Below are 138,550 nucleotides of genomic sequence, written 5' to 3'. Positions count from 1 at the left end.
AATTTTTTACGGTGTGCATTCATTTCATAATATATATGCATTAATATTGAGAATTCTGTGCATCTCCTAAAGTACATTTATTTTAATTGGAACAATCCCTATTAGATAGATAGTTGAATAAACAATATTTTGGTAGTTTATAATATTCAAAAAGACCATTTTTTTTAAGTATTCGTAAATTTTTGCATACTCGTGCACCGTAAAAGTATGGAACTAATTCTCAAGGCCGTTTGCTCGTCTTAACATGGATTTAAAATGTCAGATAAATTATAACTTATACTGTGTATTAGTGAGCATAAAGAGAGTATTTTTGACGATTTTTGCCTAAAGGTGACGCATAGACGGTTAATCCAAAATAAAAAAAAAACCCTTCCAAGTTTTATTTCTCCATTCTCTCTAAGAAAATCCAAGATTTGGGCCTTTTATAAGTATACTTAGTTCACTTTTAATACATGGGTAGTAAAGCTGATACTAAAGTAACTACACTTGTAAATTTTACAAGAATAATGTTACACATTCCGCAGGTTTAACTTTAAACGACTTCTACCGCATTAAGCTATATTCTGCTTTTGTGAGGTAACCATGCGGCATATTTTCTCCAGATTAGTGCTCGTAAGAGTGTTTTGTTCTAAACGCGTAAGCGGATTTTCTCTATTTGAGATCCTCTTTTACTCAAATTTAAAGCCATGTTTTTCGGAGTTATATTTGTTTAATAATATAGACTCCGTTTTCATTTTTTGCATTGGTTTTCGCATTCGTGTAAAACAAACAATGGTGTTCATCTTAGGCTGGCTTATTTACTAAATCTAATTTGTTTGAACTTGATTATCAAAGTCTAATAAAAAATGTTATTTGTTGTTAAATACATAAAAATATAAATCGATTTTAGAAGTATTATCTTCGTCCTTATAATTATTTAAGATGAGTCCGTCATAAACACTCTCATTACAATAAAATTTTGCCGGATTAGTCCTCCGCTGCTGTAAATGATGGTGATCCTATCTTTCATATTAATTTCTCGCCGCAATATTAATGTCAGATAATGTTCCATAATAGAATATGTAATGCAAAAGTACCGGAAATTATCACGAGACTGCTCCGCTTGAGCTGTAGCTACTTGTTAACGGAGTGTAAGGAGAGACGCGGGAGTCGTGTGCGTGATGTCATTAATCCGGTAACATTTTTATATATTTTTTTAATCAGCACTCAATCATTACCAGCATTAGTTGTCTGCCTCGATCAATGCGAGTGTCACAGACTGCTGCCTCTTTATTCCGCTAAAATATACAGGGTCATTTTGATATTGCGTTACTAAATGAAACCACATACTTATCTACTTGGAAATACCACTTTACCATAAGTCACTTGAGTCGTAGATGTAAAATAAAAAAGTAAGTTTCGAACAAAATAAATAGTAATAAAAAGTAATTTTAATTTTACGCGCCCTAATGCCACTACTGCTACTCTAAGAGAATTCGTTGCAGTAGCAACATCATACTTTTAGTCAGAAATACACCCACGAACACGACATATTCGCATTAAACTACAAAATGATAAAAAAACAAGAAAAATAAAACCAGGATTTTTCGTAAAAATATTAGGTAATAATGGATGATTTTTGGCACAATGTCAGCAAAGGTGAAGACGAGTATGTGGTTTCATTTAGTAACGCAATGTCCAAATGACTCTGTGTTGTAATTGAGCTAAATACGTGTAATAAACGGTTTCTCTGTATTTATCATGCTTCTTTAATGCCCGTACAATAAATAACACTATTGAATAAAGCTCTACTGTGGAAATACAGCGGTTCAGGCGCAGGGCAGTGCTGGTGCCGTGTCAGTGACTATTCTTATAATCCGTACGTGAATAAGCTAGATGGAGGGACGATCTGAGAAAACTGGATGCGACAGGCCGAAGACAGCGTAAAATGGCGCGTATTGGAGGAGGCTTATGTCCAGCAGTGGACAAAGATATAGGATGATGATGATGTACGTGAATAAATTAATGTGTTCGTTTCCGATAGCTTTGGTGGTGTAGTTGTATTGAGTGGTTGAAATGGCACCACTTTGAGGTTTTTTTTTAACAAAAGGTATAATACTGAACACAATCATTGATTATTAATACTTAACATCCATTACGTTTATTACTAGTGATATAATTTTGAGAACAAAATTTTTTTTTTTTTAGAATAAAATTTCTAGAAATTCGGGTTTGCAAACAAACACTTCATTTTCAAATAGAAATAATACGATAGTTGCGGTACAAAATATTTTTATGCAGATATCACCATATGCCCGCAGTTTTTTGGCATCCCGCGCCCGTGCACTGCAAATAATACATTTCAAAGAATCATTTAGATATACCTATACTAGCTTTTGCTGGCGGCTCCGCCCGCGTGAAACAGTGTTCCGGGATAAAAGTCCCGCTATATATGTTCCCGGGATAGAAAGTAGGCTAAACGGGGTCTTAAACTCCATACAAAATTTCATAAAAATATGTACAGTAGATTTTGAGAAAATCGATAACATACAGGCAGATAGAGAACGGGACTTTGTTTTATAATACTATGTCTAGTTTTGTGTTTTGTGTTATGTTCTATTCACATGTTTGCCTTACCCATGACTTGCAGGAGAGTCCCGTACACTGCAACATAGAACAGTACAGAGCCAAAAATAAAATAGTCTCATATGTATAGTTGTGTGTGTTGTACTTATTGTTGAAGACTTTTATTATTAATATGTTATTTATTGGTTTCACTAATACATAAATGCATTTAATATAAATTATAAATAGGGGAGAAATGCGATAGCGGCCATTGTCTGTATTTCCTATGACAGACTGTAGTGTTGTGGTCATGCCTATAGTGATGTAACATATAGGTAGCATCCCTAGCATGTGTCTTCTTTGTATGACATTCTGGCGCGTCCTTAATCCTATAGTCCCACTAACTTATCTGGCCCGATGAGAAAGTCGCTGTTATGTCAGCGAATGGCAGGCAGATTGACTTTTCAAAACGATGTCGTTAGTTCCTCTTTCGGCCACCGGGCCAGATAAGTTTGTGGCACTATACTTAAAGATGACGTATTTATGTTCATGCATCGAACCCGCGGGATCTCCGTTTTTTCGCCGCGTGGCGGATCTTGCGCACGTGTTTTTATTTAACTTCTTCATTAATGTCATGTGTTTGGTACATGATAGTCAATGACCCCATATTGCGTATCATTAGGCGTAGTGGGGTCATATTACTGTGCTCGTATATAAAAAAAAAACTTTATTATAATTTCTTATGTTTCCGTAAATATTGGACTTTGAAATAAACCTATTTTTCGCATTGTATCGTGGTTGTATAAATTATAATTTTTTCTCGACGTTTCAAACATATTGCAGCCTTCGTGGTTACAAAGCGGACTGAGCTGGTTCGTGGTTTTCTATATTATAATTTTTTCTTGACGTTTCAAACATTTTGCAGCCTTTATGATAAAGAGTGGACTGAGCGGTCGTCCGAAAATTCAGTTGCAATATCTACTTACAATTTACAATTATACAATTTGTTTTTGGTGTTGACGATCTTTATTCATGTGCAGTACGAAAAACTAATGCTGTAGTGTTATTTTGTTCTGTAGGGTAAAAGAAACTTACTGTGGCGTGACACCCTGCTCCGTCGCACTGTATAAAAGAATTTTTGATATCAATGTTACTGCAGATTGATTAGTAGACAAGGGGATAACTGCTTTAGTGGGGAACACAGCGAAAAGTAGATGCCCTGGTTTGGACCTTTGCTCCAACCGTACGTGGATCAAGTCGCCATGTCTGTTTGTTTGTTAAGCTTCGGTAGTGTTTTTGTATTTAAGCGTTTTTCTGCCACATGCAAACATATAGAAGGTCACGCCCATTCACGGGCGGACACTTGCCGCGGCTCTAGACACACAGTTCAGTGTATATACCTTTTGGTTGTAACTACAAATTGATATCTATGAGGGCTCGCGAACATTTCCTGACATTCTCTCCTCCGCCCATCGTCAGAGGGTTCCTTTTCCTTCACCCAGACTTTATTTTCCCAGATATCCCCTCCCAACATTGCTTCAGACTATTTGCAGGTTTGCTCCGGTGGTGCCTGCGGGGTCCGATAATATAAAAAAATAGGTAGGAGGTAACCAGCTACTGCGCGAGGATTATGACTTGGTTTTTAATACAAAATATTTAACTGAGAAAAGTCATTTTGCGTTTTCTATTCCATATTATCTTGGACTGGAATTGTGCTTGGCGAATGGCAAAAACATGAGATAATATAGCTAGTTAAATTTGGGTGTGTTGCATGTCTGCCTACCTCTAAAAGAGATGCTCTGTACATACCCCAGCGTTACACATGATCCCTGTGCACTGGAAAATAGAAAATATATCATTTTATAACCTTGTTCAAGAAAAGACGTTCGCTGGCGGGGCGCAAAATATTGCTCTTTAAACTCACTTGAGCTGTGCAATTACTTCCGATACACTGAAAATAAAAACAATAGGTATTCGTCTTCGTGAAGACTATTTGAGAAAATTAGTGAACCATAGAAGTGATATTTTGGTCAGATCGTGTTCAATGTCGTATGATTTATATAAATACCTTTTTCTTTACTTACCCCTGCAGAACACGACGGATCCGAGCACTGTAAAAATCTATTGTTATGTACATATACACATAAATAGTATAATGGCTTTGCCTTTTCATGGATTGAGATGCTATCCCACCAATGGTGTATCCTGCTTAAAAGTCAAGTGGGAGGGGGGCTTAAAATAGTTGAGGTCAGGACAGACTCCAAATCGAATACAATAATAAATCTAAATTCAAAAGTATTTTATTGTTAAACGTCAAAATAATTGTAATCCAATAACGATAGAATTTTAGATGAGTCATTAAAAAATTATCAGTAGTGGCGAGCGCAGTGGAATACCAAACAATACTTTGTAATTCAAGGTGTTGGGTGGAGTTTCTACTGTTTATGGGCGGTCGTATCGCTTACCATCAGGCCAACAGCAAACTCGTCTCGTCATTCAAGCCACAATAATAAAAAATCCTGAGACATGAGACGTTAAGTCTATGTCCAGTAGTTACACTGGCTACAAAGTCCTTCAAACCGGAATACGACGGTAATATAATTATAAATTTGCTCGCAAACGAAATCGTGATTTACAGATGATGACAATAATACTAACCTTAGAAAAACACTGCGCTGTTTCGCTCAACTGTAATTACGTATCAGTATATATTATACAGGGTAATTTTGACATTGCGTTAGTAAATGAAACAACATTCTTATTTACTTGGAAATAACTTTTACAACAAGTTACTTGAGCCGTACATGTAAAATAAAAAACTGTAAGTTTCGAACACAATAAATATTAATAAAAAGTTATATTAATTTTACGCGCCCTAATGCCACTACTACTCTAAGAGAATTCGTCGCACCGACATCATACTTTCAGTCAGAAATACACTCACACACACGCCATATTCACATTAAATGACAAAATGATAAAAAAAACCAGAACCAGGATTTTTGGTGAAAATATTCGTTATTACTAAATGATGTTTGGTACAACGTCAGCAAAGGTGCAGACGAGTATGTGGTTTCATTTAGTAACGCAATGTTAAAATGACCCTGTATAATAAATCGTTTTTCTTTCTTTCTATATGTTATTTGAAAGTCAACGGAGAACCTTTATTTATTTGAAATTATTTTTTACGTGTAATTTTCGTCTCTGGATTAAATACGGTCGAGTGTCCTTGGTACTCTGTGTTGACAGTTGGAATCTCTACAATCGAACTTATAGACCATCTATTGGACAAGACCATCTATTGGATTAGTGTATACGGTGTAATAACCGCTTACCATCAGGCAAGTCTGTAATTCTCGTAGTTTCTGATATATGTCATGCTGCATTACTGGTTTTGTACTGACCTTGGAATTCGTGATGAGCGATCATGGAGAATTTTTCGCTGTGTCGGCGAAGTCGAGTATTCTTACACCAGTAAAATGAGTATTATTGGTATTATTGGTATTATCTAGTTGAATAATTAAATATTTACCCCTGCATTACAGCTGTTGCCAGAACACTGAGAAATAAAATAAAGTAATTGGATTTATACTTCTTACTTTTAAAGTCTGTGATATTGTAATCAATTATTAATCCACTTTACTGATTACGATGTCATTTGGTATGGATATAGCTTGAGACCTTAGGAAGGACATAGGCTACATTTTATTCCGGGAAATTCATGTTTTAATGTCTTATGTAATAACAATGAAGCCTTTATTTACAACCATAAAATTTATAACAAAAACTCATAAATTGCTCAGCATCGGTGCTGATCTGGCCGTCATGTTTAACAGCACAGACTCACAGTGTTTACCACACGTCTTTGTCTTATCTACTTTCCACAGCGTTTCGTTTGCTTAAGTAATAATACGTAAAATACATGCACTTACCCTAGCATCGCATTCGCTGTAGACAGACTGAAAGGATTTAAAAAGCTTTTCACTCAGCACCACTTGGGACCCTATTAAAGTAATAACGGCACTAAATAGAGTTTTAATCTATCGTCGGATTCGAGTTAACGTTTAAGAGCTCTTTAATGTCGCGCAAATCGATTATCGTTTCGCGATGTTTAGGATTCCATGTCCTTAATCGTCTTTATTTCGCCAGTTTTTTAAATACCGGCAGAGTTGTCTTCTGAGGCGCGTTTGGGCAGCCGATATTCACCCAGACAGAAAAGCAGGCTGGCATCATTCTAAGGAAACGTCTTTTGTTGATCATATTGCTACCATTTGCATTGGAGTGGTAAATAAAAAAAATACCTTGAAACATACGCCTGTAAACAATAACAGATGTGTAATCGTGCACACCATCTTGCCAACTGGTATTTTTCATTGAAAACACAATTTGTTCAATTTTACGCCATTTGTGAGCCGTATCTCTGATTTCATGCTTGTCTTGACAATAGCTGTCCACGACATTCATGTTTTATAAATTACTATTCAATACTTGAGCAAAATAATTTAAATTTATAAGAATATTTCATATTTATATCATTTTATAAAGCTGAATGAGAGTATGTTTACACGTTATTTTATCGAAACAATTTTCATTATAAAAGAAATCTTACAATATCTATATCCGTTCATACTTTTTGTTCCGAAAACGGACATCATGGAGTTGCAAGCTAAAGTTAGTCTATTGTCTTGGGGAAATGCTCCCACTCTGTAAACACGTTCGTAAAGAAGTCTGTGAATAAATTTGTAATACTAAGCAAATTTATTGGTATTGTAAGGAAGATAATAGCTCATTTGTATGCCGCAGTGCTTTGACTAGGCCGATACGAGCCGTGTCCAGATATACAGCGTAGATACGTCTGCTCTAAGCAATCTCACATCACGCTTTTACCCAGAAGGGGTAGTCAGATGTGCAACTATGACAATAATTTTTCCCCATGTGTGGTGTACTTGCGCCTGCTCTACTATTTCAATATAATACGCCATGCAAGTATGAAAAAAACTCGCATCAAGCGATAAAACACATGACTCATAGACATTGGACATCGGCTAATGTGTTACGGTTTTTAAAACTTATTTACACATGTCCGTTCAGCTCATTGCAGTGAATTAAAGACATGGGAACTACGTTCGAGTGATTTTTGTGCCTTACATAATGGGAAAAATATTGAATGGCTTATCCAACACAAACTAGGCAATTTCTGATTAATATTTCTTTACCAACATCCACGTGATTAAATACAGAATGTTTATGCCTGGCCCGAAGTTTTTTCATCTCGCACCGACACCTGTTTCACGTTTGGAATACGTAAAATTGATACAAACTTTACCTTGTACAAATATAGTTTACATTATCTGGTGGTTGGGATGGAGGGATCCGATATTGGATTTGATACGTTCTTTAATGAAAATAACATATTTTGTCTTCTTGACATCACTGACATCTTTCTAATAAGATTATAGCACGAGCGAAGAATGTAAACCTAAATCGTAAGCTTTAGAAACCACAAAAGTATACACAGGAATTTTAAAATATATTTTTTTTACTGTATGACTGTAGTATGAGGGCTCGGATTTTATTTTTGGGTTACAGACCAACAGTTAACACCGGGGGAGATCAGCAAATAGGATGCTGGAATCCCCTGGCTTATCGACTGCAGGGTCCTGGAGGAAAGTTAGGAGGCGAGGGTTGGGAAGGAAGTGTGGGGAAGAGATAAGGAACCATCGTAGGATAGGCGTAGAGGAGAGGGCCAGGGAATGTTTTTTTACAGGCCTCAGTGTGAATTTGGCAACCAAGTGGTATACACATTCCATTATGTACCTAGGACCGCGGCCTAATGTCCTATACTGACATCCTCTTACTATTATATTATGATACGATATAAATCTAGATATTATGCTGTTACTAGCATTATTAACCCGGCGAGCGTGTGGCGGGGTATGTCATACCCGCCATGTTAATTACTGGCGTATATTTTTTGTGCCTGACTTTCAAACTTATAGTCTCTTTGAGTAGCTGGAGTTACAGGGTTGCGGAAGGTAATAGTGGGGTGATCACAGTGTCGCGGCAACCTGCATTCGAGTTACACGCTTGCAAACTGAGTTCGGGTACGTGATACCCCGCCTCATAGCTGGTGTGACAAAAACTAAAATTGCTTTTTCTGCTATTTTAACTTATTTTCTTTGTTTAATTGTAGATTTTAATAGAAAATTGATGTTGAGAATAGAAAAAAACAACTTCGGTCTATGATAGAAGATGTACTTACTAGAACAGGGTTTCGCAAACTTTTATTTAGTGCGGACCACTAATGCCACCTTATGCGACCTTTTTTGCGACCAAAGTCGTAATGTTTGGGTTGATGTTGTTCAGTTGGATTCTTAAATTTGTTTTTACTAGCAGTTTACTTCTGTATTTATTTTTAGATATACAAGAGTGCAAAAGCGTGCACTTTATAGTTTTTCTTTTAACTTTTATTTTACTTGCGGATCCCCTGAGAGGGGCCCACGGGCCCCCAGGGTCCTATGTTTCGTGAAAATCAGGGCAAAGACACTAAATGGACCGATTTCATCCGTAACTTAGGCTTGGCTTTAGTTTACGAACACCTGAAGATGTGAAATGACAAAAATATATATTTCGATTTATATACGTCAGAGAATTTCTTCCCAGATCAACGAATCACTTTCATCGACTCAAAATGTTCCTGGTCATTTTATTAGATGTAGAGATTACCCCAACAAAAATAATCATAAGACAAAATACTCATGAACAAGCTGAGGAAAGGCTATTAGTGTGGAGCATGCAATGTTTATTTGCAAAAACTGCACAGATTTTATCTCCAGTTCCTAAGATGTTCCTAAATTTTTTTGTGATTTTTTTTAGTTTATAAAGAAAATTATTTCATATTCTATCATACGATTAAGTTTTTTTATCATAAAACTGGTTTTACTTTAGTTCCTTTTAGTTTTTAAGAGACTGAAAGTGTTTGTTTGAAATTCAAAGTGACTTATTTCCATCGAGGTAAAAAATAAAATTGTTAAAATGGCGCGATTGTTTTATTTCCAATGCGTTATGATGGTATTGTCTTATTATACCAAAAAATAAATAGTATAATACTTCTTCAGAAACAAGTTTTATAGCCAATTTTTTTAAGGGGTATGTCATACCCTGCCTCATACTTCTTGTTACATTTTTTCACCACATTCTCGCCGGGTTAAGGAGATGGTGGTCTAAAGCGGCAGCATACTAAATACATTCTGCAGAATTTCTATAAAAACATTATTACATAAATAAGTAACAGATGTGTACCTTTATCTTTTTAGTATTAATAATTACTTTCCTCTTTGAAGGCTATTTTAATATGTTACCCGATAACTTATTTGCCTTATTGTTCCGTGCAAATTAAATAAGAATTTAAACAAAGGAAAATACATTGCAATAGACTACATTATAATATTATTAATTATATTCTGCAGGTCTAATTGTGTATGTTTATAAGAACAAATTAATTGTGGTATTGTGGTTTCCTGGTAGATAAAAAGTTGAGTAGGATTTAAATAAATTAATGCGACTTAGTATTTACATATTTATTTATAAACGTATAAAAAGACTAGCATCATACAACAATTCTATACTTAGTATATACATAATTAAACGTAATTAAGGCAATATGATTGTAAATGCTTATGACATTGGACAAGTAGCACCAAAAACAGCTGCAATTAAATAAAAAATTCACCTATACGAGTTTAGATTATTTTTTTTTAATCAAAATAAGGTAATTTATTTTTGTACGTAGTTAAATATACAATTTATAGCAAAATGTATATTTTGAATGTTATTTTTTTTATTTTGAATGGCTGACATTGCGATAGCACCTATTCAGGCGGCTTCTCACTTATGAGAGACGTATATATCATCAGGTGTTGTGTTCTCAGCTATTGTTGATGCTTACTGTTAGTATGTGATGTTTACAATGTTGGTACCTATCTTTAGTATGGTAAACAAAAACACCAACATACTTAGCTCTATTGACTAAGTAAAAGCATTCAAATGTTTTTTTTTCAAATAAAAGTATTTTGGCCTTACACTAAAATAAGTACATTATGTTACAATTTAATTGTAAATATTACATTATTAATAAACATCAGACTTTTTACTGTACTTTGTTCATTTTATATTTATTATTTTTTAAATATTCAGTACTTACAATATATTAAGGGGTGAGTTCATTGCCTCATTAGCACAAAATGCAATTTTAAGTAACTTAGTTGAGGGTTCAAATTAAAAACTCATACAAATTTTCAATGTAAACCTACATCTCACGTTTTACAAGTACTTAACCAATAAGAAGTTGATTACCTTCTGTATAGAAATACTTGACACTATTAGTGTACCTTAAAGTCAAAATATCAAAGAGATCTAATTCAAGATTAAAAATAATAATGTCAAAATAAAATAACAAAATATCTAACATTATGTACTTTCGTAATCCTATTACTTTCCGTGTTTAAAAATATAATTAAAGTGTAAACAAAATAATAATACTAAATTATGCAATTTGATAGTAAATGCAGAATAAAATATTATGGACTCATTTAGGCATATTTTTAATCATAACAATAATTTTATTAATTTTTTTTATCAGAAGAGCTCACTGGTGGGCATGCATCTCATTTAATTTTCCTTTATTCTGTCATGATAAGCAAGACTTTTAGCTGAGAAGTATTAATCTTTACTAATATTACACAGAGGAAAAGTTTGTAACTTTGTTTGTTGAGTTAATCTCCGCAACTACTGAAAGGATCCTATTAGTTCTTTCACTCATAGGAAGCTACATTATTCTCCAGTGTTATAGGTTACTTTCGCTCCGTGCCGCAGGCAATATCTTGTATTTAAATACAGTGTCGAGGAACGTTGGATAGAATTCAGATTGGATGGACACCAGCTGACAGAAATGAGACTATCAGAACGAATACTATAAAGGCAATTTTCTCGTTAATACTACGTACTGCGGTTGGTTTATATACAGGGTCATTTTTACATTGTCTTAATGAAGGCACATAGTCTTAACCTCAGGTAACATTGTGCCAAAAATAATTCTTGAATAACGAATATTTTCAACAAAAATTGAAGGTTTACTTTTCTAATGTTTTGATCATTCTGTAGTTAAGTGTGCGTGAGTGTATTTCTAAGTGAAAGTGTGCTGATACCGCTGCGTCGAATTTCCTTAAAATAGCATTAAGGGTAGGGCGTGTGAAATTAAAATTACTTATTATTGATATTTATTATGTTCGAAATTTATACTTTTGTATTTTAAATCTACGAATCGAGTAATTTACTTATTCTAAAGTTATTTTTATGAAGATAAGTATTTGATTTAATTTAGTATCGCAATGTCAAAATGACCCTGTATATGGTTTTTACATGAGACTGAAGTTATTGATACTCTGGATTAAAATACAGCGTGGTTTTACTACTTTAAAAGTGTAGTGGAACGGATTTCGTAAACCTCTTATTAGCTTAGATTTTAGTTATTACCCAGCAGAGACATCATATATAATACATAATTATTAATATTATCTATATTCCATACATCAACAAGGCGCAACGTCATATCACAATTAGTTTAATCACCAACTGCCACTGCACAGTACATTTATTAGTACTTGTAACATACGTACACTCAACTATAATAACTATGCATTTATCATCAGCCACATAGAGTCCACTGCTGAACATAAGCCTTCCTTAAAGATTTCCATAGGACCTGTCGAAAGCGGAATGAATCCAGCGTGTTCCTGAGAGCTAAACATTATAATCAACTATGCATTACATGAGATCAATCGTTGTAGCGTCTGATTCTCTCAGCCAGATGTCTGAATAGTCCTATGTTGTCTTGACTTAAGCCGAACCTGTCGGCCGCGCGATTTACAAGTCGCTCCCGTGCCCTCGTGAGAGCTCTCCGGACGCCGTCCACCACGTTAGAGTTGGCAAACGTTTCGATCACCTTCAATGGAAGCTCAATCGTGTGTTCTGACTTCGCAACGTTTACAAATTTCTCAAGGGTCATGTCCGCGAAGAAGTCGGTAACGTTAGCGGGAACATTTCCACCGCAAATATTGTACATATTCAACGCAATATCAACAGTTTGGAATAATTTCATAAATGATTTCACGTTTTCGTTCGTCAATTTCACGTCCAAGCTGGTCAAAAACAACTTGACCAAGTTGTTCATGCCGGAGTCGACGGCGGCCTGCAATGATGACGAACCGTCAGTGCTTACCGCACAAGCGCCTTCGACATTTTGTTTCGTTAACAGTTCTAAAATTATATTCTTGCATTGGTCACTAGAGGTAATTTCCGCTAACTGAGTATCGTTTTTCAGTTTGTAGTCGAAGGCTGTTCGCACGGAGTTTGAACATGTGAAAAGTATCATGTTAACTAAGAAATCCCACGCGTACTTGTGCCTTAAGTGGTCCAATGAATCTATTTTTATGCCTTTTATTATATCTGTCAAATATTCAACGGCGCAGTATTCTGCATATATTATATGAAAGAACCTAGGCACGTTGTCGAGGACGCAGTCGACGAGCGGGGATCGCTCCTCGCCACTATTGATTCGAGCCGTCATGCTTTTCAATTCATTAATCTCGTCGGCTGGCAGCAGCTTGCGCAGGTGCTCCTCTTTGAGAATGGCTAACAGAGCCAACTTCTTGTGCCTTTGTAAAAACTCCCTGCGTTTGTCCACTTCTTGATCCTCATCCAGATTGCTTTCCGAGCACAGTTTCTTCATATTGTGATGTAGAAAGTGCTCATACAAACACACCGCGTCTCCCCAAAGATCCCATTTTTCTTTTATTTCAGGTATCTTCGGTTCGATTTTAAATCGTCCTTTGATTTTGCACTCGAAGTAGTTCGCCGCTACATACATGTAGAGCGGAGTGCCGGCCAGCTCAGCTGCCTCCTCCTCCTCCGGAGTCAAGTCCATGTACGAGCCTAACTTGGATCCTTTGTTCAGGTCTATATCCAGATGTTGCTTTAGTTTCTTTTCGATGTGTTCAAATGAAAAGTTGCAGAGTTCAGTTTGAAAGAATTCCACTGCCATCAAGTAAAGCATATGTAATGGCATACTAATCCATGGCATTATTATCCGGTCCTTCTTGCCTGGTTCATGTAAGTTGTGTTTACCCGACATATACTCGAGGAATTCCCATAGGGTACTAAATAATTCGCTGTTAATTTTTTCCATTTGGAGGTTAGTCTTCCAAAACTTATAGAAAAAGCCAGCCTGTTCCGTTGCGTCTATAGGTTTCAAAGTATATGAAGTGCCAAAATGATTTTCCAACATTTTTTTTGGGATTCTGACTAAATGGCTTGTCACCCACATAGTGACATTATCAGCTTTTATAACTTTTAACATCTTAATAACTTCAACACCGAAAGGTGGACAGACATAATCGAATCCGTAAAATAGAAAAGTTATTTTACTTTCATTATAATAATGTAAAAAGAGTTCTAATTCCAGCAATTGCTTTGCGTCTCTCGCACCGCAACTCTCCAAAATAATCTTCTCATCTCTTTCCACGAGCGTGAACATTGTTTTATCGTCAGTATGTTTTAGTGACGCTATGCACAGGAATTTTAAAACCTCTGTTTTATTTATTTCTGTCCTGTTTCTTTGCCAAGCGTAAAAATAATTTGAAAATTCTTCTAGGTTGATGCGCACGATCCACCTTGAGGGAGCAGCTTTCTTGGATTCTAGAGCAATGTGTGTCAACAACGTGGATTTTCCCATACCGTGTTTGGCTATTATTATAACAACCTTCTCTTCGATGTCATCTAATGAGTTAACTGGATAATAGACCTTACTATCTTCCTTATCTAGATATCTAGCAATGTAGTTATCTTGCACGTTTTCATAGTTTTTGTCGGTAAGAATATGCCCTATTTCTATTCGTTCGTTATTTATGAGCTTTAATAATATTTTAGCGTCCAAAAATTTTAGTGACGTCTCGTCTAAAATTGCGTTTAAATTTACCTCTGGACCTTGAAAGACTAATGTAGTATCTTTTACAAAATGTTCTTTTGAGGATTCATTGAAATGTAACAAGTCATTCATTTCATCTTGCACTGAACTGTGATCATGTGGCATACGAAGTATTATCGTCGAACTCGGATCGTTCTCTGTCACTACTATAACCTTTTTTCCATTAAAACTGTTTATTATACGATGTAAACTTTCATTAACTGGCTTTCTTGATTTAGACATTCCACAAATGACAATAAGGATTTCTACGGCTGTATCCTTGAGTTCATGTATTATTGCATTGCGATCATCTGCAGGCAGACTCAGCATATAATTGAAATCTAAGAAATTATAATTGGATTCGTCTTTATAATGTTGTCTTATTTTAATACCTGTCAATAAGGCGCATTTAGTTTTAATATTGACAAGTTTGTGAACGCTGTCTTCTAGTTGAAGCTTGGCTACTGCATCGGAAGTGAATTCAATACCAGTTTTTTTCATCTTGCTCAGATACATTTGATGGTGCAGAGTTAACAGTGGATTGTCAATGACTCCTTCTTGTGCTATGCGGAAAATTTCACTCTCTTGAGTAAGATAGGGCGCAAATGTGTTTTCTGGTGTCACCATCCACCATTTTTGAATTTCGTCATGAAACGATGAGTAAATGCTGTCAATGTGAGTGCACAGACCAAAAGCTGCTGGGCCTTTGTATGTCTTGTAATACTTATTGATCTCTTTCTTGACATCTTCATCTATTCTATTTTCGTTTTTCTGGTTTGTATAAAACCAAAGGCGTCCCAGAAAATATCTTGCTAATATCTTATCGTAGTCAGTATTTGTAAATGAAATTCGTGGACAAGTATAAAAGTCAATTTTTAATTTATAATTTTCTATCCTTTCATACTTGGGCAAAACGCTTTTTAATCTCTGCAAGAGAATATTAGCAGGTTCGGATAGCACGGTAGTTGTATTAAACTTTAGCAAATTAGTAAAGTTGTCTAACACCAACAAATTTCCGATAGCAGTACCAATACCACTTTCATTTTTCAGAAATTCGGTTGTAACCACTTGTCCATCAGATTTTATATATTGACACACGTTAGTTTCGTTTATTTCAATAATTTTTGTGTTACGATAATATCTAAACAAATATGCGAATACTGCTACTATGTTATCCAAAACTTTGTGGTTTTTGGAAAGTGCCATTTCAATATTGCCAAAAGATAATGGCACTTTGAACCGGATGGTGGATAGTTTATTTTCGCCTGCTTTTAACACGGCTTCTTTGATAGTGCTTGCAGTAACGTGAATCTGTTCTAAACTCTCAGTCAACTCTTGGATTTCACTGTTACTAAATCCTTTCTCTGACAAGTCGCTCATCAATTTAAGTTTATTATTTTTTTCGTCATATGTTACAAGAAAGCCGATGAACATGCTAATTTCTTCACTAGATGGCACTTTTGGAAGCTGTTTAAATAAATTGACCAACTCTTCACTTCCAAACTGCGATTTGTTATGATGATTTTTTACAGTCAATTGACATAGATTTTCTTTTAAAAGCACTAAGAAAATATCATTACTTTGAAAAAAATGAGGCAGAAAAACTGCCTCACGATAATCTTTTTCTGCGGAGTTAGAAATTTGTAACACGTTTTGCGCCAACGCGACATGGTAGGTCTTTATGAGTTTATCTTCCATCATACTACTGTAATTATTTTTGTCGGAAAAAATAAAATCAATAAAACATTGTGCCAACGATGTTATGCGTCTTTTTTGGACCTCTCTAGTAATGAAATCTATGTCTTCTTCCGTGTAATTATATCGGAACACTGCTGTATTTTCCCCGGTATTGATTAAATAGTGGATTTTATGACCTATACCTGTATTCCCATAAAATTTCTTTCTCAATTGATCTTTGGAGGATGTGTAAATAATAAAATTTGTTTCAACATTATTAAAATCTTCTCCAAATATTGGGTCATTTATATCACTGCTAAATTTATCTTTGATTTTGAGGAAACTGTCGAAACAATTTGCTAAACTCCAATCGCCACCGGCATTGCGTAAATCAGCTTCTGTCATAAAAGCTTCCGTAGGTACGTGTTTGCATTGCATAAATAATCTTATTGATTTTCCAAAGTTTTTAACATTGTATTTGAAACAGACATCATAAAAAACACCATTACCGGGTATATTTGTTCCCAAATAAAATTTTTGTTGTACTATATCTGGATCATTGGAAGCCCTTAAGAGGACTAAACTTAAAGACTTGGTTTTGTAAAGCTGGCCCCCGACACCTGTGGTGCCGTCTCTCTTCAGGTATCGGCTCAATTCAATAGTGTCCGCGCGATGAATCACTCTTTTTTGTATAGTACTTGATTCACTTGCAAGCGATTTTTGTTGAGGCGGAGAGGAGGAAGCAGAATTATTTGTTACTTGATTTACTTGTTTTTTCTTTGCATATTCCTCAACCATGTCCTTAATTTCTTTCCCGTCAACTCCTCCTAGTCCTCTAGCGATATATAAAGCACTTTTATCGTCACCATTTAAACGTGTTACATCAGCATCCCACTGCAAAAACAACTTGACGATTTCTATTTGTTTACTTCTTATAGCAATGTGTAACGGAGTGTCATCGTTATTGTCAGCATCGGCAGCATTTACATCTGCACCGCATCTGAGAATATCTTCAATTTCATTTCTTTTCTCTGTAGGGTCTTTGTCTTCTAATAGACTTGTAAATAATAGAAGGTTACTCATAGTCATTTCGGATTCATCGTTTTCCATTTTGATATTTTAGTCTTCACTCTTTATAGATAATGAAATGAAATTGAATGACAAAGGCTGCTTATCGCCGTTAACCTCTTCGTATCTTCTCGGTTATGCCAACGGACCTGTAAATGAGTTGGTGCTGATTAATTTTAAATTACCTCAAACGTTACATTAATAACAATGTTTGTCGTCAAAGAGCGTGGCGTATACTAAGTCTATTGTCACCATTTTGATTAATTTACGTCGCAACGTAAAATCTTGGGACTTGCTTCTTAGGTCAAGCTATAAAATAATGTTGTAACGATACAAGTCCACTTAAAAACTATAATACGTACAGTACTGAGTGTACTGATAAGGTGGATGCGATTAATAGATATCTCATGTTATCTGTCCGGAAAGTGTGTGTATATTTACATACAACACTCATGTCCATTATCGACGTTTTGAGTTTGAGGTCCACGATGAGTTAATAGAATGTTATTTGTAATAAAGCTTGGTTTAAAATGTCTCGGTTTATTTAGCTTGGTATTAAAAGTGAATTTTTTATGATTTGTTCTTTTGAAATTAAACTAATTTTCCGGATTCTATCGCGGTTTTTTGTTTTTTATTTTTCTCCCGACGTTTCGAAGACTTTGCAGCCTTCATGGCATGCCTTCATGCCATTCTTCAAAATAAAAAACAAAAAACCGCGATAGAATCCGGAAAATTAGTTTAATTTCAATGTCTAACATTCGCGTAAATATAAGAAATCATTGTTCTTTTGAGTTATATTTATTACACAAAAGTTCGTTGATCTCATTATCGGTAGGGCAGATAAAATATTACTGACGGTGCAACATTTTTGCTTTGTCTATCTTGTCTTCCTCTGTTATTAATGTCATTGGGGATAAGCAAATATTCTAGAAAAAACATTCTTCTATATTTTGTAGTCGGTCAAGGTAAGATCGCTTCCATCTTTTTGCTGTAACGGAGTAATTGTTTCATTTTGAAAGACATTGTACTAGTGCTTTTTTTGACTTAAACTAGACTCGAGGAGTGGAATGAATACCATCTAGTATGGGCCTGTAGTTAAGTGAGATATTAGAAGTCTCTGACGCCTAAGAAATGCAATGGTAATGATGTCAGTCAATCCGGAAAAAAATACATCTATGACAGATATATATAGTGCAGTAAACCCAGAGAAGCACACATACAAGTGATTATATAGTGAATATCAGATAGCGACTTATATCTTGTTGCTTAATTTTACTTTTTACAAATCGAGTCACAGACGCGCCATCGCAGTGTGTATTTTTAAAACCAAGGTCATTCGTTATGACGTGACGCGAACTTCAGCCCGTAATATAGGTTTGTAAAAAATGTATTTTGTATGGTTTATAATATTAAGTTGTATTCTATCTGTGTTATATCCTTTGTAATAAAATTTCATCAAATCAAATCAAATATTTGTGTTAAAATTTCACGACTTTTCTAACTTTCATTTGTATTTACTTTATTACATAGAACCACTACAATGTTATAAATGTACATTGTTTTATTTCTGCATTAAACCGTAAAGGTCGGGTGAAGGATGCCTTTAGTCTTAAATCTGCCTTTGTGATTTAAATATTACTAGCTTTAGCGCACGGCTACTTTAGTGTGAGAAAGTTTTTCCATAGAGGTCCCGCTTTATACTTTCCCGGGATGAAAGTACCATATCGTTCTTCCCAGGGTCTTAAACTATCTCCATATTAATCTCATCAAAAGCAATTGCATAGTTTTTGAGATTATATCGTTCAGACAGAGAGACACGGCGGGGGACTTAGTATAGTATTAGAAACAAAGAAAAGAGCTATACGTTATATATAAAATAATGAATTTAAAAATCTTTTTATTGCACACAAAAAGGAATATAAAACACGAAACACATCAAACAAAATGACAAAAAATGTAATTGAGTCTTCTTATTTCTTTAAGAACTGTCTCCTGACAACTGTAGTAAAGATATTTTGTGGGTATCACTCACTATACATATAAACGTAATGTTCATTTTCATTTAGATGAGAGCTCATTTAGATATAATTATAGTATATAAGCGCTGGAATTTTGCAGTTATGTTTTTTTATTATCCAAATATAGAAATTGAGACAATTGCTCAATTAAGATTACGATGAATATATTGTTATGCATGGACTACTACGTTGGCTACAGATCGTAATGCCACAATTGACAAATTGGCTATAAAAACTACGCAAAATGTTGTATATCTTGCACTATATTTATGAAAACAATGGAAGTGCGCTTGTCTAATTATTGTGGTTAAGGATGAGTATAATAAAATGGATATCAGGTACCTATTCTTAGCGAAATTACATCATAAAGATTTCTCATGTTAACAGGAAAGCTCAATATTTAAATAAATAATATTTGACTGTGCAATGGCAGGAATAAAAACATTAGAAAAAATCGGTTAAGTATGTTTCAATGTCGAATGACATCATGTTAAATTTATTATCTATATATATAAAAATGAATTGCTGTTCGTTAGTCTCGCTAAAACTCGAGAACGGCTGAACGGATTTATCTTATCTTGGTCTTGAATTATTCGTGGAGGTCTAGGGAAGATTTAAAAGGTGAGAAAAATTCGAATAATTGTCGGGAAAATCCTCAAAACAGCATTTTTCTATTTCCCATACAAACGTTTTCTAACTAATACGTAGAGTCAATTTGAGCTTTATTGCTATTGTATAAAGTTCACTGTTGTCTAAGCAATGTAGGTGTGTTCCTAACATCAAAGCAGTGTGCGTTGGAGCACAGAATATAATAATGTAATGTCGCGTTCTGAAACTCAACAAAAGTGATATCGCGGACCCGACTAAATTGAACAGTCACAAAATTTAATATATCATTAGTTATTTGGTTGGCTTCACGATATTATTTCTTTTGTTTTACTTTAAAATGCATGTTTTCGTTATGGACAATTTTTGAGCTACTTTTGCATATCTATACTTATAATAAATCTGTAGAGAGGTCAATTCTGTACATGAAATATATTTCCAAAATAACTGGGGGTGATTAGGGATCGATACTGATGCCAAAAATGCAATTAGTAAAATTTTTGTCTGTCTGTCTGTATAACCGTTATAGAAACAAAAACTACTCGACGGATTTTAACTTAACTTGGTACAATTATTTTTCATACTCCTGAGCTGGTTATAGTATACTTTTCATCACGCTACAATTAATAGAAGCATAGAAGTGATGGAAAATGTTGGGAAAACGGGAGAAGTTACTCCATTTTTTTAGCTTCCGTCATTTCGTGTGCAACCTTAATGGTTAAAAGTTCCTTCGATTTCACCAGGATCCCATCATCAGACCCTGACCGGACAATCGGACCACCTGCATACCACCATAAATTAAAAAAACATCCCGACAAATTGAGCACCTTCTCCATTTTTGAAACCCGAAATCCACGCGGGCGAAGCTGCGGGCGGAAGCTAGTCTATATATATAAAAATCAATTGCTGTTCGTTAGTCTCGCTAAAACTCGAGAACGGCTGAACCGATTTGGCTAATTTTGGTTTTGAATTAATTGTGGAAGTCCAGGGATGGATTAAACGGTGACGAACATAAATAATAAATAACGGAAAATACTAAAAACGACAATATAAGTTTTCAATACAAAATGTTCCTAGCCATGAAACATTCGATGTCTTTTGTCTTTTTAGAAATAAAGAATTGGCCTGGCTGTCACATATATATAGGTACGTTCAGAAATTTGTCTGTTTCATAGTTGTACTATGAGGTCCGATTTCTTTGGTTTATTTTGTTCAAATACAAAACATTTCAGAAATAAATAAAGTGTAAAAGTGTCAGTGGGTTCTTAAAAATAGAAAATAAATAAATAAATTTCAAGACTATTATTAAAATCTATCATCAATTTGTCAGTGCGTGAGAACTTTATTTAATGTTATTGTCGCAAAATGCCACGGAGAAGATGACTTAGATCGTCGAAGTTTATCAAATGTGCGACGAGCTTCTTCACGTGCAAGCCGTATTGTTGACTAACGGGAGACAGATAATGATAACATACGTATTGGTATGGCAAAATTGCGTTCCACGATGAATAATAATAATAAATGTATGTAGGTGATACGAAGTTCACCGGGTCATCTAGTATATCATAAAAAATGTTATCACGTGACGATTCCGGGACCTCCCTGACTTATCATTAGCGATTTTTTTTGAAAGTCCGGGGAATCCATACGATTTCTCAGTACCACTACAATTTGCACTATATATGTAATCAAAAAGATAATGAATCAATCGGAAATTAGGTATTTGTATTTATCACACTTCGAAGAATGTATTTGGGAAAACAATGCAATAGACAGTAGTTTATTAAGGAAGGAGTTTTTGGAATCGAAGCTTAAGAACTGTATTTGAAAAATAAACTAACATTTAGTTAACTATATAATTATAGTATAAAAGCGTGAATCACATGGTGGTCAAGGATGTATAGTATGATTCGATCACGTAGCCCGCGCCGAGACAGCACGTACACATCCTACTAATATTATAAATGCGAAAGTTTGTGAGGATGGATGTATGTTTGTTTCTCTTTCACGAAAAAACTACTGAACTGATTTGGATGAAACTTTACAGTCATATTGTTATACATCAGAACAACACATAGGCATAGGCACATAGGTATTTATAATGATTTTATGTAATTTGGTCATAATATAACGATACATATCAAGTGAGTCGGAAAAAATGTATCCTGGAAAACTCTTTCACGCGGACGAAGCCGCGAGCAAAAGCTAGTTATATGAAAAGGTAGTAAGACGATGTATGTCTTCAACACCATCGTGGCGGCTTCATTAATTTCATTCATTCATTTGGTTGTACCACAGAAAAATAACTGGAAATTACTGCTTGCTAGTATATATCGTGAAGCCATTTTTGAGTTAGAGTTTATGGGACCGTGTAAGTACACTTATTAAGTTATCTAAGTACTAATTCTGTTGCCTACCTATGCTAAATCAATATCAAAGCCCATTATAATGTCATTTTTTTGACATTTGTATAAAAAAAAAAAACTTTATACTTAAATTTTCTAGTAGTTTCTAGGATATAATGCATTTCTCATTCAATCGATCGTAAAGGTACATAACTACCAAGTAAGTTAAGAATACGTGCAATACAGACCAATTTGAATGATTAATTATAGGTACATTTGATATAGCTTGAAACGTCATTATATCTGAATCCCTGTGCTGAACACTAATAGAGAGTCGATTGACGAGAGGTGGCTGTCCCTCGCCAGTCGGCAGAAATATGCCGGCCTGTTGAAAACCAGATATACATAGGCTGATCCCGGAGCGCGATACACTTCATAGACCACAATGGCCTGTGTTACACCCTTTTTTACAGTGCATACATATATTTACTTCCAGCAAAATATATTGTTATCAATAATAATAAGTTTATTGATCATATTTATGACCTTTTTGCGAAAATGTGTCAAAACGATTCTAATGACTCGAGTGCTAAGTTCAGTCGGAGTACAGTAGATACACCCAACGAAACAGGCCAATTTGAAGTTTTTTGAAGTTATAGCTGTGCTCATTTAGAAGTTAAAAAAATACGGCCTTTCCGAAACTTATTATCTTATCGGTGGATTTATAAATATTGATACTAAAACAACAACAAAATAGTGAGAAATCTCGGAAGGTTTTGCAAGTTGACATGTAGCGAATTTGTTTACGATTATACAATATGTCAAAATAATACAGGGCTACTATTATAATTATATGTCTAACGTGATTTTGTTTTTCCCGCCGGTTCAACATTAACATAAAAGTTTTATGACTATTTACCCGACAGGTACTGCCATCGTAGCACAAAACACAATATTTACACAAACATACTCCACTATGTAATATACACTTGGTAAGATAAATAAAACTACTGACACACCTCGTAACTTGTTATAAGTTACAACTTCGGCGCAAAAATAAACTGATAGTGTGACCTACAACAAAAATAATTTGCAATGTCATTACCGTTTTTAACGCCATCTATTATTTCGCGAACTTGCATTATTACAACAATCAATAATAACAGAGGGCGCTGTTTTCGAACTTTGGATATGTTTTGTTTGATATACGAAATTTAAGGATATAATAGAATTCGTTTTCAATGGCGGGGTTAGAGGTGAGGTATAGGTGAAAGGTTAGAGCTCCCAGTGACAAAAAACCGACAAACGTGGTAAAAATGTTATGTTAACTGACATTGGCTTTACGTGTCGAGTTTCGTTTTACTTCTGCCGGCCTAGCATGCGCATCACGAGACATCTCGAGAACGAGAGTAGACAAATTGTCGATGTCGATTAATATCTCGTTTTCTCTAACATGCGCACCACGATCGACAAATTCCTCGTTGAAGACATAAGTTTACTCGTGAAGACAAACCGATGTTGCCCATTGAAATATATATTCTAAACATTTTATTTTCTAATATAGCTACAATGGTTTTAGTTCATTCAATTTTTATAGATCTATGATCCAATTAGGTTTTTTTGACGTTTTATGTGACAGTTTATGTCATAACAAAGAGCGTAATATAAATAAAAAACGTAAATAAGTAAACAAATTCAAAATTAATAATTATGTTGTACAATATAATAAGGATTCTAACACAAAATAACAGCTCCGCCCTATTTTGGAGTACGAAGTAACAAGACACAAATCAAATAAAATCTAATAAGACAATTATTTGTACGAATATATGGTGCCCAAGCCGGACTTTACCTCGGGTGACTACGCCCCGCCGTGAGAACGATGTACCATAATGCCTTATGGAATCAGTAGTACAATCGGGAAGGAGATGGCTGTGGCTTTGGGCCTCACAAAATACCCAATTGATGTAAGTATAGTGAAACAATAACCTTATTAGCAAAACACCAATGTTGTAAGTTGAACTTTGCAGCCACAAAGCTCAAGTTTGTTCTTATTATTATAATTGATGTTTTTTAGTATTAGTGTTTATTAAAATATGAAGTAAGTATATATTTTCTTTTTGTTTTAGTTCCGTGAATCAAGTCCCTCCACATTCATTGGAATGTCCCCAGCCCAGCAGTTAACACCATGTTGAAGAGATTACCAAATACTACTCCCAAAAAGTTTTTTAGTTGCTCGGTTTGAACTTAATACTTTAATGAAAATATGTATTTTTATAACCAGTTTTTTTTAAGAAAAACTACATATTTTAAATACTTAATATCATGTATATATATTTCGTTAGGTATCTTTATTTATACATTAGATAAAACATCTGTATGTTAGGAAATTTGGTTCTGTTCTGTTGTGTTCTTGTTCTGTTGGTTTAGGAAATTAATAATATAAGTAAACTGCAGCAATTACTTGAGAGTGCAATTTCTGTTTCTTGTAAGTGTTCATAGTATTTCATTACAGTAATTGTAGGAAATTTGTGTTATAACAAGTTATTATGAAATATTCTATTGTTGCCTAAATTTGATTTTGTTGTAATAATGAAAACTATATTGATATTTAAAATGTGAATATAATAAAATATACATTATTTACAAAGGAAAATATCTATTTATTATAATTGAGGTCATCCTGCTTGAGAGACACTTGCAGGTACTGATAGTTGCACAGGTTCTTCTCACATATGATGGTCATTTATAATAGTTTCCTCCATTGGAACACTGTAACATAAAATACTGCATTACCTACAGTTACTTAACAATAGTAATATAATGTGAAGTTGTACCAGTGGTAAAATAATATAGTCAAACAACAATTTGAAACAGTGTATAACCAATATATCCATTATTGTTAAGTCCATCAGTATACAATCAGTGTAAATGAAGTTTTTAATAAAGAAATAAAGCAAGATATTGTTTGCTTATATTGCTAAGTTGCATAGTAATAGTATCTTCTCCGATACCTGGCATTCACATTAAGAGTTTTGCTGTTTGAATCCATAATGTGACATTTTTTTGGTAACATATAGGTACTAGTTTTGCAAAACATAATGGTAAAACAAGTTACTCATTTGTATTTGTAGTATTAAAATAAACAAAATTAAAACTGCAATTAATCTGATTAAATAGCTCTTATTACCTCATTAGTTGGTACACTAATTTCATTTTTATGAAAGGTAACACGCTATGTATTAATTGTGAAGATATTTCTCAAAGTACATTCATTTTTTATTTCTATTAACTCTAATAATTAATTAATAGTACATTACCAGTTGAACCTTGGTGTCGCAGGCATCCTTCCTCATTTTTGATATTGTGCACTTTGTGGCTCATTAGGAGGTAATATTTTTATATGGGTACAATCTAAGAGCCCTAACATACTTTGCACGTAAAATTCACGAGTCTCACCTAAAAAAATTAAAAATGATTCCATTATCTATAAATCAAAATACTTCAATTGATATTAAACTCAGCTACTTATGTAATTAAGTATGTAATAAATATATTCAATTACCTTTAAACGGACGGCTATGCCTTTGGCTTGAGACTCCAAATCGGGAGCAAACTTTTCTTTAATATACAATGCCATTCGTTTTGTAGCAAAGGGATATCATAAATCAATTTAGTATTATATGTCTTCTTTCCACTTTACACGCCTCTCGTTTGCCGTATATCGATATTATTTTACTATAGTAAGATACCACCATCGCGTTTTAACGAATAAATTAAATTTCTCAGTTTATCTCTTCGTACAATATCAAAGAAGACAAATATCTCGTTTACGTGTGTCAAAAAACGATAAAATTATTTGCTCATGTTAGGGTTTGTAGACAAAAATACCACAGATTAATAAAACATAAATTTTTCTCTACTTTTCTCGTGACAAGTCGAGAAAATGAGCGCGCATGTTAGTGTCGGTAGACATATAGAGATAAACGACAAAATCACGAGAAAAAGTGTCGACAAAATTTTGTCGTCGTGCGCATGCTAGGCCGGTCGACATGAAATATGTATTTATGGTAGAACAAAAATATAGGTAAGAATAGATGCTAATATAATAATAATAAAGATAGGTAAATGTTAGTCTTTCATTTATTTGGTAGGCGTTCTAGGGCCGTACATCCGAGGTTGCTAGGCATTAACAATAACGCCCTAGCTCTATTCAAATGACAGGGTTGAATCTACAGCGTATTCATGGGAGTATAAATAAATAAAGCAATATATACATTTGCATATGTAAGAAAATAAATTTAAGCAATATGTAAATTTGCATAATGTAAAAAATGAAAAATTGGCTGACCGAATTTTGACACGAGTTTTACTATAACCTTATGTGAAACTTTAATTAAATCAAGGTTATAGTAAAATCAATGAATAGCGCCGTAGCGTGAAATGAAAAAAAAAATTTGAACCCGTAAAACATTATTTAGATTTTATCAAAATTAGCTCTACCACCAGTTCGGAAAGTACTCACCAGAAAAGAACGGGCAAGAAACTCTGGTGTTGCTCTTTTCAAAATCAGTTTAAGGTATAAACTACGATACACGATACAGAGAAGAAAAAAATATAATAAAAATCAATTGGTTTTTTTATTGTTGTTTAGAGCAGTGACGAAATATCTTAGTAAGCCGGCATGATTGTGTCGAATGGCATTCTATACTTTATCTGGACGGCATGACATCGCGCTTACCATCAGGCGCAGAGCAGTCGCTTTCCCATGCCAGGGATAAAAAAAAATTATATGGGGTTTAATTATACGAACGAAAACTACACGGGCTGAGTTAATGGCGCTTCTAAAACCGAAAGTCATTATTTAAACGTAATGTTTTCGTGGTACCCCATAGTAACCTTCAGTTCATGTCTGATCGATATAGATGTCAGTTTCAGATGTAACCTAGATTGGCTTATCTAATAAACAATAGACTTTACTACAATGTGTTAGGAACGGGTGATAGTTGACGGCGCCATAACCGGTTCTCCAAATGTTTGGCATTGTGTGCAAACTGCTTTGTCCAACAGCAGTCTGCATGCACTGTGTTATTTACAGTACACTCTAGGTATAGTTATTGTTATATATTTAACTGTTTACGTAGCGCACGCAACGTAAGCTCTTAAAGGGAATAAAATTTCCCTGTTTTTGCAATATTTTTCATTAGTGTTCTGCTCCTATTGGTCATAGCGTGATGTTATATAACCTATAGCCTTCACCGATAAATTGGCTATCCAACGCTAAAAGATTTTTTCAATTCGAATCAGTAGTTCCTGAGATTAGTGTGTTTATCAAACATACTCTTCAGCTTTGTATAATAGTATAGTTAGATGAGACCATGGCGTCTGAACATTCTGTAATTAAATTGACTACTCCATAGAAAGAGATAAAGCGACTGAAGCTAATTATTGTCGCTTTTTTGTAAAAGTGCTTGTGCCGATTCTGCAGGACGTGGACTAATTGTTGACTAACCGCATGATCGCGTTATCTCTCTCACACATTACTGTCAACCAATAGCGAAACAGAAACGCGAGATGTGATTGTGGAGATTACTAGATTTCAGACCACTCGCTTGTTTTATACAAAAGAAAAGAAAACATTAAATTTAGTTAGTAGTAGTAACTACTACATAAAATACTAACTAATTAAACTGTTTATTGACTTTTATTGGTAAGGTAGTTAATGCTTTACCTCTATACCTACCTAGTACGAAATGTCTCATTAAACTGGAAACTTAACTCTTAAACAACATTTCCGTTAAAAGCGAGCTCACTTAACATACGTATTAAGTTTCTAATATAACTAATTGAAAATTACAAATGTAAATTATTAAATGAAAATGGCAGTGTGTGAAAACTTAGACCATGGGTTTGATATAGGTTGATAAATAAAAATTAAAGGTTTTAAATCATAAATATAGTTTGTGAGTGACATAGCGATAGGCTCCTAACTTGACGAAATGTTTGCACTTGTTACGTCTACTTAATTCATAGATATATTAATGAGGATAAGCAGGAAAAAAGCGGCAACTAACTAACATTTTATATACAATTACTATGAGACTGATGGTTGTTGCAACTAATTGAACTTATGCGTGAAGCTAATGCGATATCTACTCAACTTGCCACGCGCTGAACCTTTGCAAATGGACCATTAAACTTAAAGATTTCACTAAAACCATTTTTTATTTCCAAAATTACTTGACCAGTATGCTTACCAAATAAGAATAAAATTATTCAGTTAATAGGAAATATTTTTTATTAAAATAAATAAAACATTAATTTTAATAATTTTAGACACATGAGTCGCTCAATGAATTTTAGGCACTATAAGTAACTAAAACGCCTTTGCGGCCCGTATACAAAAAGTTACGTCTATCTAATTCAAGTGCAACATGTGACAGCGTCTGCGCATCGCCTTAAGTAAGATATCGCTCGTCTCATCGTAGTACGTAAAAACCCAGTCGGCCGCCCTCGATTTAAATTAACGAGACAAGTTTAAAGATTAGGTTTAGAAGACGTCTTGAAATACGGTTTTTGTAAGTTTGAAAAACGACAAAATCGTTTTTGATTTGAATCGATTTTTTACTGGTCGGTAAAATATCGGTTTTGGCTGGTATTTTTTCTGAATAATCATTCCTATTATTCATGATTAGTGAAGTTTGGACTGCATTGAGTATTTGTGGAATACCTTAATTTGATAGGTAAGAATTAACATGCAACGGCTGGTGTTACGCGAAATGTGAATGATGGGTACCCGTCTTGATATCATTTACCCATAAGCGGTTTGTTTAGCCATGATATTTTTTTATTTTTTTATATGACGAGACGAGCTTGCCGTTCACCTTATGGTAAGCGATACGACCGATAAAAACAGTAGACACACCATCCAAAACCTTGAATTACAAAGTATTGTTTGGTATTTCACTGCGCTCGCCATCCTGAGACATGAGGTGTTAAGTCTTATTATGTCCAGTAGTTACACTGTCTGCAATGTCCTTCAAACTGGAACACAGCAATGACTACACACTGCTGCTTGGCGGCAGAAATAGACATTGCGGTGGTACCTTCCCAAGAGGGCTCTCACATATAAGATACCTACCACCAGCACATACCGGGGACGCGGTGCCAGTTGCCAGTTGTTATATAATGTAACTCTATATTTTAAATAGCGGATAAAAAACTTCTATGCTGGGATTTGATATTTTAAAAGGACAAAAAAGGCTGTCACTTTTAATAAATTTACGTGCCGTGGAATAAATTAAAGGGAGTGTGCTTAAAACAATTTCGCAGTCAGCTATTAATCTATATATATAAAAATGAATCCCTATTTCCCTTGGTCACGCTATCACGCGTGAACGGCTGGACCGATTTCACTATTTTTTTGTTGTGTTTGTTATTATCAGGAGAAAGTTCTTTGAAAGAAAAATTTCAAAAAATTGCGCGGAAAATTAGAAAATTTAAGAAAACTTTACGAAAATATTAATTTTATATAACTGTCAATTGTTTGAAATAACTGTCAACAATTGACAGAATGCGCGCTGCAAATTCATAGTTAAGACGGGACAACGTCTGCCGAGTCAGCTAGTTAAGAACATGTACCGCAATATGTCCGGTTGGTATCTTTGTTTAGGGTATATGTGCCTAGGATGTGCGCTATCATCCATGATTGCTGGTTGACCGTGAAATACCGGAAATTCCGGATATTTATAATCCGGGATTATTATTATCGACGTTTAATGATATACAATGCTTTTTTATTCGTTATTTCAGTTTACGTTGTTAAAGGTCCACAGAAATATAATAATAATAAATATAAGTTAGCAAAGAAAGAGAAGAACTTCTTTTAAATTATAAAACGTTCCTGAAGAAATGCAACAAAATTCACAGTTTATCACGGCCAGTAGACATGGGTTTTTTAAAAAACAATTTTCTTATTAACTTTAGCAGTTTGGCATTGCCTTCTGGGGATTGTGAAATATCAAGGAAAACGGCGTTGCGTACGAATTTCCGGATTTCCATTGTTCCAAATTGTAACAAAATACTTAGTATGAAAATTTCATCCATGTTTAAATAAACATGGAATTATAAAACCTGTGAAGTGCGAGTTGCTTTGTATAAGTTAGGAAATATTATGTAAAATTCATTCCATATCATAATTTATTTTAACGTTGAACCACTGCGAAAACATATTGGTCTTGCATCCGAAGTGACGAGCGCGTACCTTCGAGGACATCAGGCGATGCTCTGCTTGTCGTCCAAGGGTGAGGCTGCAAGATGAGGTGCGAGAATGGAAGACAGGAGTTAGAAGTAGGGAGGGAATTAGGACTAAGATAGCAAAAAACAAAAAATAATGGAGAGGAAAAAATGAGTTCACATGATATATATTTTAATATGAATGACAGGAGTATACTCGGTATCTCATAATTAAGCCATAAAGGTCTTATGAATAATTATCATTTGCTCGCGTGTATATTGTTCAGGGATAAAAAGCTTATATCCTTACCAAGGTCCTGATCTCCATACCAAATTTCATCGAAATTCGTTAAGTAGATTTTAAGTTTATCGTGTTCAGAGAGGACAGGTGCGGAGGGGAACCAACAGTAATCGTTATATTTCAGTCAATTTACATAAAACCGTAGTGTACTATTAACCTAAACCTCAAGAATCTTTTAGTAAAAACCTTACAAAAATCCGTTCAGTAGATTGTTTCAGTTGATTGTTGAGAAAATCGATCACATATAGAGAGACAGTTTTTGGGGACTTTGTTTTATAATAAGTAAAGATTAAACAAAGATCATACCATACGAGAATACTATAAGAGTATATGATTTAGTAAATTTTGTAAGTCAATGAATTTAGTTTGTAGCCCGAAGAAATAAAGCTTGAGCACGATTGATCTCAACATTTGCAAAAATCTTTCACATTTGTTTTAAATGTATTTACTAAGACATCGCGTGAGCTCCTACACTAGTCAGTTAGATCAATAATCCATCTTAAGGTTGTCTGTAAGAAATCTCCGATAGAGATAATATTGAAGTACAATGACTTCAATTCTTTATTCATGAGGCTATGTTTGAGTGTAGAGTAGTTAGTGTGTAGTGATAGTTTTAAATCTTACTAACACTATGATTTGTTATGTTTACTCGAATGTTAGATATTAAAATTTAACTATGTTTGGGTTTTATCGCGGTTTTAATATTTTTAGTTTTCTCCCAAAATTTCGAAGACTTTGCAACCTTCGTGGTCACGGGGGGACTGAGGTGTTGTTCATCAGCAAAGTCAAAGTTACAATATCTACCAACATTTTACAAAGATACAACTTAAATTTTTAGCTGTTGCTGGTCCGATCTACGCAAGTTACTAACACTATTAAAATGCAAGTTGTGAAAATATTTTGTACGTAGAAGCCACTGCCTGGATTTTCTTAACTTAAATGTTTTATGGACCTCTTTCATTATGTTTAAGTAATTGCTGTCCGCAAACTAAGGTATAAGCCAATAGATGCTTAAGAGGTAGTTAATAGAATATATTTTACCATTTATTGGGTAAATTGACGTTTGTATTTAGTCGTTTTGTATTATATTCGACGATCACCGTGTACTTATACATCGTGAAAAAGGCCCTAAACCGATAGCTACTAAGTAAACTATCGTATCTGGAAAAGTAGCGAAATTCACATTTTAGCATTTCGTTATCTAGGTACTGTTAGTACCAAACCCATTTAATTCAAAAGTTAATAAACGAAAAAAAACTTCATTAAAAATTATTTACGAACTTTTTTTTAGTGTGTTTTAGTAGTAAACAGTAGCTACATAACAAAACGTTAAAAAAGTGTATATCGCTATTTTTTCATATACGCTATTATACTTAGGAGTCATTGAAATGTAAGGTGTTAATTAGATGTGTTACTTTATAACATCCATTGAAAGGATTCCTTGTAAGGCGACGCCTCTCGCGCCGTCGCGCCATCCGCTCTCTGATTTCGTGGTTTCCCTTGTACTCGTTTGTGTAATTAATTAACTAATGAGATAAACCCAAATGCGTTGAAACCAGACATGAGATAATCTTACTAATATTGTAAGTGCGGGTATTTCATTATTTAATGGAATATAAGATGAATGAGGAAAGTGTGAATGTCACACCAAGTTTGAGAACGATTAACAAAGATGTTAAACTGAAAAATGATAAAAGAAGCATTTTATTTGAATATATAATAATAATAATACAGCTCTGTATTATATACTGTCCCACTGCCTGGCAAAGGCTTTCTCTACTGAGAGGGATTAGGCCTTAGGCCACCACGCTGGCCTAGTGCGAATTGGTAGACTTCACACACCCTCAAAATTCCTCACGATGTTTCCCTTTATCGTTAAAGCAAGCGATAATTCATAAAGAATACAGACATAATTTTAGAAAAGTCAGAGATGTGTGCCCTTGGCATGTGAACCTCCGGACATTCGTCTCGGCAGTCCATTCCACAACCACCTAGGTTATTACCGCTTTTATTTTGAATACTACAATTTTATTTTCAACAAATCCCACATTTGTATGCTTATGATTATTATAAGTTACACCGCTAAATGAGGCATAAAGAACAAGTTTTTTCATGGAAAAGTACAGGGTATCTTTGAACGGGAAAAGGAGGCATGGAGATTCGAGGAATACCTAGTTTTTGCATTTTTACGTACGTGTTACCTCCAATATCGTTCGTATTAAGTGCCAATGAATTGTTTTAGAAAGAGAGCCATTTAACAAGTCCACAGTATGAATGACTAGTTTGGAGCCTACATTATAGTCTATCACAATACTATAGGGAGGAATTTTAGACTCAAAAAGAGAAATTGCAAGTATTTTTATAGGAGCATGGTAAAATGATATCACCAAATTTGATGGAAAGTGGGGTGGCGTCCAGATAGAGTAGCAATCGATGAGAGATGATCCATAGCCAGTCAATACAATTATGCCGGCCGGTTTTTCGATTCAATTATGTATAATGCTTCGATTTCTGTTTTTCTGTTTGTCACAAGTCATACAATATCCGGTACTATATGAATTATGCATTTCTTATAAAAGGATAAGATTTAGTAATTCAAGAATCCTATTAATGTAAAACAATTTCCACCTTGATATAAAGTTGGGAATCTGACACTATTTCAAATTGGATTCGCGACAGCTCGTCTGGATATTAAATCTCTTGTTCTATTTGGCGCGAGACGACAGGCGTCGAGCTTTATTGTTTCAATTTTTGTCCGTTTTGATTTATTTTAAAAATTCGGAAAATCTTTTTATATGAATTACATTTTTTAGCAGAACACATCATGATATTAAAATTCGAAAGTTCTGGCAAATGAGGTAGCATGCGGGATGGAAAAACATTACTTGAAGATATGTATTATGTATATTAAAGTAAAAACTCAACCACAGAATTCGATAATACTAGCACACTGCTTTAGCTACGCTAAAAATACCACACACTATTACACACTTATTTAGTGTCACAATACACACTATTTTAGTGTCGCATATAACACTTTGGTAATTTTCAATTATGATGTTTATTTAATAATAATATCAGCCCTGTATACTGTCCCACTGTTGGGCACGGGCCTCCTCTACTACTGACAGGGATTAGGCCTTAGTCCACCACGCTGGCCCAGTACGGTTTCCAGCAGACTTCACACACCCTCGAAAATTCCTATAGAGAATTTCTCAGGTATGCAGGTTTCCTCATGATGTTTTCCTTCACCGTTAAAGCAAGCGATAATTCACAAAGAATACACACATATTTTTTTAGAAAAGTCAGAGGTGTGTGCCCTTGGGATTTGAACCTGCGGACATTCGTCTCGACAGTCCGTTCCACAAACAACTATGCTATCGCCGCTTTATGTTTATTTAAGTATTTAAAACACTTTATACACATTGTATATAGGCAGACTTAATGCCTAAGGAATTCTCTGCCAGTAAGTAGTAGTGCCTAGGATGGTGCAAAGATAAAACGAGGCAAGTGTATAATAAAAAAATAATAAATAACAGTATAGATAAAACAATCGTATATAAAGTTATATATTATATACACACTTACGATGTTGCTGTTATTCGTGTAAAATTATGGAAAAAATGGTAGAGAATGTTCATATACCCGATTCCTCCGAAATCCGTTTCGTAATTTACGAATAAATAATAAAATCTTATTATTTATCTTTGAACGATTTACTGACCACATTAACGCATATAAATAGTACCTATATATCGTGTCGGGTTTCCTTTCGCAAAATTTCCCTTCGCCCCAGATATTAAGTCAGTAAGTAAAAAAAATCTTTGAATTTACCATATCTTTATTCGTTATAAAAAAAGTTTCCAAACAGCCTAATATTTGAAAAAACAAAAAGGATGATATCGGTATTGTCCGAATAGCCTACTCCGAGATAAAATAATAAAATCATTATATATTTTTGTACATAGGCCAGACGGCATGAATTGTTCGCTAAGATGAATACGAGTTCAGGGCTTCAGGCAAAACTTTATTTAGTGGAAAAAGGCATAGATATTTTCGCAAAAGGTTTTTATATATAATTTTTTGAGTGTTACATCTAGAGCAGGGGTTTTCAAACCTTTTTTTTTCATAGACGACTTTCAAAATTTTGCTGGTTCCAGTGGACCTTTTTTTATTTTAATTTCGCGGAGAAAGTGCATTACATGCAGCATTATATGGTAAATCTGTTTAACCACCAAGGACTTTCAAGTACTAAGACCATAACATTACAATTACATTGCAAAAATATAGAACACAACAGTGATTAGCAGCAGGAATAGACAATACAATATTAACAAAGTTGCAATGCGATAACCATTCTGTCTAATAGTCAAAATAGATCAACCCCAATTAATCTGCAAGAAGTTAGTAGATATGTCTCTTTAGTTGAAATATCCGACTAGCTAAATAGCGGGAATTCATTATAGATCTCAGACATGGCGCAAATTCTGTTTAAGTTAATGTAAACTTGAAACTTGGCTTCAACCCCGCTTCGCAAACAAGAGGTTAGTAAACAAAATTGGTTGAATAATACGGGAATAGTTCAGAGGAGATCGGTTCCCCGTTAGGGGAATGATCTTAAAAGGGAATTTACACATATATAATCAGGCATTTTGTTCCTAAAGGGATACAGGTGCATCTAGGAGGTCAAAGAATCTCGGAACTTATTTTTCGACCTATAGGTATAAGCCAATGGAATATTGCACATTTATATGAATTTTAGGTAACTTAGGTGTGTTTTGTCGATGTTAAAACTTGATCATGATTTGGTAGGACCGCATTGCGCGGTATACGAGTATGAATACATGAAATGAAATAATTTATTTAAACATGTAATACATTATCTATATCCCGATATTAAATCTACCACCAGTTTCCCCCAAGAGAAGATAGGCCTAGAAACTGTTATATTGCATTTTTTTAAATCAGTTTAGGTATAAAACCAATATCACTTCCCGACCCAGTATCGATCCCGAGACTTCAGCTCGTCAATCATTTACGCAATATACACCGAGCTAGTCTCTAACAGCATACACCAAATATTTGGTATCGTAATTTAGTGTCGAATTTGTCCCCAGTATGGCGATAGGGTCGCCCTCTATCACGTCTTGACGTGGGCATATGCAGAAAAGAGGATGGATGCATCGCTTACTCCTTCAGGGACAAAGGCATCATGTGTGTGTGTTGGAATCGTAATTTATGTTGGTGTCGGTACAGCCCACGCACAGGAAACATTCCCGGTGAGAATTAGCGATGCAGGAAATGGACCAGTAGCTTGTGTACTGGAAAATAGTCCGTGCATAACATGCTGTCGTGATGTCGACTTGGTTTATATTTGAGCTTTATAATTTACTATTTTGCTAGCGGCTCCGCCCGTTTGAAAGAGGTTTTTCGGGATAAAAGTCTTGCTATATATTTTCCTGGCATAGAAAGTAGCAAATAGCATACATCATTCCCAATGTCTCAAACTACCTTCATACTAAATTTCATCGATATCGATATTAATTTTATTACATAAATAAGCACTGAGAAAAGATATTTTTAAATATCTATTCTAAAGATTCATCGGATACACAACTAATAAGTAAAAATATTTAGTTTTGAACCTTATACACGTTCCTAGAAACTTCGAGAACTTCACGTGTACCGAGTAATCTCGCCATTTCCTGAAAGCTGCATGCAACAGCCCTTTGAACAAGCGGTAGAAACTACATCTCAATAGCTAAGTTTTTACTTTCAAACGATTTCGTTCGAGTTCAGCTAAGTTGATAAGTAAACATTTTTTCAAGTATCGGGTCGCGTAAAATCGTATGCAATGATGTTCAAAGCACATATCCCCATTCCTTAGTGGTACACACGAACAGAATGATAAAGTGTGATAACGACGTTTTTTCGGACTTAGACTTATTTGCTTCCTCACAAAATACATTCCGCAAAGACTTGCTGAAAATTCTTTAAGCTCTAGATATTAAATAATGAACTAGAATATTTATTGATTTCACCAGCGTATGAAATGTGCTAAATTTATGTATTCTGTAAAGAACGTTGTGGGTTATGCAATTATATTACGTTCCTACTAGATTTAGTGCCTTTTGTACTTGTACCCATTGTATACTTAATTTTCTGTTCTTCCTAATGAAGAAAAATAAAATAAAGGGATGACGTATTGAACCAATACGAACAATAAAGACAGTATTTGTTATTTACGCGTAATGTATTCAAACGTCGCAATTAGGACATTTCGAGTCTTCACATCAAGCGTGCTAACGACATCTTCCTTTTGATTATAATATATAGTTTATGTCCGCGACTTCGCATGCTTGAAAAAACTTTCCCAGGATAAAAAGAAGCATTCATGAGTAATGTAGTTTTTTGTTGGTGACAGAATTTTCAACATCAGTTCAGAAGTTCCGGAGGTTAGACCTTATAAACCTACATCCTATTTATAAATGTGAAAGTTTGTGAGGATGAATTTATGTATGTTTGTAACTCTTTCACGAAAAAAGTACTAAACTGATTTGGATGAAACTTTACAGTAATATTAGTTATATATCAGAATAACACATAGGCTAAAATTTATAATGATTGTATGGAATTTGGTCATAATAATAACGATACATAAAATTAAGTCGGAAAAAAATATCTCGGAAAACTCCTTCACGCGGGCGAAGCCGCGAGCAAAAGCTAGTAATTTATAATATTAGTATAGATAAATCATTATCTGTCGATAGACTAAATAAGCTTTACAACTTGGTAAGCTTTTGGTAATTGACAAAATTGGCATGTATGGTAGCGCACACTCCAATTTCTTTTTAATAACCTACAGATCCGTCATGATCCTGTTAGGGATGTGCCTAACGATAATAGAATTTTCGGCTATTTAGAATTAAACCGCAATACCCGAAGTATAGAGCGTACTAGTAAACCGAGTGGCTTAAATCTAATTTGCGATCGTTAATTCGGTTATTGCTAAACGGAATTTTACTATTTGTACACAAGTTAACAAATATAAACCTTATAGCTTTGATTATACGGTTTATATTAATCCGTCAATATAATTAAACGCCTTGCTTTGTGTTCGGTGTATTTGGTTATTGATATTAATTTTAGCAGTAGAGATGAATGACTAGTTGTGAATTATATTTATTGAGTACTGGTCGCTTGGTTGTACTGGGTACATTTACCTGTGGTAGGATATTCGTATCGGTCATGTTAGCGACCGCTGTACAAAAGGTGTAAAACCCGCCATAGTGGCTCACATGTGTCACAGTGTATATTCAGAATCTAACTGTTTGGCATAATTATGGCGACTGGCGAGGGATAAGCATCCTTCTCTCACTTTATTTGGATTCTGGACCCCTCTCAGATTAGGTGCAGTTAGGTAACTTGGCCGTACCTGTATGAAGAAATGTATAAATAAATCTAATTAATATATGTTCATGCTTTGTTTAGTCTTTACTAGAGTTTTTGATTTTTAATAGTTCATTATGATGATTCACGCTTACTCCCTTTCTATCAGCTTTAGCATTAAATGGCTCATTACAGAAACAATTATAATAACCATTTTAACTATCCATTTAATTTACATAGAGCATGTATGGATTGAATGTTAGGCCATTTTACCTTTTTACCGAAATATTCGGCCTTTTTAAGTCGAGCAGCACATCACTATAAACTTTTACGTTGTACAATAAATCTTTGCAGGTCTGGCTTAGTGACGTCATTCTTACGTGTCTTGTTCGGCTTACACAAATACCCGAAAAACGAATTTTGTAGCAAAAACATAAAGTTCAAATAGTCACTATTGCACAGTGAGTGACAGAAAACAGAGATCGCGTATTCGATTCCTGTATCTATTGCGTTTGTTTGAACAGCAAATATTCTGGGTAATTGGAATGGGGCCACAGAATTGTCCTATTAATATTATTTAAAGTGTTAACGCGTAATTATGAAAGAAATAACTCTGGATTGTAAAACTATTAGTGGATTTATTGAGAACAGTAAAGACTAGACAACGACCAAAGAGAAGTATACAATTTCTTAATTTAAAGCGGCATACTGCCAGTACTAATATAGCTCACAATGGTTGTTATTGTTTGGTTTATACTCTTTCTTTGTTACTATACAGTTTTAACAAGAACAATGTCTGCCCATAATTTTGCCTATACGGATACTTAACCGATATTCCTGTGGGGAATGATAAATGTGCTACATAGAATTTATTACCTACTGTCGAACCGCGGGCGCCGTGAGGCAATAAATCACTTCAAAAATGTTAATATGAAGAAAATTTTTATTAAATTATTTTTTCTGAACATTATTAATTTTTAATAGAAATGCTTACAAGTAAACGGCCAGTCAGTTGAAGATATTAATAATATAATAATATCAGCCTTGTATTATATACTGCCCCACTGTTGGGCACGGGCCTCCAAGTGGCGGTGCGGATCAGTGCGGATTGGTAGACTTCACACACCCTCGAAAATTCCTATAGAGAATTTCTTAGGTATGCAGGTTTCCTCACGATGATTCCCTTCTCCGTTAAAGCAAGCGATAATTCACAAAGAATACACACATGATTTTTTAGAAAAGTCAGAGGTGTGTGCCTTTATGATTTGAACCTGCGGACATTCGTCTCGGTAGTCCGTTCCACAACCAACTAGACTATCGCTACGTAGCTGAATATACAACCGTTAAAATATTTTTATAGGCAAGGTATATAATATCGTTGTTCTAGAAGGTTCTAATCAAAAAAAGATCCCCGAGGCAATTCTTATACGCTCGGTCTCCACTTTATAAACCCCCATGCATCGGAGAAATTTGTCGCGGCCCTGATCACCTATTGTAACCTACGAGAGCTCGCGAACATTTCCTTCCTTTCCTCTCATCTTAAGAGAGGCCCTTTCCATCCCACACATATCCCCCTGGCCTTGGCCTGGCCCAAACTTTCCTCCTGGCCCCTGGAGTCCCTAAGCAGGGGGACTGCAGTATCCCATTCGCATTCCCTCGGTATAGGCTGTGGGATCCGATACAAAAATCAAACAAAGATTCAACGTTTTATGGAAAATAACCTTATCGTTATTTAAATATATCAAACCTTATGGTTTAGATTAGGCATAAGCCCTGCCAAAATACTTCTGCCTATTGTATTCGTGAATATATTCTAACTACAATTAAAGTCAGACATTGTTGCCGAAGTATTTTATAGAAAGCAATTCAATCTAATGAAAACTTGCGCAGCTGTTGAGAAACTACGGAACAGCTCTAACTTTGTTACAGACCACAATGTTGCACTCCTACTCGTTCGATGTATAAGATTAACTCGATAAATTGAGAATACCACAGCTATTAGACTCGCCCACTTTGATTTCGATGAGTTTTTGTCGAGTAGTATGAAGATGTAGTACACCTATTTGATCGTAACGATCAACTTGATAGTAACTTTGACTAACGCGAGGCTCTTGGCGCCAAATCTTCGAGGGCTTTTGATCTGATTGTCTAAAGAGAGAAATGTTTTAAGTAATCTCTCCTTAGTAACTCTCTGAGGCAGCCACTGGTCCTATAGTGTACCGAAAATTAATTATGAATATTTTTATCAAGTTCGCAGTTAGTTAAAATAAAGTCGACATACGTTGATAGTGTCTGCTTATCACTTGATATGCTGATTAGTCATCATAATAAAAATCAATATGTAAAGGTTTCATTTTCAAGATAAAAAAAGATGTCTGACATATTTCCGTACATACCCACCAACTTATACATAGACGTAAAATAGTATATTAATCTAGTCGATCTGTAATGAAGATAAATATAAAAAATCAAAACATTATAACTTAAGATAGCATTCGGGTTCGTAAAACATTTAACAGAGAACCGATTCCAACTTTATTCATTTTTGTAGGTCTTTGTATTCTCAAATCTATGTCGAATGTCATTTGCAGACAGGGTCCTTTGTCGCACGATTCATCGGTAAATAGAGTTTGGACTTAATTGCATTTATAGAATTTGTAAATATAATACTAGGTTTTGCTCGCAATTTTACCGATAAGACAGACCTTTTAAGGTATAAATTCCAATAAAACACCAACACTATTTATTCCTTTACCAATTATCTTTGATGTATACCTTAAATTATTTGTAACAAGATAATTCAAAATCACTTCATTTCCAAACGGTTCAATAAATTAGCAATCTGATGAACATATGACACATACATAGCTATTTAAGATATAAGCTTAAAATAAACCGCATAGGCTGAACGGATGATGAAATATGTTTCAGCCACCATGTTTTCGTTTATATCAATACCCTCAGAAACTTATTTGCATTTGTATTGGATATCGCCGGGCCGATGATTGTGTCGGCAAATTGCAATATAGCATTACCAGGTTCCACATTACGACTCGCGGGAACAAATCAGCGATCCTTTACGTGCCTCAAGGGATGCGATGCTATTTTCTTAAATCGAGGTATTTTCGTACTCTAAATTTGATTAAACGTGTTTTAGCGTAGGTGGACGATTAAGTCATAAAAAAGCTAACATTACGTTTCGTATTCTATAATTTTTTGGCTAACCTTAGAATTCTGCTAACACTTGCCATTATCTATACTATTATATAAAGCTGAAGAGTTTGTTTGTTTGTTTGTTTGTTTGTTTGTTTGTTTGTTTGAACGCGCTAATCTCAGGAACTACCGGTCCAAACTGAAAAATTCTTTTTGCGTTGGATAGCCCTTTGTTCGTGGAGTGCTATAGGCTATATATCATCACGCTATACCCAATAGGAGCGGAGCAGTAATGCCTATCTCAGGAACTACCGGTCCAAACTGAAAAATTCTTTTTGCGTTGGATAGCCCTTTGTTCGTGGAGTGCTATAGGCTATATATCATCACGCTATACCCAATAGGAGCGGAGCAGTAATGCCTATCTCAGGAACTACCGGTCCAAACTGAAAAATTCTTTTTGCGTTAGATAGCCCTTTGTTCGTGGAGTACTATAGGCTATATATCATCACGCTATACCCAATAGGAGCGGAGCAGTAATGGCTAATCTCAGGAACTACCGGTCCAAACTAAAAAAATATTTTTGCGTTGGATAGCCCTTTATTCGTGGATTGCTATAGGCTATATCATCACGCTATACCTAATAGGAGCGGAGCAGTAATGGCTAATCTCAGGAACTACCGGTCCAAACTGAAAAATTATTTTTGTGTTGGATAGCCCTTTATTTGTGGAGCGCTATAGGCTATATATCATCACGCTATGGCCAATAAGAGCGGAGCAGTAACGGCTAATCTCAGGAACTACCGGTTTGAACTGAAAAAATATTTTTGTGTTGGATAACCCTTTGATCCCGGAGTGCTATAGGCTATATATCATCACGCTATGACCAATAGGAGCGGAGGAGTAATGAAACATGTTGCAAAAACGGGGAAAAATTATTAGTTTTGAGAGCTTCCGTTGCGTGCGCTGCGTAAACGGTTAAAGTTATGCAACAATGATGTATGACGGGATTATTCCTCTTAAAAAGTTCAAAAAAATATATTATAAAACAAAGTCCCCCGCTGCATCTGTTTGCCTGAACGTGTTAAACTCAAAAACTACCCAACGTATTTAGATGAAATTTGGTATGGAGACAGTTTGAGACCCTGGGAAGAACATAGGCTCCCGGGAAACTACTACTTTTATAACGGAAAACTTTCGCCTGAAAAACTTTATAACGCGGGCGGAGCCGCGGGCAAAAGCTAGTATTATATACTTCTCAATTTTTGATAACAGTAACTTTAAATCCGACCAAAATTCGAACAAGTTTATTTTTACACTTCTTACAAAGTATGGCTTAAGATTACTCATAATTATCTTGCTTTTCCATAAAAATACTAATATTGTTTCTTATTTATTATTATCTAACAGCCTCGGTGGCGCAGTTGTACTACATGCGCGGTATGACAGCGCTCTGTGGTCCTAGGTTCGAATTTGGGACGGGGAAAGTGATATTTGGGTTTTTCTGCTCAGTACCAACCCGAATTTGTGCCCAACATAGTGATAAGCTTGCCCCTATCTCTTCATTGGTGGGAATAGACTTTGCGAAAAGTGGGTGCCTTGTTTCCACCTCTGCATACCCCTACGGGGATAAATGCGTTATATTATTATCTGTAACTCATTAATACGAATAGAATACTTCATAACCCTCGGTCAGCCTTGTAACTGTATTATTAAAGCCAACATTATTCGGACAAAGATGTGACCCTTAATTATAACCCTTAATTAAGTCCCTTGTAATATACGTTGACTTCTGTCCCTCTGAAGGCGCAGAAAGTTTGTGAAACTAGTGTTCCCAACTCCCAAAGGACATTTCTAGCTCATTCAGATGCCGCATTTAAAGGATTTCATCGAGGCCATTATATTCTCTTCCTACTAAACTGGTGCCACGAGTTTCCCGCCCTCACACCCACCAATACAATTCTTGTAAGCCAGGATCAGCAGTGGAACGCATTTTATGACACCGAGCGGTAAAGCCTCAGGGAAAACAGGAGTCTCAGGGAAAACTAATTTGTCATTATCCCGCAACGAAATTAATCAAATAGAAAAATAGGGAGGAATTGGAAATATTAAATGTCCACATCCTCCATAGCAATGCGGGTGACAAAATCATGATCTAAGGAGGCGTTTTAACGTCAAGGATAGGGACGTTTACAACTAGATAAGCTAGTTATAAAGGACCACGGATCAAATTAAAAGAAAGGGTCCTATCACATGAGCTGTTAGATTTGATTATAATAGGCATGGCAAAAACGCCGGAAAGCACGGAAATTTCGTCTAGACTGGTGCCACGATGTAAGTACGTAAATTGATCTTTGTTTGTAGCCTTTATTTTAACCACAGCGATAATGTGTTCTCTGGTACGTCTGTGGTCCACACACATCACACCAGACATTTGGTGTGCTTACAATATTTTTTTGATGTCTTTTTGGATCGAAAATGCACAAGTCCATCTAATAGTCACTAGAACTGGTTTTGTATAATCATACTACCAAAGGGACGACAAAGCCCTTTTAAAGTGAGACGCTTTCTGGAAACTGCAATAAAAAGTATTACGTACAGGATGTATCACAGAGAGCTGAAAATACAAGGTTTCTCAAAGTTTTAATCTCTTAAAATTTTTTGGTGGGACGAAAGTAATAATAATAATATAATTCTTTATTGCACAACCAATAAAACACAAACAAAAGCAAAAGAAAGCAAATACAAGACATGGTTACACAATGGGCGGTCTTATAGCTAAAAGCGATTTCTTCCAGACAACCTTTGGATGGACAGATACTAATACATATTAATAAAACATAAAACAATAATCTGAGACAGAAATTCTGAAGACGTTCAATTTTATTGAGCTGTTCTTCGGTTAAGTCTGAATATGAGGCGACAGCATAGTCCAAAAATGAGAGTAAAAGGGACAAAAGGGGAAAGTATGCTTTATTTAGTAGTAAAGTATCTAATAGTAAAGTACTTATATATAGTATATAATAGTAAAGTATTTAGGGATACCTTCCCAATCAGGGATAGGATGATAAGGTTACGCTGGACTCTCTAGCTCTCAGACCTGAATACCTGCCCTCAACCCACTTCAATGTGGTATTGATCGAACACTTAAAGATTTTGTAGAAACGATTTCACATAGATTTTACGATCGGCCGTCTGCCGACGTCTACATTTCTGACATTATTTCTGGTCTATCGTGTTAGAAAATCTAATGTTGACGAAGTGCGATACCATTTATGTTGTAAACTGTTCATATATAGCCCGACCAGGAAGATATAAAACCTCGACACGTGATAAAATATGGAACTGATTTCTTGTACGGATAATGTTAACTTTAACGCAAAACTAGGTTTTAATTTTTTGTTAAGTTATAAAATGATTACATTTGCCACAAAACACAGTCTTACTTATAAAAAAATCGCAAAGCTATGCTTAGTTAAAACAAGAATTTACTCGATCAGCTGTAAGTCAAAACCCGCCATATTGCCTCTTAATAAGGTTTAAACTAGGAACCTGTGATGTTATTGATACCTATTTAAGCTATTCTTAATAACCTCTTAACGCTAAAACAAGTTTATAAGACTGATAGTATACAGAACAAAAGCTGATAGGCAAAGTCAATGTCTAAGATTGGGCACCGCTGTCATTGTGTGTAATACCGGCAGTCATTTCATATCGCGACACTCTTCACACGTATGCCAATATATTAAATTTACAAAAGGATATTCCCACGTAAAATATTTTCGTACGCTTATATTAAATATTTAATAAATCCACTCTTTAATATAATGTACTGCTGAGCACGACTCTATACTAGTAATGAGAAGAAACATGCAGAAGCGTTATTAGTGCATTCCTAATCTACATACTTTCATACGTCACTGGCCAAGTAACCCCACTGCACTTGTAAATGTAGTGGAGCCCAATAGAATATTGACTGAGGAGAAAAGATTACCCCACGGTAGTTCACACAATTATGCCGGCCTAATGGAACCGGATAAACAAAGGTTGATCCCGGAATGCGAGATACTCACGTGGGCCTCTATGGCGGGTTTTAACATCTTGTGATTTTAACACGGTGCTCGCTATCTGCTATATACAATACATCCTACAACTAGCAAAAATTGTTCTTTCAATTGCAATTGCAACCATTAACAATACATTTTGTAATCGATTGCTTACTCTGAATAAATCCATAAGCCCTTTTACAGCTCCAAGACAGCTTACAAATGATTTGTTGGTAAAAGTACAGTTCTAATTGTTCTGGAAATGTGTTAGGTAATGGCTGCGCTGCGGTAAGGGAGCGGTGCCCGGCTGTTCCCGGACCGCCCGTCCCGTGTTCCCGTCTCACGGTACGTAATGTGTTTGCTTTGATCTAGTTAGGGTTGTTATCTTAGAAAACCTGGATGGAAAATAATGGTAAATATTGATCTGAAAATAGTACGCGATTAAGAAATATAAATTCATAATTAAATAAACTTAGTGTCCAGTACGAATAAGCGTGGAATGAAATTATTTTGTTATAAATTTTAAATACCTAGGCTAATAAGAACTTCGAACTACTTAAATTAATATGTCTTTAAAACCTTAACAGTTCATATCTTTTCAAAACATTAGAAAACGCCAGGATGCTACATAAAAAAATTACCAAAAATACCTCAAAAAGGTGTCCTTTGAAAACAGGACTGTTGGCAACCCTTATGTAATGGGCCGGTCGCAGTCAACGGCCCGTGGGCTCGTAGGCCGCAGTCGGACGGATCAATGGGGCGTTAAAATAGAGCATTGAGTGAACGCTGTCAACCTTTTTATTAAACGCAATATCACGTCCATTCTGTATAGGGGTAGGCAGATTTTCCACTTCCATGACGTTTTGTGACACTATCTATTTTTTATTCTTGTCAACATTCGCTCAATCTGACATTTGTTTAGCAATCAGGTAATTGACAAATAACGATTCTTTAGTTTACACAAAAAAGATGATCTCGGTCCGCTCAGTTTTTTTTACATTTTTTTTTGTATTCAAATATAATATTGTGCTGATGGTTGCCTGCAGTTGAATCACACAATTGCCCATGAACAGTATAGTGAGAAGTAAGATTAAAAACCACCCCCCAAGCGAAGTCCCAAGTCCGTACACAGTGAGCAACACGTACAAAATGTATTTATTGTTGAATTCACATAATATGTCGCGACGTTTTTGTTCGTTATTATGAGAACACGCCCTTCATTAGCTATCCGTGTTAGGTATTGTGTTGTTAGTTCGGAAATGTCTTATATATTCGAGTGATGTACTCCAAGATTTATAGAATATTCATTTTGCTCGCAGTTTTTTTGATTAAAATGTGTGTACTTTTCTGTGATGAAAGTAACGTATTGTTGGGATTTTAGCTTATACTACTTAAAAATAATCAAAAATAGTTAACAGAACATCAAATTGCCAAGACGATGTTCATGGGTTCCCCATCTATCGATAGAATGCTTCAACAAGCCTGTTTCCACTCTTTTCTATGAATTGGTCGGTGCTATAAATAGTTATTGTCTTCAATTCTAATTTGTCAACTATCAGTATCAAAACAACGGTCACGGTGGCGTAGTTGTATTACGGTACGATTTTGCTAAGGTGACCGGGTTCAATCCCCGGGTCGGGCAAAGTAATTTTAGGGAATCTACTCAGTATCAGTCTGAAACAGCGATAAGTTCTTATCACATCATGGGCCAGAATACCCACGGCGAAAAGCGTGGTGGACTAAGGCCTATTCCCTCTCAGTAATAGAGGAGGCCCGTGTCCAACAGTGGGACAGTATATAATACAGGGCTGATATTATTATTATTATTATTATTATTATTTAAATCTCTCCTATCCGGAGGTACGGTTAGCACGGGCCTAAGCCAAGTGCATATGAAAATAATTACGAAAGAGATAGAAATTTTCTGACTATGCGGCATGTACTTAGAATTACGGTTTTCTGTAGAAGGATGAAGGTAAATTTGTGAATATTGAGGGTGCAGAGACTAGCATGGAGTGACTTAGGTATGACGCCGGTGGAAGAAATTACTATGGGTAAAGTTTTAACTGTAGTTGCGTTCCATTGTGTCTTGAGTTCTATTGCTAGGTCCGTATATTTTGCTATTTTTTCATTGTGTGTAGTTACGATGTTGTGGGTGTTACAAATTGCTATATCTGCGAGATAAACAGTTTTACTGGGTTTATGGAAAATTGTTATGTCAGGCCTGTTGAAGTGGATTGTTTTGTCGGTGATGATTGTGCGGTCCCAGTAAATTTTAACTTCTGTGTTTTCCAGGACATTAGTGGGTGTGTACTTATTTATTATTATTATTATTATATGAGAAGGAAGTCGGCAAGAACAAGGTTATATATACCCTCCGCCACTGATGTGCAGTATAATATATATTAAAGCAGGCCATGGCTACTCTATATGCTGAGCTCTTCAGGCGTTTCCGCGATTAATTCTAACAAACATTCTTACGAACTTTCTCCGACATCACGTAAAGAACTCTCGTGCAATGCAGGTTTTAAAGCTTCCACTTTGAGTTTGCCAAGATTAAGAGTATTTCTAAGGGCCTGTTTCAGTGTTCTAGTTAATGATCGTATAAAATTGCTGAATGCACTGTTTTGTTACCATTTATTAAGAAATAACTTTTGCTCGCGGCTTCGCCTACGTGAAAAAGGTCTTCCGGGATCGAAATAAAACTCTTTTGTATTATTGTGGTTTTTATATTATAGTTTTCTTTCGAAGTTTCGAAGGCTTTACCTTCGTGGTCATTGAGTATAAAAAAGAGATAATATCCACAAAATAGTTTTATTTCAACGTCTAAAATTTACGTAAACTACAAATTATTAAGGTTTTTGGGGATAAAATGTAGCTAGCACTCAGGATTTATGTAATTTGCTATTAGTGAAGAAATTTTCAAAATCTGTTAATTAGTTCTTGAGATTAGCGCGTTCAAAGAAACAAACTCTTTAGTTTTATATATTAGTATTTGATTTTTGTATTTGGCCCTATATTAAACAATTACTATTTATTTATTTATTTATTTATAAAGATACACTAAACAGATTACTGACAATAATTATCTAAATTACATTACAGTGGAACTAATGGCTAGTCAGAATCCAAATAGAATATATTAATTTTTAATTTACTCAGATATAGTGAAACTTACCCTAAATGTTAACTGATTTTAAATAAAACATCTATTTTTTTTTCCAATCCCCATCCCACTTCAACGAACACTGGCTGACCTGAGGACCTAACTCATCAGAAGGAGCCTCAAAATAAAAGGTAAGATAAATTAAATATTAATTAGACTCATTAACGATTCTGATATATTCAGACGGTTCAAGTAGAGGACGAAGTGAGGGATAGGAGATTACCATATAAAGGAGGTTCGTGAGAGCGCGAGTTTCTTTTTCGACCGACACAAAATGGAAGAGGTAAGCGGTTTTATTCGTCATTTTGCTGCTAAGTAAGAGTTGTCTGTAAGAGTACATAAATACCCGGCCAAGCCGTTATTTGGTCACGGGTAAGAGACCCCACCGCGCCCAATAGCAATTAGCTAGGTTAGGGCTTTTATTGTCCTCACCGGTGAGGATCGCGACGCGTTTCTCCCTGATTGTTTATTTAAAATTACATACATATACATCATTTTATTTTTCTTTTCTGCCAGCCCGAGCTGGCTTCTTTGTTTACTATATTTTCATCATGTTCATTTATTTTATTTTCAATATAAATTGTCTTTGTTTATATAAACTAATTTAATAAAGTAATAATTAAATATTCTCATGTACCTTGACTTATCATAAGTGCAACTATGTTCGCCTACGTGATGAATAAAACATTTCATTTTTTATTGATTTATTAATAGCAATTGATTGGAGCAGGGTCGAAATAGAGTCGGCTGGAAGATTACCCGACGCCTGTCGACATAATTATGCTTTATGACTTTGTAGCCAGATATACATTATATGCTTTGCTATGGAGGGAAGTGGACAATTAACATTTCCAACTCCTCCCTATCTTTCTGTTTGATTAATTTCGTTGTGGGATAATGACATATTAGTTTTCCCTGAGACTCGCCGAGCTTCACCACTCGGTGTTATAAAATGCGTGCCACTGCTGATCCTGGCTTACAGGAGTTGTAGTGGTAGGTGTGAGGGCGGGAAAGTTTCTATACACTCAATACACAGGACGATCTCGAGAAACGTAATGTGTGGTGCTATCCGTGCAGATACGAATATCCTACTATATTTTATAATGTAGGTGAGTATGTCGCCAACATGCCTCTAAATGTTTTATAAGTATTTGCTTCTTCCTAAAAAGTTACACCATTGCGGTTTACACGTTACCTTAATCGCAAATGAGATCCCTGTAGTAATTAATCTGTATTCTTATCAAAACCGATCACCTGTGGTTAATTCTTACATATCGTTCATTGTTACACACATACAAACGAATATGCAAGCTGCTGCCTACTAAAACCCCTTCCTGCCAAAAATTTAACGGAGTAACATGACCCCATACATAACTCGCATGAAAACGCTTGATCCACTCACTTACGTCACAAATAAAGCACTTGTGACATGTATACAAAAAGCTCCTATAGAGTTCTATTTAAAACATCAGCTTCAGGGCTTTAACGTGATATTTACCGCGAAAATTTACTGTTTAATCTATATATATATATATTAAAGAAAGTGGTGTTAGTTACACTATTTATAACTCAAGAACGGATGAACCGATTTGACTGAAAATTGGTGGAGAGGTAGCTTAGAACCAGGAGACGGACATAGGATACTTTTTATCGGTACCCACGGGAACGGGACTAGTAGGACTAGCTAGTATCGCATAAACTAGCTTTTCCCATATACAACTATTCATATTAGCCGTGTTACACCTGTTTCCCTATACAGATCATCGAACTTCCAGAATATTCTAAAGTATAGCACACAAAAGTCAAAGCAAGTAATCAAAACTTGAATGCAAACTCGCGCGGAATATTCGTATTTGTGACGAAATACGTCGAAGTCAAGATTTTGCAGAGGCAACGTTTTACAGGAATATACAATAAATCAAATTTTATATTGCTTTCTAGGAAACTGTTGCATAATATCACGAACGAGCTATCATATAAATATAGCTGGAAGTGGGTACTTCATAAAATAAAATAAGATAGTAAAGTAGGTCGTTCATACACGAGATTGCGGTTAAGTATATACCTTAGAATATATACAGTCACCCGCAAAGTATCTAAACAAGTTCAGAACTTCAGATTGTTTATACTTATATGTTCTTCCCAAAAATAAACTTTTATCCATGCATAATAAAAGCAATTTTTTTCACATAAAAACACATTTCAATTAAACTTACGTGTATAAACGATGTGTTATGAATTTTTTCAGCTACTTATGTGGTTGTACAAGTTTCTTGGTTCCTTATCCTATATAATATTTATATTGTGTAACACATCGGAAATAACACTTGTTCCATCCCATCGTCAAGAGATGGCGCTACAACGGAACGAGTAATTTATACATTGCGATGTCAAGATTCTCCGGCGAAACATGACCTCTGGAAGCATTATTTGTTAGTTTAAGAAGGGAATTACACTGCACTATCTTGTGTTATTAATTTCACTTTCACTTTATTTGGGAATCAGCTTCCACTCCGTGGGACTATTTCCAGTACTAACGGCTAGGGGTTTGCCAAAGAGAATTATAATATATAGAGTATGTGCTTCCAGGTGGGACACAACACTCTGTGTTAGTGGAGTTTTTATTCTTGCCGCCTTGCCCATCATCAACAGTCATCAACCTCATCCTCTTCTGCACCAATTCATCTCATTACGTCTGGCGCCCAACTCGCGGCTCGAAGTTTATTCCTGCTGAAGATACTTAAGTCGGGAAGGCAATCCACACTGGCAGAGAGATAAGCGTGTAATCCTGAAGGCTACGTCACTCGCTCAGGGCGATCTACTACGTACCTCCAAAGCAAACTTACCCCCAGCAAAATGGCCCTGACAGATGAACAATTCAAACTGTGGCTGGCAGAGCAGCGGCAACAACAGAAAGAACTTCTAGAAAGTATTATCGACAGCAAAAAGAAAACCCTGGTCCAGTGTACCGCCCGTTTCAGTGGCATTGAAGACACTGAATCGGTAGAATCATTCTTGTCCGCAGTTCGAATATACAAAGAACAGGAAGGAATCAAAGACAGCGATGTCATAAAAGGAATGCCAATGCTTCTCCAAAATGAGGCAGGAGACTGGTGGCTGGGAGTAAAAGATACGGTGACTTCATTTAACGATTTCGAAACCAAAATGCGTAATAAGTACGCACCCAAGAAGCCATCATACTTAATATATCAAGATTTATACAGTGTTAAGCAGCTGGATGTTGAAACAACAGAATGCTTTATCGCTAAAAGGAGGTTGTTATTTGCTCAGTTGCCAGAACCTAAGCACCCGGAAAATCAACAGCTCGATATGATATGCTTTTGCGTTGGGCAATTCGTGACAACACAACACACACAACATCACGCATTTTATCCCCGAAGGGGTATGCAGAGGCGCAACCATGGCACCCACTTTTCGCCAAGTGTGTTCCGTCCCATGATGTGATAGGACCAGACCAGACTCCGGGCTGATACTGAGCAGAAAAACCCAAATATCACTTTGCCCGACGCGGGATTCGAACCCAGGACCTCAGAGCGCTGCCGTACCGCGCATGCAGTACAACTACGCCACCGAGGCAGTCGTTACAAGATCCCTCGAAACACAATAACACCGTTTGACCAGCTATTAGAACTTGCTAGAGGAGTTGAGAGTGTCCTTAAAGAAAAAGTGAGACCAGCTTTAACCCATAAGTTGTCAGACGTTGGACACACCCCAAGAATTAAAGTAAAATGTAGTTTTTGTAAAAATCTTGGACACACAGCCGAAGTGTGCCGGAAGAAACACAGAGCTGAAAAGGTCACTGAAAACAAACATACCCCGCTCACTCAAGGGACTCAGGCACCATCACCCTCGCTTCCCAAAGTAACTTGTTATGGCTGCGGTGCTCCTGGCGTCGTTCGAACCAACTGCCCATCCTGTGCAGGGAAAACGATAACAAAAACAAAGCATGAAAGTGTCAGTTTTTGTGCTCTTAACGATCCAGTTTACGATCACGGCCTGTTGTATTTTTAAATATTGGAGGCGTCGACGGCTATGCACATGTTGATACTTGTGCTAAAACTAGCTTAGCCTCATACAACCTATACCAGCGGCTCCTGGAGCGCGGTTTCGCCTTTACACATGAAGAGGTAGAACTAAGCCTGGCTGATGGCATACCAAAAAGGCAGACTGTGATGGTTGTCCTAGTGAACGTTAATCTATGTGGACGGACTATACCCACTTCCTTTATCATTCTACCTGAATCGAGAAACAATAAGACGTTACTAGGCATCGGATTTTTACAATCTGCTGGAATTGTTCTCAATCTTCCGCAGTTCACCTGGCAGTTCATAGATGATCCTACTACCTATCAATTATACACAGAAGACTTTGCCAAGTTCGAAGAGAGAAAACTTAGTGGTATAGAACATATTGTGTGTGAAGCACCTGACGGTGCTGTAGCAGACATTAAAAGTAATATCTCCGAGTATGCGATAGCTCCTATCTGTATTCCCTCCTTCAGAAACAATTTTAGTTTGATTGATTGATTTCAAATTATTTAAGTTAATAATTTGAAATCAATCAATCAGCCTGTATCTGTCCACTGCTGAATGTGGGGCTTCCCAAGTAAAAAAAATACTTTATTTATCACGTAGGCGAACAAAGTTGTACTTATGATACGTCAAAACAATGTATAGTGAGCGCTAACATCCCAATCTTGAAATACATAATGTAAAATGCAGATTATGCATTAATAGCACATTATAGTATAAGAAATATTACCAACACACATTTTAATTACCTAAGACCTAGAAATGAGAGTTAATTTTTTTGCGCATTACTTGATGGCTGAACAGATGTCAATGCAAGTTCACTAACATTGTAAAAAATACTAATTAAAGTATATATTTCCGGTTTTTATGTTTTGTTTTACTCTAACCGCGAAAATATCCGGCAAGAACTTTTCTTTTAATGTCATTCGCGTAAACATAGGAAATTATTTTCGCTATCATGTCAAAAGTAACATTATCGAATCTACTTATAAATATGATTATTAAAATGAAGTATTGCAGAAATTCAATAAGTGTAGATATATATTTATATAACCAAGAAATATTGCAACAATTCAATAATTTTACAAACGTCAACTCAAATACACTCAGCAGAGCTAGGAAATACAAAATATATGCAATTTCATCACGTTAAAAAAGTACATTTGTCTTTATGGTATTCTCAAGAGTCTTGTTAAAAGAAAAAGGATTTTTAAGTTAATAAGTAGGCACTTTCTTACCCGCATTACCCTCGAAACTACAATGGATATTTCAAAAATATACAGTCTTAAGCTTCTTTTCCGATAACAAGAACCGCTGTAATTGGCCCATTTACTAAAATGCACGCCCAAGAAATTACTCCGTTTATTTCTACCGATATTTCTATTGTAATGGAACTACTAGCACTTTATACGAAAATCTGTATTCTAGAAATGTTTTTCTCGAAATGGGATTCATCTATCTACAGAATATTTGTTTAAAAACGTTTACTTTCCACTATTTTTTGTTTAACATGTGTAAGGCAGATTTTTGGAGGAAGAAATCTAAATGTAATTCAATATTCAATTTACAGGCCTTTATTGTATGTAATTAACAGATACAAACAAAGCCATTGTTTTATCTTTGAAATAAGGTACTATTGTTTTAATTTTGTTTATGCTTGTTCCTAATTTGTGTATATTCTTTGTAATTTAAAACGTACGAATAGCGAAGGTAGTTTATGTGTTTTTGCTGCGTTACAAATATAAAATTTTTAAGACAAATAATATTTACTTTAAGATTATGACTTCGTAGGTGTTTATGTTTTATCGCCATAGGGACGTTGAAGTATTACGTAACGCAATTTTTGAAGATTTTTGAAACCCCCGTCCCCACATGTAACACGCCGTAACGTTTTACAAGAACCCCCCTTCCCCCAAATTGTGTTACGTAATACTTGGACGGCCCTTACGAATGCAAGAAGACGACGGGACGGGACGGTAAACATAATTAAGTAACAATTAAAATTTTCAAAACTAAAACGCATAATTTATTAAAAATTGCTAAAATCCACAGCGCTCACTAAAAGTGAGACTGTTTAACTCATATTATTGTCTGTATTTGGAACCTTAACTATGTCGAAATAAAACTATTTTCTTATATAAAACAAATTTATATTTGTAAAATGTAGCTAAATATTGTAAAGTTGATTTTTCGGAATACCTACTCCTCAGTACTCCGTGACAAAATCATAATATAAACGAAATAAAATAGAATAAAATTTTATTTCGATATCTAAAATTCGCGTAAACATAGGAAATCATTATCCAATCTAACTGGCCAGTCGAATAACATAAAAAGTGCATACCGCAGTGGTTCAGCTTTGATGAAAATTAAATATTTTTAATAAGCTCTCGCCACAGTCCCTTTGAGCTCAATGCAATACTAATTAAACCACTTTTACAAAATAATTATTTCAAACCAATTTGCGGTAAAGTAGGGATATTATATTATCCCTATTTAGGAGTGACAGTAATAATACAACGCATTTAATCATGTACCAGTATTATTAGTTATAGCTGGTTTTGTCTAAATAGAGGCTGTCTTGCTAGGCGTTATCGCTTTCTTTATATTGCAGTCACGTAAAAGTTTGCACGCAATGTTGTGTTCTATTTTGAAGGACAATATAGCCAGTGTGATTAATACGAAATCGATGGCTCCTAAGTAAAAAAATCTTCGTTTATTGCCTCTTTTTAATGAGTTTGGTAATAAACAGTACCTAAATAACGTAAAGCTAAAAACGTTGAAAATTTCTATTTACAACGAAACTTTATTTGAAGAAATACGTATTATTTTAAGCTTCAAATCTAGTGCCAAAGGATAACAAGCCCAAGATTATTGGAGGTCTTGTATTTTCAAAGTCTGAACTCTGTTGGTACTATTTGTTTAAAGAGCTGGTCTATGTATTAATGTTTTTTTTTTCTTATTGAGGGCTTGACGAACTGACTTCACTACATCTGGTATTGAGTGAAACGAAGTACAAAAAAATTCAACGGACAAGAGACGAAAGTTTCCCTAATGATGGTCACAATTATTCCAGCCAGCTCATTGCTTCTTCACGCTCAACTTTAAGGACTCCATTTTGTAACGTTTCTACTACTAGTCTACTAATTTTCTTTTATAAATTCGACACCATAACAGCGTTAATTCGTAATCAGCGTCTGATTTACAGATACTATAGTTTAGCTAGGAGCCAACAAAATATAGGACTTAAAGTATAATAAGGCCTGCTGTCGGCATTAATGGAGATTAGGAATGGAGAGTAGGTTGGGATTTCAGTAACTACTACAGTATTCGTATATTATATCGAAAGTTGAAAGACAGACTCAGCGACCTTTTTTTGCGATACTAATTTTCATACATTTAAAATCATCTCTTTTTTCTATGTTTTTTTATGTTGGTTAAAATTATTAGAAAAAATATATCGCTTAAGCCAATTAGCCCTTTAACCATCGATATTATTATGACACGCCTTAAGATACGTTGCTTTTCTATGCGATAGTATTAGTCACCAAAATATTGGATTCCAAAACTTTATTATTACAATGATGTAGAAAACGAAAATGAAAGGTCATATAACAATGAATTAGGGAGCATCCATGTTTAAGTAATCGACTGGAAGAGACCGACTACTATTAATGATATTCCAAAACGAATAAAACCGATTCTAAAACGTTTAATTTCTAGTTGCAAAGGCGTTAATTTTAAGACTCACACCTGATACAAAATAAATTAATATGTGAATACTTACACAAGTATATATTATCAGTTTCACCTGAAGAAAAGTTCGTAATGACTACAAGGTACTATTTGCATAAGAGACTGCCTCGGTGGCTTAGTTGTACTGATATGCGCATACGCGCTCTGAGGTCCTAGGTGTGAATTCTGGGTCGGGCATTGATATTTGCGTAGGGCGATTATTTGATGGGACGGAACACACTTGGTGAAAAGTGGGTGCCCTGGTTGTGCCTCTACACACCCCTTCGGGGATAAATGCATGACGTATGTGTGTGTGTGTACAAGAGTGTACAAAATGTTGACAGCCCCCTTCGCGGACAAAACATTACGCGCCCGCAACTGTTCGCTGCGCCCTTGCTGTTGATTCACCTGTATTACAGCTTTAAATTTAATAAGAAAGTAGTTAAACACCTAATATTTACTTCAAGTGGGTAGCATGGTTTTTCATTCGGTGGGCGTTAAGTGATGATTACTAAGACGACTCGCTCCCTTATTTTCCAGTCTTAGAAAAATATCACCCAGTTCCTATAAAGTTTAGGGTCACATTTTCAGCAGAGTCAATATTGTACCCACCCACTCGGTCTCATACATATACACATATTATGTACATAGATACTCACGCGTTTATCCCGTGTGGGTAGACAGGGCCTTTTGAGTTCCATATGCCACTGTTTTATCAAGATAACTGTAACGAGAAATTAACTTTAGTAGGTAGACTTTTTTATAGGGCACGGCAAAATGATCCCACTTCTCCTGATGGTGAGTGGAGTGGGGTCCAATAGAATATCAACTGAGGATAGATGATTACCCCTTTGCAGTCGATACAATTATGCCGGCCTGTTGGAACGGGATATATATAGGCTGATCCCGGAACGCACTGACGTGGGCCACTATATCGGGTTTTAACACCTTATGTGCAGTGGTCGGTATCCAGGCGGATATTAAATATATTATATCCTGTCACGTTAGAGGAAGCGCACACTGTCCTGATGAGCGTATCCAGCATTCATATACCATAAAATACTAAAAGTTCATAAGTTTAAACTTTATCGAATGAGCTATGTAAAGCCTTCTTGGTTTAGTGCCCTGTACATCGGCGGCGAGGCAAAGTTCAGGGTTCAATACCCGGACCAATATTTTGTTTGACTTTTTTTCACTAAACTTTAAACACATGGCAAATACTTCCACATGGAGGTAAACAAAGATCGAAAATTGACAACCAACTGAAAAGACGGATTCTGAAAATGTAATTAATCCCTTTTCATACAGAAACACAGAAGCAAATAAAAAACATAATTTCAGTTCCAATTAATTGAGTCCGAATTAAAAAAAAATTTAATTCAATGTTGAACCATGTGAGTGTTACTGTCCGAGCGACCGCGAGCTTTTAAACTGAGCTTTAAGCGTAGTCTTGCACGCGCTGTGGAGGGCCTCGGACGCCGCCCGCCCACTGACACCCGCGAAATCAAGTATTTCAAATAACACGCAAAAGTGCTGTGTATGATGGCTGTAGAAGTTGTTTATAAGTTTATGGCTGATATATTGACGAGGTAGGTAATATATTATTGTATTGGGAGTAACTTTTATTTAAATATATTTTATGCATTTAAATTTATTATTGAAGTACAGTGGAATGTTTTTTTTATGTTTATTGTCTTTTCTTAATATATCTATGATACCTCGAATTGATTTCGAGTCAATTAAAATTTATTTGAATTTAATTTTTTATAGTCGATCCGGTTTAAAATTTCTTTACTATAACAATATGAAATGAAATTTGTTTAGCAAACAGGGGCTGTATTCTCTGCCTATACCATTGAAGATAATGTCGATATATTCTATTTCGCATTATTCAATAATTATCCGATTTCGAGCTTTATTTTACATTGAAAAGAGTAAATTTTGTTGTTCGAACGGGCTCCAGAACTAAACCGATTGGGAAAATTCCTTCGTTAATTCAATGCTGTTACTAATCATACCAGTTACGTTATTATTTGTATTTGTTAGAGTAATCGGTGCATATTAAGTGATTATCTTTTGCTTGCGACTCTGTCCGCCTGAAAAGATTTTCCGGTATAAAGGTTTCCGTGATTAAAGTACTGTTTTATATTTTTCCATGATAGAAAGTAGCCTAACTCCTTCCCTGGATCTCAAACTATCTCCAAACAAAATTTCATCGAAATTCCGTTAATAGACAGACAGATGCGGCTGAGGATTTTGTTTTATAACATATTTTTTACCAAGTTTCTTACGAGGAACATCTCCATCATACATACTTGTGTAAGTTTAACCGTGACGCAGCGCACTCAACGGTACGTCCCTAAGGGAATAATTTTTCCCCATTTTTGCAACATTTTTCACTGATGCTCCGCTCCTATTGGTCATAACGTGATTGTATATAACCTATCTTACTCGATAAATTGGCTATCCAACACTAAAATATTTTTTCAATTCAAAATAGTAGTTCCTGAAATTAGCGATTTGAAACAAACAAACTCTTCAGCTTTATATAATATATATTAGTACAGAAAGAGTATAGATTTTTTTATAATTTATATATACATAAAAACCATGATAATGATGACTTTGTCCCATGATGTGATAGTGAGCGAGCTTATCGCTATATCAGTCACAAATTTTATATTCCGGGCTGATGCTGAACAGAAAACTCAATGTCACTACCCTGCACGGGATTCGATCCCGCGACTCCAGAGCGGTGTTATGCCACACGTGCAAAATAGCTACGCCACTAAGGCAGTCACATATGTATTATACATACATACATTTTTTGCCATTGTCCAAATATTAAAATTGGCATCTCGTGGTCTCTTATAATTAAAGAAGCACATTATACTGTTAATAGTAAAAATGCTATACCATTGCGTTTATTATATGTCGTGTGTCCTTCGTTGGAGGTCCCTAAATAAATAGTGTACATAATATTTACTTCAAGGATTCCGTTAATAATATCTATATAATTAAATTCACAAACATTTTTTTTCCAATCCCTACCGCGTAAAATCTCTTATTCTCCTAATTTTCTCTGAACATTATTACGTACGGATTCCAAAAGAATCGCACATTGTTCAGAGACAAAAAATAACTTTTATCCTTCACCGACCTATCAATTGTCTCTAAAAAATCATGTTCGTTTCTCCGTCGTTCAATGAGAGAAGGAAAATATAATAACACAGTGTTGCTCGCCGCCCCATACGCGTGAAAATGCTAGGAGGCAAAGTCCCATTGTGTATACTTCCGGGATAGGGAGCCTGTATGGTAATCAGTATAGCTCGGAGTCTGGAAATGTGCTCGGTAAATGGTAATAGAGGAAACATTGCGAGGAAACCTGCATACCTGAGAAATTCTCTATAAGAATTTGGAGAGTATGTGAAGTGTGCCAATTCGCACTAGGCCGTGGTTGACTAAGGCTTAATCCCTCTCAGTAATAGAGGAGGCCCGTGCACAGCAGTGGAACAGTATATGAAACAGAGGTAACATTATTAATTAGTAAATCTCTCCCCTTATTAATGGGCCTAACATAGCTGGCGAAATTTGAGGTTACACCTCTGTTTACCCCTGAAAGGGGAATAGGTGTGATGCTGTTCATGTAAGTCCAGGACTTGGACTGTCCATGTTAAAAGTCATTCGGAATGTTTTTGTATCAGTGTTTTTTATATACAACCATTCAAACATTTACAAACATCTACATATTTTATTAGTAAGATAATAAAGTTGGAAATGCTAATCTCTGGAATTTATGCTTCGATTCTATGCTTGAGGGTTACAAGCTACTTTCTCCCGAGGTGGGACTTCTACTTGAGGAGAGCCGCGAACAAACCCTAGTTATACGTATTAAAATTAAACTATCTTTCGGATTTTATCGCGGTTTTAACAATTTTAGTTTTCTTCCGACGTTTCGAAGACTTTGCAGCCTTCGTGGTCACGAGAGGACTGAGGTGTTGTTCATCCGCAAAGTCAAAGTTACAATATTTACCTACATTTTACAAATATACAACTTTTTAAATTTATAGCTGTTGGTGGTCCAATCTACGCAAAATGAGCTCACAGTGTCTTGTTATACTTACTAAGAATTTTTATTTAGGTTTCCAGACTACGACCATTACTGAAAATGTTTAATATGAGTTTCCAGTCCTTCAAAGAAGTAGCCATTGGAAAACTTTTAATTCGTTAAAAAGAAAAGCTTTGAAAGAAATGTTGTCAAAGTACATTTGTAGTCATGCCATTACAGTAATGAGAATTATATATAAGATCCAAGTTTATTTGTTTTTGAAATACGCATTTGGTATATTTTCTTTACTAGAAGTTTAGGGTATCGGAAACTTACCTCCTAAGGACAAATCTTATCAGGCATAACTGTCTTGTATATCATAAAAAAGATGATATATTTTTAACTTGAATACCTCCACCAGTATGTTTACCCTACATAGGAATCGATCCTAGGCGCTCACGGAGCATAGTTCTGAACACCGTCGCTGGATCAAAACGTTATTGTTACATTTAGTAACAAACATTATATATTGAAAATGCGACATAATGATAGGTTGATTTGATTCATCTATCGTGACGTCGTATATATTCCCAACTTTGCATGATTTCCCAAAGGAGTTCAGTCAAATATATCTCTTATAGGCAATACATACTTTATTGTTATACCTAAAACAATTTACACATATTTGAAACGGTTCTAGATACTACACTCACGCCTCATCCCTTGGAGGGTAGCAGAGACGTAGACTATTAAACTTTTAACCGACTTCAAATAAAGGAGGAGGTTATTGATTCGACGGATATTCAAAAAAAAATTACCTCAGAACCCGGTGATTTTAACAAACCATATATATTTCAATACTAGTATTGTATAAAGATATTTATGAAATGAATAATATCTTAGTAATATTTTTATGAAAAGCAAAACGTTTAGAAGCTTGTGGAGTAAACGCAGAAACTAGGCAATGTATTGAAAAGAATTATGATGTAATGTGGTACATGGACAGAACATTTTCGGGATCATCATTTTATACTTATGTTATTTTATCCCTAAAAAAGACATAAGCGACAACTCTCAAAAATTACTCTACAAAAAGTTAAAGAGGTGAACTTTGTGAATTGTGAGAAGGATAATCTGAAACTGCGGATAACAAAATATCTTGTACTCATAAAAAGCTATGTTATTCTTGAGTAAACAAGGTATATTTTATTTTGTTTTGAGTCATCGATATATGTACCACGTACTAGATTTGGCATTCTGAACTATCACCGTGTTCAAGTAAATTGAACTGCAATCCATTCAAACTGACTTTAGTATGGTCAATATTGACAGCTTTTGTGAACTTGAGTTTAAGTGTAAACCTGGATGTGAATAAAAAATATTAGTCAAATAAGTAGAATTATTTGTTGTTCAAGTGAATAAATAGGTTATAACAGTGACGTTTTGGTTGCCATTTTAATTCAGATTTTGAACAAACAGTTCATATTATGGAAGTTCGTGTCTATAGAATATACGTCAATGTTTTGAGTACATTTATCTTATAAAAATCAACCAGAACCACGTTCGGAATCTATATCATACTTGTAATTTTAATTAGTTCGAAATAATCGCTTTCATTTACTAATACCTCTAACAATGTATCTTAATTAGTTGATGTCTTAACACGCGCCGTCAGATCTCATTAGCATGTTTAATGCTACTATATAACATGTATAGCATTACTACGCTCCGTAATTAATGATTGACAGGGCAGTAACAGGGTTTGGGCAGTAGAGATAATAGATACAGGGTATCGGACCCCGCAATCAACACCGGGAGAAATCCGCGAATGAGATACTGAAATCTCCCTAGAAAAGCTTAGTGACTGCAAGATCCTAGAGGAAGATTAGAAAGATATGGATGGAGGAGTTGAGGAAGCAGAATGAACAATCTTAGGATGGGCGGTGGGGAGAAGAAAGGGAGATGTTCGTGAACCCTTATAGAGCTCAATGTGAGCTTGGCAACCAAGAGGCATATACACTTAACTGTGTGCCTAGGGCCGCAACAAATGTCCCCTCGTGCATGGACGTGCATTCGTTGTGCAGACCGAGCGCACAAGAATTGCCTCGGGGTTTATAAAGGATAGTTAGCAGCTGTGATAGGTCTTGGAGCAGACAGATAGACTTAATATTGTGGTAGAGCATATGGACTGTTAACTGTAAGTTCCTGGGTTTGAATAACGGATCCTATAGCTAGCAACAGTGAGTTGTCTAACACGATTGCTTCAAAACTGAATCACCCAGTGCACTGTTTTTCTGTCACACAAATGTAAATTTCAGTTCATACTCAGTTCATAACTACCATGTAACACACCTCATCACATTAAAGGAAATTAGCATACAGTAAGTATATCATTCCAAATTTTACAAAGATAACACACATAACACGGGTGGGTTACGAGTGTACAATCTTATAGATTTTAAGGCCTTGAGGTTGATATAAGAATAGTTGCTGATCGTAGAAAGGAGCCAAGTCTGGTGCTTGAGCCAAAGAGCTGGTTGAGCCAATTTTTTGATGGTTAGCAGCTTTGAAGCGGCGATAGCCTAGTTGGGTGTGGAACGGACTGCCGAGACGAATGTCCGCAGGTTCAAATCCCAAGGGCACACACCTCTGACTTTTCTAAAAATCATGTGTGTATTCTTTGTAAATTATCGTTCTCTTTAACGGTGAAGGAAAACATCGTGAGGAAAGCTGCACATCTGAGAAGTTCTCTATGGGAATTTCGAAAGTGTGTGAAGTCTACCAATCCGCACTTGGCCAGCGTGGTGGACTAATGCCTTATCCCTCTCAGTAGTAGAGGAGGCCCGTGCTCAGCAGTGGGCAAGTATAAAAATACAGGGCTGATATTATTATATTATTATTATTAGCAACTTTACCGCCCATGCACAAAATACATTAATAATTATAATTATAAAGTACTTGAATGCGTTCGCAATGAAACATAACACGTTACATCATAGGACCGCATTAATGAACCAATCTCATGTTCGAGAAAAACCTTAAGTAGACATCAGTCTTACTTATAAACTTGTTTTAGGGTTAAGAGGTGGTTAAGAATTGCTTAAATGTTGTGAAAAATATCACCGGTTTCCTAGTTTAAATCTTATGGCAAAATGGCGGGTTTTGATTTACAGCTGATCGAGTAAATTTGTGTTTAAACTAAGCATAGTTTTGCGAAATTTTTATAAGTAAGACTGTATAATGTATTGAAATACTAGCTTCTGCCGCGGCTTCGCCCGCGCTACAAAGATTTTCCCGGGATATAAAGTAGCCTTTAGCATTCAAGAGTAGTGTAACTTCCCATTATTTAAAGAATTTTCAAAATATCTGTCTTAAGAATGGTTAGTAAACCATTATTTGTCAGCGTCTCCATTCATATCGCACTTCAAAGCAAAATAAACTTGCATTAATTATGACGGCCTTAATATCCCTAATGATATACTTACTGGCTACATTTACTCCTTACCGAGAAATAAAATAATGAATGAAAATGTGTGTTTCAATCCTAAGCTCCAGTCCACGCTGCCATTAGAATATGATGGTCATAGATAGATAATGGTCTAGGCACATATTATTATGTTAAATGACTTGAAATGAAATGTCTATTGAAAACATTAAGAAACACTGCCATAGAGATGGTCATTAATTGTAAACAGCTTTAAGCTCTGTGACGCCCTGTTATTCATTAAGATATACAAACTCATTTATTTTGCGTCAGACATAATAATTTAGATGCAGAATCGATAAGGTTCGTAGAAATATTATTGATATAGCATTTGAAAGATGTGGTTATAGCTTCATGGGTAAATTAAGGTAAGTGATAGTTACTTATGTTACGCGAATGTTAGACATTAAAATTAAACTATTTTTCGCATTGACGTATATTTTATAGACACGAGCGTCCATATAAACTATTTGTTTAAAATCTGAACCTATTTATTCACTTGAACAACAAATAATTTTACTTATTTGGCTAATATTTTTTATTCAAATCCAGGTTTACACTTAGACTCGAATTCTATTATCATGAGCGCCACTCCGTACACAACTACAAGCTAGTTAATATTGACCATACTAAACTAAATGAATGGATTCCAGTTCAATTCCGTTGAACACAGTGAATGTTAGGAACGCCGAATCTAGTACGTAGTACATATATAACGATGATTTTTCGGATTTTTTCGCGGTTTTAATAATTTTGTGTTCTCCCAACGTTTTGAAGTGTTTGCAGCCTTGTCTTCGACCCCTTGTCCTTGTTCCAACTTTGACCATGAAGGCTGCAAAGTCTTCGAAACTTCGGGAAAAAATTATAATATAAAAACCGCTATAAAATCCGAAAACTAGTTTTATTTTAGTATCTACGGATTCCAACATGAGTTTTGGAACACAAATTCTTATAGAAGCAGAATTCATCGTTGCCTTATTCCCTTGAGAATACGGGTTCAACTTACGTTTGTACCTATTGAAATATTTTCGTCATTGCTGTCTGTTTTAAATTGATTGTCACGTTCCTCCTCAACTCGCATCACGTCTGGGTGGTAATTGTAACGTTGCAAACATTCATCACGCACTCACTCACGTTCATCGCCAATGAGGTGGGCAGAGGCGCAACTAGTATGCTCATATGCCATGCGTATTTCTTCCCATGTCACAGGAGACGTGGCTATCAGTATTTCGCAGTAAAACGCAATTTTACTTTACCCAACTCGGGGATTGAACCCGAGACCTACTCATGGGAGTGGTATCGCAACACTAATACACCATAAAGGCAATCAATAGACATATATGTCGAACGAAAATGTCGAAAATATTGGCGTTTCCTTAAACTCACCTAGCATTAGCGCCTCATAAAATGCGTGCCGCTGCTGATCCTGGCTTATAGAAGTTGCAGTAGCGGGTGTGAGGGTGATATAAATAATGATGAAATAAAATGGCGTATAGAAAAACCGTTTTTTGGCATGCGTATGGAACATACATATAGTTAGTATGCCGGTATACGGTATACAGGGGTTAGAGACTCGGTCCAATACTCGCTCGGATGATGCTATACTCCCGAGTGTCGATATTGGGCCGTAAGAACGGTGAAACCAACATCGTTCGACTCACACTCCAAACGATGGCAGCAATAAGGCCATTAAAATTAAAGTATTTTTCGGATTTTATCGCGGTTTTAATATTTTAGTTTTCTCCCCCTTTTCGCGTAAGCATAAGAAATCATTAAACAATAAGGCGATTTTCTCTCGTAAGAAAAGATATAAGGGGGCCCTATTCTGTCCACGGGGACATATCTATCATTTTACAATTACGGGTGTGCACATCTTTAGTACCGTGTACCTGCCAAAGCCACTGTAGCCCAAACTTCATAATGGGCCATCGTTGTTACCTGTGTTGGGAGCGTGCGTTGACAAACTTTCAGCTTTTATAAAATAACGAAGGTCTGGGGTTCACGGGCTCTTAGACTATATGTGTTGCTACAATGAATAGATATCCCACTCAATGTCAATAAATAATTCATGAAAATGCTCGATAGCATTAATGTCTGTTTCATTCGTTTAGTAATATCCGCCTTATAACATTTTGCAACCAAAAGTTACGCAAATTGTATTTCTATTATTGTAAATAAAGTATTGTAACAATTGTAGCCGGATTTTTTAAATAACAAATATAAATATATATATTCTTTGAAGTCATCAATTCAAATCTCAATATGTTGAATTGAATTTAGAGATTGAGTAACGCTCATGTAACAATCTTTGGAATTAATCATTTAATAGTTTCGGAGATGAATCCCCTCAAACTCATAAACTTCATCTCTGTATAATATCAGTGGATGGGGCTGTAGACATTTTTATTATTTGTAATGAAACGTTGCGCGTAAATTCTTTTGATTAAAAATTCTGGTTGAAAATTAAAGGTTTTCATATTACATTTAAATTTTTTATCGGATTCGTAAACATGTTTTAAAACAAAATTGAAATCTTACTTGGGTTTTGAAGGGTGAAAATTCAAAGATATTGAATGAATAATATCAAATTTGAATGCAAGATTGCTTTTTTTTGCATATGCGTGCAAACGAACGAATGGTTCATCTCGGTCCCTTGTCATATCATGGGACGGAGCGCATAAATTATAATTTTATAAGTAATGTCTTCAATGGAAAACACGTAAAATACCTGCATGACGTTATCTCAGGTATAAGTCCTCTTGAAACAACAGAACAAAATTATTTGAACTTATTAATTGTATACCAAAATACGATATTGATTTTAGATTAACGAGCAGCTGTCCGAAGTCAATAAGCTTTGTTAATTGACGGCATGAGATCATTTCCGATGTTCATTGATTGTGTTTGCTTCCGACTTTGAGTTAATTTTGTAATATAGATAGTTAATACCATGGTATAATTAACTTCAATGACGAGAATACATTTCTCGTTGGAAATATATTACAATAGAAGTAGAAAAGAGTGAAGATCTGTCTACCATAGTATCTGTCATATAACACTAGCTTTTATTTGCAGTAAATAAAACCGAAAATGGCAGAATTCCTGCGAACCAACGAAACCATCGCGGACCTAAACCACCGTTGCACGAACCTCTCGTTCTTCGACTGTTCTGAAGATGAGATGCTGTGGATCATGATGGGGCCCCGGCGATTGCCTCTGCAGAAGATCATACCGATATCGGTGCTGTTGCTGGTGATCTTCGCGACTGGCGTGGTGGGGAACGTGGCGGTGTGCGTGGTCATCATTCGACATCCTGCGATGCATACGGCGACTAACTATTATCTGTTCAGTTTGGCTTTGAGCGATCTATTACTCCTTTTGTTTGGTAAGTGCTGTTGATATATGTTTCTTTATGTCAATTGCTTAATTTACTATAAAATATGTTGTTAGTTTTGTCTAATTTGGGACATTTGAATTGTGATTGATTTGATTGATAAGGTGGTTTGAGCATTTGGAGAGGATGGATGATAAGAGACTGACAAAGAAGGTTTATAAGGCGAAGGCGTAGTAATGGCTGGGTCAAAAGTACCCGGAACCGGAGGGAATGAATGAAAAGATTAATGAAGGTGGAGGAAGCGCGAGAAGTATGCCAGGATCGTACAAAGTGATCCATAGCCTCTGCCTACCCCTATAGGATGAAGGCGTGATACTATGAATTGTGATCACCTGGCTGACATGGCTTTTACTTTAACTATTACTTTCATGATGAAGGTGGCTTTTACTAATGCGTTAGTTACTGGGCATGAGATAATTTAACAAGGATAGGTAAATAAGTCATTGTTCAGACAAGTTGAGTTACTTTTAAACTCTGTCAACCTCATTGACAATAGAAAATGAACTATAATTTTAAGATATATTTTCGCAAAACTGCGATACCAACCAACTGGCATATGTTGAAAAAAAAAACATCTGTATAATAAATTACACTTTCTATAAATCAAAGACACCACTCCGATGAAATCGCAAAACAATTTCTACGCATATTTCAAAGAGAGTTTGACTGTTACTTTTAATCTAAAAAAGTCGAATAAATCACGTGTGATCTGTCACTGGTCTTAAAGCTTGGTATTAACGAAAAATAATAATACAAAAGATATAAGGCTCGTGATAGACGAGGGTCGTGAGGGTCTTACTCATGTCAAAAATGCCTTCATTTATGTACGCTTTTACGAAATGAATTATGACTTTAAAATCTTTGTCTATGCGGCCACGACAAAGTGACCCGGCCTCACTTGATGTTAAGCGGAATGGGGTCCAGTTGGTGTCTGATAAGAGATGACTTATCAGTCGACATGTAATGGTTAATGATACGAAAAAGAAGCACTCCTGTGAAAACTGCATAAAAATAGGTTAAAGAATGAGCGAGTAATTCATATTTAAAACATTGTAACGTGCAGAAGGGGGCGCGATGTGGGGAAATCGCTTCATCTCTTTCTTCCACTCGCGTCATAATTCCCTATGACGCCACATGTGGGTATTTCGTCTCTTTTCTGTTTCTTCTTAATTACCCCTTCTACCGAAATTCAAAGACTTATAACTTGTTGATTTTTTACCGGATTTTAATAATTCCTTCTGTGTTATAATTTATATTATGTAAATATTTGATAATAGTAAAGATCAAAAGTGAGTACCCTATTATGCCGGCCTCTGAAACCTAGTATACTTCGGATGAACCCGGAGCGCGACACATTTACGATTCTCCCTTCGAATTTACCTATAATTAATTGGTGGAGAAAAATTACATTTAATATTTTCTTAATTAATCAAATTCTAAACGTTTCGAATATTCGAGAACGCAATCTAATTATTCACTATAACATCGACAGTCCGGTTAAGAAAGGGCGGAGAAGATAATGAGATTTTAATTGATGCATAGTATTAAGTTTTCGAATTGCAGCAATCGTATTTTCAAAGACTGTTTGTGGATATAACTTGGCTAGGTTTAACAAGAAGGATCGTATCTTCAAACTCATTGACCTTGAGTTGTTCATGAATTATACACAGTGGCGTTATTATTAAATGGCATGACTGACATAATTCCGCAGGCTCTAGGTTTTGGGACCTCAAAAACTAAAATTTATCAAATCGTTTGCATTGAGATCTAAAAAAGGTCAGAGGCAAAACCTATACAGGCAATGGCCGCTAGATATACAGATATTTTTTGTAGCTGACTGTACAAAATAGGTAAGTAATATCTAGTTCGACCGTGATCTCTCGCTGAGAGTATTCTGTTGCGAGATTGCTATGATACTTATGGCTGATTGGTATGTATCAACTTTATAAAAGATAGTCATTGAATAGTATTTTGAATTAACTCTAGTTATCAGCAACACACAAATTTGTTCTACTAAATTAAACCTACATGCTGGAAATTTCAGCACATACCTAAAATATCAACGAAATCGTGGAGACACTGCTGTATAAAAACAGTTTACTTCCAAACCTAAACATTCATATTTACTGTAGGATTGTCAAGACGGAGCGGTGGGTAAAGCGCCCAAGAGACAATTAATAACGCTTACTGGAGATAATTATTCCGAATGTCAAAACATGGCGGTCTGTCGTGAAAGGTAAACACCGTCTGAAAATTGTACAATCGGAGCTACCGACTTCAGTTGCCAGATTGTATTATTCATTAGATTGCGTGGTCGTATTCAGTGTTTTGGGGGGCGAAAATCGACAATACATGTAGGCAGTATGTATTTCCTGGTGGTAGTTCTCATATGTGTGAGTCTGCATGGGTAGGTACCACTGCAATGTCTATTTCTGCCGCTAAGCAGAAGTGTGTAGTAACTGTTGAGTTCCGGTCTGAAGGACATTGTAGCCAGTGTAAATACTGGACATAGTAAGATTTAACATCTCACGTCTCAGGATGGCGAGCGCAGTGAAATAGCAAACAATACTTTGTAATTCAAGGTGTTGGATGGTATGGTTCTATTGTTCATGGGCGATTGTATCGCTTACCAACAGGCGGGCAGGAGGCATAATGAAACTAGCAAACTTTGTTAATCACGCATAAAGGTTTAGACGCTCAGCTGTATTTTAACATTGACTTTTATTCCAAAAACGAATCCCCATGCAGACAGAGTCGCGAGCAATACCTAGTTTGTCAAAGAAACAATTCAAGAGCACTTCAATCTTTCTTTAATATCAGATCCTCGAAACGCAGCGTGAAAATATTAAACAGCGCGCTATATTGCAATTGTTCAAGCTCACGTCTCCCATTGGTCAATATTTTCTTTCAAGTATTCTATTTATTTATAGCTGGCATTATATCCAGTGTTATTACTGAGCCAATGAACATCTATTTCTCAAATATAGTAAGTTAAATTTATCTATAAGTTTGTTTTCGTTTGAGGATAAGACTGGCAGTATCAAAAGAGCTGATACTTTTACCAATCACTCAATAAAGGCCGCCATTTTTTTCCAATATGGCGATGCAACGTAATACTGGAAAAAATTTATACATTTTAATTGATACCAGTGAAGTTATAACGTCAGTTTGTTGTCCAACCACTCTATTACTGTCGACATCTGGTGAGCCTAAATCAATTTACGTTCGTATTTTAATTGAAGTGGGTCAAAAACAATCAGACCATGTATGATAAATTGGCGATATTTAGGAAGCTAAAGAAAATGTATTCGCTCAATAACTAGAAATTTGGAACGTAGCAAAGTTATTTCACAGTGACCTCTTTATAGTCAGTATAAATTGGGTGTAGTAATACTTCAGTAGTAGTAGGTGTAATTCAATATGATTGATTCCCTCTTAGCCGGATTTCGGCCATGGCGGCCAATCTTAACAAATCAGCCAGGTGCGCAGGAAATATTATAATGCACAAGTATGTGCAAAATTCACAGGGCACTCTGTTCCTTCACTCTCATAGTCCGGTGAAACTACAATCAGATATAACGCAAGAGAGATCAGGCGCAGGAACAAAGTCGTTACATGTTTTGACATCGCCTGCCAATTCAATATAAACAAATATGAAGACAATTCACTATGATTAACCTTACACATCTGAAAAATCTTCAAAACTTGCGTTACGTAATACTTGAACGGCCCCTTGGTAATAAAACTTTCTTCATAGAAACCATATATCGTCTAATACAACTTTTTAGTTTCACGGGCAACGCTCCCTCATTTATTTCGTAGTACGTACTACACGAAACGTCTGAATCACAACACTTCACACGAAGGACGTCACTGGTTTCTTAATTCAGTTACTATTTAATTATGCTGGTGGCCTAATTGCTTGTCAGTTTCATTCATAGTGATTAACACGAGGTACTTCTAAATTCAATCAAACAATTAGTGACTGGTATGATTGAGTCAGATTCATAGAGATTTATGCATCAGATCACTTTGCCTTTTTTTTTTGTTTTTTTTTTTTTTTTTTTTGGTATCGCGGAGAAAGTCCCTTATTACTACCGCCCAGCCTTCGTGGGGGGCGACTGAGCGGTTATGCTGGGGTAACCGTGCCTTACGGCCCGGCGTTGAGCCGCCCGGATTTGATGACGACCTTCGGGCGACCGCCGGGCCGAGTCCCTAACCCTATATACAACTTAAACCTATGCACGGCCTACCAGCTAAAACTCCGCGGTGGCCCTCTTCGGCGCATTAGGGACGGCTGCGGGCTTCCTCTGACGTTGAAATGTCTAGTCTGCGACCGCAGCCGCCCCTGCGCGGTGCCGCCTTGCGGCCCGTCTCCTATGGGGGCTCAGAAGCCCCCGCGCACCGAAGGACGCCCTCGGCGTCTACGGCAGCGTGAGGCCAACTACACACACTGCCGTCCAACCCGGGGGTTAACCGACAAATGTGCAAAGATGCACAGAAATGCACTAGGGCGGACAGCCCCTGCTACCCGCCGACGACCCCCTTCGTGGCCCCTATTAGTCGCCTCTTACGACAGGCAGGGGATACCGTGGTGGAATTCTCCAAACGCCCCCATTCCACAGGGCGGGATCAGATCACTTTGCCTGCGACTTCGTACGCGTGGATAACTTTTCTCCATATCTGATTTTCATATATTCTGCTTCTATTATAAAAATCCGTTCAATAGTTTTCAATATGAACACTAACACAAAAAGGAATTCTAAACATTCCTGATTTATGTTATATAACTCTTCTCTAGTCACCTCTTCTGTTTTTTATTACTATTCTTTCCAATTATAAACACAATGGATTCCTGTTTAACTGTAATATGTATATATTAGAAAAATATAATCTTCTACCATCATTGACTGATCTAATGTCAGATTGACTGTGTAATTATCTATACTAATATTATAAAGTTTAAATTTATTTCTAGTTTTGTAGGAGCTAATAACTGAAACTACTGATCCGATTTAGAAAATTCTTCTTCTAACAGGAAACTACATTACTCCAGCGTGTATAAGCACTTTTCATCCCGGGGAAAAATAAAGCGGGATTTTGATCCCGAAAAATCTTAACGCAGGCGGCGCCGAAAAGCTATTTATAATATAGTGCTAGTCTCAGTTTTCTACAGATAACCTTGTAGGCGACATTCACAATACAGCCTTAATTGAGTCGACCATTTTTCTGACCGAACTACAATACGGCATTATCACATTACATGACGCTTATATCTGGCAACCTATTTCAGTTAGTAACTTTAGTATAATACATTAGTTCAGATGTTTGTCTTTGAGTTGTTCGCGTGGACATTAAATCGTGTTTGTGGGTGTTAGAATTAATTAAATTCTGCTAGATTAATATTTTATAGGTATTGCGGGGAAGATTAAGGCACTGTTTTATGTGAAATAAAAAAAGCAATTGAACACACGACTTTATATGAAGTAAAGTTAGGTTTCACGCAGACGTGATCAGTTTTAATACAAAAAAAAAATATCGGTCATGAATTTAACCTTAGTGTTAATACAAAAAAAAATATCGGCCTAAACGTATAATACTTCGTTATTCTATTTTTTTGTAATATCTACTATATTAAATGTATGTAGTGTATTTAACATAATATTTCTCTTAATTTGAATTTATTTTTCTACATTTTATATATCTTAAAATATAAATAGGTACATATAAAATATTTAACAAAATTAATTACCCTCCGATGAGGAAGATCAAAACCCAAGCGACTGGTGGTTTGGGATTCAAAATGAGGAATCTTACAATGTCCAGAAATACTGTCTTCAGCATCAAGCCTCTAACCCAATATTATTATTAATATGATGCATTAACAAATATTATGTACAATATGTTAAAAATTCTATAATTATAGTCCACACAAATAAAGGTGAAAATTCGAAGCCATAGACCTACGTAGTAGACAGCATACCAAAATTTCCTTATGGAATAAAATTTTCATCGCCAGATTGTGAAAGCCTTTGAAATTACAATCCCTTGTATTGACTTCGGATTTGCATCGTAAGTCTAGAATTATGTAAAGTGGCGAATTCAGCTGTGCCCGGCAAATTGTTTATACTTACTGTGCAGGACGCACACACGAAAAGAGCGAGACAGCGCATTCACGCATGCGCAGTAGGTGTGTCGAGCGAAACGACACACCCAGAGAGGGACGGACAATGCGCCCGCGCACGTGTGTGTGACTGTTTTTTAGTGGTACGTTATAAAGCGATCTCACGACCGAGATATTGAAGTGACAGTGTAGAAACTTTACATAGACATAGTTTTTGCTTTTGCCTACCCCATGCCGTAAACATGGGTATTGTATATAAGTTCATATCAAAGTAAATAGCGTTTTTAAGGCCTTTGTGCGTCGTCTGTAGACAATTTTCTTATGTTTTATTGTTATAACCTTTTTCGTATCGCACATAGGCGTATTATTTTTATGTATAGTTATAGGTAATTGATTTATCTATAAAACCGTGTAAATTTCGCATAGGGGACTCCAGAGGTCCAACTTTTATTTATAAAATAGTGATAGCTAGGAAGTGAAAATGAGGCTGCAAAAAGGCTCTATTTTTGGCGGCTCTCCTACGGGATAGCCGGGTTATATATAAGCGAATGCAATTTTGGCATTCGACAGTTCGAGTTCCAGCAAGTTCAGTTCGAGTTAAGAAAAGGAAGAAAACAAGAAGCCCTGAAGTGTTCCAGCCAGGAAAAAACAGTGCAAGAAAAGGAGAGAGCGACGTGCATACTGCACCGCTCACGCCGCACTGCAAAACGTACGCCGCTACTGTGTGTCCGCCGGATCATTGTAACATTTTACGTGTGAATAGTGAATATACGTTATAAAAACCTCCCGGGCCTTATTAATTGGCATTGCCACTTCCCTCACGCAATCCAGCACTCATTGTGGGGACGGAAAGGCGTCCTGTGCCGATCCTACGCCCCACATTTTGGTCCTTCGAGCCGGATTAACGTGAGCGGGAAGGATGCCGGTTACAAGGTCCACCGGGAGGCGGGCGGAATCAGCGTCTGTTACAGCAACCTCGGCGACAGCGACTTCGGCGACAGCGACTTCGGCGACAGCGACGTCCGCTACAGCGACGTCGGCGACCGTCACCGGAACAACTGAAGCAACCGAAGAAACAATCGCCGAGAGCACAGCGACACACACCGCTACGCTTCGGGAAACCGCGCCTTGCACCGCTGCGGAGGAGCGACCTGCCGCCGCAACGGAACAATCGACGCAAGAGCGAGCCCGAAGCAAAACAGCGTCGTCAACTAAACACGCTTCAAGGGCACGCCGCCTGGCACAGGCCAGGGCCGAACTCACCGCACTGAAAATAGAGCTAGCGGCCGCCAAGCTAGCTGAAATCGAGGCGGAGGATAGCGAGGACGACCTCGAATCCGTCATAACGGAGGCCGGACAAGATTGCCGAGTACATAGCTGGGTTCAAACTAGCCAATTACTCGCAATCGAGAGCCGACCGACCGATGTTGCGACGGGAAAGCAAGCCCCTATACAGTCATCGGACCCAGTGATCGCTGCCGTATCATGGGACAACCCGGCGACTGTACCGGCGGGAAGCCAGTGCCGTGCACCCGCCGACGCATCCCGTCACAACGCCCGAAACAAATAATCCGTCCGTTTTTATGCCATTTTCAGTGAACCCGACTGCGCAGCCTGAAGTGCCAACGATTGAAGCCGCATCGTGGCAACGAACTCAACAAGCTACGCAGCCGCCGCCTGTAATCGCCGCACGGAGCGACGAACACCGCGCTACGAAGCAACCGCCGCCCGTCGTAGCAGCCTGGCTACGAGACAACTCAGCTTCGCAGCAACCGCAATCAACGCCGAACCCGCAACAAGTGCAAGAAGGCGCGTTGGTCGCATCGCGACCGAGGACGGAGTATCAAGAACTCGCGTCCGCCATAACACAAGCTGTGCAAGCCGCACAGCATAGGCAACCTTTAAGGTACACAGAGTTGCCTACGTTCAACGGTGATCATCACGATTGGCTCACATATAGAGCGGCCTACATAGAGTCCATGAGCCACTTCACGACGTTGGAAAACATGTCCCGGCTACGCCGTAGCCTCCGGGGGCATCGCCAAGGAAGCAGTACAAGGACTGCTTATAACCAACGCCGACCCGAACACCGTGTTAAAGAGTCTGGAAACGCGCTTTGGGCGCCCGGACTCAATCGCATTAGCCGAAATAGAGCGCCTACGCGCGCTACCCCGTCTTACAGATACGCCGAGAGACATATGCACATTCGCCACGAAGATAGAAAACATCGTGGGCACACTACAAGCGCTCGACTGCGCCTTCTACCTCTACAACCCGGAGGTAACTAAGGCAGTTATGGAGAAGCTAACTCCGACGTTGAAAAGACAGTGGTACGAGTTCGCCGCCGCACAGCATAGAGGTGAGCCCGATTTATTAAAGTTTTGTCGCTTCATAAGAAGAGAAGCCGATTTCTGCAGCCCGTTCGCGACGCCTGAAGTCATTACGGACAAGGCTTCGCCGGCAAGATTCGGCGGCGGCGAACAGCCACGCCGGCAGCGGGTACACACGACTGTGGCAGATAAACGGTCGACATGCAGTGTGTGTAACAAAGAAACGCACTCGATGAGTGACTGCGTTCGCTTCCGCGACGCCGCCGTAGACGCGCGGTGGGACATCGCAAAGAAGCACAGATTATGTTTCAGATGTTTGAAATTCAGGAACAAACAACACACATGCAAGCCGAAGAAATGCGACATCAACGGGTGCGAGTATCTACATCACCGCTTGCTGCACTCGGAGCGAAAAATCAAGATCACCGACGCACCCGGCGAAGCAGCGAACGAGGCAGTGAACTCAACATGGATGCCACAGATGTCCTTTTTAAAAATAGCCCCAGTGTGCATTTCAGGACCGGCGGGAGTGGCTCGCACTTTCGCCTTACTCGACGACGGATCGACGGTGAGCCTCATCGACGACGAACTCGCTCGAGACATCGGCGCGGAAGGACCGGACGAACCACTCCACATAGCAACGTACGACGGGGAGAGGAAGACACGCAACAATTCTCGGCGCGTCAAGTTTAATATTGAAGGAAGCCGGGGACGACTTCGCATCGAAGCACGCACCGTCGACAATCTCCAGTTGGCGGCGCAGCGCATCCCGGACGAGGCGATACGGGATTGCGGACACCTGAAGGGCCTACTGTCCGCTAAACGAGCGGAAGAGGCGAAACCCCGAATCCTCATAGGCCAGGATAACTGGCATCTCCTCCTCGCCACGAAAACACGGTCAGGTAGGAGACATCAACCGGTCGCATCACTCACGCCGCTCGGTTGGGTGATACATGGAAGCCGGACTCGGACTCTGGGACACAGAGTGAATTTCGTCGGTCAAACCACGACCGACGAACGCACAGAGGAACTTTTGCGAGATTTTATAACATCCGACAACCTGTTTATAGAACCCCGCAGGCCCAAGAACGACCCCGGCGAGAAGGCGCTCAAGATACTGAACGAACATACGGAGAGATCGCCGGAGGGAAGATATCAGACGGCCCTGTTGTGGAAATCGGACAGCGTGGAATTGCCGAACAACTACGAAAACACGCTGAAAAGGCTGCACAACATAGAAAACAAGTTGGACAAGAATCCCGACCTTAAAGAGAGGTATGAAGAGCACATGGAGGCCCTAGTCAAGAAGGGCTACGCGGAAATAGCGCCGCGCACGTCCCACGCTACAAGGACGTGGTACTTGCCGCATTTCGCAGTCGTAAACGCTCTGAAGCCCGACAAATTGCGAGTTGTACACGACGCAGCAGCCAAAACAAAAGGTACGACTTTGAATGAGAATCTATTAACAGGGCCGGATTTGTTACAGCCTCTTCCCGCAGTGTTATTAAGATTCCGGGAACATCCCGTCGCTGTAACAGCGGACATCACGGAGATGTTCATGCAGGTGGGACTACGCGAGGAAGATCGCGACGCACTGCGCTACCTCTGGCGGGGAAACCGCCGAGATAGCCGGCCGCCAGAGGTGTACCGAATGAAGGTATTAATCTTTGGCGCATCATGCTCTCCTGCGACAGCGATATACGTCATGAATCGCAACGCGGAGAGACACCGACACACGCATCCTGAGGCTGTCGAGGCGATCAAGAAGAAACACTACATGGACGACTACCTCGACAGCTATGAAGATGAACACAGGGCGATAACAATCGCTACTCAGGTGCGTGACATACACAGAGAAGCTCATTTTGAATTAAGAAAGTGGACGAGTAACTCGCCCGCGGTGTTGAAGGCGCTCGGCGAATCGCCCAATGCAACCGAAGCGGTGGAAATAGAAAGGACTGAACGAGTTCTAGGCCTTATTTGGAGGCCACAAGAAGACAGGTTGGCATTCAACCTAGACTTAGCCCGCATACCGTCGAACCTACTGAGGCGAGAAGCACCCACGAAGAGAGAAGCATTGAAAATAGTAATGTCGTTGTTTGATCCTCTAGGGTTGGTGTCGCCGATAACTGTGCGGGCTAAACAGCTATTACAGGAGGTGTGGCGACGCGGCACCGATTGGGACGACCCGATCGACGACGAACTGTCCGCCGCCTGGGTGAACTGGCTCACCCATTTGAAGCAACTCAGCGGCGTAACAGTGCCGCGCTGCTATCCCGGCTACTCCCGAGCGAGAAAACTCCAACTCCACGTGTTCACCGACGCCAGCGAGTCAGCCTACGCGACCGCGCTCTACTGGCGCGCCGAGGACGACGACGGACGAGTCACAGTCACGTTACTGGCGGCCAAGGCAAAGGTAGCTCCACTCAAATTAACCTCCATACCACGGCTTGAACTACAGGCAGCTGTACTCGGCGCACGGATGGCTGCGAGTGTGACACAGGAGCACTCCAGGCAGCCAGAATCCACGACCTACTGGACCGACAGCAAGACAACACTGTGCTGGATCAGGACGGGAGCCAGGTCGTACAAGCCCTACGTAGCGCATCGAATCGCCGCGATAGAAGAACACACACAGGCGAATCAATGGAGATGGGTGCCTACGCGCTACAACGTTGCCGACGACGCTACGCGCGACGTTCCCGACAACTTCACGCGGGAACACAGGTGGTTCAACGGACCAGAGTTCCTCCGCGACCCACCCGAACTATGGCCTGCGGAGGAAACACAGCTGAGCACCGACACGGGTGAGGAAAGAGTGAACACTGTTACAGAGCGTCGGGAGAAACAGTACAAGGAGGTCCTGCCCGACGTGAATCGATTCTCAAATTGGAATCGCTACGTTAGAGCTGCCGCCCGCGTACTACAAGCAGTACAACGCTTCAAACAACGCGTCAACACGGTCCATTACAAGAGGACCAAGGCGGCCGCAAGCGAGAATCCGGATTGGAGGCGCAACGAAGCCGCGAAAAATGCGGCGAAACGAGTCGTACAAGCACCGGAGGAGCGATTTGTGACGCTCCCAGCCGAGTTGCAAGAAGAGGCCGAGCGCATAATCATAAAGGCGAGTCAGGAGGCCACCTTCGAGGAAGAACTACGCTCACTCGAAAAAGGAAAACCCGTATCAAAAGAAAGCAGGTTGTACGCTTTGAGTATAACATTTATTAACGAACTCATTTGCCTCGACAGCAGAATTTCAGCCGCCGCGGGAGTAAGCGCCGCAACCAAAGAACCCTCCGATCGTCGATGGCGAACATCGGGCGACGAAACTGTGGGTGGAACATGTCCACACACAACTCCACCATGCAGGCGTGGAGAGCGTCGTCAATTACTGTCGGCAGTACAAATGGGTCATTCGACTGCGCCCGACGGTCAAGGCGGTGGTCAGGAGCTGCGTCAAGTGCCGCCAGAGGGCAGCCACTCCACCGCAACCGATAACGGGAGACTTGCCTCCCTGTCGACTGGCGCATCATCACCGGCCGTTTACATACACCGGTTTGGACTATTTCGGCCCGCTCACAGTCACCGTGGGCCGGAGTAATCAAAAAAGGTATGTCGCTCTCTTCACATGCCTAACAGTGCGGGCGGTGCATCTCGAAGTGGTGCACTCCCTGAGCACACAAGGGGCGATCATGGCTCTGCGGCGCATGACAGCGCGCCGCGGGGGCCCCGCCGAGATCTGGTCCGACAACGGGACCAACTTCCACGGCGCAGAAAAGGAGCTGCGCAACACCCTCCTCGCTGGCGCCGAACAAGAGGCGTCGCGGAGGGCGATTAGATGGCGTTTCATCCCTCCGGGCGCACCATTCATGGGTGGCGCCTGGGAACGACTCGTGCGGTCGGTCAAGACCGCGCTGACGACGGTGCTTCACGAGCAGAGGCCACATGAAGAGACGCTGTCGACACTACTCGCCGAGGTGGAGTTCACAGTCAACAGCCGCCCACTGACTCATGTGTCGGTGAACCCCGAAGATCCGGAGGCCCTGACGCCTAACCACTTTCTGTTGGGCTGTCAGGGCCCACTCGCCGCACCTAAATTTCCAGCCGAACACGGCTACGGCACACATGCCGACCTTCGAGCGTCGCAGCAGCTGGCCGACGCGTTCTGGACCCGCTGGCTACGAGAGTACCTTCCCGAGCTCCGCAACCGGCGGGAGCCCCGCAGCAAGGGACCAGAGCTACACATCGGCGACATCGTGCGCATCGTGGACGGGACGCTCCCACGAAACACTTGGGTGCGTGGCCGCATCTGTGCTACGCATCCGGGACCTGACGGCGTGACGCGCACGGTGGACGTAGCTACGCAGGGAGGCGTGCTACGACGCCCCGTGAAGAAAATCGTCCTCCTGCACCCTGCGGCACCCGAGCGACGAGGCGGCGGCGACGAAGAGGCGGCGCCGCAATCGGCGGCGAGCACGTCCTGCACGTCTACATAATGTATCGCCCCCTGGACGCTGGGCGATACACGGCGGGAGAATGTGCAGGACGCACACACGAAAAAGAGCGAGACAGCGCATTCACGCATGCGCAGTAGGTGTGTCGAGCGAAACGACACACCAGAGAGGGACGGACAAGGCGCCCGCGCACGTGTGTGTGACTGTTTTTTAGTGGTACGTTATAAAGCGATCTCACGACCGAGATATTGAAGTGACAGTGTAGAAACTTTACATAGACATAGTTTTTGCTTTTGCCTACCCCATGCCGTAAACATGGGTATTGTATATAAGTTCATATCAAAGTAAATAGCGTTTTTAAGGCCTTTGTGCGTCGTCTGTAGACAATTTTCTTATGTTTTATTGTTATAACCTTTTTCGTATCGCACATAGGCGTATTATTTTTATGTATAGTTATAGGTAATTGATTTATCTATAAAACCGTGTAAATTTCGCATAGGGGACTCCAGAGGTCCAACTTTTATTTATAAAATAGTGATAGCTAGGAAGTGAAAATGAGGCTGCAAAAAGGCTCTATTTTTGGCGGCTCTCCCTACGGGATAGCCGGGTTATATATAAGCGAATGCAATTTTGGCATTCGACAGTTCGAGTTCCAGCAAGTTCAGTTCGAGTTAAGAAAAGGAAGAAAACAAGAAGCCCTGAAGTGTTCCAGCCAGGAAAAAACAGTGCAAGAAAAGGAGAGAGCGACGTGCATACTGCACCGCTCACGCCGCACTGCAAAACGTACGCCGCTACTGTGTGTCCGCCGGATCATTGTAACATTTTACGTGTGAATAGTGAATATACGTTATAAAAACCTCCCGGGCCTTATTAATTGGCATTGCCACTTCCCCTCACGCAATCCAGCACTCATTGTGGGGACGGAAAGGCGTCCTGTGCCGATCCTACGCCCCACACTTACCAACAGAAACCTCGGCTTTGTAATGCTATTAGGGCCAATGACAGCGCTGAGATTCAAGAACGGCACAAAAAACTCAATTTTAGTTAATTATATAATTTCTTTAAAAGTAATGTTGGTAAAAAGTATGTACTATACTAGCATAATATAAATACCTACCTTTCATAATATAAATCATTATATAATATAAAACGAAGTCCCCAGCCGCCACTGCCTATCTGAACGCAATAAATTCAAAAACTGCCGAATGGATTTCGATGAAACTTGTTATGAAGATAGTTTGAGACTCTGGGAAGGACATAGTACTTTAAGCCTAGGAAATTAAAGATGATGATGACCGGTCTTCCAGAAATCGTTTATCATCTGGGCCGATTATACATTAATCAGATACACGTTATCCATGAAATAAATTACAATATGGCTAAATACAAAAGTAAACAATTGAACTCCGATAGCATAAACATGAACCTAATTGATTTCTCGATGTTATTTACTAACAAAAACCATCGTAACATTCTTAAGCGAGTTAAATAAATAAATTTAAAAAAAGTATTTTGTACAGACTACTGACATTACTAATTTGTTTATGTTGCATGTTATCCAATGAATAATTTTATCTGACAATTTAAAATTAGCCCTGTAAGACATGCAAGCTATAGGCAAATTTGTCCACAGCTTGATTTAACTAATTCAAAAATCGTTCACATCTGAAATTCCCTATTGCGTTGGCTGTTATTCGGTTCGCTCTAGCTGATAAATGGCTTATTTCAATATACAAGGCAGTCATTGTCTCATACAATTATTGCGTAATCACCGTGATTATAAAAAAAGGAATCTATACTAATGTGGAATTTGTTGGAGATAATTTTGGAAATAGTTACTTAAAAGACTCCGAAACTTTTTTCACCAATAAACCTCAGGCAACAAAGAAAAATTTTCATTTTCATTTTATCATTTCACACAAATGGTACCGTCTGCAAAATGTAATGTCTAAAGAATCTATGTTGTTCAGATAAGAGAATCTTGGTTTCTTGGACTCAGTACGACCACGTAGATTTCTTAGTTACCTTATTTTTAAAGATACAACCAAATATGGAGAACGCATCACCAATGCCTGACAAACGCGCTGCTCGCGCGCACCTCGGTACGAGAAAGACTGTTGCAAACAGAGAATTTAATCCGGTTTACACAGGCTTATAGAATTCCGCGCGAAATCGAAATCAATGCATAATACAGACGCAGAATTGCATTAATTAATCCACGGTGGTCGTTATTAGTTCGTCGTAAATCGTGATACAAAATTAATTCAGTTTCATTTCACTATTGGCATGGGATTTAATTAGTTTGCGTATTTTCATTTAACTTTTCCTGTGCTACGGTTAGACGAACTTCCATTCGGAATAATTGACCACGAAATCAGCTTACACGTGTAAGCTGAATATCTAGGAATCAGGTTCAAATCAAATTAAAAATGGTCGCAGTTGTTATAACATTAGAGGTGATCTGGGACAAGAATCATCAAGATTTTTAGATTGGTCTCGTCTTCCTGGGCTAACTTATGCCTGCGTTAAAACTCACTACACACATTCACGCCTTTAATCCCCGATAGGATAGGCAGAAGCGCAGTTATTGCACCCACTCGCCGCGTTTATTCCATCCCATAACCTGATAGGGGTCGAGCTTATCCCCATATAGGGTATCAGTGACGAAGTATCCATAGAACCCAATTACTACCGGGTTCCCTTTTAGATTTATTTCACTGTCTTAGTGTTTGTTTTCTGTTAAAATGGCAGCGATATACCAAGGCGATTGCTTTTTTTGCATCGGGTTACCTTTTGAAAAATTTCACCCTTCGCCACTATAGGGTACAAATTCCAGACTCCGGGCTGAAACGAAAGTCGTGCCGCGCACGCAACTACGCCACCGAAGCAGTCACCTAGCCAGCATTCTTTTACTTCTTCATTTGTTCGGGGGAATAGTTAATAATTTGTATTGAAAGCTACACCATCTTAAATTATTTTATTAGTTTCTTCGTGATGATTTTCTGAAAAAAGTATAACATACTGTGTAAAATCATTTTGATGTTGAGTACTGTGAACATGCTAGTTCAAAGTAAACGAGTTTACGCCAATGTTTCAATGTTTTTTTATACGTGCATGACAAAGTGACGCCACTGCACCTGATGGTCTGGAGTGGGGTCCAATAGAATGTCGACTGACGAGAGATGATTACCCCTCGACAGTCGACACAATTATGCCGGCCTGTTGGAACTGGATATACACAGGAACAAGATATGAATTTTATATACAAAAAAAAGTTTTCCAAAACAGAATCACGTAAGACAGACTCAAATGTTCATGAATCAAAGTATAATTTGGCATGGATCCCGAACTAAGACTGCGACTGTTGTGTTATAAATATTAGTTTAGATTCAACATAACAAAAGGCAGAACTATATGCGACCCCTAAATAACTTCTAGTATTCATAACACTCAATGAATTATTGAGCAATTTACATCACATGTTTAATACCAACGCCTTCTTGTGGCGTATTCGCACCCATAATTCAGAGAGTCGTAACTTGGAAACAACACTTTACGAGAGAAGAAACTTCGCTTCTTATATTTGAGCTGAGAAAATCATTGTATTATTGTAGTGTTATTGCATTTTTTGATACATTTTTTTATAAATGGTTTGAATGGTCAGTATAAACACCGTCCAACACCTTGAATTAAAAAGTATTGTTTGGTATTCCACTCCGCTCGCCATCCTGAGACATCAGATTTCAAGTTTCACTATGCCTAGTAGTTACTGGCTACAAATATATTAATTTGCCAATTATTTTTTTCATTTTATATCTACCAGGGAATGTCTTTAAAATCTGGTTCGACCTCTACCACTTTAAACGTCAATTGCTTTCGAGAGCTAATCTCATTTATAGAAAGTTAAGATCTTACTGAATGTACCTATTTGAATTTGCTTACGCTTTGAATACAAATTACTAATTAATGATATTCGCGACCTTACTCTTTCTCGTATATTGCTTTTTATTACTAACTAGCGACCCGCCCCGGCTTCGCACGGGTGCAAAATTTCTCCACTATTTAATTGATGTTATTATACATATAACCCTTCCTCTTGAATCACTCTATCTATTAAAAAAAACCGCATCAAAATCCGTTGCGTAGTTTTAAAGATTTAAGCACACATAGGGACAGAGAAAGCGACTTTGTTTTATTCTATGTAGTGATGTAAAAATATAGGTATATAATATTCTAAAATTCTGGGAATATGAGTTACGTCTTTCTTGAATTAGGTGTGCAAATAATTCACATTTGTAATTGGGTTCTACATACAGTCAGTAATTTAATGCGTTTATTTCGTTTGAAATGTTTGTCTATTGAAGATCAACAAAAGGTAACCTGATAAGCGATCGTCACGAATTAACATCCACAATTTAGCGAAAATAATGAAGATTGGAACATTGGTTATTATATTTTGGCCCCCTTGTACTACAATAGGCCGGCTCTTTAAAATATTTATTAAAAGAAACAACACACACAATACACATCAATACCTGATAGATACAAGATTTCAAACAAAAACCGAAATGGTTGTTTAAATTACGAGCCGTGACAACATGCAAATAATACAAAATGAGTGTAAGGATAAAACAGATAATTATAATAGCAGAGACACAATGATTAATTATAAATTAACAAAGGAATCTAGTGATCAAGTATTGTAAGCCAGTGACTTTGTTTCTCAGTTTTCTTTTAATGCAATTGATTGATGAGACCGGCAAGACGCTCGCTGTTAGTAAGCCATACGACTATCTACAAACAAGTAACACCACGAATATGGAATTTCAAAGCACTGCGTGACACTGCCTACGTCACCCTGAAACAAAAATACAAAGAAAACATATAACAACTTCATCACCGAAGGGGCAGATAGAGATGCACCTAGAGCACTCACTTTTCGCCGACCATTATTCGTACCATAATATGACAGAGGCGTGCATCTATCGGCACGAATTTCTTACTCCGGGCTGACAAGCTTAAAATCAAAATCACTGCCCGACCCGTGATTCAAACCTAAGACCTCAGAGCGGACTCATATCGCTCACGCAATACTCCCCGAGGCAGTCAATTAGAAATAAGATAGTGAGCAAACGCCTTGATTTTTATTATTATTACACTAGCTATGTGGACCATTATGAGAGTTTTTATATAACTGTCTACTTCACGCAAATGGCAGTCCTATTCTCGCGGGTATTGTCCCACATACAACATATATGTTGTACAATAAGGCGGCTGTGTAATTTAATTTTGTTCGATAGACTATCTGGATGGAGCCTGCGGGACGCTGCGCAGTTATTGGCACTTCTTTTATTAGTTTAACATTACGATGTTGACGTCGGTACATCGCGAACACTCGTCTACAGAGCTATATATTTTAGAGAGTAAAATCTACGAGTACATTTTTGTCCTGGTCGGGTTGAGGTAGAAGAGTCGATACAACAGTGGTTCGTTAAAATTAAACTATTTTTCGGATTTTATCGCGGTTTTAATATTTTACTTTTTCTTCCGAGATTTCGAAGACTGCAGCCTTCATGGTCACAGGGTGGACTGAGGTGTTGTTCATCTGCAAAGTCAAAGATACAATATCTACCTACATTTTACAACTTTTTAAATTTTAGATGTTGGTGGTCCGATCTACGCAGAATGAGCTCAGTGTCTTGAAGTCGAAGTGGTTCGATTTTGGACTCTTTATTGAATACTGCGCGTTACATACTGACTACTGATTGAAGCCCTCCCCTGCAAACGGCCTTGAGGATTCGGTCTATAAATTTACAGCACACTAGTTGCGAAGAATATGTATAGTATTACGAATGGTTTCTTTAAAAATAAATTACAGGTCTTTTTGGACACACAACTACCAAAATATTCCTTATTCAACTGTCTATTTAAAAGCGTTTGTTGCGAATTAAAATGGTATATAATGGTTTATCACGTACCCTAGGAAAAAAAAGATTTTTTTACATGTTTGTGGGATAAAGAGGTCGGGCATACCGTGTCATCATTAGGTGTTCCGCAACTACGGCTTTGTGACTTTCTTTTGTTGGGATAAAATGCCTCCTATAAATATATATATATCCTCCTATAAATATATATATATATAGGGTGCCAGCAATATATATATATATATATATATATATATATATTGCTGGCACCCTATTACAAGGTCCAATGTCATTTTTTATTTATTGTAAAATATTCTAGTTGGTAAAAAAATAATGCATGGTTTCTCCTATATTCCTCTTTCGAGATTATTGGAACTTTTTTCCGAATTATGTGATATATAGAATTCAATTTGTGCAGAAAATATAACAAAACCTTGTAAGAAACCAGCGATATGTTGAAGTACACAGTTCTCGACTGAATCGTGTGAATAAGCGCTAAAACTCTCAAGAAGTTACGCATACGAAAGTTTTGGACTGCGCAGGCTCATTTAATGGTTTATTGCTGACAAGTTTTCTCAAACTTATTACGGATTAAGTTTCTGAGACTTATGTACTTTTTGGATTTCTTGCGTCTTTTGTTATAATGATAATCGGCTAAAGTCTAGACTCTAGGCTTGCGGGTTGTAGTACGACTTGTAAAGACTAACCCCCTTATTCATAGACGTTATTTATCTAAAGACGGAGCATTGCTGTGATAACAAGTCGGTTTCTCAGCTTTGTTTATTTGACAGCCAACTAGATTAAAGTTGTATCCCAATATTAGCCAATCACCATGCCGACAGCACTGAGAAACAGACTTGTTATCACAGCAATGCTCTGTCCTTAGATAAATAACGTCTATGAATAAGGGGGTGAGATCGCGGGTTCGCTAACAACAAAGCGATCCTGATTACTAACATACACTGTAATAATTGTATGACATCTTGTCATATAACAGCGAAATGACTAGTAAATACGCAGGTTTAAAAGGTTTCCTCCATTTCTAAAATTCTAAAAAGCATGCATTTGTTGGTAGGAGACGGAAACCATACCTTTGTTAATTTTTCTCTCTCTATCTCTCTATCTATCAACTAGGGGGTTTCAGCACTAAGCCAGTTTAAAAATAAAGCCATTAATAAGAAAATATTAATTATAATGCGTAGCTTATGATGCCACCCGCAAGTACCTGGATACCTCCCTGCCTACTCAATTAATTAGCCTCTGTATTCACGTGGATTGTTTTACGATATAACGTTATAAACAAGATTTATGTTTGTTTGTTTTCTGATTTCAAAATAATAACTGTTAACTACGCACTTTGAATACTTATATAACCTTTGTGTGTTATTTTGTAATGATTTCTTATGTTTTCGCGTGTGTTGGACAAACATTCTTACTTATAAACTTGTTTTAGCGTTAAAAGGTGATTAAGAATTGCTTAAATAGCATTCAAAATCATCACCGTTTTCCTAGTTTAAACCTTATTAATACGCAAGATGGCGGGTTTTGACTTACAACTGATCGAGTAAATTTATATTTTAAGTAAGCATAGCTTTGCGATTTTTTTATAAGTATTAGACTGAATATAGCCATTTTAATTGTCATCATATCTTTTTTTTTTAATTCGTATAACTGAGTGCCTTGGTGGCGTAGTTGCGGTAGATACAACTGCCGTGTTAAGGTCTCGGATTCGATGCTCAGATCGGGTTATGATATAGGGTTTTTCTGCTTAGTATAAGCCAGGATTCTGAAATGTATGACTAATATGGCGATAGATTCGCCTTCTATCATATCAAGGGAGGAAATACACATGGCGAAAATTGGGTGACAATATCGTTTATGTGTGTCATTTAAATATAACATTTTACTATCTAAGAAATTTAATAATAATTGTATACTGCCTTATTTCCCCCAAAACTATTATATCTCTACTAATCAGTGGCGAAGATTGAATTTTTTCAATGGTAAACCCGAGGTAATCAAAATTACTTTAGTTAACATATCGCAACCAATTTAACAGAAAACAAAACTTAGACAAACGTAAATAAACCTAAAAAGGAAGCCGGTAGGAATCGGTTTGTTTTCGCTTCGCCACTGCTACATATAATATACTTTTCTATGGCCATTATTTTTTTTTTTATCTTTTTTTTCCCCTACCAGGACAAGGGATATTATATTTCTTTATCATTATTTTTGGCGTCTTATTTTTTTATTTATATTTATGCTATAACCTATCTTATTTTAATTAACTTTAACAAACCTTATCTTACTTTTATTTATCTTATATTGCTAACACATTTTTTTATTTAATCATATGGCGGTTATTGGTACGATTATAGTCTTTCTCTGTTGCCAGGTCTGCCAAACGACCTCTCAGTGTCCTGGCACCAGTATCCCTACAGCCTGGGGCTGGTCTTCTGCAAGCTGCGAGCTCTCATATCTGAAGCGTGAGTATCTAATTCTGGTCTACCAGTTATCAGAGAACGTTTGGAAAGATTTTCCCAAGTGGTGCCGCAGGTGAAAAGAAAACAGCGCTTCCACACTTAGCACTAGAATATTTATTTCTTAGAACACTTTTACATTGAAACTCACTAGACACTACATTTCGCCTCCGATGCTCAAATAGAACTGTCTGACTGTGCCAGCAAGCCCAACATCACGTCTGTTTTAATACTACCCACTTTGACGTTAACATCAAATTGTGCACTTTTTTAAATTTAAGATCATAATTGAAAACTTAATGCGACACAAAATTTTAGGATTTGGTTTTAATATCTTAATTTTGTTTTAATATACCATAATATTCAGAAATCATGACACAGGCAAAAGCCATTCCTATTTTATAATATTGCAATGATGTATGGTATTGGACGTTTAAATTTTGACAGAAATTAACGTAGAAATAGCTGAGCGAACGAAAATATTTGTTACACATAATTTTATGAATAATCAAGCAAATTCCTGAAAAGTAATGGGTCATTTGGAGCGGCAAAGTTCAGCCAAGCGGAACGAAAGAAAAATATGTGTATTTATTTAAAATACCGCGGCATTTGAATATTATTGATAGCATCGTATGTTTCAGTTTGTGCACGACTAAAAGCCCTGCACTTGGTTCGCGTTCAGGGCCTTGTGAAAATTTCACCACGTAGAGTGCATTTTCACCGCCCTGGTGCACACAAATTGATTCAATTTACGTAAACTCAGTTTGTGCAATAATTTCTTTTGGAATACGTCGTTTTGAAGCATAATATAGAGGGGTGTCGCCCATCCTACTTATGCCGTGTTACCTCCATTCGCGTGAAACTCAGTCATCGGAATAAGAGTTTTATTATGCGTTAATAATCTGGAAAATGAAGTATGTAGTCTAACACTTGTTTTATTTTTTAATTTGGACGTGGCAGTCACCACTGCATCTGATGGTAAGTCGGATCGAGCCCAAATAGAGTGTCTACTGACGAGAGGTGATTACCCCTTGCCAGTCGACCTAATGCTGGTCAGTTTATCTGAGAGCCAAATTTCATCATATCAGCGGACTATGCAATATCTATGTACTTTTAATGTACAAAAAAACTACCTACAATCTAAAATCTTCGTAAACTATTAAGTTGGAGTCCTTGCTCGCAGTACGCTTGCATAATGGGCCGTTGCTGATAGTGTCAAAGATCAGTACCGGCATCGTAGCTGGATGCTTTTCTACAATCGTTAACGCTAATAGAAAACCACATAAATGTATGAAAATGACATAACTTATCGATAATTCTATCGCTAGGATACATACAATGGATATGTTATTCTCATAAATAACGTTACCGTAATTACATACAATTAACAAGTAACTATCGACTTTCGAGACTTTCGATTATCTCTATTAAAATTAATTGCCATATCTGAAAAAACGTTCCTAGATAACGAGTTATTGTTTGTTTATAAATTGATTTTTCTGCTGTAAAATGGTATACGTTTTCCCCATTAATATTTGTTGTCTAAAAATCCCTGCAGAACCGTCTTGCCGGTGACTGTCTTCCTTATATGACTAGCTATAAATGTTGTCGTTCTGCGTGCAATGGCGGCCTTAATTGATACGATACACAGGTCGGCAGATTTTTGCGGGACCTTTGTACCCAATTGCTTAAGGAGTATTTTTTCTTTTGTGTCCTTTGTAAGCGCAAGACTCTTGACGGTTGCCTCGTTCGTCTTCAACAAAAACCGCCAGTGGTTGAGTGAAAAAATTTTCATAGAGCTAAAATCAGACTACATTCCGGGATGAAAGAAAGCCTATACGATAATCTAAGATAAGCTATACATATATGTAAGTTATTATGCTTGCTGTAGTTTACTGTAGGTAGAGAAACACAGCTATCTTCTGCCGATATACTGCTATATGTGAAAATAATGTAATGTGTGTTCTCTGTTGTAAACTCTCAAAATAAATATATAATTTTACTAGATGTAGTCTAATGACCAAAATTGAACCGTCGAGTTTAATATATTAGTAACACATGCATACATTTTTATTTTTCTGCATTCCTGTATATATGAACATTAATCATGTCTAATCTCACACTCCCTCGTGCGCACAATGTGTTAAAAAAGGTGTATGTTTTTTCTTCTTGTATTAATATTGATAATATTACTTAGTTGTGTAAATACAGTAAAAAGGATGAAATTTTCCATAAGAGAACTCGACACAAAGTATACGTACTTATATGCATAATTGCAGTCTGCAAATTGTTCTAATGATAATTAGATTTTACATAAATTACGAAAAGAAAAAATAAAGCCGGCAAGAATCGGGTTATATGGACCTTTCGCCATTACTAAATAAGTAACAAATGGAATTAAAGCCAAAACTTATCTAGAGCCTCATCTTATGTTACGAAAATTTAGTTTAATAATAACGAAATACAAGAATTTTGGAACAATAAGACAATAATTTGTAATAACAAAACGTAAGGATCTGCTTACCCGAGAATTATAAGCTTAATTAGCTAAGAGAAATTTCGACGCGTGTCGAGACATTCAAGTTGTTCATAAATTACGTGCCGAGCGTGCCAGATACCGACTGCGTTTAACTACGCGTAGACAACTGTTTTTATATCATGGTATAGGAATATGACCTTAAATATTTTATATTTCTTTGAATGACGAGACGAGTTTGCCGTTCGCCCGATGGTAAGCGATACGACCGCCCATAAACAGTAGAGACACCATCTAACACCTTGAATTACAAAGCATTGTTTTGAATTCCACTGCGTTCGTCATCATGAGACATGAGATGTTATTAGGGCCATAGTTACACTGGCTACAATGTTCAAACCGGAGCACAACAGTGACTACACATTGCTACTTGGCGGCAAAAATAGACATTGCGGTGGTACCTACCCAAGCGGACTCTCACATATAAAAGACCCACCACCAGTAATCACTGATTAATGCGGTTTCTTTTTTATCTAGCCTGAAGTGACTACACATCTACAGTTTTTTTCTGTCCTGGCAGAATGACCAGATTTAATAAGAACATTCTACGGTAAAATGACTTCATCTGATGCGAAACGAAACTCAAGGAAAATGGGTAAGATATGTTGTAGCCCGCAACCACCTACTCAATTATGCCGGCCTGCCTAATTACTACAATCTTCTTTTGCCCTATATTTCCAGTGGACGGTCTGCCCTATACATTTTTACAAGTACATTACATAAAAGATTTGGTTTAGTTTTACGATTAGCCTACCTGGGCCAAGTGTAAAATCATGTCATTTAAACGTACTCGCAGTGTTGCCTGACCTAGGAATTAACCTAGGACTTCGAGGCTCATAGCCTTTTAGTCAGCCGTTAAATCAAAGAGGCAAAGTTATATATTTCATACAGTGAACGTAAATAATTTGGAGCTCACCAGATGTTGCATTATGCGGGGAAAAAGATGAGCTGATGTTATCTGTGAAACTGCGTGAAGCGTCAGTTAACCAGCTAACACCGCGTTGTCCTGGTATCAAAAATCTTGTGGTGGTGGTATGATGCTCTTTGCCACCATTTCGCAAAGTTGACTAAGTTTAATGCTAAGACTTCTATATATTTGCTTAGGTATAAGTCACGTTTCGGGCAATTCTAATTATTCAGTTTAAAGTACATCGTTACAGACGGGCAGGAATGCAGGCAATGCCTTTGAGTTTTGAGTGTATTCCAGCATTCCTAAATGGAATAGTTCCGAAATCCTCAACAATCTTCACCAAGTTTGGAGACCGTATCTTTGTAAATAAATTCACGACATAATATAATATAATATCAACCCTGTATTATATACTGTCCCACTGCTGAGCACGGGTCTCCTCTACCACTGAGAGGGATTAGGCCTTAGTCCACCACGTTGGCCTAGTGCGCATTGGTCGACTTCACACACCTTCAAAAGTCCTATAGAGAACATCTCAGGTATGCAGGTTCCCACACGATGTTTTCCTTCACCGTTAAAGCAAGCGATAATTCACAAAGAATACACATATTTTTTTTAGAAAAATAAGAGCTGTGTGCCTTTGGGATTTGAACCTGCGGACATTCGTTTCGGCAGTCCGTTCCACAACCAACTAGCCTATCGCCGCGACTATAAACTATATAAAAGCCAATATTTACTTGTGGTACCAATATGTTGGTCTGAATATTTTTTTTCTTGCCAAAACTCCGTTTCTGTAATATTGAAACATACCAGAAAAGTGGTTGATGCTTCGACTCGGTATTAAATGAATGAATACATTTTATTGCACACCACACAGCAAAATAAACAAAATTATGATTATTGAAGTGAAATGGCGCGTATTGGAGGATGCCTATGTCCAACAATGGACTAAAATATAGGATGATGATAAGTGGTATTACAGCAAATGGAAGGAAACAGTAACCACTATTCCATATAAACATAGTTTCACGGCTCTTTTCCTCTTCAGGTATAAGAACCGGTGTCATAAAATCAATATTTTGACCCACGTAATTAGTGAGCCGAAAAACCGCTTCTTTACTCCACCTTAGGATTTAATCCGAGACCTTTGCTTGTCATTCATATTGTACTACATCACCACGGTAATACCAGGAAAGAAGTTAATCGACAAAAGGATTTTTTAACACACTAAAATTTTCCAATAACTCCCGCGCTATCCTTGGTGAGAGTCCTATGCCTGAGTAAATATTTAATTTCATAAGTATCTACAATTGAACGTGTAACTATAAGAGCGGAGGTATTTGAATAGTTACCGGTGGTGTATACATCGGTCATTAGGGCTGGTGGGGGTGAGTGGGGACAAGGCTCTTACACGTGCCACTGACCTGTTCCGTGCAACAGATACGCCGTACATTATCATTTAAATGAATAATTAACGTGTCATTGTATTAGTTGGGGAATGATGATTTGCCTTTCCTCGCTTTAAAGTTGTTTTAAAATTATGAGTTTAATCTTCCTGTTGTTTGCGATAATTCGTCTACAGAATTGTTTGTTTCTAACACGAAAGAACAGTGTCCAAGTAATTTCGATAAGTATCTGGTGTACTTGTGGATTTTCTTCTTGTTTTATATTAGGGCTGCCACTATTTTATCAGTGATTTTGCCAATGTCGAGTAATAGAAAATACAATAAAAAGAGACTTAAAATTCGGGTAATCCAATTTCAATTTGTTGTGATTGGCAAGCAAAGAACTCCGTCTTCTTTGCTTGTTTTATATTATGGCTGCCACCGTTTATTTATCGGTGATTTTGCCAAAGTCGAGTAATAATAGCAGATACAAAAGGGACTATAAAATCAGATCGCCATTTTCGGTAAATTCAAAAAACTTCTTATGGATATTGTATATTGACTGAACAGTTCTGTAATGCATCATGATGGCACGCGTAGTTGTAGAAAATAAATTGTGTAATATACGCTTTATTTGAGACAACCTTTGCGTTCGGTTCTATTAAAAAAGAAAAACTTTATTCGGCCAACAGTGGCGGTGTTTGTTTTCTCTGTGAAAACCGACATAACGAACGTACTATTTTTGCTTTGCTAATGATATTCAAAGACATCTTAAAACAAATAGAAAAGAGAAGAATATTTTATTTCATCAACATAAAATTTTCTTTGCATGTCATATTTTGACGTCTCCTTTTAAGCTATTCCTTTGCTTTTATCAGGAGTCTTCCCTCTTTTAAATTTATCACTATAATTATAAGCGTAGTACTATTGATTTTACTAATTTATATAGAGTAATTACACAAAAAAAAGAGGCAATAAAAATTCTATATATTCTATGTTCTATATGTGTATAAATATAATACATACAAGAATTTGAGTGTGTAAGTACTAAAAATTAGTGTGTATGTGTGCGAAAACAAAAACGCATTACAACTGTATTCCTGAAGGGATAGGCACAAATGCAACCAGGGCACCCGCTTTGTTTGTGTTCTGTCGCATGATGTGATATAGGGCGAGTCTATAGCTATAAGAGACACAGATTCCAGATTCCGCGATGATACTGAGCAGCAAAACTTAATATCACTCTGCTCGACCCGAGACCTCAGAACAATGTACCCTATAGAAATCTCTTCAATCTTAATTTATTCGAAACCTGTAACCAATCAATGACATTGCTTTGTAATTTCAACTTCTAGTGTACCGTGCTTGTCGGCTAGAAGCTGCTTATCATCTTACGAAAGGGCGAGTTACTAGCCCGATTCGACAACATTTAAATAAAAACTAGACGGAATAAAATGTAGGTTGTCTGACGGATCTAATTTCACTTAATATTATACTTAATATGACACGAACTTAGAAGGCAGTATTCAATTTTAGAATCAAATATTTTGAGTAAGTTTATAACATTTTGTATACCACGCTGGAGTTGTTTACCTACATTATTGCCTCGTAAAAGAAAATTACTGATCCCACAGCGCTGGGTCTGAGCATGTTTTCATTTTGCGGTAAAAATACAGTTCATCTTAATCTAGCAGTATAAAAGCAAACCTTTTAGGAGTGAGGGTAAACGATTTCTTCCTAATGTTACTAGACCAGGAGCCTTAGTCTCTGGTAGTGAACACTCGTAACGTGGCCGTGTTACTTATTTATTTATCAATCAAGTATCACAAAAGGAAACTGGAAATATACTAAGAGGCATGAATGAAAAAAAAAAACAAAACAATTATCAAGAAAAAACTACTTATATCCTACATTATAGGAGCTGCTTTTTAAGAAAAATGCTTAAGTTAAGTAACAAATCACTTAAAAATCAACATTTTTTGTAAATGATGTGACTATTATCGACAAATATGTCGGCATGTTTCTTGTGCGTTCCATCGCGTGATGCGATAGGTCATGAGTCCATAGCCATAAAGAACACAAATTCTATTCCCCGGGCTAATGCTGAGAAGAAAACTCAATATCACTGCCCTGGAATACGAACCTAGGACTTGACAGTGGTGGACGACCACTGTCAAGTCGAACGAAGTACGAACTGCGCACGCAATATGAGGCTGTGTTTGGTTTTGCCTTCAAAATTATTGTAAGAAAATTCGGGCTTTATTAATAATCACTTTATATGTTATAGTAAACAATATTTTGTCTCGCTTCTGCTGGCGTTCAATGTCAGTCAACAGATAAAGACAAAATACTGAATTGCAAACGAATAAAGTGTTTATTACTAAAGCAATTAAACATAAACACCGATTAATAACAACTATTACTATGAGGAAAATTATAATTACCCTCCTACAGCGATCGTTTAATTGGCTTCGAATTTCGACCTAGTTTTCTACCATACACAAGGAATGCAACAATATTGTCCGTACATTGATTAAATCGGTGTTTCTAGACAATAGATGTTTCAGTAAATGCCCTGTACAGCTTCAAGTGCCGGTGGAACATGGAGTATCGGCGTCTCTTTATATGCAAAGGGTTGGAGTGCTACTGCTAGCGAAGGCATTAGCGGTGTTAGGAGATTTTTTATTTTGTCACGGTTGACACGGCTTAAAGCCGCAGTTATTCTAAATACATAATGCACTCTAATTATTTCCGGCCAGTAGTAGCCTCCAACTTCAGTTGTGTTAGAGGTTTCTCGAAATTAAACCCCTGTCAGGTCCTCTTGCGAGATAAATTAATCTATTGATAATCCAGGACTTTGCCTATTTGTGTGTCAAATGTTATCCAAGTCCGTTCAGTAGTTTCTGCGTTTATTTGTGTAAAATATTAAAATATTTTCGCTACTTATTGAAACGACTTAGGATCGTTTACTCATATCTAGATTACTGTCCTAGATATTCGCATGCACTTATCAGTGTCTAAAACGTGTACTATTTTCGTTCCTGGCATTCCAAGCTTACAGAAATCGAATCAACGGATGTGTCTAGTTTTTTATATAATAATAATATTAGCCCTGTATTGTATACTGCCCCATTGCTAGGCACGCTCCTCTTCTACTACTGAGAGGGATTAGGCCTCAGTCCACCACGCTTAGTGCGGATTGGAAGTCTTCACACTATCAAAATTCCTATAAAGAAACTCTCAGGTATGCAAATTTCCTCACGAAGTTTTCTAGTTTTGTATTGGATTGGAATCGCTTATCGCGTACACAGGGACCACGACCGTCGCAAAACAGTGAAGTCGACTGATCAACTACAAGTGTGGGGGTGCGCTTCACGTGTACCCCACACTCGTGCAATGAGCCCGCTAACTACGCAAGGGGAGCTGTTTGGGTTGATTGGATTTAGTTAATCCCACTGCTACGTACTGTAAAATTTGGTGGATAGGTATATACGGATATAACTGATCTCGTCATTGATGAGGATTGAGGAAATTGTTATAGATGTGGGTCCCAAGGTCGTCAGACTTTGCTTACTTTCAAAAAAAAATTGTGGGACAAAAATCCGCACTGACATTGGTAAAATGGGTTCTTAAGTATGTTATCTAAAATATCTTTAGATAACATTACCTGTAAATTGGAATTCGAGAACACACAATTTGTTTGTAAAAAAAAAGTAAAATCTGGCGGTGTTGGGAACTTATTTATTTTAATTTAAAGCTTGGATTAGCCTCGAATCGTGATCTCAGAAACATCTCAAAACAATCCCCAAAACGTAAATTTACAAACTTTCCCTGTCATTATTGCAATCGAGTTTCAGTATTTAGTATACAATATGATTGCTTGAGTAAATCTTGAGATCTACAGATAATGCATTGTGGTAGTGAAGCAAATAAAGTATTTTTGCTGACGGAAATTATTCTTTAAATGAATATCAAGAACAGTAGAGTTTATGAAAGATAAATTTACTCAACTATGAATCATGGATTAGTAAACTTAGATAAATGTTTTAAACGTTTGCTAAGAAAATAAGCACCTACAATCTATAAGGTATTTGACTCATTTTTGCTTTTTACATTTAACAAATATTTACCGCAAGTAAATTCTAACACAGAAAGATTGATTAAATTCTAGTAAAAAATCAACAAATATAAGCTTTTAAATTATGGTAGAAGGGGTAAGTGTCACGAAACGAGAAAAAGGCGCAAGACGCGTACGTGGCGTCATTGGGAATAACGATGCATACTATTGCCAATTATCCTAAAGGAGAGAAACAGTTAGGAAAATAAAAACAAAATATATTATAAGATATCCCCACGAGGACCCACCCCTGCACATCAGTTTTGTAATATGAATTGCTGGCTTTTTTCGTAACTAATTTTAATGCAGTTTTTACATCATATTCTTTTTTATACTTTTTGCTGTTACATATATTCAAATCAATTTATTGCACTCCACAATTGTTAAAATATAGGTTTTACAAATTAAGGAAAGTACATAATCTGCAGGGCACGGCAACATAGAAGAGAGGGAGAAACTTTATCTTCAATAAAAAGTGTTGTTCAAAGAAATTATTAATTTGTTTCTTCCTACTAATCTAAAAAATAAAAATAATAAAAAAGCCATTTTTTGTAGTAAGTGAATAGTGTAACAAATGTGTTATTATATTAAATTAAGTACAAAATCAAACACAAGAAATATGCTATATCAATGACGTCGTTCTCTCTGTAGTACAGTAAAGGAATGCGGTGCAACTTCCAGAACATTATATTGAAGAGCTAATAAAATAATAACTTTGAAAACCTCTGTTTATTAATTGAACAATGTAACTAAGGCAAGCGGCGATAGCCTAGTTGGGTGTGGAACGGACTGCCAAGACGAATGTCTGCAGGTTCAAATCCCAAGGGCACACACCTCTGACTTTTCTAAAATCACGTGTGTATTCTTTGTGAATTTATCGTTCGATTTAACGGTGAAGGAAAACATCGTGAGGAAACCTGCACATCTGAGAAGTTCTCTATAGGAATTTCGAAGGCGTGTGAAGTCTACCAACCCGCACTAGGCCAGCGTGGTGGACTAAGGCCTAATCCCTCTCAGTAGTAAAGGAGGCCCGTGCTCAGCAGTGGGCAAGTATATAATACAGGGCTGATATTATTATAACTAAGGCAACTGTCAGTTTGAAATTAATAGTATAAAAAATACAAAAAAAAAAATCACGTCTAATTCATAACCTCCTTTTTCGTGAAGTCGGTTAAAATACTAAACCAATGTTTTGTTACGCTATTTTAAAATCTTAAGTGTGTAGACATAAGACTTCTGGTGGTAGGATATATTTTATATCTGCCTGGATAGCGGTCATCGTACACAAGGTGTTAAAACCTGCCATAGTGGCGCACGAAAGTGTGTCGCGTTCGGGATCAGCCACTGTATATCCGGTTCCAAAAGGCCGGCATAATTGTATTGCCACATTCATAAATTTTACGTCTGGTATTCGGTACATCTATACTAACCAAAAAGAGCTTTACTTTAATGATATATATTTCGTACGTACCGTATCTTGAAATTAAACTATTGGTGAATAAAATTATTGAAACATCTGCTATTCAGTAAATAATGTGCTTTAACTTTATGAGAATAAAGTTACTTTTCCATCGTACCTTGTACATATTTTTTAAATATTTGAATGCAATTGAGAAGTTTACACACATAGTTCTGTAGTATGGATGTAGTTAATGAAATTCGTGACCTAATTGAACAGTCTTTTTGCAAGTAAAGTTGTAGATCACAAAACTAGTTATCTCTAGCTTTCATAATTATCCACAACGAGGAACCATATAAGGATTAAGCCCTTTAAACACAAGAAAGGGGCATCTCGCATCCGAAAATTTAAAAACATCTAATATTACATACTAGCTTTGCCCGGGACTCCGCCCGCGTCATGAAGTTTTTCTGAAATAAACCCTATAACACTTAGAAATAATGCAGCTTTCGATTAGTTAAAAAAATTGCAAAATGGGTCCAGTATTTCCAGAGATTAGCCCATGTAAACCTACAAAGAAACTTATAAACTTTTATTCTCTACAGTAATAGTAAAGATAAACAAAATTAACAAATTTGCTACAGGAGTTCATAATAACCGTAAACTTGAGTCTACAATAGACGGGGAACATTTAGATATCATCTTTATGTATGAGAATACAAGTATAAAGAAGACGTAGTCGCTTTGTACCAAGAGTTTATTCTAACAATGTTTTAAATTGATAACTCTCCTTGGCAACTATATATTTCTCCAAAGTAATAAATATTTAAACTAGCACAATTACTGAGCATTAGACGACAAACTTAATGAATGCATTACAAATCTATATATTGCTGATTTATTTGCATCATTCATTTTTGTTGTAAACAGTATTTTTGACGAAGTTAAAGGTGCCGAGCCATTACGTAATAAATAATCATACATATTTGGACTTCCATGGTAAAAATAAAATATGCACTTTAGACAAATACTTGGAAATAATTAGAAGCTTTTGAATATAATATTGTTTGACTCGAGCAACATCTCAAAATCTGTATGCTTACATTCCTTTGATCGACATTTCTAGAAAAACAAATGCCCATTATCCCTTTGTTATCTCAAAGGCACTACACTTTATAATATTAAACAAGAGTCTTAAAACACTTTCGATATTAAAACTTCTTATTTCGAAGATTTCAGAAAATATTCCAGAATAAGAATATATATGCAGTCATTTTGCATGCACTTTCTCCCGCGCTAATGAGATTTTTTAATACGAAATTTCCATTTTGTGATTGCATGAGTCCCTAGCCGAATTTTAGCCTCAGCCGCCATCTCAACGCAGATCAGCCAGGTATGCAGGAGATATTATAGTACATAAGAGTGTGTGAAATACAAAGGTACACTGTTTGTTCCTTGACACTTACAGTCCGGTGAGACGGCAATCCGACATAACTGGAAAGAGTTCAGGCGCAGGACCACCGTCTTTACGGACTTTCCGAGGCACGGCGGCATCACACCGCCAATTTCCTTTTTCCTGCGTACGTGGCTGATCTCCGTTAAGATTAGATTATTTTGAGAAATTAAAAAACAAATAAGAATACTTATTGAGAACCAATAGATTAGCAAAGTATATTACCTGTTGTTACTCTAGCACTGACATGATGCAAATTTTTGTTGTACTAATCTTTTGGAATACTTTTTTCTATCCTGAAGGCCGATCCGAAGCCTTACATCTTATTTCTATAGTAGCAGGAATTTTTGTTGTACTAATCTTTTAAAATACTTTATTCTATCCTGAAGGCCGACCCGAATCCTAAGCTACTATTGCTATAGTAGCAACTAGTATTATGTCAGTTAGTCAATATTTATTGAACATTTAAACATCAACACCCACTTGGCTCAAGACCGCCAGGTCGTTTACAGTGCACACTGCCACTAGAGCCCTGTTTACATTATCCACTACTGAATTAGCTTGGTTTGGTGATACCACGCGATTTAGTATTCTCTAAGTGCACACTGTATCCCTTTGTATTTTCATTTTTAAAAATGGCTGATTCGTGAACCGGATTGCAGACAGTCGGGTCATTGACGTTTTAAAATACCAAAATGACAATGTGTTTTGTTTTCACACCTTGCATGGTGATCGCTATACGTGTTTCTTCCTATAATATTGCGTCTGTAAGTCATTTATATGAAGCAATAGACAGGTCGACATTGTTGCATTCACCGAAAGACATCGTCTTACCAGTAATGGTTTTATTTGGAGTGCCTTGAATTTACTATCAGAAGCCTATTACAGCCAAGCCAGTATTAGAAAAGTCGCATGCCTCTTTCACCAGCTTTGTTAATTGTCAGGTCCGATATAGCAGTAGACGAACCTTTTGCCGAGGACGTATTCCGAGTGGATGAGCATTTTCTGACAGAAAAATCGAAACCGAAATCTCAGCACAGCAATTATACCCTGCAGTGGCAAAAAGTGAAATTTTCCAAAAGGGAACCCGACATAGCTCATGGGTACTAATAATATGCATAAATGAGGTCTGCAATTCGTTCTAATGATAATTAGATTTTATATCAATTAAGAAAGGGAAGCCGGCAAGAATCGAGTTCTATGAACCCTTTGCCACTGGACTACCCTGTATACAATATAACTACGGTATCAAACCAGAAAAAAGTCCAATAAAAAACACGCTATGCAAATGGCTGAAAAGAGGTTTTATTATTGGTTTGTATGACGAGACGAGCTTGCCATAAGCCTGATGGTAAGCGATACGACTGCTCATGAACAGTAGAAACACCATCCAAAACATAGAATTACAACGTATTATTTGGTATACCAACTGCGCTCGTCATCCTAAGACATGAGATGTTAAGTCTTATTATGTCCAATAATTACACTGGCTACAATGTCCTTAAAACCGGAACACAACAGTAACTACACACTGCTGTTTAGCGACAGAAATAGACATTGTGGTGGTACCTAACCAGGCGGACTCTCACATATGAAAGACCTACCACCAGTAGAGTAGTAGGTTACACTAATTGCGTCTGTGCATACCCTTTTGAGAATACAAAGGCGCGAATGTTTATTTGTTGAACCAGCATAAAAAGTCGCCTTTGAGTACAAACCCAAACAACTTGGCGAACATGTCAATACTGCCTGGCTAATACGAGGTTTAAACGAAAACAAATTGAAAATACAAATCGCTTTCAAACATTCCATTCGTAAATTGCTTGCCAATGCTGTTGTTTAAAACGAAGCGGAAAAAAGATAACGAAAGCGAAATCTGATGCTGGTTCAGTACAGTTCACTTATTGAGGACTAATATTAGCAAGGTAGATTGCCTGTTACACTAGCTTGAGAAATTAAGAAATCGCGAAATGCGATAAGGTCGCCAATTGTACCTACTTAATTTTATTATTATTCCTATTTTATGTTTGTCTTTTACCTTTGATGTATAGTAAAGTGTAATAAATAAATGAATGGGTTCTGATATTCGAGTTAGCGAGTTATCGAACCAAAAACGATATTAAAACCAGTATAAGCAAATATATTTAAATCCTTAAAAATTTTAAAATCTATGTGCGTAATTAAAAATAATTACGTTAAATTTCTGTCACGGAATATAAATCCCACTCTACATTTTCCGGAGAAGAACTTGTTAATCCAAGGCTTGGTAGGTGTCCCAAATATGCAAATCTATATTTATACGATTATTTCTAACAAATATCACATGCTATAATAATTCATCAACTGTTGGCATAAAGAGAGAGAGAGAGTGCCTTTGCAGTGAAATCTGTGTGATTTATACGATTTGAAATACACGTCTGAGTTGCACTGCAGTCATCATGATCATCAGCCCATTGCAGTCCACTGCTGGACATAGGCCTCTTCCAAGCTACGCCACAAAGCCCAGTCTGCTGCTTTATGCATCCTGTCGCTGTCGGCCCTTTTATTTATCGTTGCCTAATAAGACGATGCACATTGTTACATCATGGGAAGGAAAATTACTTGGTAAAAATGTATTGCGCAAGTTATCCCTCTGCTTACACTTCTAAGAATAAAGGCATGAGCATATTTAAAACTATAAAATGTATACAAAACATTACTTCTAAAAATTTAAATTCCTTTAAATATAAAACACTTAGCCGCCGTATTTGACGAAAATATGTTCCTAATTTTTTGCAACATTCAAGTTGACGCTAATTAGGCACTACTTAAAGTTTAAGCGAGTTATACAGTTCCATTGAAATATTTTAATTAGGATCTCGAATGCGGACTTTTATCAAGCTTGAACTCCGATGTCAAATCTAGTTTTTTTTATAACCTATATTTCGTAGTCATATAAAATTCGTCATAGAAATTATTAAAATGATTTGCAATTGGGTTTCCCAGCGGCTTTGCCCACATTGGTTTAGTAAATTAGGTTATTTTGAACAGTATTTAGGTATAATTATATGCGAGCGCCATTTGTTTGAACATCGGAAAGCAAATAGTCCATTGAAAAGTTACATTTGGGGTTGCGTTTTTTAGAAGACGCAATTTTATTTTTTTGAAGTGTAGGGGGGGTCAGTGTAAAGCTAAAACCAAGTTTGTGGGGTCGCCACCCTTGTCCCACGGCCGCCATCTTGAAAATAGAGGTTGAAATGGTTTTTACGATGTATCTCTTAAACTATTTATCTGACAAAAAGAATGTATAAACATTTTTTGTTGCAAATTAAATTCTCTACAACTTTGGTCCAATAACTTTTTGTCGTAGAACTATAAATAAAAAAGTTATAAGCGAAAATGTTAAGAAATTCAATGTTAAGCAATGCCCATTGCAACGTCATCAGAACGTGTGTTTATAAGGTTCATAATACATTTTTTTGTACTCTCATTAATAATTAATGTAACATTTCAATGGACTAAAATTGTTTTGAGGAAATAGAAATATACGACGTAAAATGTCAGTTTTCTGTTTCGTATGAGTGAGATTTCCAAAGGCTCGTAACCTCTTCGACATAAAAACTAGATAGAGGTCTCTTGTACGGATAGTTCTCTTGGCATAAAATTTGTTATTATCGAATTTTACTGTATATTGATTCTTTATATATTTTTTTAATATATCCACGGCAAAATTATCCTGCTCTTGATGATATGTGGAGTCCAGACAAAGTATCAATTAAGGACAGATGATTAATCCTCGCCATTCAACACGATAATCGGGCCTGTTTGCATTATTGAATTCTTCAGGAGCTAAACAGTAGAGCAAAACCATAAAACCATAATAGTATCAGCCTTGTATTATATACTGACCTATTGCTTGGCACGGGCCTCCTTTACTACTGAGAGGGGTAAGGCCTTAGTCCACCACGCTGGCCTAGTGCGGATTGGCAGACTTCACATACCCTCAAAATTCTTTGAGTATTTTTCATGTATGCAGGTTTCCTCACGATGTTCTCCTTCACCGTTAAAGCTAGGGATAATTCACAAAGTATACCTACATAACGATAAAACTAAGTAAGATTAAATAAGACTGAACGTATGGTGCATTTTGCTCGAGAGTATATGAGATATAAAACACAATTTGGATTTGCTCGTTTCCCCACGGGACCCAAAATGACGTGAAACGGAACTCCAAAAGTAAAAACAAATATCTGAAATAATCCGAGAGTTTTGACCTCGGGACTCGCGAGTGGATGAACATTCAATTTTAAACTTGAATTGTTCATGCAACGTTCGATCTCGCGTCGCTTCTCACTTTGGTTTTGCTGAGTTTTGTTTGTCCTAATTGTCTGATATTCTTTTAAGTGAATAAGCTTACAATAACAGTAGATATTATAAATAGCAGACATAAAACAGTATAGGTATAGACTGGACATCAGGCCCAATTTGTGTTCCAAAAGTTGTTACCAATTGGTAATAAGTCGTCTTAATTAAAATGCCGTTGGACAAGATGTCACAACGTCCGTAGATATTAATATAAAAATAATATATTTACTGAAAATAACTCTCTCTCTCTTCAGTCGGCCCCTCATTATTGAGGATCGTGATGCCAAGGTCATCTAGTAGTCTCCTCCACGAGGCGCGATCTTCGGCTTGGTGCACCGCTACGCTCATTGGCATATTCAGGGAGTTGGCGACCTGGTCCGACCAGCGCTTCGGATTACGCCCTCTTGGTCGCTTGCCTTCGAGCTTGCCGGTGAACATCAATTCCAAAATGTCCAAAATATTTTAAAATACGACTCAAACAGACGGAGGATAGCCTCTGTTGACGTTCCAGCTTGAGCTCTCTTAAGATAGATTCATTTGTGCGATGAGCTGTCCAAGAAATGCCGAGCATGCGACGCTAGCACCACATTTCGAACGCATCGATTCTCTTATAATCGGCAGCTTTTAAAGTCCAGGTTTCAGAAGCATACAGATGAACATAAAAAGCAAAAGTCCGGACCATGCGAATTTTCGTACGGTTGCTGATGTTTCTGTCCGTCCAAACCTTGTCGAACTTCGTTATCGCAGTTTTCGCCATCGCGATGCGTCTACGAATCTCTTTTTCGCAGCTACCGTTGTTGGTAAATACAAATATACTAATATGCGCATTAAAAATGCTAATTACTATATGGAAATTTTAAATTATCTATTTGACTTTGTATGACAATCTTGCCAATGTCCGATCTATATAATCTAAGAACTCTTTGATAAATAGTCTATTCTGACGTCAGCTGTTAAATGGACTAATGCTAGAAACGCCGGTTGTAAATGAAGAAAGGACTCATTTTATTTTAATTGCCGGACATTAAATCTTAATGTAAGGTAGTTTAAAGCTTTTGTAGCATTCGTAAGAAAGATGAGTTTATTAACGTTCTTAATGGGAAACGTTTATCTTAGTCTTATTAATACTAAATTTGGCTCGCGAATAAATCATGTCCTGGTTTTACGCTACTGTTTCTCCTGAAATTTGTTCCCGTAGGATTTTTTTGTAGAATATAGGGCTTTTCATGCGAGGGAAGCCGCAACTTCTAATAGACAGCCATTGTACGGGACATCTCCTATTGATTAGCAATGATGGATTGTTTTTGATAGTAGACACCTTTATTTGCTATTTGCTAAACCTTTATCATAACTGATAATGAGTACGCGTTAGCCGTCGATCGGGTCTTTAGACGCACTGACTGTAAAAATTAATTATTGGATAAAATCCATACGACACGCCAACTTGCTAACGCGGCAATCATTTATATATATGGTGAGCCCATACAGCCATATTCTCTCTCTCTAGTCAGTCCCTCATATCTGAGGATCGTGGTCAGCATCAGGGTTGCATCTGGAGCGGATGAGCTGCCTCCACCGGTTTCTGTCCAGCGCATCTCTTACAGTTGTATAGAATTTAGGACGACGAGTCTTTTACTTGGTCGATCCATCTCGTTGGTGTACGACCGCGCAATCTTCTGACTTAGGTGTTCCCCGCCACAATCAATTTTTCTAAAATTTCATCGCCTCGGCGCACTGTGTGGCCAAAATATGAGAGAATGCGTACAGCCATATTAGTATTTACAATAAAAATAATATTAATACTTTACTTATGTAGGTATACGTATTTAACTTATATATTAGCTCATTATTAATTAGGAATGTTTTTGCTTTATATAATTATTCGCTATAGTCACCTGGAGAGGTTATCGAGATACTGTCGTATAACAAATACTGGTAATAACTTAGTAGTAAGGGTATATTTTAAATATTTTTTTTTATATCTTACTTTTACTGGTGGTAGGTCTCTCTTATGTGAGAGTCTACCTGAGTAGGTACCACCGCAATGTCTATTTCTGCCGCCAAGCAGCAGTGTGAAGTCACTGTTGTGTTCCAGTTCGAAGGATATTGTAGCCAGCGTAACTACCATCTATATCCAGATATAATAAGACTTAATATCTCATGTTTCAGGATGGCGAGCGCAGTGGAATACCTAACGATACTTTGTTATTCAAGGTGTTGGATGGTGTTTCTACTGTTTATGGGCGGTCGTATCGCTTACCATCAGGCGAGCGGCAAGATCGTCTCGTCATTCAAAGCAATAAAAAAATATGCATATCTTAAGTAAAATAAGAATACTTACGAAAATGTGTCATATTTTTATTTACTGTATACTTAACTTATTAACAGTATAACTTTTGTGGAAAAAAGGTAAGGTATACAACTGAACTGCTTATTACCTTTACTTATAAAGTAAGTTTAGTTAAGCAGTTTGAAGTTCTTTGTTACCGGTAGTCTCTTAACACAAATATGAAATAAAATCTATCCTAAACACGCCGAAGAGGTCGTCGTCACGTCGCCTGTGTTTTAGTGTTTACTGGAGGTAATAAAGAACAGGCCGTACTCCAGTTAAACCTTTACAGAAACAGGTCCCAGCAGTAAATCAGTAAAGAAAATATTACGGCTTAATAAACATTTTGAGCCTTCGATTAATTTAGTGTATTTTGATTAAGTTGGTTATAAAACAGTCTAATACCATTTGCAAGAACTTGGCTATTGGCTAATTGAATACTGATAGTTAATAATAACATTTAAGATCATTAAATTATTTCGTGATTCCTGAGAGAATTGCGCATTCACATGGAAATTAATTCTAAATAAAATAAAAATGTTTTTTTTTCTTATATTGTAGAACCTACTTTATATTTTTGAACTGATTCTGGAAAAAAGCAATTTAGTGTTTTCTTGCCCGTCCTTCTGGTGGAAATTGGTTTCTGCATCCGATAGTAGGGTAAAAAAATATTTAATCTAAATGATATTTAACATTTTATTTAATTTCCAGTTACTATTTTATTTGTAAACTAGCCATGCCTACAACATTGTCTGCATTGCCTTAGATCTAACTTAGCCTAAAAAATATTTAAGTTACTTAATTGCAAATATCTTAAATCAACTTCTGTTCCCAATTATACTCTGTTCAAATGTGACAACTATATGGAAATCCGTTCAGTAGTTTCGGAGATGTGCTCTAACAAACACAAATCAGTCGAAAAAAAAATTTTAAAATCTGATTTGTATTCTATGACTCGACTTTAGTCATTCCCTTTCTTTTTTAATACCTTTCTTTTAACGTAAACACACCGGGTTCTGATTTTATGTGTATTATACCTATGTGTAGATAGGTTTTCGAGGTAGTCATGCAAAATTATATTACTTTCTGCCCAGGTCGTCATACGTATCCGTGCTGACCATCGTGGCGTTCTCCCTGGAGCGGTATCTGGCGATTTGCCATCCCCTGCACTTGTACGCGATGGCGGGACTGCGGCGGGCGCTGCGCATCGTGGCCGCTTTGTGGCTGGTCTCCCTACTCGCCGCATCGCCCTTCGCTCTCTACACCACCGTCAGCTACCATGATTATCCACCAGGTAATAACAGAACTCTGAGAATACGTATAATATATTGATGACCAGCTATTGTTTGTGTCTTTTCCCCATAAAATCGGTTTTCTGTAATAAGAAGCCTCATAAATACTTAGGGATAATCTATTGTTTTAATAGGACAATGAATTACGGAATCGGATCTATATATTTTAGAAATTATCCCCTACATACATACCTACATAATACATATAGAATGTTATAGATTTCTTTACTGCGTATTGAAGTTATGCGCAGCGATCACTCAACAATTTTATAACCAATGGTTTAGTGGCCTTTAATGAAATATGATGCTTCAGGGTCTGGAAACGCGTCCCTGGAGTCTGCGTTTTGCGCGATGCTGGAGCTGCCTTCGTGGTATCTCTGCGAGCTCAGCAGCCTGCTGTTCTTCATCCTTCCCGCCATCGTCATGATGTGCCTCTACATCAGGATGGGCTTAAGGATTAAATATGTTATGGGGTAAGTGCTGTTTTAAACTTAATACTATCTTTCAGTGGAGAAGAGTAGAAGGGTGAAATTTTACAAAAGGAAACCCGACACAATATATAGGTCATCGATATATATGTACTACGTACTAGATTTGGCGTTCCGAACATTCACTGTGTTCAAGTGAATTGAACTGCAATCCATTCAAACTGACTAGTATGGTCAATATTTACAGCTTGTGGTTGTGTACGGAGTGACGCTCATGATATAAGAACTCGAGAGTAAGTGTAAACCTGGATTTGAATAAAAAATATTAGTCAAATAAGTAAAATTATTTGTTGTTCAAGTGAATAAATAGGTTATAACAGTGAGGTTTTGGTTGCCATTTTAGTTCAGAGGCTGTTTCGTCATCCGACAGACAGACAGAATGACCCCGTATATCAAAGCGTTTAGTTATTTGTAGGACATCAATGCAGTTACCGCTAAACGGATTTGGATGGACGTACAAGTTACTTTTATCCCAGTATCTCCCGCGGGAAATATTAGATTATTTTACCTTTTTTATGTAGAAAGGTTGTTCACGCACGCCTAACTGCGCATAGCTAGTTATTTATATAGACGTAAAATGTAAATCCGAGTGTGCCTATTGCTATTAATATTCCTAAAGCAATATCGAAACACATCAATATCCAATGCAATTTACATAAATGGCAATTATATACGAATCAATCTCTGTCTACTGTATACTTGAAGCATTGAATAAAGATCCATTCCAAGGCATCTTAAACGTTTAGGGATGGTATATAAGTAGTTTGCATATTTACGGTTTTTATTTTAACTACGTATTTCGGTGGTAAAATTTCTTTTAGCTATAAATCTTCGTTAGAATAATATCAGCGATGTATTGTAATATTAGTAAGTACACTTCCACTGCTGGACACGAGGTTTCTTTACACAGTGACAAGATAAATTGTAATTGCTTCAACAAATATAGTCAGTTTACTTTGTTAATAATTGGTAGCGTAATATTTTACGGCAAGAAGCTGACAGTATCAACGCGATATCTAACTTACTGCTACAAACAATTACAAGAGACATTAGACATTCAATTAAAATTGTATTGCGGAGTTTATTGCGGTTGGTCATCGCCCGCCCCGTGACCACGAAAACTGTAAAGTCTTCGAAACGTCGGAAGAAAATTATAATATAAAAACCGCGATAAAATCCGAAAATAGTTTTATATTAATATCTAACGTTCGAGTAAACATAAGAAATAATTAAGACACTTTTGCATCCACCCAAAACCCTACCAGAGATCTAAATCGATGCGAGGTCACACCACGCGCTCATATGCCGCGAAAAGTATCATTTATTACATAAAAATATTTCTTATTTACAGTAACGATACTTTCATTTATTAAGTATATAAAAATGTTCCGTATGGTACAACACCTATACCTTATTACATCACTCTTCAATGCCAAAAAAAACAACTTTGACTTAGCACTCTGATCCTTCAAATCAGTTACATTTGTCTCAATAAGGTCTTAGCCATTCCCCCTCGCAAACGCTGTCATTTAATTGTGTGTGGTTCCTTATTTACGACAATCTCCAACAATAACAAGCTTCATTAAACACCCATCTTGTGAGTCGTTTAATCCACCAATTTTCCATCTCGATAGCTTGCAGGCATCGATATAAGATTATGAAATGATAGACAACAAATGGCCGTACATGTTTATATGGGATTTGGTACAAAATAAAACTTGTCAAGTAAAGTAAATACGTGGCAGTAAGACTGCTTCAGTGGCGCAGTTGTACTGCATGCGTGGTACGACAGCGCTCTGAGGTCCTGGCTACGAATCCTGGGTCGGGCAAAGTGATATTTGTTTTTTTCTGCTCAGTTTCAGCCGAGAGACTGGAATTTGTGCCCGATTTGGCGATAGGCTCGCTCCCTATCACGTCATGGCATAGAACACACTTGGCGAATAGTGTGCCCTGGTTGCACCTCTGCACACGCTTTCGGGGATAAATACGTGATGTTGTGTGAGTGTGTGAGTTAAGTAAATGGGCCTCCCCTACTATTGAGAGCGATTAGGCCTTAGCCGACATCGGCAGATTTCACATCCCTTCAAAATTCTTATAAAGGCTTCACAGGTATGCATGTTTCCTCACTATGTTCTTCTTCACCGTTGAAGCAACCGCTAATTCAAATGAATACACACATCACTTTAGAACAGTCAAAACTTTGCCTTTGGGTTTTTAACTCGTGGACATTTGTTCAGTTTCAGTTTCACATTTCTATTCCACTTTTAACTAGACAATCGCCACTTGTTTATAATACAAATGAATAATTTCTTCCTTTGTTTCCTAAAAGTATTTGGGTTAAACTAATGGTTTAACTATCTCACCTTGACACTCTAACTAAATCTCCTGTAAAATATTATCAACAATGGCACGCATTTTATATGGATAATGGCACACTAATATGTTTTAATGGCTAACGAAAATAATCAAATAGTCAGGAGACACGCTTTCGGAGGCAAAAAGTCCTTTATACTATAGATTTGATTAGAATTTAGTTATTTATGGGATTTTTCCTTTTACCAACATTTAAAGTTTTTTTTGTCCTACACCCTCTGTATTTTATGTACATGCTACTAATATTATAAATGCGAAAGTTTAATGGAAAATGGATGTATGTATGTATGTTTGTTCCTCTTTCACGAAAAAACTACTGAACGGATTTGAATGAAAATTTACCTTAATATTGGTTATACATCAGAATAACACATTGGCTACAATTCATAATGATATTGTGTAAGTTGGTCATAATATAACGATACATATCAAGTAAGTCGGAAAATTGCTATCTTGGCGTACGCTGCGTAAACCGTTGGAGTTAGACAAAGATAATGTACTGTAGGATTGTTTGTCTTCAAAAGTTCTAAATAAAAGACCGCAACAGTATATATCTACCTTTTACGTGGAAGCCACTAGGACCAAAATAGTGAGCCATAAATATAATTAAATCGAATACTTTTTTTAGCGGGACTTTTATCCCGGAAAACTCCTTCACGCGGGCGAAGCCGCGAGCAAAAGCTAGTATCTTAATAATCCTTAGTTTCCCAAAACTCAGTTATTTAGATAGTCAATAATAGTCAAATTATCTGAGTTCAGGGATGGAATCTTTACGACTGTCTGCAAACATAAAAAGTTTGATGATAGCCTGACGTTCGTTTTCCCAATAATGCTGTATATGTCGATCGGATAAGGTTGAAATTCGCTTGCGGCTTTGTTATTACAAAAGTAACAGGTTTGCAGATCAGTGGGTAAGAAGCAAGTATGTGATATTGGTTTAGGAACGGAATGTAGGAAATAATACAGGAATATCCATAGGATTTTTACTATTCTGCATAAATCCTGTATTCGCCATATTCGAAACACTAAGCTCGTAAAATTTTTACCAAATAAAATAAGCTGAATACGTCTTTAGGAATGAGAATAAAACGAAACATTAGAGTTTACAATACCTGCATATAAGGCGGCGCTCAAACGCTGTTACCTTGTCAGCAAAAAATATTACTCAACCATAAAACAGTGGCTTCAGCAACTTTTATAATAGCATAGTATTTCTCAGCAAACCGCGTCTGCGGAGTGCTTAAGGATCATACAGAACGTTATGACTATTGTGTATATTTACACCAGGTCTACTCATGCCAGCAAGCCCGGAAGCCCAGGTACCTTGAACGGGGTGAACGGCAGCGTCCATGGCGAGGCTCGTCAGGCGCAGTCCAAGAAAGCCATCATCAGAATGCTGGGTAAGTAAAGCTTGACCTCACCTAAACCCTAACTCTCTCAGAAATATTATTAAAAAATATATATTTAACTCTTGAATTGCTTTTGTTGGGACACACACACTTGCGCAGCTATGTAAGTGCCCGTTCTTAGTTGTGCGAGAACGCTGTGTCACACCATACCTCCCATATAAAAGCAACGTACGCCTTTGTTTAATTAGTACGTCTTACGATTTGTTACTATTACCATTTAAGTACGCCACTGAGTATTAAACGTACTCTGGAGCTTTGTAATACATAATATATTCAGTGCCATCTTTGGAGTTTCAATATAGCTAGAGTTGTGACTCCCATACATTACCATCAAAAATACAGTCAACTCTACACTTTTAGTCTGCTATTGTAGTACACTTGAAGGGGTGGGAGCATCAAATCGCGGCACCTCACCTCCCTCCGCCCGACACACTTTAACACAATTAGGTAATATGAATTAAGGGCCTTAAAAATAAATGCTACGTTTGTCTCAGTTATACAATGGTTTGTTTGGCTTCCTCTGAAGGTGTTATATCCCCTCCAACGCCTCACATTTCAACACAATAATTGTAACGAATTATAAATTAAGGTCCTTACGTGTTTCAGTGTTTTGTCTCGCTGAACGTAAATGTCACTCAACATAGCAACATAAAACACAGAATAAAAAAATATTTGAATATCCAATTTCTAAAAGCGCACATTTCTGAAAATGTTAAATGTTCAGAAAATGGAAAGAGACTTATTATTTCCTGGCCAGGTTATATTTACATACAACCTGGAGTACACGTAATATAAATGTTCTAAAGCCCACTTCATATTCGCTGCAAGAGCCGAGAGGTTTTGACGTGAACAATTTATTTATTCATCGAATAAATTTATTTATTACGTCAGTTCCGGCGGTCAATGCTCGCCCGTATCTCAATAGACCAAATAAGAAATAACAATACATAATTTTTCATTTGGCGACCAAATCCGGTACAAATCATATTTTTTCTGATGAAATTTGCAATCTTCCTACGTATTTATATTTAAAAGTGCGTAGACATTAACGATGCGCGGTTAATAGCGGTCGCTCGTGTCTTGTTTTGCTGAGGTAGGTTGAGAGCAGTACCAACGTCAGCATTCTTACCAATAGCTTGACATTTACTGGTGGTAGTTCTTTCGTAAGTGAGAGTCCGCCTGGGTAGGAACCACCGCAATGCCTATTTCTGCCGCCAAGCAGCAGTGTGTATCACTGTTGTGTTTCGGTTTGAAGAACACGTAGAACACGAACACGCTCATTGTAGCCAGTGTAACTATTGGACACAAGACTTAAGATGACATGTCGCAGGATGGTGAGCGCAGTGGAATACAATACTTTTTAATTCAAGGTGTTGGATGGCATTTCTTCTGTTTATTGGCGATCGTATCGCTTAACATTAGGCGAACGACAAGCTCGTCTTTTCATTCAAAATAATAAAATAACTACATTTCGGAGATTTTTTCTAATAGCTGGTTTTAACATCTAACCCCCACATTTCGCCAGCCATGTTAAGTAATGTGTAATGGAAGAGCGACTACTGTCTTTCCTGGTATTAATAGTTTAAACTCCGCGTCGATAGATAGCAGAAACAACTCAATATCATTCTATCCACCCAGGAAACCATTCCAAATCATCAGCCTAGTAGATACTACGAAAATGCATAAATAAAATATTTCTACCTGAAAATACAACAAAGATTAACCAATTATATTGGTCGGACGCCGCCAACATGCTAGGACGCTAATACGGTTTGCGTTAAGTTTTATTTTCAACTCTAATTAATCTAGAACAAAGTTAGTTTGCATTTCGCTAGCTAATTCCAAACTAGCTAATGCATTTTAATGGATTTTCATGCTCAGGTAGAGATATTTTAAAAGCTTGTGTAAATTTAGATAAAGGCAATATCGTAATACTCACTGACCATAATATATAATAATAATATCAGCCCTGTATTATATACTTGCCCAAGGCTGAGCACGTGCCTCCTCTACTACTGAGAGGGATTAGGCCTCAGTCCACCACGCTGGCCTAGTGCGGATTGGTAGACTTCACACACCTTCGATATTCCTATAGAGAACTTCTCAGATGTGCAGGTTTCCTCACGATGTTTTCCTTCACCGCTAAAGCGAACGATAAATTCACAAAGAATACACACATGATTATAGAAAAGTCAGAGGTGTGTGCCCTTGGGATTTGAACCTGCGGACATTCGTTTTGGTAATCCGTTCCACACTCAACTAGGCTATCGCCGCTCACTGACCATAAACATCCACAATATTAGAATAATTATAAAATAAAATACTTTATTTATCACGTAGGCGAACAAAGTTGCACTTATGATACGTCAAAACAATTTACAAGAATAATAATTATTATTTCTAAATAGCAATTAAAATTACTTATATAACTACGGACATTTTAAATTAGGGATAAAATTTATAATGAAAACAAGGTGCAAACGGAAGTAACCAGCTCAGGCTGGCAGGTAGGGGGAAATTATTCATTTATTTATTTTAGGAAAACTTACAACTAGCACAAGATAAATGGTAAATATAGCTGAAGAAAGGTCAATTAAAACGTTTTCACAAATATAATACAATATGTTAGAAGCATAGTCGGAAATATAACCAGCTTACAGACCCAGTTAGTTTAATGTGTACATTATGAACGCAATGCGATAAGATTTAGGAATCGAGGAACAGCAAAGGATGTTATGGCGTTTAGAAATTAAGTACATATTCATTTATAAATAATAATTATTTGTAATAATAGAAGCAGCGAGAGTAGTAGAAAAATAATTTAGATATTTATGAATTCGTTTCGCGCATTCGATAGGCGGTAGGCCTTTAATATTTCGCAATAAGGCGAAGATTATGCATACATTTCGCAATTTCGGCGCGCAAATATGTGATGTCTGCGGATATTATGCAATATTAATGCTTTCTTCTGCTACTGTTTAGAACTTGAATATTTTTTAAAAGAATGCATTAATATTTATCTTTTATCTTTCTTTTTACTCTATATATTTTATTCTTTTTGTGGGTAGGCAATGTTAAAATTTGGCATAACTTCAGATATACTATGTCCTGGATAAAAAGCCTACTTTAATTTCAAAGAAGCACCCAATAGGAAAAGTATTTCATGCGGGCGAGACCGCAAGCATCACCTCTACTAATTAATTAGTGTTTTAAAAGTATCTTATATTTTGACTAATCATTACAAATTATAAGTTTTTTTTTATTTAGGTGTTTTATCGACTTGAGACTGAAAGAGGCGAAACTATTATCAAAAAATATCTTAAGAGTACTAAGGCCTTATTTACAAAAGTTATTTAGCTAAGCATGGAACAATGTTGTCGTAATAAATTTATTCTTAGTGCTTTCCCCATAACAGCCTTTGTAGTGCATAGGCATGGAGCGCTGTGATTAGCTAATATTCAGAAACAAGTTTACTTAAGATAGATGTCAGATAAACAAAGCCTAAGAGAACGATGAAATTGCCAACACTGCAGCTCATTTCATCCACGACGACGCGCCTCACCACCGTTTGAGAGAGGTGTTGCGAGGCGTCGCGGGGTATGGGGACTGATCCAAGCACTTTACCTAATGCTATCCATCGTAGTGTGCGTATGCTGCTTATGTTGCTCACGCACACCGTAACCCCCCTTATTCATAAACGTTATTTATCTAAGGACGGAGCATTGCTGTGATAACAAGTCTGTTTCTCAGTACTGATGGCTTGGCAGCCTTCGCATTGTGTAGACATAGGGTTGCTATGATTGGCTCATATTGAGATATAACTTTAATCTAGTTGACTATCAGATAAAAAAAGCTGAACAAACAGCAAACTGTCAGCTACACGAAGCTGAGAAACAGACTTGTTATCACAGCAATCCTTCGTCCTTAGAAAAATAACGTTAACGAATAAGGGGGGTAAGAGTTTAGGGGAAGTACTTGAGCGCGTCTCCGTGTATGAAGTTATGCTAACTGTATCTACTTTTCTCTCCCTAGCCGCTGTGGTGGTAGCGTTCTTCGTGTGCTGGGCCCCCTTCCACTTCCAGAGGCTGTTCTACATCTACGGCACCTCGAACTCGCACTACACCACCATCAACGAGTATCTGTTCTACGTGGCTGGCGCTCTTTACTACGTCTCGGCTACTGTCAACCCCATTCTGTACAACGTCATGAGTCACCGGTGAGTCATGAGTTATGTATTAGTTGGTCTTTTAGTAAAACGACGGAAAAGGTTGATTAAGCAATCTTTATATCCTAAAAATTATAATTATATTAAAAAAATAGAGAAAAATGTTGCTACTGATTCTAAATAGGGTTTTAAACATTTAATGTCGCAAAAAATCTTCGTCGACGCTTAAGTCAATTAGGTTTTCTACTGTCAATGTGTAACACTTATCAAAATTATTACTTAATATATGTATCACTGGTGTGTCACGGGTTCAATGAATAAGTACTTGATATATGTGATTGATGCGCTTTCTAACATGAGTTATTGTATTTAAGTTTATATTACAAAGCGTTTAATCTTTATGGTTGGTGTACTTTAAGTAGGAGCTATTGTGAAACTGTTCATTTATATTATGAATCACCGGCGTCTCACGTTCTCTATAATAAGATCTAAGGAGCTAATGGGCTTTAGTAAGTATTATTATCCTATGAGCCGAAAATGTATCACGCATCCATAATGATTAATTGAACCCTGCATACAAATTTTTGGTATATTTTAGTATAAGGTGCTGTATTGTACCAGAACTTTTATATTAATAACTCAAATTATGGACGCCTTCGAAAATATACCTTCAACTTTTTCTAAATTTGTGGAACCAATAACTTCCAAATTAATTATTACTTAGCAAGACAAAATGTTAAATTAAAGCCATCATGATTTTTTCCAAATTCAATTTCAATTAACTAAATCATTTTCAATATAAATATTGCTATCTTGATTTTCCTCAGTTCATTTTTGGCTGTCGTTGATAAAATAATTAATTGTCTCCCTCACTAAATCCATTTTTTTTTCTAATTGTTTTTATAGTTCAGTCTTCCATTACCTTTACATTTCAGAGTAGGAATTTTACAATTCTTAACCAGTATTGATCGTATCTCCACGTAATTGTGCTGGTGAGTAGACGAAACTCTTGCGACCTATTCTGCAATTGAAACTACAATCGACTTGGTACTAGATTAAACATTAGAAAAGTCATTTATCTAACCTTTACGGACCAAGAATCCTAAGAAAAGAATATGTAGTATCTTGCAATAAATATGCTGGCACACGCAACATACGCACAGGAACACGCCAGAGGCAAGCCGTTTTTGACACCAATTTTTTTTTTTTTATTTTTCTCTATTAGACACAAAAACAATGTACAAAGATACTTAATCATCTTATATACAGTAGGTATACATAATAACATTTTAAAATTTGTACACCGATAAAACCTGCGCACAACATTCAAATAGTATCGCTAAATTTAATTAAAATGATAAAAGTACGTACAACATTTAAAATTTAAAGTAGTTTTAATTTTTGATATTTATATATTTATCTCGAAATCTTTATTTAGAGCGGACTATGTTCAGCAGTGGATTATATACGGCTAATGATGATACTGACAAGATAATAGATGACAAAAAGTCACTTAGATGTGAGTACGACGAAGCTAATCTAATCGAGGCTAATCTCTAAAGGAGGCTAGTCTCGAACCCAATTTCTGTGGTATTCACTGCGGACTATTGTACCTATCTCTTTATTAAGATGATTTGTGATTATTTACTGACGCATACTGTTTAATACACATAAGCTGAGTGTATTTACCGTCGAGTACAATCAAATCGATCTAGAACATTCCAGAAAATATTTCTGGAACAAATGGAACTACAATACTGCGATACCGGTCAATCATTCACCACAAACATTTGTAACTGTTCATAAAATACATTGTTGTGTGATTCAGCGGCGAGGGGATACATTTATCGCCCACGTTTTGCATTTCTCACTGTTATCCAAATCAATCAGCTGGAATCCATTTTGCTGTGAAACTGTAATGGAAAGCTTCGCCAATTATAATTATCATCTGTGTAGGAATAGACAGCGCTTTTCGTTGCGTACCAAGGCGTCGCATTGTAGCCAATAAGTTATCTAATCCTAATTTTGTCTAAGTATACCTTACTCGTTTATTTTATATTCGTAACAGTCTTAAGTCACGAAGATTAATAATATCACATAATTCCATATCTATATTAATAGGATATATTAAGTACATCTCCATACATTCCCAAAATAAAAACTTTTTAACATAAAAGATATACTTATTATATCTATTTATGTCACCAATGCGGTGTCCGACCAGCTTGATATATTTTCATCCTCTTTAACGGAATTCACAACAGCCACTTATTTAATAAGTGTTAATATAATATTCACTATTGTATGGGGTATTAAATAGTTGTATGTGTAATAAATACATCTATTTAACGAAATTTCACATCATCTCCATTACAGGTACAGGCTAGCATTTCGCGAAACGCTGTGCTGCAAAAAAGTGCGCAAGCAGAGTAAGTATCACAGAGAGCACTCCAGTTTCCGGGAGACCACAGTCAACCACACCTCCGATGGCACCAACATCGTGAGGGTCAGGTCTTCCAGGAAGCCATACCGGATCGACCGAAGACGCGGCAGCTACGGCACTGAAACCACGAGCCTTTGTGTAGAATGGAAAAAGGACGTTTGCCAAACTAAAAAATTGGCGAACCACAGAGATGGCGCCACTGTTCCGCTCTGCAATAATAACGAGAGACTCTTTATTGGCGAATTCAAAATGGCCTCCGATGGTAACGACGTCACTTGAATTTGGCGCGCAATTGTTTTAACAGTTTTATAAATCGCTTTGTAAATTTGGATATGTTTTGTACCTGTTTTTCAAATCTAGTCAATGTGTGATGGACTTTGGACGTTAAGGGTGAGATAAGACGAATTTAGGTTTAGAAATTAATGTAACGAAATACTACACGTTTTAAAATATAGTATGGTTTCTTATCATATTTTTTTCTTAACTTAGGATAAATCGATATCTGTCTTAAAGATCTCATCTCTAAGAATCTTTTATAAAAGTCTAGTCAATAATCGACATTAATATCATAATACCGCAGAATAAAAACTCCTTCAGTATGTACCTAATATTGAAGTTGAAAAAGTGTTCTTTATGGCACTAAGTTGCTTCGCAGCTAATGTTAGTATTTTCTCAGTAAAAGTAATAAAATATCAGGAACAACAAATTTGTAATGAATAATAAATCTGCAAAGGGTTAAGGTTTACCTTAGAAACAAACGAACGATTTTTTTTTCAGCATGGTTTACATTAGCAAGAGTGCTTACAGATTTGATTACCGCAAGCGATTGTTATCGCGTAAATAATCACGGAAATTCTACAAATTTTGAAGTTTGCAGGGCTGGTGGCAAGTTGCATTTGTATAATATAATTATTGAAATATTGCCGCTAGTGCTACTCGCCTGGAATTTCTTCCGCAATATTTCTGCGAGAACTAGCTAGTGTAATTTTGCTTTAATTCATCGTTGGTGTCAATTTGTTTGACTTAAATACGTACTTTATATAGTATAAGATGCTCCCCCATCAAAACGGCGCACTAATCGTATTTTTAAAAATCTATTAAAAAGAATACTTCTACAGTGTTTTTTTGACTTCATTTTTTTAATGTTTTTGTATTGTTATATTAAATTCATAATGAAATTGCCATTAAAATTTTGTATTTCGTACATTTCCTCCTAAAGTATTTATTTGCAAACAACACTACGACGTAGATCGTAGATCGTCAGTGTAATAAGGAATATCTTGGTAGACAGCCTCCGTGGCATAATTGCATTACGGTACGACTTAGTGCTGAGGTCTCGGGTTCGATCCCCGGGTCGGGCAAAGCGTGTTGAAGTTTTTCTACTCAGATTCAGCTCGGAATCTATAATTTGTGCCCGGTATGATGACAGCCTCGCCCACTAACACATCATGGAACGAAATACACTCGGAAAAGTGTACCAGTTACACTATATTTACCCCTTTGAGAATAAAAGAATAAAATTATTTTTTTCAAAAATACCTACATTTTTAAAAATAATTCGTATATCTTCGCATATTTCCGCTGTAATTCGCGTGCCGAGTGTGGATAATTTGCTCAAAGCCGATGCTTGGGGGAGACCTTAACTGACAACATTATGGACAGCATCGCCAACGCTGGAATGTAACGTCTTTCGCGACGTTAGGGAATTAAAATGGGAGTATTTCTAACATCGATTTTCCCATCGTATTATATGTATATATGCTTCCCAATGTCTATAAGTTCATTCAGCAATGAATTCCTGTGTTCGTACGGGTGCTCTGTTGTTACCACTTGTCATCAAGTGGTATACGTGCTTGTCTCCCGAATGCACGCCCATGCATGGGGGGACATTATGCCGCTACCCTAGGCATATAGTGTAATGTGTATACCTCTTGGTTGCCAAATACACATTGAGGCCTTAAAGGGATCGCGAACACTTCCTGTCCAACTTCACTCCATCCTATAAGTTTCTTCTTCCGTCCCCTTTGCTTCCCCCCCTATTTCTCCTCTTCCACTCTTACTCCAGGGCCCCCGCAGTCGCTAAGGCGGGGGGAACTGGTATACCGTTCGCAGGTTTCCCTCGGTGTTGACTGCGGGGTTGGTACTAACAAAAAACCTGCTTGACTCTACATTCTGCTAAGCGATCGCATCATTTGTAAGATAATTCATTCTTCAACAACGTGAAATAATTAGAAATCATCACATTTCTAAACATTTGCAATTTCATTGTATATTACATGTCTTATCAACGATATTTTGTAAACTGTGATGCATTTTTAAATGTGTTTAATATAAATATACTTAAATTAATATATATGTTTTTTTTTAACCTAACACAACTTTTATATTCGCCAAGTATATTATAAAGCTATGGCGCCGTGTGGAGATAGTGCTGCTAAGCGCGTGTTAAAAAACTAAGTATAACTGTGGCGGTAAACATAAAGCGTGTGAAAAATACTGCTTCAATAGTGCAAAAAAATAAACGGCGATAGCCTAGTTGGGTAGGAAACGAACTGCCGAGACAAAAGTCCACAGATTCAAATTCCAAGGGCTCACACACCTGTGACTTTTCTGTTTTTTTTTTAATTATCGCTTGCCCTAACGGTAACGGAAAACATCGTGAGGAAACCTGAATAGCTGAGAAGTTCTCTATAGGAATTTTGCGGGTGTGTGAAGTCTACCAAACCGCACTAGGCCAGCGTGGTGGACTGAGACCTTATTCCTCTCAGTAGTGGGGAAGGCTCGTGAGGGATGATATTATTACATAGTGCAAAAATACATAGGTAAGTTGATAGTGTTAAAACGAACCTTTTAAAAAATAAATATCTACGATGACCCCATGCTTGAGGCACTAGTAACGCGTAGCATGTACAGCCATGGTTGTTGGAAATAGGTAAGTATTATAACTACTTCTGTATGTAAGTATATCTACAATGACAATGCACCACAATGTTAAAAACTACACCAAATCTGAAGGTATCATGGCTGACATTTTTACACTGGGTTCCGTCTTCGAGATGAAGAGTAAGATATATTAAGTTTACGGCGACAACACTCTTACGAAATGTCACAAGTTGAAATAATGTTAGTTAAGTAATACTTAAATGATGAAAAAAAACAACTAACCTACTCTTAATTTAGTATTTACACCTGCTCACAATCTACGTCATGTTTTTCTTTCCTGGAATGTCTCTACTTGTGCCTCTAAAGTGTTAAAAGATGTTACTCTGTATTATAGATTCACACCTTTTAATATGTTTAAACGAAAATAACGTTATGCTAAATAAATATTATCTCCATACATAACCAATTACTCATTACCAATGTCTAGGTAAAGCAGTAGTAAGTATTCTTAGTTCTGTCATCAAGCAAAGTTTTCAAGAATTGATGAAAAGCTTAAGTAAGTAGTTACAAAATTCTTAAGCAATTTTTAAGGAAGGTTTAAGGCTACTTTTTATCCTAGAATTCCCGCGGGGTCGGGATTTACGCGGGAAAATTTTTGTTACACACGTGATCACCACGCGGGCGAAGCCGCTGACACAGCTAGTTAGTAAAATAATTTTAATATTATCGCAGTAAAATAATTATAATTTAATTGCATAATTTATTTGCTCAACAGTAAACCTAACCTTTATTGTTCAAAATCCAAGGTCACTTTATTATTTTTATGTATAGGCTAATAACTAATTGAATCAATTCTATAAACTGATTGCTGTATACTAGCGCCATCTATGTTACTCTCCACAACACTCGAGAACCTAAATCAATAGCTATTATAGATGGCGCTACTGTCAACTCAGATAAAAACAAACAATAATGTGGATTCATTCAAGTCTGTGCCTGTGCCTAAGCTATTTTTATCTCAGACGCCGGATTGCGCGCGCGCGTCTCCTCAATATTATATTGATAAACTTAAAGTACAATCAATTTGTTTCTTGAATGCATTCGTATCTTGTATGTTGTGATATTCATGTGTTGTGGCAGGATGAATCAAGTTTAACAAACACTGTAAGTAAGTAGGTATATATACGGAATGTATGTGTTTGATCATAAGAAAACCATAAGTTTATACTTGGAATACAATGTAAATATTCCTATACATAATTTCCTAAATTTCAAAGTGGCAAGTCGTGTGGGATTCTGAATAGTGATATTCTTAAAAAAACACAATACATTAAGTACTTCGATAAGTTATAATAGTAGCATTAACCTCGGTCTAGATGAATACATACCACTGCTTTGTTTATACCTGTCGCCAATCAGTATTAAGCTTGTAATTGTTTGCGTGTACTTTTCTGCACCAATTTTCGCTTTAAACTACTTATCTTCTCAGCTATCGCTATAGGGCCAGGGTTGCCATCCGTCCGGAATTCCCCGGATTTCTCCTAGTTTGAAGGGCACCCGGTAGCCATTCGGCAGGGGTTTAATAAGTGTCCACTTTTCTTGTCAGGGGAAATATAATATTGTTTATAAGTAGGCGATAAATTGAAATAAATCTTAGTTAAAAATTCATTCATCCCGCATATATAAATGAAAAAAAAATATATAACGATGTTTTTATTTTTGTTGTAAAAAATATTTTTTCAGAGGTATTCTGGGAAACCCCCTATTTCGCCGCAAAGTCCGGGATTTTTGCCGAGTTTATCCGGCATCGGTAATTTAAGTGATGACAGCCCTATATAGGGTGGTCCCTGTAGAGATAGTTGGGTAGGGGAGACCGGGTACAAACGTAACATTTTGTACTTCGACCTTGGTTTCTGATTAGATGTAATTATTTTAATGAATAGAATATACCCATATATACATTTCGTTTATATTCTTTACATTGGTATCTTAATTTACCTTATTATAGGGAATTTAATATGAATCACAGAGACTTCAAAAAAATTCATGAATTGTTACTTTCGACCACGTAGGTAGGTCGAAAGTAACACGTTGTGGGTCGAAAGTAACAGCACAAAGGGTTTTGAAATGAATATAATGTGACGTATAAATCAGCAAATTGTTTATTAGATAACTTTGTATTAATATCACAAATCAACATTTGCATTATAAATGCTTAAAAAATGTATATTTTAAAAAACAAAACAAATTATTCTTACTTTAAGTAATGAGATCAATTATTATATGATAATCATTTTTTTAATCAGTTTATTCAGTCTTTTACTCAGACTCACAATTATGACACACATAATTTAGGTCATCATTAACGCACTCAGCATGTGACCACATTTTACATTCGGTACATTGTACCCATTGCTCATTTGGTCGACTGTTGCTAAAACATTCTAAACAAACGAGACAGAAGCAATCTTCGTCGTCAGATTTATTTTCCTTGCCTTTAGCTACCTTCTTTGTCTTTTTTCCTTTTCCCTTCCCTTTCGTAGATATCAACTTCCTCTTATAATTTCCATTATCAGGTTGTAAAACCATTTTCTTGGCTTTATTTCTTTTTTGGTATTCTTCTTGAATTGCGTTTTTTTCGGGCGTGTCTGTCAATATTGCCGTCTTACGATTTTTACGTCCTTTATTTGATATAGTCCTTGGACCTGCTTGTGGTAAAGGTCTAAGATCTTTGGGTGTAAAATCAAACGGCTGAGAAAAATTTGCTTGCTGTAGCCCGCTAGGTCCAGGTACTGGCGAGTTGGATCTCTGATGGTATGATTTATTTGACAAATCATTGATCACTGTACGATGGACAGTCTGGTCACTCAAGGTTGGAAGATTATCAAGTGGAGTATCCGAATCAACTTGGATGGAGGACGTTGAATCAAGACAGGTGAACAAATTATTAGCTGGAATTTCACTGTTAACTTGTAAAGGCCGGTCAGTGACTGATGATGGTGCATAGTCAACAGCAGTAAATATGTTCCTATTAAATGGACTTATACCGGTATAGGTAAATCCGGCAATTGCATTTCGATCAGTGACGGAAAGAGGAAATGCTTCTCTAACAATACCAGGAATGTAATGAATAGTCATTGTTCGACCAGGATGATTCCGCATCCAGTTATCTGTAGCGATGTTTATCATTTTTTTGAATGGGCCAAATACTGCTCTATCTAAAGGTTGAAGTTTGTGTGTGCAATGAGGTGGAAACGACAGCAGTACTATTCCATTTTTTTTACAAAAATCTAGAGCTTGGATAGATATATGTGATGCATGGTTGTCGAGCAGTAACAAGCATTTTTGATCAACTGTTGGCTTAACTTGTTTTTTGAAGTGTTCTAGAAATAGTAAAAATTCTGCTTCCTGCATCCATCCACTAGCATTGCCAGCTCCGGCACAACCAACAGGACCTTCGCGTATTATATGGTCTTGGTATCGCTTCAACGGGAATACAAAAAAAGGCGATATGTGTCCTCCTTGAGCATTAATTGCAACAGCAACAGTTACTAATCTCCCACGTTCTGCTGAGGTTATTGCGCCTACTTGTTTAATTCCTTTTGGAGCTAAAATCTTACTAGGTTTTTGGACAGTGGTCACCCCTGTCTCATCCATATTCCAAATATCTTTTGGTTCAAACTTATACCTATCCATTACGTTAGCAAGGTTATCAAAAAACTTACTCACATTATGTTCATTGAAACTCGAGGCCCGTGACAGGCTTGTTGCTTGAGGACACCTCAAAGAGAGGATCGGGTGTCGTTTTAAGAAACCCGTCAACCATTCCTTACCCGCCATTTGAGTATCGTGCCACTTTTCAGGAAATGTTTTTCCATTTTTTATCGCCAACTCATATGCCAATTTACGTACTTCAGATGGAGTTAACCCAAAATAAACTCCAGAGCATTCGATTAAATAGTCCTGAAGACATTTTTCCTCATTGTCAGTAAAAACACGGTTGACACAACGGTAGCCTACAACTGCGCTTGTATTTCCTGCTTTAATTTTTTTGATGTATCTATATAATGTTACATGACAAACATTATATTTTTTTGCCAGGAATCTAATTTTTGTACCATCTTTGAAATGCTCTTCAGCCGCTTTTCGGTACACTTCCATGTCAGTAGTTCCTCGTGTGGTAGTTCTAATGCGTTGTCGCGGCATTCTGTACAAATAAATCAATACACACTTAAAATATTAAGTAAATAAATCAATACGGGGACAAAAGTAACATGTTACTTTTGTACCCATAGGACTATGTTACTTTTGTACCCGACCTCATTTTTGTTAAAATATTAAAGATAGCTTTAAAACGGAACGTGCTGAATAAAAACGAATTAAAACACGGTGTAATTCATTTAATTAAGAATTGATATGCGAATATTCAAATTGGTATCATTATTTTAAGAATATGAAAACATTAAATAAGAAAACGTCAAAAACTTACTTTAGATTTGTGAAATCACATAGCGTCCTCTCACACAACCTAACAGCGCGTGGCACGCGCGGCGACTGAATGCAACTCAGGGGGGTGTCACCGGCTATCGCCTTACGGCAGCGAAGCGGTGTTTGCTATTGATACCTAAACCTACAGAGCATTGTTACTTTCGACCCGCCGTTACTTTTGTACCCGGTCTCCCCTACAAACAAATTTTGAAAACGAGTTTTTGTTTATCTTTATATCAATGAAAATAAACAATGTTACGGCTTTTATCGCGGTTTTTATAGTATAATTTCCTCTCGACATTTCGAAGACTTTGCAGCCGTCATGGTCACGGGGGGGAGGGTCATATCAAAGTTTAACATTCGCGTAAACATAAGAAATCATTATTGATATCTAAGTAGGTATAAACAACTGTTTGAGTGATATAACTAGTACGAACACGCACGTATCTATATGCATTTTTTCACTTATTCCTTTATTAACATAACTAGTAAGTATTCTATATTATACATCGTTACGGTTCGTTATTGCAATATTTAGCAAAATGTCCTTGAGAGCAATACTTTGCACGGACATGTCCGTACAAGCATTTATTATATTAATCTATCATTGTTGTGTATTGCAATATTTTGCAAATTGTCCGTGTGACTCATTGGTTTTAAAAACCCATTCTTATATACTTATTAATGGTGTGACTAAACTTACACGAACGAGGGGCCTTGTTATGTATAACAGTGTAAACGCATAACGCGATCGTGACGTGTTATCTTCGTGAAATTTGCGTGGAATCAAAGAGTTCAAAGATCCTATAGAGCGGACATTGGGAATATTGTCATACATAAATTTTGCGCTCAAGCGATGGTTACTCTATCTACCGTGAAATAGCAAAACACCAATGAAAAATACTCTGTATTTTGTACATATTATGATTAGCAACATTTAATTGCGCATATTAGTAGTAATATCTAAGGAAGTTGTGACATATTGTCAAAATAACGTGGTATGGACAATAAGGCCCCTGCTCGGACCTCTTACATGTTTGTTCTTGATTCAATTTTCACATTACAATCCGTTAATTCGTTTGACGACGGCGAACTATTTGATGCTTTTTAATTTTTGTTTTAATTCTTAAATAGCATTTTGTTACCAGAAAGGCATTTTTTATTAATGTTTAAGGTTTTATTTGAATTACGTCATATACTTGGATATTTGCCTACCACAATATAAATAAGCACATTGTATAAATATACTAACTACACATATCAAGTCTGCAAGTGTGAATAAAGAAGCCGCTGTATTTTCAAATACCGGTTTTGGGAAATTAAAGTTGTTAGGTACTGCGATATTCGTGCTGTACCTAAACTAAGCTCTCTAGTTACAAGAATCAAACACGTGTGTAACAGAGACAACAATAAGTAATAAGTACTTACTATATTAATATAGCTGACTACATTTCTGATACTTTTTAAACTAATCGGACATGATTGGTCACGTTTAAACTGTATGACGTAATCGAAATTTGAAATTTCGCTAAACCGGCCATGCGCCTTAACGCGTTGTCACTGACGAGCGCCGGATACGTCACCTTATAATTCATTGCTTGATACTTATTAATGTAGACGACTAGCCATAAACAGTAGAGACATATCATTTTGTTATTACAAAGCACTAGCTACAATGTTCCTTCAAACCGGAATACTGTAGTGTTTGCACACTAGTTAACAAGAGGAAGACATTGGTAGTAATAAACAAAGAAACCGACAATAGAGTTAACTGAATCGTTTACTAATATCGTTTCTAACACAACGAGGATTCCCCGCGTTTTTTCATAAATTATAATTAGGTATTCGAGCTCATAGTACTGTATGTGCACATGCGCTGGAAAATGAAATACATTCTAACGCCTCTATTCTCAAGAGAGGTAGGAGAGCGCAAACTTGTGCATTAATAGTTCGTCAACACCGATGTATAACAGCCGCCAAAAAAAGTAACAACAGCATTGTGCAGCATAGTTTTTGTACGTTAATGTAGGTATCTACCTGTATACTTACGTACAAAAATCCTCTAACAAGCGGTAGTGTAAGCTCGTGTGTTCAAGTTATTTACCGGCTATTATGTAAGTATATATCCATCTAATGGCGTGATAGACAGCGAGCTTATAAAAGGAACGCAATGTCGATAGAAAATACGACACATTAATTATAAAACAAAATGTTGTGATAGTCACTGATTTTTTAAAAAAGGTTTAGATGCGTAAAGCAGCGATAGCCTAGTTGGGTGTGGAACGGACTGCCAAGACGAATGTCCGCAGGTTCAAATCTCAATGGCACACACCTCTGACTTTTCTAAAAAATCATGTGTCTTTTAATTATTAATTAATTATTAATAATTATTTTTACGTTTTTCTTTCAACTGCGAGAACTAATCACTAACTAGACGTGAATTTAAATTCTTTACTTGCCAATACTTGTTTAGTTACCCAGATTAAAGGTGAAACAAAATGTATGAAAATGGACCTTGAGGTATCGCCTTAAAGACACAGACTCGCGCATTTAATACCCGAAGGTATAAAACCAAAATAATGTAATATTAATATACTGATAGTGCGCAATTACTTAGCTAATGACTTACCAAACATTCTATGATTTAGAATACTCCGTGGAGCTCTAAGATATGAATAAGTAGACATATTCTCGGGGCGCTGCATGAAAAAAATACATTCATATTCGCGAAGATGCATATTCGTATACGCGAATAAAAAATCCAATATTCGTTACATCACTATTTTAATGTTAGGTACTTATGTACGTCTGTCAGTGGTCGTTATCATTCGAGCCGGCATAATGATGACTAACGTGTTGAAACACGTATACTATAGGTATAATATTGTGGGAAGGAATAATATAATAATATAAACAAGTCTGACGACTTATCGAGTAGGTACCTATATTTTTTTAAATTTTGTTCATTGTAAAATTTTGGTAAATATTGTGACGTTGACTTTCGGACGATCTACATCTCAGTCCGCCCCGTGACCATGAAGGCTGCAGTATTTGAAACGTCGGAAGAAACTTACAATAAGAACCGCGATAAAATCCGGAAAATAGTTTTTATTGATGTCTAACATTCGTGGAAACAAAAAAATGAAGTACCTTTCTATTGTAGTCTAAAAGCGGCGATAGCCTAGTTGGTTGTGGAGCGGACTGCCAAGACGAACGTCCGCAAGTTCAAAACCCAATGGCACCCACCTCTGATTTAAAATATATAAGTATATATTTGTGTATTCGTTGTAAATTATCATTTGCTTTAACGGTAAAGGAAAACATCGTGACGAAACCTACGTACCTGAGAAGTTCTCTATAGGAATTTTAAGGGTGTGTGAAGTCTACCAATCCGCACTAGGCTAGAGTGGTGGACTAAGGCCTAATCCCTCTCAGTAGTAGAAGAGGCTCGTGGCTAGCCGTGGGACAGGATATAATACGGGGCTGATATATATTGTAGTCTAGCCTGAATCACTTCTAAGTAAATTTACTAGTCGTCGCCGACTTTTCCAATATCTATTGTAGTTAACTGCCTGTTACATGACTGAATAAGTGCTACATGTAAAATATAAGACGATCAAATACAAAAGTCGTGCTCGTAATTAAACTCTATAGATTGTTATCAAAAGAGTGGCATTAATAAGAGCGAATAGGGATAATAATGGTGAAATTGAAATAATTTTGTTAACAAACGCGCTGTACTATAAGTTGATAAAAAATATCTATAAAATGTTGGCAATAATAAACCTTTAAATAAAAATTGGGGTGATAAATCTACGTAATTATCACAGGCCCAGTTCATGCTTCATAAAAAAGACGTGAATCATTTCAAAATAGCAACCGTCTGTTTACTTATTGAGACGAGGCGTCGGACGAGGAAAACACATTTCATGCATTCCAGATGGCTTGCAACAACCACAGTCAGCCACTTTTATAATAAATCAATTTGTAAACTGTTTCTCATTACATTATGTAATACGGAGTTAGCTTATACCAAGTATATCCTAGTTTAATTCGTTATAACCCTTTAAGCATAAAAGATTCCAATAAATATTTTAAATCGTCTATTAATTAATCATCTTAAGTGCAACTATTGTTCTTGCAGGTCTATGATGCAGTAACGACTTGTCGACTATCGGAAAACATTCAAAAAAATATATTTCGTAAAGATTACAATGGCGTTGAATCGAGAAAAGGCTGCTCAGCAGGCTAAAAACAACCGCCTCATCATTGCCGTATGGGAGAATAAAGAAGTGAAACAGAAGATAGAAAATGTAAAAAAGATTTTACTCAGTGGCGCGGATGTAAATGCTGCGAGCGCAAACCTTAAACACAACGCTTTACAAATCGCCGTCAAAAAAGCTGAAATAGATGTAATTAAATTGCTCTTAGAACATGGTGCTGACGTCACTCGTACCAAAGGTTTAGACAAAAATGCCTTAGACATCGCTCAAACACTGCAGGGTGATATAGGGCAAGAAATTACGACCTTACTAGAGGAACATGCAAAAAAAATACAACTGGCAACACCTGGAGAACCAGAATCTGATTCGGAAGATAACAAACCTGTTCAACCTGTGGACGCACTTGGATCAAAATATTTTTTAATGCAAGACAAAAATACCGGCGTTAGAGGACATTTATACGAAACCAAGTTATTATGCTTAAGTCTACTTAGAGCTGCCAATGACGAGGATATAGAATCTTATTATCTAGCATCAAACATGGCTGGAATCGGTGTTTTTGACGATATCTGTTTCAAGTACAACGTCAAGGGCCGTGAAAAGTCAATAAGATTATTTTTGCAGGCTAAACACCGCGATTTGCCTAAAAAAGGTAGACTAACTTTAGAAGACGTATTGAAACCAGACAGTGAATTGGGCTTAGCAAACTGCTTCGATAGTTATCTACAAATAAAAAAGAAGTTCGTTCCAGCCAGTGGTCATCCTATATTTGGAGAAAGCTATCACAACGTTGAATTAAATTTTATAGTCTACACATCAGGCGAAGAAAGCTTTAATCGCAAACTGATCGGTAGGAACGAAAGGAGCCCGAAAATTCACAAGTTAATTTATACCGGTGGAAAGAAGTCTATATTTCAATTTGATTATAACGATGATTACATTTATTGCATTACTAGAGATGTTCAAAGAATGCGGATTAAACTATTGGCAGTCAACTTTATTGAATTTATTTTGGGAGAAAAAGATAAGTACAAACACATGCTTGAAGACGAGCTCATAAGAAAATATCATTGCGTTTTAGAACAAACAGCTGTACGATTGTGCAAAGTTGAAAAAAACCATATTGAAGCAAAGTTTCGTCCAGAATTATTTCGTAATACCGACCCGTTTACTGTACTTCTTAAGGAGGAACTATGTAAAGTAATCATAGAAAAAAACTGCGTTAAACCAACTAAAACAAAAGAAGGAATTGTAAACGAATTCAAACGATTGCCAAGAGAACCATCAAGTTCTGCGCTTAGCCCATTTATTGGTACAGTTATCAACTACGATGTCAAAAATAATAAACTTAAAGTACTAGAAAATGTGGCAAAACGGGGATTGAAATCAAATGATATTAAACAATTAAACGAACATTTGAAACAAATACACGCAAATCCCACGGTTATCGCCGAAGCCATCACGAAGGCGGGTGAAAACAAACTTCTAACAACTGAGTTCAAACTTCCACCGTCATTTGGAAATATTGATATTACAATGAAAGATTCTAGAATCACTTATTTAGTTTCAGTGTTTAAAGATTTGTTTCAAATAAACAGAGACAAGGGAGAGATAGAAATAAACGAAACTGACATAGGCAAAAACTTATCAAGTTCAACAACACTGACTGAAGGGTTTATAGCTCATAATGGTGGGATTGCAAGCGCTGTTGGGAATTTGTTACTTTATGATAAAAACAAAAATGTGCTGAAGTTCAACACGGCAAGACCACTATTTGAGAAAGCTTATAAATTATTGGTAGAATTGGAAAAAGTTATACCTGAAGGTAAAAAATTAGATGATTATGTTATAAAAGTAAATACATACAATTTTCCCAGAGCTAGGTTTTCAAATGATGAATATGACACTACACAGGCTAAGTGCTTCCTTAATAGATTGTGGTTTTATTGCAACCAGGGCAAAGAAGATGAAGTCGAAAAATCTGTAAAGACTGAAATAGATAAATTCTATAACGAACACAGATTTCAAACGTCCTTCAGGTTCCGTACACACATCGATAGTATTTTTTCAAAATTTCACAGTGAACTGCAGAAGTGGTGGATGGTGTCGGCTGAGAATTCAATGGCGTCTTACCTTACAAGTGACAGTAATATTTTTCGCATCGCGCAAGAGGGCGTTGACAGTCCACTCTTAACGCTACATCATGAGATGTACTTAGGTGCTGTAAAAAAATTAGGAATTGAGTTTACATCCGAGGCTGTTAAAAAGCTGCGGCTAGATGATTGTGCAGAGAAAATTATCAACATTAAAACTGACAATGACATACTGACTGCGATCAAAATACACCAACATTACAAGAACCAGAACAACTACACTTTTATGGATTTGTATTATATGTTGGGTTTGCCTGCGGAAGATCGCAACGTCATATTAGGCGAACTCAAATTAACAAGCATGGAAATTTTAATACTCATGTGTGGGCGTCCTCGAATAGAAACATCTGACATCGGAGATTTTAGTCTTATTTTAAATATGTTTAAAGGAAATAAAATAATAATTGTGACTACGAATGTAAAAGATTCTGACGTAAAAATTCGAATTCCAGATAATCATTCCACAATCAATGATGATATGACTAACTTGATACATTTTGAAGAAAACTCGATGAAAAAAATTGCTGAAGAGATTACAGTAACATTTCAGGATGAAGAAATTTGTCTTGAATCTTTGTTAGACGAAAACATTTTGAAAAAAATTAATGCGAAAATATTATCAAAGGTAATGGACGACGAGCGAATAGAAATAGGAAAACCATTGATGAACAAACAATACGAAAAAATCAAAGATATATACATGCCTAGACGTCTGATAAAGAATGCCAGGGATGATTATCCTGTAAATAATTTAGATGACGTTGAAGACAAAGTGGTCCTCATAATTAGCAAGCACGGTACAGGCAAGTCTACATTACTGACGCACCTCGCTCTTGAAAACAAAAAAGTCAATCCCACAAAGTGGATAATCCGCATCAACCTGGCAGAATTTCAGGATGATTTCTACGCGTGGCAAACAAGTAGAATCAACATTAATAAAATCAATGCTGTGAAACTCTTGTGTGTGAAATCATTGAAACATGTTAATAATAAAACATATTTCCAACTTGTTGAGCGAGGTGGGGAAATTACTTTGGATACTTATTCCGCCAACATATTGGACGGAGCCATTTTGTTGGAACTAGAATTATTTCTACATTATTACAATAACCGTAAAATGATTTTTCTCTTTTACGGATTTGATTACGTTTGTCCACCTTTCGGAGTTGAAGCTATAAAACTGTTAAAAAATATAAAATCAGATGATATCCCCATGTGGATAGCATGTCATTCTGTCGGCCTTCCAATGACATTATTAGAAGCTGAATTCGGCACTTCATACCAATTGCAACCAATAGATGAAACGGGTCAAATGGGTTTCTTCTATAAATTCTGGAAAACGAACCTTCAGCTAGAAAAAATAAACACTGAACTTTTCAGTAACATCTCAGGACTATTCGAGCTTATGTCTGGAAAACACAATCTGTCAGACGTTGGTGAACAAAAGCGTATGTTTATGCCATGGGTTAGTATGCCTCTACACATATTGTACTTGCTCGCAATTGATTTCTTTCAAACTGAATTCAGTACTTTATCATTTGCTGATATAAAAAAGAAACTCAAGCAACATCTGGATATAGATTTGAACAAAGGCTCCAAGATAGGCTCGTACATGGACCAGACTCCGGAGGAGGAGCAGGCGGCTGAGCTAGCGGGCACTCCGCTTCACATGTATGTAGTGGCAAACTATTTCGAGTGCAAAATCAAAGGGCGACTACAAATTGAACCGAATGTCCCTGAGTTAAAAAAAAAATGCGACTTTTGGCAGGATGCGTTACATTTATATGAAAAATTTTTGAAGCATAACATGGATAAGGTGTTGCTACAAACCCATGATATTGAAATAGACGAAGATGAAGAAGTGGAGAAACGCAGAGAATTCTTCGAGAGGCACAAGAAGTTAGCCCTCTTAGCCATTTGCAAAGAGGAGGACCTATGCAAACTGCTGCCCGCAGACGAGATCGACGAATTAAAAGGTACGATGGCTCGGATACAGAGCGGCGAGGAGAAGTCCGCACTCGTCGACTGTGTCCTGGATAATGTGCCCAGGTTCTTTCACCTAATGTACGCAGAATATTGTGGCGTCGAGTTTTTGACTGATATTATTAAATGCGCTAAACTAGACTCCACAGATGGCGCAAGATTTTCACTAATTTGGGACTTTATTGTCAATATTTTTCTATACACATGTCCAGTGTCAGTGCGGTCCGCCTTCGATTATAAACTAAGCAACGATCCACAATTAGCCGAGATCACCACCAGTGATAAATTCAAGAACGTGATGTTTGAACTACTACTGAAACAAAACGGCGATGCACGCGCAGGGTCTTCCAAGGGGCAAAATCCCCTCCATATGGCTGTCGATTCTGGCATGAACAACTTTGTAAAAGTGCTCTTGATGAGTATAGAGACGAACCTTACTCAGAACAACGTGCAACAATTCCTGAAAGTAATGAAAACCCTCGACATATTTTGTTTGTTACTAAATTTAGCAGGTGAGAAGGCGCCGAACAATATTAGTAAATTTTTTACAGACATGAATCTTGATAGAGTCGTTGATGTGATAAAATCGGAACACACAGTTGAACTGCCGTTGAGCCTGATGTCGTTCTTTGTAAAACCCAGCGTCGTGGACAGCACACGGGCAGCGCTCACCAGGACCCGACAGCACCTTGTAGATAAGGCCGCTGAGAGATTTGGACTAACTCATGATAATATTGAACTCTTTCGGAGGTTGGCAGAAACCTTCAAGCGCTTTGACGATGACCAATAAAATTAATGTCAAACATATCATAAAACAAGATGGACGTCATTAAATCTTCTACAAAGTGTTCCCTTACTGAATGTACACGTAATGCCATGGATAGAAAGAGATAAGGAAGTTCGCAAAAGTCTCAACCAATTTTTCAGACAGTCCATAACCACGACCACTCTGCCAGGTGTGTGATTGAGAAGAATATAATAAAAGGTTGAAACAAATTGTTTCTGGAATATTCTTAAGCTTGAGTTATGTGCCGCCCCCATATTTGTACTTACCTTTTTAGAGAAAATGAAAGTAATGCGATGCAGGTTATTGCAAAATTATAAGGACTACCATATTAAATAATAATTGTAGGAACTCATTAGTGATAAATCAATGGAATTAAAATGCACTGACTTACTTATATATTTTAATTTAAAGAATTTTGTTTTTGTAATTTTTGCATTTAAATGTTATTTTTAAGCTTTATATTTGTTTTACACTATTGTATAAATATGTTTTTATAGAGTTTTTCAATAATTAAAATAGTAATTTGTAATTATTTGTTTTTATTTTCAAACATATAAGGTGAGTCGGGGGAAGTGCGCCATAAAATTTTCATAGCTGGATTCAATGCAAAATAATTTCTTTTTGTGCTGACTTAAGAATATAATTTTATTAATTTAAGAATATTTGGTATTTTGTGATAACAACCTATAGCCATTCAAGGAAATTGGACCATAAATTAATAATATTTTGCTCAAAGTAAAAAAAATGGTAGTAGGCGCACTTGCCTCCGGAAATGGGGTAAGTGCGCCTGTGTAAAAAACGCCAATATGAAACATTATAAAGAAAACACTCATTTTAGTCCATAGAGAAATAAGTTTTACTCGCAATGCTCTTGGATAATTTTTAATCACTCAATATTATAACAAACTATGGCTGTCAAATGAAATTCGGGGTAAGTGCGCCATATATATGTAAATCAGGGCTTCAAAACATTTTAGATTTTTTTTTTGCTATATAAGATTTTTGCTATATTAGAGTTTTGTGTGCGGATATGTTGGAATAAAAAAATGGTAGCCCTAATATAAAAATCCATTTTATTTCTAAAAACTAAAATAACATACAAAAATGTAGAAATTAACAATTTCGAATGCGTTATAACTCAATTACTTAGAATTTAGCCTTATGACATTTGATATGTTTTAGCTGCATTATATCCAGATAACGTGCCTGATCGAACAGTTGGAACCTATTCACGTAAAGTTGCTCTAGACCAAGGTATTTCAGTTTTTCTTTTGTAAAAACGAATTAACTAATACGCCCTTTTATTTAAGTCGGCTCGAAACAAAATACCTTGAGTACAATAAATTCTGCTGTTAAGTATAACATTTTTATAATAATAATTCATATTAGTAAAACTTATTCTCAAAAAAGGTTGGTTATATATGGATCAGGGGCAAGTGCGCCATACGACTATTAACTGTGGCGCACTTGCCCTACTCGACAATTTTTAAGTACATTTTTTCGCATTGCTAAAAATCCTTTATTTTAGTATATATAAATAAACTTCAGACAGGAAGTTAAAATAAAAGGTTTAAACTATGTATTCACCTTACTGGTTTACAGAAATATGTTAAATATCTTGAAATATTTGATGTTATCTTTCACGGGGTCATCTCTGTTTACAGGTCTAAATGACACTTAAAATAAAATGGCGAATAAATCGTATTAAAATGAACATAGCCATTTATGTTTTTAGTGGAACTGTATTTCAGTTAGTAGCATCGATATAAGATTGCGGTAATTGTATAACATCAATAGTTTTCGATTTATTTAGGGTAGGTGCACTTACCCCGTCGGCGCACTTGCCCCGACTGACCTTAATGAAATTTCATTTTTCTTTTCTGGTATCCGAATGTCTCGCAAATATTATTGGTTCGAGAACACAAAGAGATCAAAACACAAGAACAGGGGCCTTATTCTCTATCCCGCACGTTATTTTAACAGTACGTAACAAGCATGTAACACAACGCATCATGTTTAGGACTATAGAAATTTGGCTTACAGAATACCATTCCACGCACATTTCTCGAAGATAACATGACACGGCCGCGTTACGCGGACATACAGAATAAGGGCCCAGTTCGTTAACATTATAACATTAAAATTTTCTGTGAGGTGACAGAAATTTAAATATTGATTGCTTACCTACTCAAGATAAGAAAAAAATTAAAGCGTTTATTGTAAAAGATTCGCAATTCGCTTAAATCGAAACTGTTTTATGACTTACTTATAAGTTAACTTTATCTTTATAGATCTCGTCCTATCTCAGATTATGGAGGCCAATGACCTTATCCAATAATTAATCGTTAGTAACCATTAAAAACTTCGTAAATATTACAAAATGTAAATTTTTAGTTAAACTTTCTAGACCTAAGTATATTGAATGTCTTATTTTTGACATTAAATATTATATTACCTAGTTATACTTACATATTACGTAATTTTGGGATACCCCGGGGCCGTCCCGTATGCTTCGAAGAAGGCCACGGCGCCAGGGCATCGCCAAGGAGGGTAGGGAGGGGCAGCTGCCCCCCCTTAGATTCTAAAAAAGTCGCCAAATGTAAAGCAACCAATGTCCTAAGTCTTTGACTTGACTTGCTTGATCGATCATTCCCGTACGTCGAAACTAAAAGAATTCAATGCTGCTCTCGACTTTACCTACAATTCATACTTTTCTCATTCTCCGTATCAGCTTGCTCCCCCCTCTCCCTCTCCTTCCCTACGCCATCGGCTGGCGACGCTCTTGCCACCCGAACGGC

The 138,550-nt window shown here is 36.8% G+C and overlaps 4 protein-coding genes and 1 long non-coding RNA gene across 7 annotated transcripts; 2 read left to right on the top strand and 3 right to left on the bottom strand.

The window, feature by feature from the left end:
* Positions 1–6,049: 6,049 nt before the first annotated feature.
* LOC115451747 lies at positions 6,050–7,597 on the bottom strand. The gene is made up of 3 exons (XR_003939411.2): positions 6,846–7,597; positions 6,477–6,503; positions 6,050–6,103 (listed from the first exon to the last, which is right to left on the bottom strand). It is a non-coding gene; the product is annotated as an uncharacterized LOC115451747 (long non-coding RNA).
* Positions 7,598–10,109: 2,512 nt separating this feature from the next.
* Positions 10,110–23,348, bottom strand: LOC115451745. Its single transcript, XM_030180122.2, has 2 exons — positions 23,200–23,348; positions 10,110–17,460 (listed from the first exon to the last, which is right to left on the bottom strand). The coding sequence occupies exon 2, from the start codon at positions 17,351–17,353 to the stop codon at positions 12,380–12,382; it is 4,974 nt and encodes a 1,657-aa protein (XP_030035982.2). The 5' UTR covers positions 17,354–17,460; positions 23,200–23,348; the 3' UTR covers positions 10,110–12,379.
* A 25,266-nt stretch (positions 23,349–48,614) lies between these two features.
* Positions 48,615–121,678, top strand: LOC115451748 (neuropeptides capa receptor). The gene is made up of 8 exons (XM_030180123.2): positions 48,615–48,698; positions 66,962–67,271; positions 88,508–88,598; positions 108,160–108,359; positions 108,671–108,830; positions 112,506–112,618; positions 116,660–116,843; positions 119,169–121,678. Exons 2-8 carry the CDS (start codon positions 66,977–66,979, stop codon positions 119,512–119,514), a joined length of 1,389 nt encoding a protein of 462 aa, XP_030035983.1. The 5' UTR covers positions 48,615–48,698; positions 66,962–66,976; the 3' UTR covers positions 119,515–121,678.
* Positions 121,679–123,105: 1,427 nt separating this feature from the next.
* Positions 123,106–136,032, top strand: LOC115442433. Of its 3 annotated transcripts, none has more exons than XM_037447629.1 (2): positions 123,106–123,290; positions 130,751–136,032. In XM_037447629.1, the coding sequence occupies exon 2, from the start codon at positions 130,821–130,823 to the stop codon at positions 135,753–135,755; it is 4,935 nt and encodes a 1,644-aa protein (XP_037303526.1). In that variant the 5' UTR covers positions 123,106–123,290; positions 130,751–130,820; the 3' UTR covers positions 135,756–136,032. The 3 variants fall into 3 exon arrangements, with proteins under 3 accessions (XP_037303526.1, XP_030023320.2, XP_030023322.2); XM_030167460.2 differs by having other exon boundaries at positions 123,119–123,282; XM_030167462.2 differs by having other exon boundaries at positions 123,119–123,286.
* LOC119188600 lies at positions 124,438–126,655 on the bottom strand. The gene is made up of 2 exons (XM_037436324.1): positions 126,608–126,655; positions 124,438–126,325 (listed from the first exon to the last, which is right to left on the bottom strand). The coding sequence occupies exon 2, from the start codon at positions 126,322–126,324 to the stop codon at positions 124,438–124,440; it is 1,887 nt and encodes a 628-aa protein (XP_037292221.1). The 5' UTR covers position 126,325; positions 126,608–126,655.
* Positions 136,033–138,550: the final 2,518 nt, after the last annotated feature.

The sequence above is a fragment of the Manduca sexta genome, chromosome 7, assembly GCF_014839805.1.
Source record: "Manduca sexta isolate Smith_Timp_Sample1 chromosome 7, JHU_Msex_v1.0, whole genome shotgun sequence".
NCBI lineage: Eukaryota > Metazoa > Arthropoda > Insecta > Lepidoptera > Sphingidae > Manduca > Manduca sexta.
Note: the sequence above shows the minus strand (reverse complement) of the source record. Positions and strands in the feature narration are given on the sequence as shown.

What these genes read in the sequence shown, in the direction of transcription:
- LOC115451745 (XM_030180122.2), bottom strand. Translation starts at nt 17,353, where the DNA reads ATGGAAAACGATGAATCCGAAATGACTATGAGTAACCTTCTATTATTT.
- LOC115451748 (XM_030180123.2), top strand. Translation starts at nt 66,977, where the DNA reads ATGGCAGAATTCCTGCGAACCAACGAAACCATCGCGGACCTAAACCAC. An exon ending in CGAGCTCTCATATCTGAAGC is followed by an intron (nt 88,599 to 108,159) that starts GTGAGTATCTAA and finishes CTTTCTGCCCAG; the next exon opens with GTCGTCATACGTATCCGTGC. An exon ending in AGGATTAAATATGTTATGGG is followed by an intron (nt 108,831 to 112,505) that starts GTAAGTGCTGTT and finishes TATTTACACCAG; the next exon opens with GTCTACTCATGCCAGCAAGC.
- LOC119188600 (XM_037436324.1), bottom strand. Translation starts at nt 126,324, where the DNA reads ATGCCGCGACAACGCATTAGAACTACCACACGAGGAACTACTGACATG.
- LOC115442433 (XM_037447629.1), top strand. Translation starts at nt 130,821, where the DNA reads ATGGCGTTGAATCGAGAAAAGGCTGCTCAGCAGGCTAAAAACAACCGC.